General features: G+C 41.7%; 10 protein-coding genes across 18 annotated transcripts; 6 read left to right on the forward strand and 4 right to left on the reverse strand.

The window, feature by feature from the left end:
• Positions 1–440: 440 nt before the first annotated feature.
• On the forward strand, positions 441–9,089 carry LOC111604274 (octopamine receptor beta-2R). 2 transcript variants are annotated; one of them, XM_023322272.2, is made up of 6 exons: positions 441–1,738; positions 5,278–5,376; positions 7,478–7,576; positions 7,666–8,024; positions 8,185–8,362; positions 8,537–9,089. In XM_023322272.2, the coding sequence occupies exons 1-6, from the start codon at positions 1,119–1,121 to the stop codon at positions 8,856–8,858; spliced, it is 1,677 nt and encodes a 558-aa protein (XP_023178040.1). In that variant the 5' UTR covers positions 441–1,118; the 3' UTR covers positions 8,859–9,089. The 2 variants fall into 2 exon arrangements, with proteins under 2 accessions (XP_023178040.1, XP_023178042.1); XM_023322274.2 differs by lacking the exon at positions 441–1,738 and adding an exon at positions 5,083–5,100 and having other exon boundaries at positions 8,537–8,879.
• A 5,484-nt stretch (positions 9,090–14,573) lies between these two features.
• LOC111604256 (octopamine receptor beta-3R) lies at positions 14,574–55,239 on the forward strand. Of its 2 annotated transcripts, XM_023322246.2 has the most exons (10): positions 14,574–14,634; positions 15,242–15,608; positions 42,475–43,430; positions 45,712–45,912; positions 47,395–47,670; positions 47,754–47,931; positions 48,791–50,633; positions 51,823–52,269; positions 54,545–54,653; positions 54,730–55,239. In XM_023322246.2, the coding sequence occupies exons 3-10, from the start codon at positions 42,853–42,855 to the stop codon at positions 54,938–54,940; spliced, it is 3,843 nt and encodes a 1,280-aa protein (XP_023178014.2). In that variant the 5' UTR covers positions 14,574–14,634; positions 15,242–15,608; positions 42,475–42,852; the 3' UTR covers positions 54,941–55,239. The 2 variants fall into 2 exon arrangements, with proteins under 2 accessions (XP_023178014.2, XP_030080788.1); XM_030224928.1 differs by lacking the exon at positions 51,823–52,269 and having other exon boundaries at positions 14,581–14,634.
• On the reverse strand, positions 34,223–36,834 carry LOC111604258 (protein hugin). The gene is made up of 3 exons (XM_023322249.2): positions 36,611–36,834; positions 35,015–35,276; positions 34,223–34,585 (listed from the first exon to the last, which is right to left on the reverse strand). Exons 1-3 carry the CDS (start codon positions 36,692–36,694, stop codon positions 34,383–34,385), a joined length of 549 nt encoding a protein of 182 aa, XP_023178017.1. The 5' UTR covers positions 36,695–36,834; the 3' UTR covers positions 34,223–34,382.
• A 1,240-nt stretch (positions 55,240–56,479) lies between the features above and the next one.
• LOC111604273 lies at positions 56,480–57,677 on the forward strand. Its single transcript, XM_023322271.2, has 3 exons — positions 56,480–56,749; positions 56,811–57,359; positions 57,417–57,677. Exons 1-3 carry the CDS (start codon positions 56,636–56,638, stop codon positions 57,642–57,644), a joined length of 891 nt encoding a protein of 296 aa, XP_023178039.2. The 5' UTR covers positions 56,480–56,635; the 3' UTR covers positions 57,645–57,677.
• A 154-nt stretch (positions 57,678–57,831) lies between these two features.
• On the forward strand, positions 57,832–58,954 carry LOC111604260 (DTW domain-containing protein 1). Its single transcript, XM_023322254.2, has one exon. The coding sequence runs from the start codon at positions 57,931–57,933 to the stop codon at positions 58,894–58,896; it is 966 nt and encodes a 321-aa protein (XP_023178022.1). The 5' UTR covers positions 57,832–57,930; the 3' UTR covers positions 58,897–58,954.
• A 50-nt stretch (positions 58,955–59,004) lies between these two features.
• LOC111604262 (signal peptidase complex subunit 1) lies at positions 59,005–59,499 on the reverse strand. The gene is made up of 3 exons (XM_023322258.1): positions 59,402–59,499; positions 59,199–59,345; positions 59,005–59,142 (listed from the first exon to the last, which is right to left on the reverse strand). Exons 1-3 carry the CDS (start codon positions 59,423–59,425, stop codon positions 59,020–59,022), a joined length of 294 nt encoding a protein of 97 aa, XP_023178026.1. The 5' UTR covers positions 59,426–59,499; the 3' UTR covers positions 59,005–59,019.
• On the reverse strand, positions 59,476–61,541 carry LOC111604261. 3 transcript variants are annotated; one of them, XM_023322256.1, is made up of 5 exons: positions 61,457–61,535; positions 60,672–61,045; positions 60,386–60,453; positions 59,711–60,327; positions 59,476–59,535 (listed from the first exon to the last, which is right to left on the reverse strand). In XM_023322256.1, exons 2-4 carry the CDS (start codon positions 60,995–60,997, stop codon positions 59,966–59,968), a joined length of 756 nt encoding a protein of 251 aa, XP_023178024.1. In that variant the 5' UTR covers positions 60,998–61,045; positions 61,457–61,535; the 3' UTR covers positions 59,476–59,535; positions 59,711–59,965. The 3 variants fall into 3 exon arrangements, with proteins under 3 accessions (XP_023178024.1, XP_023178025.1, XP_023178023.1); XM_023322257.2 differs by having other exon boundaries at positions 61,486–61,500; XM_023322255.1 differs by having other exon boundaries at positions 59,477–59,535; positions 61,463–61,541.
• A 477-nt stretch (positions 61,542–62,018) lies between these two features.
• Positions 62,019–66,299, forward strand: LOC111604259 (F-box/LRR-repeat protein fbxl-1). Of its 3 annotated transcripts, none has more exons than XM_023322251.2 (7): positions 62,019–62,287; positions 63,140–63,367; positions 64,070–64,394; positions 64,459–65,077; positions 65,134–65,301; positions 65,362–65,565; positions 65,621–66,299. In XM_023322251.2, the coding sequence occupies exons 2-7, from the start codon at positions 63,287–63,289 to the stop codon at positions 65,754–65,756; spliced, it is 1,533 nt and encodes a 510-aa protein (XP_023178019.1). In that variant the 5' UTR covers positions 62,019–62,287; positions 63,140–63,286; the 3' UTR covers positions 65,757–66,299. The 3 variants fall into 3 exon arrangements, with proteins under 3 accessions (XP_023178019.1, XP_023178021.1, XP_023178018.1); XM_023322253.2 differs by lacking the exon at positions 62,019–62,287 and adding an exon at positions 62,434–62,511; XM_023322250.2 differs by lacking the exons at positions 62,019–62,287; positions 63,140–63,367 and adding an exon at positions 63,772–63,988.
• An 83-nt stretch (positions 66,300–66,382) lies between these two features.
• On the reverse strand, positions 66,383–70,655 carry LOC111604270 (protein TRC8 homolog). Of its 3 annotated transcripts, XM_023322268.2 has the most exons (8): positions 70,370–70,580; positions 69,530–70,173; positions 68,865–69,435; positions 68,173–68,713; positions 67,936–68,110; positions 67,477–67,673; positions 67,215–67,415; positions 66,383–67,135 (listed from the first exon to the last, which is right to left on the reverse strand). In XM_023322268.2, exons 2-8 carry the CDS (start codon positions 69,957–69,959, stop codon positions 66,800–66,802), a joined length of 2,451 nt encoding a protein of 816 aa, XP_023178036.1. In that variant the 5' UTR covers positions 69,960–70,173; positions 70,370–70,580; the 3' UTR covers positions 66,383–66,799. The 3 variants fall into 3 exon arrangements, with proteins under 3 accessions (XP_023178036.1, XP_023178035.1, XP_023178037.1); XM_023322267.2 differs by having other exon boundaries at positions 69,530–70,655; XM_023322269.2 differs by having other exon boundaries at positions 67,477–67,658; positions 69,530–70,579.
• A 58,460-nt stretch (positions 70,656–129,115) lies between these two features.
• On the forward strand, positions 129,116–139,260 carry LOC111604263 (muscle segmentation homeobox). Its single transcript, XM_023322259.2, has 2 exons — positions 129,116–130,775; positions 138,510–139,260. Exons 1-2 carry the CDS (start codon positions 129,512–129,514, stop codon positions 138,845–138,847), a joined length of 1,602 nt encoding a protein of 533 aa, XP_023178027.2. The 5' UTR covers positions 129,116–129,511; the 3' UTR covers positions 138,848–139,260.
• The last annotated feature ends 3,248 nt before the right edge of the window (positions 139,261–142,508 follow it).

Here is a 142,508-nt window from a genome sequence, read left to right on the forward strand (position 1 = left end):
ATTTCTACGTCAGCAAATAAACAAATATTGACTAAAATCAATACAAATGCGAAGGCAAATTATACTAATATATATATACATATAACAACAACTTAATTCTCATACACAAGAGCAAGAACAAAAAAAAACAATTATGAATAGCTAACGCATGATTTTTATGTATTTCCAACATTTCGTTTTTATGGCAGAACGGCGAAAGCGTGGAAACTTTGCGAGTTGGTGCAGTATAGATGTGAGAACCACTTGCACGAACTATGCTAAAGATAGATTGAAGACAAGAAATGTTAAAAATAAATATAAAAAATATTAAATCTTGCGGCAGTAGCCGCACTACTACCAGCAGCAGCAGAAGCAGCTAAGCGACACGGTCGCCGCAGCAACAGCAACAAAATATAGAAAAATAAATTTAAGAAAAAGAAACAAAAAAGATGAACAAAATTAAAAGGCAGCCGCTTGAAGCAGCAAAAAAACCAATCAGCGCGCAGAGGCAGCTACAACAACAAATAGCATAAAAACAGAAGCCGCATAGCCCAAACGCCAGCGAGTCCAGCAGAGTCCGACAGCAGCAGCAGCAGCAGCAGCAGCGTCGCCTCCATAATAATATTATCATTAACAGCAGCAATAGCAACAACAACAACAACAGCAACAACTGAGTGGGCGTCGACTGGCGTTGGCAAGGACAGCCAGCAAGAGCGACACGAACGTTCAACGTTGGCGTTGGCGTTGACGTCGCCGTCTCCTTCGCCGTCACCGCCGTCATCGCCGCCACCGTCGCCGTCGCACGGTACGCGAATCAATTTCCGTTGCGGTGGCCGTTTTCAGTTTTGATTTCATCGTCGCTAGCGCCACGCGTGTCGCGATTCCCTAATGGCGCAGCTGCTCGCCCAGCGAATTAACGCAAGTGCAAGAGATTGAGACCAAGACCGAGTCCGAGTCCAAGTCCGTTCCGAAAGTTAAGCGAAAACAGCTAAAAGTGAGACCAAAAAGTAACAAACACAAAAATACAAAAAAAAACTGAGAAAGTAAAGGAGGAGCAAGTGTTCAAATTTAGGCATCCTCACGGTTCCGTATCCTTGTCCGTGACGTGTCGGTCTGTGTCTAGGCAAAACTCAAGTCAAATGACAGCTATTCCGTGCTTGGAGCTTGGCCATCTGTCCGCAGCAACAACAGCGATGCGACACAGAACCAGCGCCACAAGAATACGCAAAAGACACTGCCGCTGCAGTGGCCGGCGGCCAGAGACGCAACCAGAGCCGGCGGCACAGCTCGAGCTACCACTGGCTAGCCGCACAGCAGCAGCAACAGCAACAACAACAACAGCAACAACTACAGCAATTCGACGCACCACAACGACTCCAAAGAACAGCCACGGCCTCAATCTGAGGCTGATCGGCGTCACGGCTGCGCTGACAACGGCCGCCGTGCTGCATACAACGAATGCGCTGACAGCAACAGTAGGCGCTATCGATGCCGTCGCACTGCCACTGCAAGGCACTGCCACGCCCCTGCCCGCCACACACGATCTAAATGCCACGCTGTCGAGCGGCACAGCCGGCGCGCTGTTCAACGACAGCAGATCCACGCTGGATGCTGGCCTAGCAGCCGCCGACGGCGTCGAGGATTGGTTCGACGATGTGTTCTGGCTGATAAAGGCATCCGTCATGCTGCTAATCATCATCGCGGCCATTTGTGGCAATCTGCTTGTTATTATTTCTGTGATGCGTGTTAGAAAATTAAGGTGCGTATACGCAATGTGCTCAGCTTGCATTGACCCCATCTCTAATTATCTGTGAAAAGCAATTAGCCTTACTTACCCTGTCTACGTTCTTTTTTCCTTATTTTGTAATTGCACAAAATTGACACAAAGCTGTGCCCTCAATACGCCCGCCCCTCGTGGGGCTGCCTTGATTGCCAATTTGCGCCAAGCCTCGGCACCCGCACCTGGCGCTGGCATAACACTTTCTAATTATTCCGTTCTCTCTGCTCAGTTTTTGTCAGCTTCGCATAAAATTCATGTACGTCCAGCAGCCGTACTCCATGTCCGCATCTGGCCCCCATTTAACATTCAACTCGCTTGTAGCTGCTTTGTTCCTTATTTATTTAGCTAATAATTAAGCAATCCCCCAGCTCCACATCCACATCCATTTGCATTTCTCTTTGACCAGCTGCGCTAATTTAAATTGGAATAATTGAACGCACCAACAAATAGTCACTGTATCAGCACAAATATTAATTAGCAGTTCACGCTTTTCGATTAGAACATAACTGGCATTCCAGCAGAGTCTATTTGCCCAACTGAAAGCTAATGTCATTGAGACTTTTTCCTCTATATTTGAAGTTCTTTATTCTTTAATCAATTCACTCTATTTTCGTCTGCTCATAGGCATTTTTCATTACGATAATTAGAATCATCAAATTTGACAAGAGCCAATGTGGATGTTCTCTACAAACAAAGCAATATAAACTGAATTGATAATTCTGTTGCTCGAAATGCACTGCATAAACAATGAATGCATTCAAATGTTGTTTATAGTTATCATTTGTTTTGGCTATTCATAGCTGTGCATATAAATTGACGACGAGCTCATCATTTGTCCCCAATGGCAAGCCAATAAACCTTCGCATTATCAATTTGCAACGGAAATAGAAATATGGCCACTCAACCATACACACACGCACACTCGCACACTCGCACACTCGCACTCACACACTCACACATGCGAGAATTGATACTTGTCAACATCTCAGCGAGACGACCTCGTTAGATGCGCTGTCAACTCATGGCACGGGGCGCGGCGCTGTGTCCGTCCTTCGCTCAACATTTATATAGAGAGCGAGCAAGAGAGAGAGCTAGAGAGTGAGAGAGCGACATTACCATAAAAAAGTTTTCTAGTGATAAATGATGGGTCGTCAGCTTGGCTCGGTTCGTTAATATTTTTAGTTATGCCTTAATAACTGGCAGGCAAATCAATTTAGCGCATCATAAAACCCACGGGGTTTCCCTACCAGGTCTGACGGGTTCACATAATCAAAGTTAACTTCGTCGCCTCGCTTTACAGGCGTGCAATCAAAAGTTGTTCCCGGCAAGCTTGCGCCACGCCCCTTTAGGTACTCCATTTGGCGCTTTTTTCTCTCTCCTTTTTCTTGTTGTTTAATGCAAATTTCTTCAGAGTAATGAAAACTTTAAGTGTTCTCGGCCATGGCCGGAGGTCGAGGTAAAGGACACTGAAAATGAAGCAAACAAACTTTGTTAGATGGCAAATGGCGAAAAGAAAGAATAACAAGAGGTCGAAATCGGGCTGGCCATGGCAAGAGGTTGGCGTAATTAAGGTTGAACGTCTCTTAATTTCTCTCTTTTTGCCTCGACTAATGAGCAGCATTTTATTTTTTAAGTGACTGGCTGCCAGCGCAGTCCCAGAGTCTAACTAATAATGTTACTAATGCTCATCACGCTACTGTTGCCAATGATAATGATAATGGTAATGCCGATGATGATGATGATGATGATGATGGCGTTGCCTGGGCTGCACTTAGTCGACGTTTACCCAAGAGCATATGCCTCCCTCGCATATAAATCTTATATCTTGCCTAAAATAATTGCCAGTCAGGCGCAAAAGATTACAAAAAATCCAAACGTGTGGCTGATAAATCGGCAGCTGCTGCTGCCCACAAGCTGCAAATCCATCTATTGTTCTATTTTTTCCCAAATGGAACGCATGGATGCGACGTTCCTTGAAACAATGCCACAAAGAATGGAATGCGAAACTAAAAAAAAAACAGGAGACAACAGCAAAAATGAAAAAAATAATAAAGCGTGACAGTTAAACTTTTCAAAAATTTAACAAAAAACACCAAAGAGTCCGAAAAAATGTGAAGGAGGAGCTTGATTCACACTGAATATACGACCAATAGATATCCTACATAAAGTTGATGTCGATGCTTCAACTCTTCACTTAAAGAAGAAAATTCTGAAACCTTCCGCGTTGCTTATAAATAAGTCGTACGGTAGAGCAAATGTCTCCAGATCTTTATAGTATTTATAGGCAGCATTAGCATGCTATGCTTGATGCTACTCATTTTATAGGGTATCAGAGAAAACCAAGTGACACAACAGAAACAGAAGCCCCTCGACTGAAACTTTGGCAATTAAGGCGGCTTATGGTTTTTATGACAGCATAAATTTAAAATTTTCTATGCGACGCACAATAAAAACGTTTGGCGCTGTGCTTGAATTTATTTTCACATTTTTGCGCTGTTAAAGATGAGCCACGAGCCACAGTTCTAGTCTTCGAGAGTGTGTGTGTGTGTTTGGCTTCCAATATGCAGCTTCCATTTGGCATTACATGGAGGCTACTAATTAACGTCGCGGCGCCGCCTTCACTTGAAGGATGCTTGGCAACTGCTTCCGGCTTTTCACCGCGCTAGCCGCCAAAGTGTTTAAATGAGATTTTCTTTCTTTCGCTTGCTGTTGGAAAAATTTAAGGCTGCCAGTTGCCTAGCGAATGAGCAGAATATACTAGGAAAGGGACAGAGAGAGAGAGAGAGAGGGACGGAACGAAAGCAGGTGAATAATGGCAACTCATTTGCAAAATGGCGGCGATTTGTTGCAATTAACGGCTCAAAATGCGAACAGTTATTTAGGAGCAGCACTAGACAAATAGATAAGCATCGTAGCTGCTTTGCATTAAAGTCGAATCATAATCATTGGTTACATATATTGCGTATACGCCATGTTAACTGCTTAACAAAAATTGAATAGCTTCGATTACTCAACGATGCCACAGACCGCATTGCCAGTCACTCATTGTGCATTCAAGATTAAATGATATGTGCGAGAGCATTGCGTACAAAGCAATGACTTGCCGGCGGCTGGGTGAGCCTGGGTAAGCCAGAAGACCGCATTTCCCATCACGAATCCTAGCTTGCCTTTCAATTATGTCCCATGCTGACAGCAGAATGCAAGAAGAAGTCATTTGCCATCCCTCGCAGAAGCCCATCAGTATAGTAGCAGTTCGTCCCTTGGGGCCAATGGCACCCACAAAACCACACTCACCCACAGCCACAGAAAGGGCGGACCACACGGACATGCAAGATGGAGAGGTGCAGCAAATACTGATTAGTCATCTAAAGGCATGCCATCGCATATCCCGTTACGTCTATTGTTCATATTGTTGTTATTGTTGCCGTGCTGTTGTCAAGATTTGTAATATCTCATTTTATTTTCGTTTACTGATTGTGCTCTCGCTCACTCTCTCTTTCTCTTTCTTCTCTTTGCAGAGTTATAACGAATTACTTTGTAGTCTCCTTAGCCATGGCTGATATAATGGTCGCTATTATGGCCATGACATTTAACTTTAGTGTGCAAGTAACTGGGCGGTAAGTACAACAGAAACAAAATACAAACACACACGTTCATGGATATACATACTAAAACAACAGCTAGAAGAATTACAACCAGTCGACTGAAAAGGGGCGGAACTGCACAGGCCGAGGGGCGGCTGCAGCTGTGTTGGGGTAGTGAAAGTGTCCGAGCAAACAACCAAACAAGTCCCTGAAAAATGAAGGCAACATTTATTCTTGTTGCCTCTGTCTATGTGTGTGTGTGTGTGCGTGGGTGGCTCTGCATATGTGATTGTATGTGCGAATGCAAATGCACAAAGCCATCTCGCTCTGTGTTGCAGCTCATGTGGGTACGCCTGTGTTTCAGTATTAAAACGTGCGAACAAAAACCGAAAAAGTTCCCCAACACAAATACACGAATTGAATACACGCTAGAAGCTATTTTCACTTTATATTTTTACAATAAAATTAAACTATATATATTTATATATGTATATTAGCGTGTTTAGTGCTGGGCAAACAATATAAAAAGCTTTGTTATTTTATGTGGTGAAATATAAAAATAATAGGGGAAATTTATATAATTTGATTTTTTTTAATAAAAAATGCATTTAATTAAAAGCCTTTGAAAAGTATATAGAAAAATAAAAAGACTGTTTTTGAATATAAAATTTAAATAAACATGCCACAGACTTTGGGAAAAAATGTATAAAATTTAAAGCCTGGACTTGCACATATTTTAATATGCCAAACGCCGTCATATTGCTCAGCAGCTTCTAGGCTGTGAGAGTATGCATACTTAAAAGAGAATGGGCACACACAAACACGCTTCAACTGTTATTCTTGGGCACAAAAACCGTCAGAGTGTGACATGGCCACATCCTTCACACAGCTGTCCCTGTGTCTCTGTGTCGCTGTGTTTGTGCAATTGTAATGCGATATGTGCATGTGATGCCAAGTGCAGAGACATAGCTCAGTTAATTATGCACAGGCGCTGGCTTTAAGCTCGTCGACTTTAAGCTCGACTTTGGGCTAAAGATCAGCACAAATGTTTGCAATGCCATCGCCAGCTGCCACGCTTCATTGCGCTTCCGAGAGCGCTGCGCATAATGTCGAAGCTTGCATTGAGCTTGGGCAGATGCTGCTGAAGCAGGTTCCGGCCATGCCGAAAACTTCGGCCAGCCACTTATCCACGAAAGTTGCATATAAATTGGCAATGGTCACAGTTCAGCTCGTTACCAGCCAGAACCAGAGCCAAAGCCGCGCGGCCCACTTGGCATTCATTAGCAATTTTACCTTCAGTCGCTAGCTGCATAATTGACACTGGCTCGCGGCGCCGACGTCGCTATCGTTGTCGAGCCACCTTCTATATGGGCCAGCTTAAGCGCCAATTCATGACAGCGCATAACGGAACAACAAAAAAACTAGCAAAACGCTGAAAAGGCAAACACGAGTAGGGCTACGCCTACGCCCACGTCTACGCCTTCGTGCCCAGATCCTGGCATTGCTGCAGGCGCACCCATACACACACACACACAGTTTCTGAATAGTCAAAAAGTTTTTGAAACTGATGCCAAGCTGGTCGTCCGATAATAAATTTTCCTGCCCGTTGGCGAAACCGACGAACGAACGAACGAACGAACGAACCAATGGGTGGCTGGTCGAATGGGTCGAGTTGATTGTGGGACGATTAGGGAGGGACAACAGGGACAACAGCGCGACTTTTAATGAGTTTTTCATGCAACCAGCTCATTCGCGTGTAAGAGTGCTTGTGTGTGCTTGTGGCAGTCAGTGTCTGTGTTGGCGCCTCTGCCCGCGGCAACATCGCTAGCATTGTTACTGGGCCCCACAAGCCACACTGGTCTCGCAGTGCATTAAAGCATTTCAGCTTGGCTTGAAAGTGTGCCAGTTCATGGGCAATGTCACCTGCCAGCCAAAACTAACAAAAGATCAAATCGATAAACACATAAATCAGACATGCTGATAAGACACTCGGTGGCCTCTGAACCCAGCCGCGCCACAAGGGACTTTAAGTTTTTCATAGCATACTTTGTGGGGCAAATATTTGCACCTAGAGCAGCCATTACATAACACTAACTTAATAACTTTATTATTGAACCGCCCTTATCATCTTCAGCTGGAACTTTAGCCCATTTCTATGCGATCTGTGGAACAGTCTGGACGTGTACTTCTCGACTGCGAGCATTTTGCATTTATGCTGCATATCAGTGGATAGGTAAGTAGTCACGCCAATGGATGGAATGTGTGTGGCCCACTTGAAATACTAATAAGCGTGGCTCTGCAATGGTTCGCCTTTTTTTGCAGATACTATGCGATTGTGAAGCCGCTCAAGTATCCGATTAGCATGACAAAACGCGTCGTTGGCATTATGCTGCTGAACACATGGATATCGCCGGCTTTGCTCTCGTTTCTGCCCATTTTCATAGGCTGGTACACGACTGACAAGCACAAGATATTTGTGAAGGAGCATCCCGAACAGTGCTCGTTTGTGGTGAACACATACTATGCCATCATATCGAGCTCGATTTCATTCTGGATACCCTGCACCATAATGATTTTCACTTATCTGGCCATTTTCCGTGAGGCCAACCGTCAGGAGAAGCAGCTGATGATGCGCCATGGCAATGCAATGCTTATGCACCGCCCATCGATGCAGCCATCAGGTGAGAGCTGATAGCCAAAGGCTTGAATTACCATTTGGCCAGATAAGCTGGTTGGTTGGCTGGTTGGCTCGCTGGCTGGCAGGCAGACACACACAGAGTCGGGCCTGCTGTGCTGAAGCCGATGCTAATCCTTGCGCATTTATCATGTCCCTTTTGTCAGGCGAGGCGCTGAGTGGCTCGGGCTCATCGAAAACGTTGACACTGCATGAGGTCGAGCAGGAGCATACCCCGACAAAGGACAAACATTTAATCAAAATGAAACGGGAGCACAAGGCCGCACGCACTTTGGGCATCATCATGGGCACCTTCATACTCTGCTGGCTGCCCTTTTTCCTTTGGTAAGTGAGCGATGCCACCCGCTGGCAACCGGCTCAAGTATAATTTATTTAATGTTGAGCATGCATAATTAAATATTACTCATACGCCGCGATGGCTCTTTGGGCTCTGAGCCTAAAAAAAATAAATTTCGCATTTCTTTTTATATGTGGCTTGTATTTTTCGTGTACTCGCAGGTACACGCTCTCCATGACCTGTGATGCCTGCCAGGTGCCAGATATTGTGGTCTCCATACTCTTCTGGATTGGCTACTTCAATTCCACGCTCAATCCGCTGATCTATGCGTACTTCAATCGGGACTTCCGAGAGGCCTTCCGCAACACGCTGCTCTGTTTGTTCTGCAACTGGTGGAAGGACCGGCATATGCCACTCGACATTGACATACGACGCTCCAGTCTGCGCTACGATCAGCGCGCCAAGAGCGTCTACTCGGAGAGCTATCTCAACTCGACCACGCCCTCGCATCGCCGCCAGTCACAGATGGTCGACAACTTATAATACAGGGACGAGGCGCTGCTAACGCCCATTGCCCAGCAGCAGCAGCGGCTGGCGACTGGCGCCTGCGGCTCCGCGCCTAGCTCCCGGATGGACAACAAGCCCAAGCCCGGTCTGGGCAATCTGTCTGCCGAAGATGTGCAGGAGATACAGATTGAGATACCCATGGAGTACATCAACAAATGGAACAAGAATAACAATGCAGCAGCCGCAACGGCCTCCAGTCATGTGTAAGAGACTGACTGCCAACAACAACAACAACAACAAGAGCAATGGCAACAACAACGACAACATCAACAACGGCAACGGCAACGGCCCGGACAATGGCGACGTTGCGTCAATCGAACAAATGCAATTACAATTTTCCATTAATTTTTAAAATTAATATGCTGGTTGCATTCACACTGTAAATATTTAAGTCAACATTTACGGAATTACTCGTGTACATGGTGCACTCTATAAACGCGTTGTCTGTTCGCTTCGTTTCGTTTCGTCTCGTTTTGTTTCGTTTTCGACTTTCGTTTCGTTTTTTGATTGTTTGCTTTAAAGATTTATTTTGAGTTGATGGAGCTTTAGTTTGGCTGAGAGTGAGTAAGAAGGAGCACGAGTGATTTATTATTTTTTTTTGTGTAAATAGTTATTTTCGTATGAGTTGTACAACTAAATTAAGCTCAGGTTGTAAAGCGTTCAGCGTTAACACACATTTCGAAGCCCGGCAAAACAAAAGGAAAAACTAAACGTAACGACATCATTCAAGGGGCAATCAAGCTAAGCATCTATATATATATATATATATATATACACATATTTATATAGTCATTTAAGTGAGCAGGACATGAGGCAACCAAGCAATAGAGAAAAACAAATTAATATATAGTCTTAAATAAATCTAAAACTAAAACTTAAACTGTGCCAATTAACCAAATGACAAGTTATGAACTACTTAGCTAAACAATGAATACCAAATAAATAAAAATCAAGTTAAACAAATTTACGGCACACAGAATGCAATTCAATTGACGAAACTATACCCCAATACATACACACACACACACATATACATACATATATATAAGTAAACATACTAAATATGCGTAGATATAAAAAGTTATGTTATATTATGAACGACAATCGCATGCAATAAGAATGCTCAAAACAAAACAAAACAAAATATATATATATATATATATTTGAATAAATACAAGTAAATAAAAGATAGTCAAATTTCATAGTTAAACGAAAGCATAAATTAAATTTAACTTAATGAGTGTGGCAGTCAAAATCAAAACTAATCTAGTGAAATTTAAATAAAGCCTAACACTAACTACTATAATAGTTCAAGTACCGCATGCAACGATTTCGCTAGTTCATCAAAGTCAACGTGTCAAGTGTTTGTTTATATTCAATGCAAAGTGTTCGGTGTGTTTTGGAAATGTGTTAATTGCGTTGCAGTTCCTGGAATAAAGTTGACTGTGTAGCCCGTAAGGGGAAGGCTTGTGCACAGCTCACAAAGTCAGCAACTTGATTCCAGCAATTGCGGCCCAAGCTCAACGTGGGACTGTGTCAACTGTGCAACAGAACCAGGACTTCCGCGGCAAGAATCTGAATATGAATATGAATATGAATATTGGTCGTTGCTTTGACTACGAATAGAGCAGTTCGTATCGTTCGCTAGCTAAATTAAGCTCCTTTGTCATTCAAATCGAGGGCAGCTCGAAAAAATAACAATTCGCCATTGTGTGTTTAGTTTTCCTCCTTCAAACTGTGTGCATTCGCCTGAAACCCGAGCAGCTTTTTATTTTTAAGACAAAAAAAAACGTTTAACTTAAGCACGATGAATGCAAAACGAAACAAATGCTAAAAGCCACGATTCTAGTCAGCCGATAAACAGAAAAGAGATGAAAAAAACCACAAGAATGCAGAGCAAATCAATTACAAGGAGTGAGAGCTCTTTATGTTTACTTCCAGGCGCAAAATGTAAATGTCAAATGTATAAAAGTCATTCGTATATGATTTTCCTTATCGATAAACGAATGATGGAAACAAACTCCAAAGAACTTGTTATATTTTTATAAACAAATCAATAGCTAAACTAATTTATATGTCTAACGATGTTTATATACCTAGTATATGTATATGTATTTGTATTTGTATTTGTATTTATATTTATATTTGTATTTGTATATCGATATTAACATGTAAATGTGAGTGTTATTTATTTTTGCTGCTTAACTGCTGTACTGCTATGCCGAGATCTAGAACTAAACAGAAAGAGAAACAGAAACAAGCAGCCTCGAGTATCAGGCTTTAAAGAAAAACCAAAAGAAACCAGAGCATCATAAGATATGAGAACTATCATAAAAAACCTATCTAAGAGCGAAAACGAAATGTTAAAATTCAATTGGAAGCATTAAATAATTCAACAAAACACACAAAACAAATATATGAGAATAAAAATTTGAAAATACATATAATAAACAATGTTGTTTACCATCCAACGCTGGGCGGGAGGCGACGGTTGTCAAAGTTCGCGACACGGCGAACTGAAAAGTAAATAAAGCCAAGTTGATGCCCAGACACCGCACTTAAAGTACATATTATCGGCACTGGAGTAAAGCTGATTACGAACGGCGACAGTTGTAAACTTCTAAATGACTGTCGAGAGCTCGACTTGGCTGATAAATTTGAAACGCGTGTCAGGACAGCCGCTTCCTCGCGACGGCGCACACGGCGTATGAGTGATTTTTATTTGGCATCTAATTTAACCGGCGTCATGGCAATGAAATCCGCCTCGCCTCATCCACCCCATCATTACTTGCGCCAAAGTAATTTGTCATCCTATTGCGTCGCCAATAAGCAGAAAGTTTCGACCGAATGAAAAAGCCGTGTGACATGGAACCAAATACTTAAATACTTTCACAACGAAAGAACGCTTGCTGGGTCAAAAGTTCTTTTCATATTAAAAATTAAATTTATTTTTCATACAGGTGGCAGTTGCCCCAACAAAAAGCTGTCTCAACAGAACTTTACTCAGCCTCCTCAGCCCAAACGAAAAGTCAAAGAACTTTTCTAACCGCTTTTTTTTTTTTGGCATTTTATGAAACTCATAAAGCATAATATTGTAGCTATACAAATTTACTTGTGTGTGTGTGTGTGTGTGTGTGTATGTGAGTGTGTTGAGTCTATATTGGAAATACTAAAGAAATTATGTATCAAAAAGAAACTTAAATAATTTCACGCAAAAAACGCGTGAAACGACCCCAACTAAATATATATACGATAAATATATATATAGGTACATTTATCATACTTAATAAATGAATGGATGCATAGAAATGAAAGAAATGTTGAGCATAGAAATGATATTAATGCTGAGCATGCGACAGGGCTAACTTATTATAAGAGATCCATCAATTTAATAATAATTTAAGCGTGTAAAAGTTTTTTGCACTGCGCCGCTGCACATTGATTCCAAAACATCGCGCTGAAGCCCACGCATCAAATTTGAGTGGAAATCAAAGAACATTCATCAAAGTCAAAATTAAATCTTGTCACGTTTGACTTCTGCCACTTAACATGCCGCTCCAGTCAGAGTTGCCCAGCTGCTGTTGCCTCAAGGTGCTCTAGGTGGCCTAGGTGCTAGGTGCATCGCCCACATCGGTGATCCATAATATCAGCCAGGCAATCATCGCTCATGAGATGCGCCAATTTGGCCATGACAAGTGACATTGACAGCGTCGCCCGCGTAGGTGTCAAAAGCCGAGCGCCATTTTCACAATTTCAGAGCATATTTTCTATACCCTGCAAATGGGCATTGCTGTTTGATTAGCCAGCATAACTAAATTAAATATTGATGATGAATGAACATGCCATTTCCAAGGCATTGAAGCTGGAAACTCTTGTGAATTTAATTTAAAAAAATTGACAGCAAACATGTCTATAACTGTATTTACTTCTATATATACTGAAAGCATATTATCAGAAATTACAATATCTTCTGCTAAATAAAGAAGATCATATATATTTGTTGATGGACTCTTGGTATTTGAAATATATATTTGTTTCTATATACTATCGGCAGAAGCAAGAGCTTTTAGCATATAGCTGTCGGCCGGAGCAAATCGGGAATAAATTGTGAATGTGTCACAATTTTATATTTAACAATTGATCAGATCCTCTATAAATAGATTTCAAATGCTACTGAACAGACTTTAAGCGCATGGTACATAGAGAAGAGACTATATCAGTTATATTTATAGAAAGAATTCATGTCATAAAGTCTTCGCAGATGCTAGATCACATAGATAAATCTATGTTTGATGCATTGCGCCCATCGGGTCTAGAAGTCAAGAGTACTCTTAACTAAAAGTGCTGAAAGCCTAAAAGCGAAGAGAGAAGAGGTGTAGCTGCGATGTAGAGCAGCTGCTTGTTAATACAACATTTGCTAACTTAGTTATCAAGCTGTTTGCATGATGTTGCAGGAGCTCAAAAATAGACTCGTAGGATAAAGCATCTGGAATATATGAAGGATAAGGCTGCAGTGATTGGTATGAGTATGGAATGTTTTTTTGATTAGGCAAGCCAACTGACTAGTGTTATTAAACAAAACTACATTCACCAGTTCACTCAACAGATTATTTGCCAAATCTCACTTCAAGCCTTTTAGTTGTTAGAGCATTTACGTTTTCGTTTCGTGAGATTGTTGAATTAATATTTAAATGCATAAGACATGTCATGTAGTTCAGTGGAGCTGCACATTCTCAATCTGCGTGACAGGCACAAAGAGAGAGAGACATAGAATTGACAACTGTCAGTGACACAGGACTCAGGCGACAATCGAGAAATCAAATGCGTTGTCGTTTTATTTATTTGCTGCTTTTTCATTTTTTATGAAATTTTAATAACTTACAGAGAGCGATATCAAGCGGCCCAAGCTGGAGCCAGATGTGGCAGCGGCATGTTGCCACCATTTTGTTCACGTTGTTGTTGTTATTGTTGTTGCTGCTAATGCTGGTTTTCCCTCCCCACAATTGTTGTTTGCGCCTGAGCCGCGTGAACACGGAACGGAACGCAACGCAACGCAACACAAACTCGAGCTCTCGAGCCAGCAATAACAAATCTTTTTTAGATTTACGCACACATTTGGGGTATGCCATCAAAATATTGTTATTACAAATGCAAATATTGACGCCCTGCACGTCGAGGGGGCATGCGGCATGCGGCTGTCTGACAGCGGCAGGCAACTGTGTATAGAAATGGATATGTAAATTCGAAAGTAGCATTGGCGCTGCTCCTGGCTGCCCTGGGCAAAAACTTGGCAACTTGATTATGCGGCTTGACTCAAGGGATATACCAGCAGCAGCTCGACTCCAGAGTTATCAATCAAAATGGCATTTCTCGGCTTCAAATGCCTAAAAGTTGTTAAGTTTTTATTGAAGTTGTTCGAGTTTTCACTTAAGACCTGCACTAATTTCCTTTGCTTGCACTAAGCTCAAGGCTTAACCCACTAAAATTGCGCTTTTGACTACGTTTTGCGTCTACTACGTTCGCATGCGACTCTGCGCACTTTTCAAATTCGCCTTGCGCGCCAAAACTGAATGCGCCGACGCGCTCTCGCCCCAATTCGCCCCGAGTCACTCCGATTCGCCGCAGCCACTGTTGTCTGTTTGACCGGCAAAGGATTTGGCGTGCGGTCGCAACATTCAGTTGCTGTTCAGTATTCAAAGCAAGCACAACCTATAGCGCAGCAGCAGCGGCAGCATAACCCATGCGCCAGCCAGTTGGTCTAATAAAAACAATAACATCATCATCATCATAATCATTATTATCAACAGCAGCAGCAGCAGCAGCAGCAGCAGCAACAATAATTGAAACCTGTGACCACTTGTCACACACGTTGTTGCAAAAAGGGAACTAAAGTGGCACTGACAGTTGCCGGCACCGTTGTCGTTGTCGTTGTCGTTAGCGTTGTCGATGCGAATGTCGCCAGCGTGTAACTCAAGTGCCACTTGAGCTTCAGGCGACAGGACTGCGCCAGGACATCGGCCATACATTAAGCGCCAGCATGTGCGTGCGTGTTTCGATTTTGGTTCGCTAAGCCCACTAAACAACAAAAACCCGATACAAACGTCCATCGTGAATTGTGTGTGCCGTGTCCGTGTGTTTCTGTCTCTCTCTCTCCCTATACGTGTGAGTGTGACTCTATGTGTGTGTGTGTGTGTACGTGTACGTGTTTATATTGCTTTGCTTGCCAAAACGTGCGGCAAGTTGCGGCCGAATCGGGAGAATCAAATAGAAATTTCATTGTAACAAATCGATTTCGCGTTTTATTTGTGCTCAGCAATAAAAATAACACAAACTTCACTCTAATGACAAATTAAATATAGCACAAACAACAAAAAGAACAGCAAAAATCGTTAAAAACAAAATGGTGTGGCGCATATAAGAAGTTTGTACCGGATAGCAAAAGCAACAGCAACAACAACAACAATAATAACAACAACAACAACAATAAGAACAACAACAGTAATCAAGAGCGATAAAAGCAACAGTCAAAGAAAAAGTTTCATTGCTCGTGTTGCAAACGCCACAAGCAACAGCCCCGCCCACATTGCCGCCGCCGCCCTACCATACGAAAACAGCATAGCCAAACGCAAATCAACAACGACAATGACGGCGTCAAGACCTTCAGGCTCATCCAGATCCCGCACCACCTCCAGCACCCAAATCGGACAGCCAGCACGCGTTCAGCAAGTAAGCGAACAATAAAAAACTTTTATTCTTCTTTCCCCACATCCAAGTCCACCCAAACACAGAAAAACGAAGCGAAAAAAAAAACAACATTCGGCTGGTTACGTAAATTACAATGGCAGGCTGGCCAATTGCTACTGTGCGAGTCGAGTCCAGGCTAAGCTTAGGCTTTTTCGGGTTTCCATTTAATAAACTTTAAAATGCTAGTGGTTATATATGCCTAATACGCCTGCGACCTGTGTCGGCCTGTGACAAAGCCACACACGGCTGGCATTGGCCATTGGCAGCTAAAAGGTGTTTAACATACCTTGGTTTCAGGTGTGCCAACATGCTAAGAATATAGATGCCAGAATATAGATGTAAGAATAGATGCCACAAATATCTAATGCAGAAGGAGAAAAATGAGAGAAAGAGAGATGGGGAGAGAGAGAGAGAGAGAAATAGGTAAGCAGATGCTATGAAAATGTTACACAAATATTTCAGAGGGAGACAAAGATGCAAAAGAAAAATGTTCCACAAATATTTTGGATAAAGGAACCGAAGCGAGAGGGGGAGACAGAGACCAAGCTAACTGCTCTGAATATGCAACAAAAATATTTCAAAATGTTGGTTTATATATGAAACTATTCCATAAATATTTGCTAGAGAAGAAAAACACCAAGTATTAATCTTAATTTTTTAATGAATTTTAATTTTAAATAAATAAATAAACTTTATTAAATTAGTTTAACAATTTTAAGATCAAATAATAGCAAAACTATATAAATAAATATTTGTGTGCCTTATGATTGCAGCATTTATAATTTTATCGTTGTCACTTCATCTATCTCAATTTAAATTTCTCTCATGATCAAGGCTTATTTTTCTCATGCACCACTGTGCAGGTTCAGTGGACCCACCCTGAGGCATTTGCTATAGGCGGTGCTGGCTGAGCTAGCACACAGCATTTGCCTGGGATTCTCCATAGCGAGCACTCACTGCTACACGTCTGCACCTCGCTCAGCACTCACAGCAATGCGAGTGGCCCAGCCTCCTGACATTTGCTTTTACTTTGCAGATGTTTTTTTTTTTTTAATAATTTTTTTTGCTTTTTTAATAGAGCCTTCGCTGGGGTTGTGAGTTGGGAAATCGATTTTGTTGGCATAGGACGTTGGGGGTGAATTGCACCTACCTTTCAATAAACTGGGTTTATTTGTCTGGCTTTTAGAATCAAATTTACCATAAGCTCAGGAACTACACACAAACACACACGCACACACATCACTATTTGGCATTCATTGAAAGTCTGTTCCCCAGCAATGCAAACTTTTTGCATAAATTGCAAAACTGCATCCTCAACAGAATAGTCAAGCACGCACCTAAATAAATACACACACACACTCACATACATGCTATATGTACATAGATTTCCATGCACGAATTGAAACTTTTAGAGCTACGCTCGAAAAAGTTTGTATCTGTGAGATCCAGTTTGGATTTAGCTAGTTGCAACTGTCAATGTTGCATTTGTCAAGCTGTAAAGTTGCGACAATCATGAGTTCATTGTGCGTTAACCGATAATGATATACTCTAATACTATATTTATGTATATAAAGTTTATAAATGATACAAATCTAGTTATTTTCATCCAGCTAATACCCGGCTTAAAGCTGGCAAATATTTGCACATAAATGTTTTAAATGTAAATGGCATTATTCATTCCGGCGATATTTCAGGCAGCGTCTCGAATGTCTCTCGATAAATGGCTGGATAAATGATAAATAGAATAAATGCCTGTAGGCATCTTTGGTTGCTATTCTCATAGCTGTCGCTGCGTGGGTGTGTGGGTGTGTGGGGGTGTGTGGCGGGTTTTGCTTGATTGGCGTCTCCGTTTTGGATTTAGCTCTAAGCTTATCAGATTCATTGCCAGCATAATGATGCGATGTTGCTGCAAATCGTTGAAAATGCCAACGCCAATTTCGTAGCTTGGATTGTAAATTAAATTAATGAACTTGTCATACTCTCCCAACGCGAATGGGCGCCAACAAAGAGTTCTTAAAGCAGTCTTCAGACAATTTTAATAGAAAATATCTCAACAAAAAGTCAGCTTTACTTTCCTGCGTTAAACTTTTATTGATATTATGAATTTGTTTATTAATAATCAAACAAGCTGTGAGGAATCAGATGAAAGTGAGCTACTTGAGTTGGTTTGACTCGTTGATATTTCCTTTAGAATATCAGCAATTTAGAATGCATTGGCTTTATAAAGAGAGTTGTATAGAGAGAGAGCAACTAACCTTTATGATAGCAAAAAAGTATACTAGGAAAAATAAATTTTTATAGAAAAGACAATCGAGTATTAATTCCGAATATTTTATAGGTATATTTTGAAGCATATCTAAGCATTATTTAACGCCTGAGCTACTGAGTCATATTCTAATTATATTTTAGCTCAACTTAAACTTTCGATTCCCCATTTTAGTAAATGCGTTTTCTATCTTCATTCACTAAATTTATATCTGAATTTATGGTAAAAGCTAAACATGCGAACTTCCACTTTAGCTTCTAATTTAAATGTTTAGTGCTCGTGATATTGGATATCAAAACACAGCTACGTATTGCCAAATAGAAGCAGAGCATTAAAATCGAAGCCGCAAGTGCTACACAAAATCAAATTTAATTGCCAAAAATTGGCGTTGCTCTCTTGGCTGCACTTCGCAATAAACAGAAATACGGAAAAGCATTTGAAACAGTTTTGCATTTTCATTGCGCATTCAAGTGCAAATGGAAACGCCTTTTGCTGCTCACATTTTATTAGCCAATAAATACCTGAAATAACTTATCGATATATATATATATATATATATATATGTTATGATATAAATTGAAATGTAAATCTGGCTAACAGACAGCTGAATAGAAGATATGCAAATGAATATTTTGATTGCCTGATATAGTTGAGCAGAGCCAAAGTAGCGTGAACAACGTAAACAACCATTTAGCGGCTCTCATTATAATGACTTCCGCTTCCGGTTCAGACATTTGCAACGGCTATATGATTATTTAGCTGGCGTTCAGCTCTAAGCTGACGCTTCATACATTCACGCTAAATAAATAATAAATATTATATGAACTCTCATTCCACAAGTTTCCTAAGTACACAATTAAAACAAATATACACAATGATATCTGCTTCGATGTAACAGTCGAAAGCGATTCGAATGAACTGAGTGAGCTCTGCATATGCCCGACTTGGAGATACCCGGAAGCTTATATATTTGTTAGCTTCTGGATTACTTGTACTGTGGGTAATAAAGTGAGATGTTTAAAAACTAGAATATATTTTATGGAAATGAGAAAAGTTAGTCAATATTTTTGCCTTTTACAAACACATAAGCAAAACTTTTTTACTTTTTCTACTCATTCATAAGTTCGGCTTTGCTTATTCTTAAATAAATAATTTAAAATAAAATAAAAATTATTTAAAATACAGCAAAATATATAAATTTATTTACATTCCATAACAATAACTGTAAGTCGATTTAATAATAAATTCTAGAAAGTAGATCAAAAGCAGCTAACAGAAACTTTTTCTCATCTGTGTGCATTCATCTTCAAAGTCTGTTGTTCAATTTATATGCAAATAAAAATTCAATAATAAAATATTTATTTAAAGTTGAAGAAATTGTCTCTCCACTGAGTGCTTAGCCTTAGAAGCACTCAAGGTGCTGTTGAGACGGCCACTACTGCTGAGACAGCCCTCGCAGGCTTTCTGACATAAGCATCCTTCATACAACTGGTGTTTGCTTTGCACTCGTCGCATTGTGGTCCGGCGTTGCTTTAGTTTCAAACTTTTGAAGCCATTGAGCTATTCTTTTGTGTGCTAGTTAAATGTCCGCTCAGCGTGTTTTCCTGCGCATGTATCTCTCTTTGCCCAGCAAACACACACACACTTTTTTCTCTTTTTTTTGGGATCGGTGTTGTTTCAGTCATATGTAAGCATGGTAGATGAGCCTCTGTGTTTTCCTTTGTCCTTTCGTTTACCCATGGGCCTATGCCATTGCCTCTTCGGCCGCGTTTTTTGCTGTATATTTTGTTATGGTGTGCGAGCCTTGCTACCGGCGTCGTGTATGCATTATTTATGCTATTATCGATTTTGTATACGCTTTACAGAGTAGCCTACTCGCTGTCCCGCCCCACCCGACAGGACACAATCCCAAGCCCGGAGTCGGAGTACCCGTCGCCTGTCGAAATTAAATCATTCTTCACAACGAAGTTTGTGAGCTCATCAGCATTACTTTGAGGCTTAGCATTTGTCTGGTTCAACAGCTACAGCAAAAATGTGCTGATACTTACCTGTTTCTCTCTGCCGCTCAGCGGACCATGCTGCGTATACGCAACGGAAACTTAGTTAAGTCGGCAAAAGGCCACAATGTGGTCGGCACTTCTGACTTTCTGCCTGATTTTAATTTCGGACTTTTGAACAAAGTTAACCAAATGCTCTGAATTGAATTTTGGGACAATGCCAATGTCACAAATGACCAAACGAGCGCGCTCCTAAGTACACAAAACTCTGTGCTCCTTGGACTCGACTTGCCTTTGACTTTCTTGCACTTACCTCTTGTGGGCCAGGCTGATTCGGTTTATTTACATAACCGAGGCCCAAATTAAATTTTAAGCTGTTGATTAGCATTTTCAGCCAGTTCGCAGAAGGTCCTGATACGCTGTTTATTGAACCTTCATTAGATTCAACGGCAGCAACGAAAACCGAATAAAATTAACCCAATGCAAAATCAAGCGAATGCTCATTAGAGAAACTTTTTTCACAGGACGCAATGTGCTGCGACGCGATGCGATGCGACGAGATGCGATGAAAGCGGCTCTTAATTAAGCAGCTCAGACTTACACGTCTGTGTTTTTATATATATATGTATATATATGTAATATACATGAGTATATACGTTATGAACTCAAGCTTATACAAGAAAAAAAGGTTAAGGTTCATAAAAGTTGCAAGCATTTTTAAAATGAGTTGGGCTTCCAGTTTGCGACTTATTTTTATTCCATTAATTTTGTTGTTCTTGCCAAAATCTGTTAAATATTTTTTGTTGGCCTTTTAATGAAATTAGTCGATGGCGGGGCGTGGCGATGCCGCGTAGCTGCCACATCACTCAGCATTGGGTCGTGGCCTGGCTAAAATGAAATTAACCGTCTTCAACAAAAACCATAATCAAATTTTTTCACTACAAAGAAAACGAAAAAATAAGTACGGAGAGTACTCGATTTGGGTACTCGAAACTGTGTTGTCAGTGTTAGTTACATACAGGTTGGTATGGGGGCACTGTGCGCACTGGAGTGACGTCTTTCAATGCCGGCTGCTTAATTTTCGCGACGAAGTAATTGGATGTGAACGCAACGCTGCCTCAGTCAACAGAAAAAGCAACAACAATAATCAGAAAATGTGTCTGAATGACAGCTATGACAGCAGTAGCAACAGCAGCAGTAGCAGGCAACTGAAGAGAATTGACTTAAAGCCAAAGACCCAAGCATTTCGTTGCGAAAAACCAATTTGCAAACAAGTCAACAATGCCAGCTGTGGAATAGCAGAGTGCGCACAGTTAATAAGGCAAAGTGCAGACCCGACTAACATACACACCTTAACCCATGTGCATACCTAATAATCATATAAAGCATAAGTTGGTATCAGCTACTGCCACGAACTACACTTCAAAGACATCAAAGCTCTTTGCTTTGTGCATTTTTCGTACTCGTGTTGAGCATATGAAGAAAGTAATGAAACTTCTCTTCAAATTAGGGTTAAATGAGCTTATACTTTCATAGTCCAGTAGAAGTTGATAGTAGAAACTGATTGAAGATCAGATATTACAAAAACAAGGGTTTCTTGTGCCATAATTATCTGGTTACTCGAGTCATCTTGATTAAGATACTCATAGGCAAAACAGCAGAACCTGCTCCCACATATTTTAGACCAATATATATCAAACAAGCCTGATCATATACTGGCAATATAAATATCTGTAAAGTTAATATTAACAGCTGCTACGATCATCAAGGTTACCTTCACTTTATATATAAATATTTTAAGCCATATACCTTATTTCATATTTCTTCTATATGAAGACTATCATGAAATATGCTGTCAAATTAATGTCAAATTAGTCAAATATAGAGCCTATAGTCATATATTCCAGTAGAAGATAGTAGTAGATAGTAGAAGCTGATCTCCACTAGAAATATATACAATATATATAGTTTAATCATCTGGTTAACCAAGCCGCTTGATGATTTGAGGGCAATTAACTTGAATATCCTAGATAAATAAGTATATTAAATATGTATATTTCACAGTCCAGCTGCTTGATCAGCTTTGACAGTCTTGGGCATAGTAAATGCAGCTAAACATTAAACATTCATGCGACACACACACACTCTGACACATCAAACAATTAACACTGTTATTCGAGCTAATTAAATTTTAATGAATCTCATTTGGCTAAATGCCATTGATTCGAGAGTTTTGTCGGTTTCCAGGCGAACTTATTTCTGACTGGCAAATAAACAACAAACAACATAAACAAAACAATTAATCATTTTAATTGTTTTAGTGCAGCAAACACGTTTTGATTGCTTTAGCAAGTGACTTCAATTTAAATTCAAGCAGCCGAAAATATTAGAAAATCTTTCTTTAAAACTGGGTTCAAGGGATGCTTAATTACATTATATTTGCTACGCTAAGTCAAGACCTGAGCCATTTGCTGCTAGTCTCAATTATACTTGTTTGCAATGTGTTAAAAGAGAGAGATCCGGTTGCCTGGGACGACAAATTGAGTCTATTTCTATGCAAATTTAAGCGTCCGCGAAACATTTTTCTGCGGAAATTACATGTAAGCTTTATGGTAAAACAGAAAAAAAGGTGAGCTTTGTTTGGTAAAAAGGATTAAATAAAGTAACTAAATTATATATAGAAATATTTTTATTTTCTGCTGCTCGGAATATTAAAGTCGTAACTCAGCTTTTTTTGCTCTGGACAAATTGCTAATGAAAGCCATTTAGTCTAGTTGAAAACTGAAGCGAAGCTGAAAGTTTTTAATTGCAAGTGTAAACTTTTTTTTATAAATTATTTACATTAAACAGGTGCATACTTAACTGAATTGTACAACATCGTGTGTGACAGCTAATTTGTTAGTAAATATTTGTTTATAATTTAGTCGACAGAGCTTTTGTTCAATATGTTGGCAACGGCACTTAACTTTAATTGAGAAACAACATGTAGCATAATAACATGGGGGCGTGGCAGCCGTGGGCGCCTGGTCGTCTCGCAGCTTGTAAGCCAAGAGCTGGATGCCAGCGCACACTTTCGTTTACAGCCATTTGTTGTTACGGCTTGCTGCTGCCGTCGCAATTGTTTGCGCAAATCGTTAAAACGTTAATCAAACAGTAAAGAGCGCAAATGATGCGCCTGCGGCTGCTGTGGCAGTCACCGCCGACGCCGCTAGCCCACCTGCTGCAGCAAATAAAGGGCACATCTGAGCCAGTCCTGTTGACGTGTTGTGTTCTCTGCTGGTTAGCTAAAGCCGACAAGCAAACACAGACACCACATCGTCAGCGCCATTGCCATCGCCAGCAACTGCAACTCTGGAAAGAAATTCCAACAATAGCGGCGGGATTTCCACATTTCATTCTCTACTAAGGCTGCAAAAAGAGTTTTGCCCACGCGTTTGGCAGCGTAAAAATAGCTGGACATGCAAAGTCACTCAATTGATTTCTAGTTACTCGTTCACAATTATCCGCACTGGCCCCATTGTGCTCACTGCCATTCAGCGAACAAGGAAGCGGAAAATTGCCGGGCCAGACAACCAGCCCAAAACTGTCCCAGAGCCCCCTCTGGTAGTGGTACTGCCTAATGACATTGCCTGGCCACAACGAGCCTTAGTATATTGCCGGCGACCTTCGATGCGGCCTGGACACACAAATGCACAATGAGACACTTGGCGCACTTGATGGTCGTACTTGAATCGTATCAAGGACACCAATCGTTGCCAGCACACGCATTTTCCAAGTGCATGGGTAGCTGTATGTGTGTGAGTGTGTATGTGTGTATGTGTGTATGTGTGAGTGTGTGCTCATAAATATAAATCAGCTGTTGTCCATGATTCATTGAGTAAATTGTTGAAGTGCAATACAGTTGCAGAGAGAGAAGCGCTCTCTCTTTCTCTCTCACACTCTGGCACGCCTCTTACTGTCTCTGTCTGTTGTTGGCCTGTTTCGAGTAAAAACTTTTCAATTCCACAAATGTCGCCATTGGCAGAGCTGCCAGCCAGCCGGCTGACTACCTTGGCAAAGTGCCAGCCATTGTATTGTGTCCTTAAATTTGTTGCAACGACCCGGCTACGACGTACGTTGTGTTCCCAAAACTACATCTGGAAAAGAAATAATTAAAAGGGAATATTCAAGAATGTTATAGAAAAATATATGAAGAAAATACTATAATTGCACAATAAATAAAAGACATTTTAAATAATTGTAATAGGAGTAGTAAAAGCCAGCCAACCACACACTTCATTGTCCTTTTCAAGCATTAGATTTACGCTGAAGCCCTTTGACACCTGCAGGTCGAGCAGAACTTTCGTGTTGCCGTTAAATATAACCGTGGAAAGGACCAGCAGCTGTTGGTAAAGGTGGAAGAGTAAGAACATTACGGCGCACTTGCTAGCCAATTAAAGGTCGTTTCGCTGACCTACATAAATAATGCATAGGCCTTAATCAACGGCATAATGCGTTTGCCAAATGGCCCGCGGCAGCCGCTTGGTAACAAAAGGTTAAGCCAAAGGGAGCCGTGGCCACGTTTTTTTGACGATTTGATCGTCATGTTTCAGGATTTCTGCCTCAACAGGCAAATAAATCGGCGCGGCATTAAATTGGACAGCAGAGCTAAAGGTGAAATAAAGCAGAAATTAAATTAGAATACGTGACTGTTGCCGTCCCAGTTGGTTGAACTTGGCGGCTAACGACCCGTCATTAGCTTTGATTTGTTCAAAGGATACAACAACCGAGGACGGACCAACACGTGACTCCAACTGGACTTTGGTAGCTTGGAAATGTATGCATCCGCATGGCTTTGCCTCATAATTCTACAAATAATTGTTCAAATCTGACAATACGTACACTTCTTGGCTTGTGTAAATAAGTCGAGCACCCAAGGGGTTTGGCTCACTTGGAGTAGCCCCGAGGCCTTGATGTTGCTCTTAACGCTTGGCTGCGTCCACATAAAATGGAGGGCAAATGTTTATGCGCATATGTGTGTGAGAGTAGACACTCAGCCAACGCATTAATACTTGACCCGGCAAATGGCTTTAATACTGAACGTTTGAAGGACTTTCTAGCTATCTGAGTGTAGCGTTAAAACTTTCATGTTTTTCCAACTTATCAAAAAAGCATTTGCGTCAGTCCAACAAGCATACTCTGGCTTTTGAGGGTCTTCTCTCAATAGTTTCCAATGGCTTTTTGTTATATAAACATATTTTCAAGAATATTTACCCTCAATAATTATTCTAATAATTGGCGCATAAACTTGACCGACGTTGAGTGTGATTAAAGCTAGTTTTTAGCTAAATAAAAGCACGTCCTTCACACTCTTTACGCTGATTATGTAGTTGAGCTCTATTCATCTTACCAATTCAGGTTCTTTCAATAGCTTCACTTTTAATTATGAGCTCTTGTTGCTTGGCAACGCTGAGCTCACGCTCTGACTGCGCTTTTCGGGGCCAGAAAATCTAATTGCTTTCATTTTAGACTGGTGCACAGCCATTGTGCACCAGTCGCAATCAAGGTGCCTTTTATAGGTTTAAGGCCACGAAAATTAATTAAAAGCAATTAACGCGTCACGCACACACTCTTAAAGCGCCACGTGGCGTATGCGCGATTCTCTTAGTTCTTTTTTTTGCTCGTCTCATTTTTTGCCGCTTTTGCTCTGTTTTGTTTAGTTGTGGTGCGTACATCAACTTAGTGCAGCAGCCATTTGTTGTCGCCGCTTGTTATTCGGTTTGTTATTTCTTTTAATTAGCGCTTGCGGTTTGCACAAAACTTTTCATAGCATATTTTTGTGCGCTGGCTGCTGAGCTTTTAAAAAAAACGTTTTATGCTAATGCCAGCCTCCATTATTATTCCCTGCACAAACTCAAATATGACTATATATGAACATTAAATGCAAAAGCCAGCAAAAAATAAGCGTAAAGAGAGAATAAATAACAAAGTGCCTGGCAAGTAAATGGGCGTGTACGGTTTAAATTTGTTGGTCGACATTTTTGCGGTGCCCTCCAAAATTAAACCGTACACACACACAGACACACACACGTACAGTATATATACATATATACAATATATATATATATATATATATATATATATATATATATATATATATATATATATATATATATATATATATATATATATATATATATATATATATATATATATATACTAGAGTATTTATATATATATGAAAAACAAAATAAATTTCGTCTGCGCATACAAAATTTTTGGCGCTGCTTTCAGGGTCGTGTTTCACTTATTGTTGCTTTGGTTGTTGTTGTTGCTCTTGTTGTTAGCCCCATAAATTGAAGCCGTGTAATGCAAAAGTTTGCAACAACAAATCAATAAAACTGCCATCAAAAGTGCCTGCGGCCAGAACTAGCAAAACGCCGCAAGCATCTCCCCAACTTGGCTATTACAACATTCAAATGCCGAATTATAGCCGCGAAAAATATGGCGAAATGTCTCCTTTTTTTAATGTTTGTATATATAAAAACAGTTTAGGAATTCCGCTTGTTGGCGCAATGTGTTTAATACTCGCTCACATAGCGTTAAAAACATATTGGTTGTGTCTCTTATGGTCTACTAAGCACCTAACTCTTTCCTTTTTTTCTCTTTTTTTCCCTCTGTCACTCTCTCTCTCTCTCTATATATATATATATATACATATAATCAATGATATGATTTGCAACTTTCTATATAATAATTTATGCTTTCTTGAACTCTGAACAAGTATTTGGCAGTCAGTAGCATTCGACTGTAATATTTTTACGTTCGTCTTGGCTTTGCCTTTGGCTTGCTCGCAATTTGAGTAAACAGCTCGGAGAACAGTTCATTTAACTTCAATGGGCGGGCAATTATGCTCAAGTGTTGTTGCCAATTGGTTCATTAGCAAAGCGAGAATAAATTTTGACTGAAATTGTCGCACCTTTAAGAATCTTTTAGCAGCTCGCCAACGCCGTTTAAGCCAAACCGCAGTTTACCCCGAGCTGCAAAAAGTGGCCAATCTGTCCCTCCCACACAAACGAACACCCACGCAGACACACACATGCAACTGCCTGTCATCGGCACACACAGGAGCAATTAAAACTCACAAAATGCTCCCAGAGCAATCAACGAATCGCACGTTAATTCGCATCAAATAAGCGTCATAATTGCCATGCATCAGCGCCGCGAACAACGAATGGGAGAAAAAACAACAACCGAAAGCAACTAAGGGTTAATTGGCAGCTGCAGACGTACGAACATGTCCATGGCATTGAGTACCCACTGTGGTTGTTTATGATTTTATAGAATTATCTCTACATTTTGCACGCAATCGAATTACGTATACGCCACGTTGGCCCGTCAGAATGCACTTGATACTAAAAATAGCAGCGAAGTTATTGAATGGCACGAAGGGGCAGGGCACGAATAAATGTCCATCGGAAGAGTCAACCAAATGGCAGGGCCACTTACTTATAAATAATTCCAGTGCAAACTCATTGTTGATGGACAGCGAATGGCGAAGTTCAATGTTATGGGCCGAATGTGTGTGTGTGTCTACTAGAGTTTGTGTGCGTGTGTGTGTGGGTGTGTGTATTTACTTTACACACATTCATGCGAATTTGTAGGCGTGCATATGCGCGTGTGCGTGTGTTCGTGTGTGTATGTCCCCCATTAGCTCCATCAGCAATAATTTAGAGGCAGAACCCTTGACAACAATGTGCCATTGTCACGCAGTGCTCGAACCGTCGCTGGCCACAGGCTTAAAGACGTTTCTCGTTGAAAGCTTTCATTCATGAAATGTTCATTATTAGCTGTGATTAAATTTGACATTTGACAGGCCACTCGCTACTTACGGCAGTCACGTAACCTGAATATCGAACAATGTCCAACCGAAAATAATTGCTGCGCCGAAGGCAGTCTTAAAATATATGCCAATATAATTGACTGCCTAAGTGGGGAAAGCATAATTAAAGCTCACAGCGAGTTTAATATGTCGAATGCAGGAGTTATTTATATAATATGGTATAGAAATTTCTCGTAAGCTGCAACAAGAACTCGTTTCAATTCTTAAAGTGATATAAGTTAAAGCTTCCTTTCAGGAAGCAAAGATATTTTTCTAAGTGCTGCAGAGCTGCAGCCAGAGCTCTCAGTAAGCAGCTTGTCAAAGCTACTTAAGTCAAAGACATTGCATTCTCAAGCAACTAGCTGAGCTGAACTTAGTACTTTTTAAGAGCGAGAGGACTTACTGGGCTTGCCTTGATACAGGTTTCAGTATTTGCTTAGGCATCAAGTAGTGCCAGTCTCTGAGTTATTTCGTAGCTTTGTACAGAATTTATTCAGTAAAATAATTCTTACAATTCAGTCAACATTGCTAGGCACTCGAAGCTGATTTCTCTAAGAACTCTCCCAAAAGAAAAATAGTCATCGAGTTAGGTTAGCAACTCAAGTTTTTCTCTATGAAGGATGAGAAACTTCAAGTAAACGATATATGAAAAAGTGTCAAGCTGCTGTCTCTCTCTCTTCTCAAGGATTAGTTGATTATTGAGTCGCGTAAGGACTGACCAGCATCGACTATTTCTGACGTAATCAACAGACTCGTTTCACCTTAATTGTCAAGTTAAAATATCGGATCCCTCTCCTCTTTTGAAGGTAATCTATTTACGTCTTCACAGATGTAAGTCATTGTAAATACTTTTATGTTTGTGTATGGCATTGTGTTGCTTACATCATTCGGGTGTTCGCGTGCCTGTTTATTTAATTGTTTCATTACCAGCCGGCTCTTAACATGTTTAGCATGCAATATTGATGCCTTTTGGGCGCTAGTCTCCAGAGCCCAGCGCACGATACGAACGCAATTAATGGTCTTTGGGGTCTGCACAATGAATTTGATTTGTAAGCGCTTTATTACACACACATCGCGCAGCGGCGATAGAACTGATTTCTGCAGAAGTTAGCAGCAGTTAGCCAATGAAATCGAATAAATATTTATTTATAAGCCCAATTGTTGGCTGTCAGTCACACTGCTGACAAGGCAAGGGCATGCCGGAATAGTTGCCAGAGCGCTGTCGTAATTGAAAACGATTTCCTTGAGAGAACTTCAAGGGCAGCCAGTTAGCTGACTGGCTGGCTGGCTGCTGTCTGGCATCCTGGTTGAACCGCAATGGCGCCAACTTATTGATATCCATTGGCATTGAATCCGACTCTGTCTGTGAATGCACAGGGCTATCTGATTGCTGGCGCAGCAGTATTTTCGGTGCTGCATGCCAACTGATGCGGCATGTAATTTGCTTATTTGCCCCGGCCGCAGAGCGTTTGCCCTAATTGACACAAATTAAACAAAGTCCTGCCCCAGCATTTGCCACATCTGGCCAAATTGCTATGGCCACATTGATGATTGATGGCCGAGTCAAAAGAGGCTGTCACGCACCTTAATGTGCAAACTCTGATTTCGCCCACACACAGCACAGAGCGAATAGAAATATGCAGAATCATTGGCTGAGGCGCAAAGTATTGCATGCTTTGCTGCCACGCTGACGCAATGCCAGCTATGTCGATGACAACTACAACAGCTACGAGGACAAGTGCTGCCGGCACTGCTGATGCAGCTGCCAATGTCAAAGCCATGGCTATTGTGCGCATTGCCCAAAATTCGAGTTTCGATCGGTTTAGCTTGCCTTTGCAACAGCCGGAAGTGCTACTCAGGGGGCCAACAGCAGCGCGTGTGTCGTGTGTGTGTGTGCCTGTGTGTGTGGCGTTATACAAGTGCTGAATTTGCAATTTGAAAACGAACCAGGCCACACTGCAAACCCACGACCTGCAAACAACTTGTGCACAGAGCCCGAAAGAGTTCGTTAAAGTTTCATAAAGCTAAGTGCCAAAGGCGTCTACCTGTCCTAAGCTATCGCTACAGCTATTGTTGAATGTTTCAACAGTGTTTGCCGAAATCTTTGATTGCGCAGTGAACTCTTGTTTTTCTCGGTAATCTAAATAGACTTGAATAGCTCTTTTGAAGATAATAGCCTGAAGTGGAGCACAACATTATCGGCAGAGAGCAGAGTTAACTAGAAAAGCTAGATTATTCCATTGCCTTTATCCCATTTTAACATGAGCTTAAATTCTCGAGGAATGCGTTAGATTATACCATATAAGACTTATTTATAAATCCATTAGAACATATAAAGCAGCTGACAGCAAATATTCAAAGCACAAGCGTGTGGCTTACCAATTCAGTAATCATTGAATGAATTTATTTTTAATTAATGAAATTATTAAAATTCCTTCGAATTTAAAATCACGCATAATTATTTCTCACAGATGAAAGCATTTTCCCAACTATTTTAGCTTTCGAGTTGAACAAAATTTGCTTTGGCTTCAGCTCGTCAAAATTGTTTTCAGGCAACCAAAGGAAACCGTAGAAAAAGTTGTTTGGAACAATTAATTGTTCTGCTCACGGCCTTAAGGCATTTTACGACTATAATGGATTTGCTTTAATACGCGGAGCTTTAAGTTCGTTAATAGTAAATAAGCCAAATTATTCGTGACAATTTGCCAATTCTTAGTTGTTTGCCTGTAAATAAGCCGATTGGGCGAGCTTTGATCTGTGCCTGGCTAAAGCATGCTCAGAGTGAGTTGGGTCGCTGTAGAATCAGCTCCATCGAGCGCACGCCTCACACAATCGAGCGACACAGATCTGTATTGGCAGCAATTATAATCTGATGCGAAACTTTGATAAGCATCGTTTGGCAGCGAAGAGGGGGAAGAAGTGCGGTCATCAAAATGGCCACAAGTGCGGGGTAAATGAAATTAATAACCTCCTTTCACGTATGTGGCATGCACATACATTTAAGAGCCATTCACAAGCTTTTTACATGGCTGAAATTTGATTAAGTGAGTGCCAAGCCACTGGCAAGGAGGCCTCTGCCAAATGCGGCCATCAATTTAAATCAGTTGCTTAAATACAATAAATAAGGGTCGAATGCACAGCTCTGGCAGGGCTGTCTTATATTAGCCAGGCATTTTTAACAATTCACCGTAATGGCTGGCATTCGTTTTGGCAAGGTGCATGCTAACTGAATATCTGCTTCTGCTACTTTTGCTGCCTCTTCTGCTCATGCTGGTTTGCGTCATTTAATCAGGCAAAGTGATTTTGTTTCACACACACACAGACACACCGACACGCATATAAACACGCAAAACTTATCATGTTTCAGCTGTATGCCTATGCGAATGTGTGATTATATGAGTGAGCTTCTGTGTGTCTCTGTGTGTGTGGACACGTCGCAAACAGGAAGCCGGCACAGTAGCAGCTGATGTTTGGGGCCTGCTTAACCTTACGCAACGATCCAGTTGTAAATTTACGGCTATCATGCAAAGTTCCTGCCAGTTCCGTCGCAAGCCCTGTGTGTGTCTCTCGCTCTGTCGCGGCCTTCTTTGCCCAGGAGGCAGTCCAAAGTTTATTACCATTTTGCAGCTGTAATGTTTCAATATCTCGGGTGAGCGTACGTGAGTGTGAGTTTTGGCGTATTTGTGTGCGGCTTGCGTGCCCATTAGCGCCATTTTAGAAACGATTCAACTAAAATATATATATAGATACTATTAGGTGCTCCATGAGTCGGCTGCCCATTTGTTGAGGAGCGACGACTACGTGACGTCTGCGGCATTTGTCATACATTTGTCGGAGATAGAGCGGATTAATTTGACCCGTTAACCTTTAACGCCCGCATTTCTGGCCAAATGGCAGCCTATAATTGAGCCAGACATCAACTGACAATGGCTCTCCCCTTAACTGATTGTAACTTAAAGTCTTGGCATCCAACTAATTGGTACGGGCAGAGTCATCTCTAATCAATAGCTTTAAGCTTAGGCTAACCCGACTGGCACAAGTTTTACATTCGCCAATTAAGATACGCAACTCAAGCTGCTCAGGCTTTTCCATCAGACGAGCCTGCTCAGCCCACACCTAAACATTCCATGCACTCTCAAGTCGCTGTGCAGTCACACTTAGTCGACTGTGCATGTACTTAAGCTACGACTTTCTTGAGCATCATTGCATTATATAACAGCGCATGCTGCCCACACATACATTATAAACATATGTGAGCCAAAATCGATATATGCAGTCAGAAGCAGGCAGCTTAACATAATCGCGTTGACATTCAATTAAACATGGACGAACGCCTTTTATCTGCTACAAAAAGTTTGATCAGTACAGTTTGATATGCACAGTTTTACGTTAAGCTCGCAATGCGTTTAATTATTGTTATTTAATTAAATAATGATTATATAATGTTATGCGCTTTTATACACGTTTTCGCTTGTTTTAAAAATACTTATTATTTAATAAAAAATGTAATTTTGACTCTTGTTATTTAATAAAAAATGTAATTTTGACTCTTTAGCTTCGGTTGTACAGCAAAGCTCGACTCGGCTGCCGATGCTGCTCACGAATGTATACACTTGCTCTGCCACGCCTACTTCTGCCTGTTATTTGAATTTCTACGAAACTGATTTGCCTCGTTCTATGGATTCAGAATTTAAATATTCTCGAATTGCACAACACCTTCAATATGAATTTAAGCCTCTTAAATTCTATTTAAATATCAATTATTTTCCCGTGCCATAGTCTTTTTGTATTATTATAAATAATTTATTTATTTGTGTATTTATTTGCAGTCAAACAAGCTTGCACTAAACGAACTTGAAACCAAATCTCTGTTAAAACACGTTTGCATCAAACTTTGACCTAAGAAATGGAACAAAAATTGATTTTATTATTTTTCACATTGCGTGCGAGATATGCTTGAAGAGCATATCAGAATTCATCTAGTTCACAAATGTAAACATATAAAATACGCTTTATGAAACTAAGAATATCTCTGGCAGCATTAACCTTAGTTGAGATTTTCGGGCAATTTTTGTTACATATTCGAAAAATGAGAGCTATGAACTCTATAAATGCATAGAGTGTACCTTAGATGTAGTTGATTGCTATACTTATATATATATAGATATTTATACTATATTCTTAAGTATTCCATATTGAAGGTTTTTCATTTATAGACAGACTTATAGTGAAGAGTTAATAGTCCCATAAGATAGGCAATTTTATTTAGGTTTTGCCAATTTTAACTATAGTGACCAGGCAGCTGTGATAGTATCTCCAAAAACCATATTTGAGTAGTCTATTAGCTGTCCAATTAGGCGTAAGTCTTGAGATACTCAATACGCCTTGCCATTTTATCAAAACTCATCTTACGCCTGCCGAATGTGTGGAATTAATAAAATGGATTAATTTGGTAACCCAATCGTCTCAGAACAAACGCTCTTCAATGAAAAGCTGTGATCATATGACCAATTATTTGGCCGGGACAACGTCAGTGCAATTTGGAACTCTAAGCCAAAATTCGAGGCGCTAGTGTAGGAATAACATAGCAATTATTATATCCCTAATTAGAACTTGCGTTTGAAGCACTGCTAGCAAAGTGAATACATAATGGCAGCATAATATAAGCCCAGCTTCAAAGCCTTTATTAGTTTATTCCATTTCCTTTTCCTATTTCATAGGTCAGTCAGAAGAGAGTGAGGAAATAATTTTATTTTATTTAGTTTTTTTATAACTATGCTTCATAGCTAATTAAATCAACTGGTTTACCAATTAGCTGCTTAAATGTGAATGCAATTAATGATAATGTGAATCAGAGCTTGCATATTGATATGTATTTATACAGTGTGTGCAGAAACACATACAATCTGTGCAAGCAGCACAAAATTTATGTGTGCTTGATCAGGCTGAAATAAAGCCACCGGCTTTTGGTTAACGAAAAAGCACGAATTGTGGAAACGTCATATGCCACTCGGAGCACATGGCTCCTGGCGCGATGCTGGGCGCTGCAGATGTCACCGCAGCGCAGCAGCTGTTCTCACACTTTTCATATTGCGTAATGAATTTTTCATTAATTTACTTTTGCCATGCCAAAAATAAAACACATATACCGAAAATTGGCAAAAATTGGCGAAAATCCACAGTTCGAGGTCAATTATTGACAGCTCTCTCTGTGTGTGGCTACAGCTCTTAATTTATTCTAATTTTGGGAAACTTTTGATATTCGATATGAACGCATGAAGCAGCACAGGTTTCAGTTTTCAATGGTCTGCACTTTATTTAAACACATATTTTGTCGCGAGTACGAATTTCTTTAAAAACTTCTGGGCCTAGCTATACAAATATACAGATGTATTAATATATATATATATATATATATATATATATATATATATATATATATATATATATGTATATAGAGAATGTTGTAGGAGTAAGTAGATTATTTGCTTTAGCGTTTTTGGCGACGTTGTGTGAGTAGTTTAATTTGAGCTGGCAGAGCGCCAATGGCTGGCCTCAACCTTGTCCGGGGCTTCGTCCTTGCCGTTCGTCCTGGTCGCGTTGGATGATATTGTAACTGCTACTGCCATGGCTTAATCCCCGCCGCTGCCGCACACTTGAGCACGTTTGCCCAGGCGCGGCTTGAACGGCACCGATTTCTTCATCATGCGCGACACAAACTGGCCACCAGCTGCCTCGTCGCTGCCCGCTCGGCTATCCAACAGTTGCTGAAAGTCAATGCTGCGTCCAAGGCGTGGCGTGCGCACGCGATATGTTGGCTCGCTGTTGCTCTGCACTGCACGGCCAGAGAGAAGAACAAGAGCAAGAAGAAAGAATAGTAAATGTTACACTCACACACACACGTGCACACAGAGCATGAAGAGAAAATTGTGAAAGTTCCCTTATGAAATGAAGTTAAGCGAAAAAAGTTCAGCTTTAATAGGAATTTGTATAACTCTGAAGCAAACTATTTTATAAGTCGGAAATTGAATATCCATATCCGTGCTAAACAAGTGAAATTAAATTAAATTTCAGGTCAGTTGGCAATGTCTGAGAATGCAAATGACTTAACTATTAAACCTTTGAGTCACATGCGAAATTCTTGAAAAAGAAATCAATTTTCTCAAGCGTACGCGTAATTCCTAGCTGAGCATACTTGAGATGCTTTCTTAGCCGGTTGTCATAAGGGCACATTACTCATACGCAGCGTGTGCTCAATACTTACGCTGGCGAAGCTTTTGCAGCAGTAGGTAGTACGCCAACGGCGGCATGCTATCCAGGTCGAATTCCTGCGCTTGGGCTTGCGGCGCTGCCGCACTGCCGCCCTTCTGCACCAAGCCGTTCTCTTCCAGGTCGTCAATGATGTCGTTTAGCTCTTTGTATTCGCCCATTGCGCGCTTGTGGCGTGCTTCCGCCGCCGCTGCGACGCTGGCAGAGCCAACGTTGATGCCGCTGATGCGATTTGGCAAATCCAGTTTGTTTGTGCCCTGTGCAAATGAAGTGCCACAAAGCGGCATGAGAAGCACAACACCGAAAAGAAAACAACAAAAATATTTGAAATATTTGATTCGGGGCCCTTTCGCCTGCGGCAACGTCGGCAACGCTTTCAATATCGTTCCTGCCGCTCTTGCTGGCAAACCGTCGACACGTGTTAAGTTATTTTTATGCCGCCTATTTATGCGCATACGTGAGCTGCACACACACAGCGCACTCAAAGTCTCCACGGGTGTGTGTGAGAGTGTGTGTGCGTGAGTGGGTATTATGTGTGAGTCGAGCACTTTATTGTTTCAATTTACAGCATGACAGGCAGCGCAGTACGCTTGATTAGACAACTCAATGTGAATTGAAATGCCAACACCTTAAATCGGCTTGTAAATTGTATCTTGGCCATAAATGCAAACACAATAAACCAGATCACAGGACATAAACTAAAGCAAAATTAAATTGAATCAACAACTAAATATCCTTAGACGGCAAAGTCAACAAAAAGAGGGATTCCTATGCATGCCTCACTCAAATATAACTTAGGGTGTTCTATTCAAATTATTATTATTATTTTATTATGCATACAAGAAGAGAACTTTGAACCCTTAAGGTATGTAATTGATCAATATTTTTAGACAAAGTTTTCGAGTATCAGTTTATCACTCTGAGATGCTCTTAAGCTGTATGGAAAATTCACGAAACTAAATTTGTACTCTATAAGCCATAATCTATGGGCACTTAGTCTGTCTCGCTCACATCTGCGATTACTTGGTGACTGATCGAAATATAAATTTTCTTGCACGTTTGGCTGTTCAACTCATCGATCCAAACAGTATATATTCAAATGTATTTCAGTAAATAATTTAATCAAATTATGTAATATATAAATATTCCATGAAATTATTAAAATTGATGTCATAAAGATGCGTTTGCCAACGAGCTGGAAATATAATTACGTTTGAAATTGATTGCCAATCATAAGACTTTAATAAAAGGAAATAAATTGACTCGAATGGCATTGACATTGCAGTGGCGCACAATTAGCTATGCGGAAATTTGGCAATGACAGGTGAGGGAAATTGGTTGAAGATGCTGCTGCATAAACCTCAAACCAAAATGCGGCCAAAATCGCATTTGACCGCAGTGAGAGACAGGGAGCGAGAGATTTCTCAAAAGTTTTTATACAGAATTTGGATGCTTGAGGCAAGTTGATGGCTTTCACTTTGGCAGCTTTGTTAGCGTGTTGCGCTGCTTTGCCGTAGCAAATAAAACTTATTAAGTGGTGCTTGTCAAGCTGTGCTTACTCAACCTTTTCGCCAACGCGCTGCACACTCACCTGCAAGGCCTTGGCCTGGCTGGAGTAGACCAGGTAACAGGATACTGCGATTAGCAGCAATGTGCAATTACTTAGTCTATACATAACTGTTCCGTTGCTGACTGCTCAAGTGTAAGGAGTCGCGTTGCTTGTACTTATTCTGCGCGCCACAGAGGACACACTACACGGCACTGGACACTAGTTGCTTGATCTGAGCTGGAGTCTAATGCGCGACGCGTTACGGCTGCCGGACCACTGATGCCTTCACCAAGGAGCTCTGCAATTTTTATAGGCAATCGCCTGAAGGCTTTGGCCATTGAATGACAGCCACTAAACGATTTGTTATGCACCCCTAGTGTCAAAGCTCAAAGCCGTTAGCCACTGCCCGCTGCTTGGCCGTAAACAAGCTAAAATCCCAAAGCCCAAACGGAAGTGCCAACAATTTGTGCCACACAATTGCACAGCAGCAGCCGCCGTGCACACAGTGGCCAAAATCTTCATCATTCAACAGCCGAGGGCAAAGCAGAGGCCCTAACATGTCACAAATGGAACCATAACAGTAGGTGATGTGTAGCACAGGTCCAATTGCCATCACTTAAGTCTTGTGTCAGCTTATTGTTTGCCTAATTGAAAGAGTTAACACATGGTCTGAAGGCACCTTCTCCAAATTGAAAGTTAAGTAAGAGTTGTTTGTAGCTATTCATTTGGATTGACATTAATTGAGAGTAATGAGAAGATTTTCAATTGTAATCAAATTTGCTCATAATTGAAATGATTAGAAAAAAGTTTAAGATATATTTCTGAATTTTATATAAAATTTATGGGTGGCAAATTAAGATGCAAATTGGAGTTGGTGCTTAGCTCAAGAGATACAGCTGTTCATGGAATTCTGTAAAATATATTGCTAAATATATTGATATAACTAAGAACTAAAGAATTTCTAAGAAATGTATTAGACTCCTTGACAAGAGATATTATGAGATATGAGAATGAGTTGCCCTATAGCTGAGTTTCAATTTTTTTAGCTAAATCTTATCTATCCATCTATAAATATATAAACTATTCATCTATCTACGCTCAATAGCTATACACAAGAATCGAACTCAACTTCTAGTTAAGCATAATAACTATTTAGTTATTTAAATCAATTTGACAATAGATAGAAGACAGCTTAATATAGGTTCCAGATAGATATCAATGACAAGCTCATATTTTAATCATTTGCTATAATTTGAACTCGCGGAAAGTTTGTTAAAACTTTTCGTAACACTGTGCAGTGCTCAGCTGGTGGTGGAGTCTGTTCTATGCAAATCAAAGTACGTGAAAATCAACAGCCTCGCACAGCAGCAACAATAAAAAAAGAAACAGCGTTAGCAACAATGACAATGAGAATGCCAATCGATCAATCTTATTTAAATGCTGACAGTTGTCGTCACAATGTGTCTAAGCAGGGGATTGGCACTTGTTTGTCGCTGCCAGTTGGCTGGAAAGGATTGGAGTGTCCCATGCCAAGGGGGCTTATTGCTGAGCCGCATTAACTTTAATTTGTTGCGCAAACAACAACTGTGCACCTGGCCAAATGCCAGCTTAAGACACGTCCTGTCTACCAGCTGTCAGCTGCCTCTCTCAATAGCGCGCAAATTATTTATGCCAATCGACAAGCCAACCCATGAGCCAAAATTCTTTTACCCATTCGACTGGACCTTAACTGAAATCTCGCCAACAGCCAAACTCTCTTCATTTGTACATTGTCAGTTCATCAATTAAGGCTGCACATGATTTCTTATTTTCAAGACACTATTTCTTCGCACTCTTCATTTTGACATGATCTAGATTGATGAAACTATGCACATGAGTTTTTTATGTCATTCGACGTTTTACACAGCAACAGAGAAACTGTGTGTTTAGGTGACATGAGAAAGTTTCTTTTTCTCTTGCGTTTCTTCTTCTTTTTCCCTCTCTGTGTGATTTTATTGATGTATATTTTAAAAATATTATCAATTACTTTTTTAATGTTACAACTGAAATAGCGGGCAGTAAGTAAGATTGAAATTTCAGAGGTCCATATTTGGATCAAGCATCAATCCAAATGACTTGAATGGAATGATTAGTACACCCGTCGAGTTGAACATGGGAAGAGTTTTCTCTTCGCAATGCAAAGGTGGTGTAACTGGACATCTCAATGTTGACCATCATATTCCATCTTTTTAGCCAGGGATCTTTTGTGTCAAGCTGCACTTGGAGGATGCTCCTTGCGGTCTGCGGCGGGTCATCATAAGCTATTAAGGCCGTGTCATCAGACAGCAGTCTATGGGACAGTTTGCAAATAAAAATAAATAAAATAATAAAAATAATAATAAAAAAAAAATCTTTACCAGTTTGAAGTTCTCATTCATTGAGTCTTGCTCACTGTCACCATTTCTGTAAGAAACTTTTACCTTTGTTTAAATTTATATAACCATTAGCTTCAAAAGTTGAAATAAAACAGTTTGCTTTAAGTTTGTAGCTGCTGGTGAAACTCTCATTGCTTTCTCTTTAGATCCACTCAAAAATCGAATAGCCACGCCCACTAAAAACTATCTGTGCATCTTTTGCAACAAGGCTATGCGCTCTACATTTAAAAAATTAATTCCAATTTGACCTAAATGCAGACAAACATGACCCGAACCGAACCATCTATGGCTGTCCCACGTCCGTGACATGTATTTATTTAGTAACTCAATAAAATAGCTATTCCTGGATTCGCTTTGACCGGCCTTATTTATTGATGCAACGCTGTAAATTGTCCTAGAATTTTAATTAGACATATAAAGTACAGTGCGGAACACGCTCAATAGCTAATTGAATTCATGTGATGGAGTCAGTGGCACAGTTTGTATTTGCTAAATGCATTACAAACATCAAATCAATTGAAAACGTCTTCAGCAAAATATTTTCCTCTTTCTTCTACAGATTGAGCTGCTTGCCATGAATGAAGCCGTTGCCAACTCAGACAGCCACAGAGTGATGTAGTTATTGCAATTGCCGTCAATTGAGCTCAGAGTTCATATTGAATTTTCAGAAAGGGCCGTTGTCGCCCTCTTCGTGCGGCTGTCGGTGGAAGTTGTCACAATATTTACAATTAGTATTTGTCCGATGACTTGCTCCGGGGCGCTTTATCAATTTGTGTTTGCTAACCAGCAGCAGTTAAGCCTCTTATGTTCGATAAGTGGTGGCGCGAGCGGGCGAGTGGTCGGACGGTCCTCGGAAGGTATTCATGTCCTTGATAGCCGCACAAAATGCAAGCCTCTTCGGTGAGTCAGTTGGTTGGTCATTGGCTGCTACGGGCATGGACTTAATTGAATTAGTAGTGTCCTTTGCGCGTCACTTTGAAGTTTGCACTTTGCATCCGCCTACGGCAGTGGCCGCTTCAGAGTGACCCATGCGCGCGCCTGTTTGACCAACGCGTCGAGTGAAGGACCCAGCAAGCTGGAACTTGTTGATGTTTGCGCTTAAGCGTAAACTCGACTGCCGGAAGAGGAGCGGGCTTATTGAGTTTCCGGCAGCACAACGCACTCACAACGTCAGCCATTCGAGGGCATTAATTATGCCACAATGACAAGAGAGAGAGCGGACAAAAAAGCAACTTATCCAGGATATTAAAAGGGGCCACTAAGCCTTGCTTTGCTGCATTAAATTTTAACCCGCTTTATATATGTTCTGTGCTTTCCCTTGAGTGTTGACTGATGTTCTATGCTATCGTCGCGAAATCCGAACATTAAGTTATTTAGCTGCCAATCCTGGCAGTCTATGGCTCAGAGCCCAGAGTCGTCGACTAAGCGCAACGGACAAGTCAATTTAAACTGGTGAATGAAGGACGAACAAGGATAATCGCACTGTGAAGCACTCTATTTTGTAGTCTATGTGTGTGTGTGTGTGTGTTTGTCTTTGGCTTGTCTATCCTGACTCTAACATATCCATAAAAGATATTGAAATCAAAATACTGAAGGGCAGCAAAAATGTATTTTCCTTCCTACAAGCTGACTGAAACTTATTGCTAACCATTTCTGTCGCTGTCAAAGGCATTTCAACTTTAATATCTCATAACATGGACAGTGGATAACAGAGAGACAGTTTATGGCAAGAGAGAGAGAGAGAGAGGGAGAATGAGAGAATGGAGAATAGAGAGAGAGCGCGAAAGAGAGAGTGACAGAAAGAGAAAGAGTCAGAAAGAGAGAGAAAAAGAGATAGAGAGGGAGAGATAGATAGAGAGACAGAGAGATACAGAGGAAGGGAGATTGAAGACTGAGCAAGAGAGAGAAAAAGAAGTAAGAGATGGAGACAGAGAAAAAGAGAGAGAATCAGAGAGAAAAAGAAAGGGAAAGAGATAGAGAGAAAACTATAGAGAAAGATAGAAAGAGAGATATAGAGATAGAGTTAGAGAGAGAGAAAGAAGAGTGATGAAAAGATAGATATGAACAGATAATTAACGAGGGAGATAGAGGTAGAGAGAGTAAGAGACAGATGAAGAGAAAGAGAGAGAAATTGCGTGATATATATAAAGAGTGCTTTATCAAATTTACGTTAAATGGAGTTTAACATTAAGTCAGAAACTTGCAGAGATTTGGATTTTCAAGACTTTTATTGAAAGAAGTTTATTAGCGCCAAGTCGAAGATTGATAATATTTTGCTCATTTAGCGAAAACCTAGTAAGCAAACAACATCTATAACCAGCAGAGCTTCCTTTACACACTATTTATGCATTAATAAAAACTCATTAAAAAATATTTTTACTTATGTCCTTTTTATTTATGATTTAATTTTAAGCAAAGTCAACAAATATTTCTTTTCATTTTATGCTCCCAAATACAAGCTAAGATAATTAAAATCCATTCGTTAAATGTTATAAAAAGAATATTCAATAAAAGATTAAAGCATGGCAAGCTTAAGTCATAAATGAAACAAAATATTCTTCTAAATTGGCTCATTTGCAATATCCTTTTATGAAAAGAGAAGCTTAGGAGTCAATTTTGAATATTTACGCGAGAACAAAAGCACTTGAACACGTGCCTATCTAAATATTTAAAATAAAATTATATTTAATCCCTCGACAATAGTGGAAACGCCCACAAACAATGCAAATAGTTCGCAGTTAAATACAAAGCAGCTCTGACGTATTTATTTGGGAATTTGAAATTTGTTTCAAGCATGAAATTAGAGATACACACAGAACAAATAAGTAAATGTGTATAACAATAATCGCAAATATATGTAAGTGGATTTGCGTAGCTATCTATCCATCTATCGATTCGCAGCAGGGCGAATAGCAAAAGCCAACTAATCAAAAAAAAATAAAACAAAAATAAAGTTGAGCATACAATAAAAGGTCATGCTTGGCAGTGAAGGATGCTGAGCTGCCTTAAGAATAAGTGCATCCATTAAAAAATAATATAAAGCCAGATACAAATGTGGATGTAGCTGCAAAGCGAATTTTTGTCCTCTTGGAACCTATGTAAATTAGAAGGTAATACCTTGGCCAGTCCCCGAGCACAGAACGTCAGCTGTGCGCTGACTGTCGACTGTCGACTGTCGTCGAGGATATGCAGATGTATTTTCTCTTTTTTTTGTGTTCTTCAATAAAATGCATGCCGAGGACTCACACAGCGTATACGCAATATACTTCCGTTATTCCGAAGGATAACAGCGTAGAGTTTGGGGTGGAGAGCGGCTGATAGCAGGTTCTGAATCGAACAAATTGCTGGCGCATCAACATACATATATCAGGAACAGCCCGCTCAATAAATTCAATGGCTCTTAAATTTTGCCCGATTGTATATTTCGCTTGCAATTTTCTATTGTTTTACTTATGCGCTTATTTTGCCCATTATTTATTTATTCATTTTCAGACGCCTGGATGCTGGATGTTGAGCGTTTGAGTGCCTGAGCGCTAGGAACGAAGCACGGCCAAGTTTTTTGTTAAACTGCGAGCAACACAAACAGAAGCCAGAAGAGAGACGAGAGCTGAAGGGGGGAGCAGAGGCAGCTGGCAGGCGATGGCATCGCGGCCTGGTAGAGCGTTGGGCAAACACTCAACGACAACGACGACGGCCGCGTTGCCGCTGAGCATTGTCAGTTGATGGGGCTGCGGATGAGTATGAGCTTTGACTCGTCGCTTGTTTGCGTTGCAAATTGCAATTATGTGAACGAACAAAAAATGATTATCGTCCGAGCAAACAGGACAGCAACAAAAGACATTTTAATCAGCGCAACAGTGAGTCGAAATAATGTCAACGCCTAAAGCAGCGCACAGCCCGAGCACTGCCATTACTGCGGCGGCATTGCCCACTTCAGCTACGCGAAGGCCTAGCAAATCGATGGCTATGCTTGCAGCTGGCGGTGCAGCCGCGACAACAACGGCAGGCATAACTAATGGCAGTAGCAGCAACTTGCTGCTAACTGCAGCGGCAGCTGCAGCCACAACAACAACAGCCACAACAACAACAACAACGACTATGAGACCATCAACAACTACTTTGCAAACAACAACACGATTTGTGGACGCCTCGTTGACTTCGCTGTCATTAACGGCATCATCAACTTCATCGGCCACTGGTGCATCTTCCGCACTGCCATCCTCTCCAGCCACTGCCCTGGAGCTGTTCTCCACAGTTGCTGGCAATCTGACAGGGAACACGAACACCAGCATCAGCAGCGTGCTGGAAGCCGGCGAGCCGCTGGAAGACAGTTGGGTGGACGTATCGCTCCTATTGCTCAAGGGCTTCATCTTTTCGTCAATTATCCTGGCCGCAGTGCTGGGCAATGCACTGGTCATTATTTCGGTGCAGCGCAACAGGAAACTGCGGTAAGCCAATCGGTCCATAGAGAGTTTTTATGACTCTCTAGCGTTGCTTGAAGGCGACTATTTGTCGATATACAAATGTCGTAAAGAAATGTCAATAATATTCAAGATAAATAGAGAGAGAGAGAGAGGGAGGCAGAGAGAGACTGGGAAGGGTGGCATGAATGATTGCAATCGCGGAAATCGATCAATTTTAGCCTCAATGTCGTATCTGTATTTAATATGGTAGCTGGCATGGTATATAATTGAATTTTGCATAAGACTTGCCGTCCGGCAAAGACACGCGCCCATTACAATGCTCACCTCGTGGCCTTCAAGTTAATTACAATTGCGACAGCACAGCATAAATAAGATAAACAACAACAGTGAAGCCCTTTATAAACTGTTTACATACTCGTAAATGCAATTTAAATGAGCGACAAGTGGAAAAATGAAACACAAAGTGAGCAAAAATATCACACACGTTACGTAGGCAATGACAAGGCACCCCAGAGAGAGGTGCGAGGCGAGCGGGGCGTGGTGAGAGGAGAGGCGAATGCACAAAATTGTAGCATACTATTGAGGGCAACTCAGTTATGTATGCATGTGTGTGAGCTCCTGTTGTGCAACATTTATGCGAGCAACAGTGTCATGAATTTGTTAAATGTCTTGCCTTTATTATTATGTGCCACTTGAAATGCCAAGCGGAGCGGACAAACTTTGAACAGAATTTGAATGAACAGAGCAACTTTTTATTGAACTCACAGGAGTTATTTAAGTAAATTATGAAGATTCCATTATATTTATATTTATAGAGTACAACTTGATAGACTATATGGCATATTAGGTACTTTCGGACCGACTGATCAAGGGAGAGCAAGAGCTTAGCAGGCCTTTTTATGGAAGCTTTCTTTTTGGCAAGTGATAAACAGGACAAAACTTTTGAAATTTAATTTACTAAGTAATTCACTTAAAATGGAAAAAGATAAAAATAACAGCTTAGCGTATCCTCTTACACGCCCTTTTCAACTATAGTCCCTACGACTCTTATCACTTTTGCTTAACATGCAATATTTAAGTAAACATTGAATATGTATAAATTGAGTTTGTGTTGATCACCTTTCATTATATATTTCATTAAATAATGATCCTCAATCAACTTCTCCAGAATAACAATTTCTAGTCGCTTCTCTTCGTCCACTGATCATAACGACGCTGCTCGAATAGCCTAAATAGTTATCTGGTTCTCACTCACTGCTCTCTTTATCACTCTCTCTCTCTCTCTCTCTTTGGTGGATGCAAGTCAATAATGAGAAACGTTTAGCAAAGACGCAAACTCACTCGAATAATAAATATTTCGACAACTACAAGCAAGCTCTCAGCCTCCCACGAATACTACTGCAGCAGATTGGAAAACGAAGATAATAAGCTCTACTCATTCATTAATTTCACAGTATCACACATCATATAATATTAACAATTATACATAAAAATATATGTGTGAGAGCCCATCAGCAATATAAATATTGCATATTTGTCTATTAACATTGTTATATATTAGCAACAATAATATATTCCTACTTAATATATTGAAAGTATAAACAAGAAACCAGCAGCAAACTTGTAAAAAGAAAAGACGAAAAATATTTCAAATTATATAAAATTCTATAAATGAAATGAAATGTACTACATCACAGACAGCTACAGCTGCAGCAGCAGCAATTTCCTCTAGGTAACTAAAGCTTTTAAGCATAGCAGCAAGGACGTTCGTCTAAGACAATGCAACTGCCTTGAGCTGGCCGCGCTGTGCAGTTGCTTAAAAGTGCATAAATTTAATAAGTAACAGGACAGACGCCCTAAAGCGCAAGCGAATTGAAATAGTTTCATTTATAGTGACTTAGCTCGACAAAAGTGAAATCGTGACATGAGTTGGCGCATAAACGCGGCACTCGACTCAACTTATTTGGCCCAGGCACTGCAACTTGCATAGCTAGTCAAGCGAATGACTTATGGCAGTCAAGGATATAGAGAAATTGCCGCATAAAGGCGACCTGGCTGGTGGCAACTGCACCTGGGAAATGATGTGCAATGAGACCAAATGCGAGTCGGAGATGGGACGCGCACGAAGCCAGCGCCGCTGCAAGCAAATGCAATGTCATTTGCTTGACATGGCTTTTACTGTGTGGGCGGCTTGCGGCTGCGGCCGCTGGCAATTGGTGGTTGGGCGGGCGGCTGGCTGGTGGTCTTGGGAAACGTAAACCGCGATGTCCATTTAATGTTGCGCTTCCTTTGTTTCGTTTTGCAGCGTTATAACAAATTACTTCGTTGTCTCACTGGCGATGGCCGACATGTTGGTCGCCCTCTGTGCGATGACATTCAACGCATCCGTGGAGCTGTCTGGCGGCAAGTGGATGTTCGGCCCGTTCATGTGCAACGTATATAACAGCCTGGATGTATACTTTTCCACAGCGAGCATACTGCATCTGTGCTGCATATCGGTGGACAGGTGAGTGCATGGCCCTCCCCGGCTCTAACCCTAACCCGATCCATGTAGAACGCACAACAAACACATTTGTGCGTGCGACTGAAGGCGCTTTAAATAGAGGCTCCATTAATCTTGTGGCCAGAATCTCACTCTTACAACAAACCACAGCGCGCGCTGCGAATGAGAAACGATTAATTACCGTGAAAGGCGCGCACATCAAAAGCAAACATTGAGCTGGGGCGTATGATGAATGCGGCCCAAATGATTTGCACACGAGCAATGGGCCACTCGGCTAGTGGCGTAACTTCTACGCCCCTAAGTCTCGTTCCGCCCCGGCAAACAGACTGTAACTGTTAATTGGAGCTGTGGCCTAAGCGGAAGCCCCAGCAGCTGGGACACACAACTGGGCAAAAAAAAGAAACAACAGCAGCAGCAGCAGCAGCAGCAGCAACGGCCAATGCCCAGTGGCCAATGGCTGGAGCCTTTGTTTGTCTGCTTTAATTAATTTATATTTCGCACACCTTTCGCAGGCTCGGGCCAAACAGAAGAGCAGCAAGAACAACAAAAAGAACGTGAAAGAAATTGAACCAAATTAATTAATGTTTCCCATCGAAATTCCTCTGAAACTTCAATAAACAAACGATTCTCAAATTATGAATGCCTATCGAGCTTGAGTATGAGTACTCCAACTGATTTTTCTCTTCTGATAAGCGCCAGGCTCAAGCTGCAGCCGCCGCTATTTGTATTACACAGCAAACGTCTGCCACATAAAATGCCCTTTGAGTTATTTCATCTGATAGATTATTTTTAATTAATTACAGCCTGACTATACAGTACTTGATCACTCGATAAGACTGTCTGTGTATTTGCTGGTTATTTAAGATATCTATATGCAGGAGCTCTATTTAGACACTGAACCCACTGCAAGTGATTGTTGGACTATGTAAGAGGCAGAAGCAGCCATATTAGAGCCCATTAGATAACAAGCTGAGTCGATCTAGCTATCTCCGTTTGCCCCTCTGAAGACTAGAGACTTGCTTTAATATTAATATATATTTCATATTCTCATTACCATGCTCTGAAAATGTAATTCAAAGTATTCCTCTATGTGTGCTATTTATGTATAATAGAAGCTTACAATGATTGGACTCTCAGCTCGAGCAGAGTTCAGGGCAGGCTATAGCCTCATCGAGCAGTCTCGAGTAGAGCACTCTTACTCGCACTCGAATATAACTATGTTGTTTAAAAGATCTTGTTAGAGTATTTGCTTGCCATATTTTGCAGTGCGCATTGCTTTCCCATCAATTGGAAGTCGTTAATAAAAGCATTTAAGAGCTTTTCGGAATTAAAACTCATGCAAATCCATCGATTGCTCGCTGTATTGCTCTTAACTCAGCCATAACATTCCAGTGGCTTTGGCTCAGTGCAGCGACCCTGCAGTATTCAATGACCGATTTGTGCGTTAATTAAGCTTGTTTTTGTTTTTGTGCTGCCCCACAACAGATACTATGCAATAGTGCGTCCGCTGGAGTATCCGCTGAATATGACACATCGAACCGTCTGCTTTATGCTCGCCAATGTATGGATATTGCCTGCGCTCATCTCGTTTACGCCCATTTTCCTGGGCTGGTACACAACGGCCGAGCATCTGCGCGAGATTTCGCTTCATCCGGATCAGTGCTCGTTTGTGGTCAACAAGGCCTACGCTCTCATCTCCAGTTCAGTGAGCTTCTGGATACCGGGCATCGTCATGCTGGTTATGTACTGGCGCATCTTTAAGTATGTCTCCATTCTCTGCCCAGCGACCTAGGCGAGTGAAATTGTTTAATAATTCGAACCATTTTGCGCTCTGCTGCTTCCAGGGAGGCTGTGCGTCAGCGCAAGGCGTTAAGCCGCACCAGCTCCAACATACTTCTGAACAGTGTACACATGGGCCACACCCAGCAGCCCACCAACCTGAGCTACCTGCATCCCAGCGACTGTGACATCAGCACAAAAGCTGCACGAGAGGAGACCAACAGTGCGCTCAGCAATTTGGAGGTATGTTTGACGATTGCGTTCCACTGTGCGCAATCAGCCATCGCGATTCTCTGAATTTAGCTGCTTCGAATGTAGTTTGATATGCGGTTCTTGTAATCGAACTGTCATTGCCACTAACCACTGCTGATACAGTTAAGGCAATCATTACATTTTCCATAAGGTCTGATAATATTTTCACTTGCATATGAAAAATATTTATATTATTTACGAATGTATCAAGCCAGCCTCAGTTTAAGAGGTGAATTGAAGAACTGTGTATAAATATTGTGAATGAATTTATATAGAATTTTCGAATGAATTGAGTGGGTACTTTTGGCACAATCCAGTTAGCAGTGGCAAAAGCTCAAATGTCAGCTTTGCCAAGGTTTATTTTCTGCCCTTTTACAATTCTACTTATTGAACTCTATTTCCGAAAATTGCAACTCTCAATTCGTGGAAAATTAAACGAAAAAGCATTAAAGAAATTGTAGCAGCTAGCAGTAAACTTAATTTGTGCAACTGCAAAATAAAATTTCCCTTCGACAAAAAATAAATTCGATTTTAAAACAAAAAAAAACAGAAACAGAAATAGTATTCGCTGCGAATGCAGAAGAGAAAGAATTTATTTATGCATATCAATTAAGATACTTTTTTCTGTTAGTTTTTTAGTTAGTTTCATGAAAAGTTTTCAATTGAGAAAAGACAAAATAAATCTATATTTTGTTTATATAAATTGCGAGCTACTGAAAACAAAATTGAATATTATTTTTGGCACAATTTCATTTAATTTTACATCAACAATTATGACAGCAGTTGGTCCAGTATGGGCACAAGAATTACTCTTGTATTTGTCTTAAATGTGCTTTAATCGGCTCCACAGGACATGTTGCAGACAGCCACTGATGAGGACGACGATAAGGACGAGTGCGATGAACTGCGTGTGCCATCGCCGCCGCCGCGTCGTCTTAGCCGCAGCAGCATTGATCTGCGTGACCTCGAGCAAGAGCGTTATGAGAAGGTCACGCACACGGACAGCGCGCCATCGATGATGGCGCTTCAGCAACAGCTGCCGGGGCCCAGCCAGCTGCAGCCGCCGGTGCCCGTCTTCAATCCGCAAATATGGGCTGAAACACTGACAAAGAAGATGACGTCGTCGCCGCCTCTGCCTGCTGTAACATCAGCGGTGGCAGCAGCAGCCACAGTGCAGCAGCAGCAGAGCCTAACGAGCGGCAGCGGCAACAGCGAACCAGAGCCAGAGTCAACGGCCTATCGCATGTTCGGCCTGAACAGCGATGAGAGTGAGACGACTGACCACTACGACACGCACTTGCCGCTTGCCGAGGACAACAAAGAGCTCAAGCGGCTCATCGAGGACAACTATTTGTACTTCAAAAGGCAGACGAACGCTGCGGGCGGCAAATATGCCGCACTGAGCGAATCGGACTTTATTCGACTCAAGTCTGGGGCGGCTGCCAGTGGACATAAGGGCGCGTTCGCCGCCAGCGACTCGGAGTTTATGCGCACCACCGGCAAGTCGAAGGCGCCCGATCTGCCCAGCAAGGAGAAGGGCTTCAATCTGCTGTCGCTGCTGGCCAAAACTAAGCGCTCCAGCGCGGAGTGCTTCTCCCTCGAAAAGAAGCGACAGCAGGCCAACTCCGAGGGCTCCAGTTTCTTTCGGCGGTCGCGCAATCGCAAGCTGTCGCACAGCTACAACGGCGGTGCCGGTGGCAGCGGCGGCGCCAAGGAACGCAAACTTGAGCAGCGGGCGCGGCAGCACAGCGACACCGACTCGACGCCCAACAAGCCGGACATACTGCTGGACATAAACGTGCTCAGCGAGCAGAATGCGGCGAGTGCAGCGGATGGCCGTGGCCTGCAGCTCATTGACTTTGGCAACGATGCCATCGTGGGCGTTAGCGGCGTCAGCGGCGATGAGCTGGCCCAGCTGGCCGACTGCTTTGCCGAGTCGCCCAAGCAGCCGGCCACGCCGCCGCCGTCGCTGTCGCCGCCCGAGCTGCCCGAGCAGAGCGGCATGCTGATTGCCAGCAGCTCGGAGCTGGCCGAAATCTTTCGCTCGCTGAGCTTTCCAATGGGCGAGCAGTGCAGGTCCAGGCGTCAGGCGGCGCCGCAGCGCATGAGCACGCTGAGCGATCAGGTGTGCGCCAACTATATGATGTCCCCACCGAATACGCCGGCAGCTGTGAGCGCAGCGGTTGGAGCTGCCAACGCTCCACAATCGGCGTCCATCAACGTGTACTTCCTGTCGCCGCCGCCGCACGCCGCTGGCGGCTACACGCCAAGTGACACATCGACTGTATCACTGGACGTGGTCACCAACCTGCCGGTGCCGCAGCCAGCGACAGCTGGACACCACCACCAACAGCAGCAGCAGCAGCAGCCACCCAACATATCACCCAAGCCCGAAATCATACTCGACTCGACATTGTCGCCAGTGGACGGCAGCGATAGCCTGGTGCTCGGCGAGCACAAGGACATCACATCGCCGCTGCTGAAGCGCAAAGATAGCACCACCGATGCGGATGTTAGCGCTTCCGGCGGCCGACAGCGCTGCAGCATACTCACTGGCTACGAGGGCATTCAGACAATGCGGAAACGACAGGCGTCCGTGGTCACTTACGATGTCAACGTTATCAACTTCTCCCAGGAGCACAGCGACAGTCGCAGCTACATACCCATGGGACGTGTCTCCACCAGCTCAGCAAGTAAGTAGCGCCACCCCCGCCACCACCCGACCGACTTAGTGACTTAGGCATGGGCAGCACTTCAAAGTGGTCAGCAAAGGTCACGCTCAGGGTGATTATTATGGCTAAGTGCTCATCGAAACTTGGAACAGACTCCTCATAATTCTCAATTGATTTCAATTTTAATTCATTTACTAAATTATCTGAAAATGAACTTAAATTTCTGTTAAGTTTTCATTATAATTTTGAGTTGAATCCGTTCATCGTTAAACTTTCATTCACTGTATAATAAATATTAAATACATAAAATGATTTTCTAATTCTAATTTCTTCAGAATTTTCCACTTAACATCTTCAGCAAATATTTTTGCTGAAATCCACCAATTGTTTTATTAAGTCTGACGAATCTCTGTCTCTCTGCAAACTAGAAAATCTTATCAACTAAAGCGTAGGCGATTAGCAGCTAATTAATTACATTTAGAAAGTTGCTTAACTTTTATTGCTGGCAGTCGCTAAGTGCTGGCAGCTTTTGAATATTTTATGTTTTAATTTTGTTGATTTCCATTTTAAGGAGTTCCTCTCCACTGCACTTAGTGATTAAATTTGGCCCTTTACGCACTTTGCCTTAAGGCTGACCCAGTTGAGATGTTGCCCATGCGTCGCATAGCAAATGCTTAGTTGATGTGTTAGCGAATCGCTTTCTAGATCTTTAGTCGAGCGTAGCAGTAGGCGGTTATATAGACAAGGTTTGCACCTAACCGATTGCTAGTTCTGCACATAAAGCATACGCCTAGTTGGACCAGTGCAGTTGACTTGCCTTTGTATGAGTTGAGTTGACTTTTTGGTGGTGTAGACAGCTATACTAAGCTCTTCTCTTCCACTTATCTGTATTACGTATGTCTATCTCTACGAACTTTCACCTCTCTTGCCCTCTAACTGTTGCATGGCACGCATGCGTCTTGTGACTTGGCCCACACACAAATATTACCACAATTATCTACTATCTTAATGTATCTATATATATGTTCCTGTCTCTCTCTCTCTCTCTCTCTTTCTCTTTCTGTACTTGCATATATATCTATGTGTGTGTGTGTATATATATATATATGTTAATGAAATCATCAAATTGTGTTCAATATCCAACCAATATCAAAAACTCTTCCAACTCAACTCCAATTGTGATCGTCCTCCAAACAAAAACTTGAAACAGAGCGCGAGTTTTCGAATAAGTCTTCGCTAATACGACGCGGCGGCATCTGCATTTTTGTGGATGAAGACGAGGCCGATAATATTGAGCAAAAGCCGCGCGGCATTACCTTTGCCCAGGCGGCCAGCCCGCTGCCAAAGTGTCCGCTCTGTGGTGCCGATATCACCGTCAATACGAACACCAACGCCACCGTCACCGCTACCGCCACCACCACCACAACCACCACAACCACCACCACTACCACCACCAATACCACCAACGACACCAACACCTCAATCAGAGCAAGTAGTAAACGTAGTAGTCGATCCGGCGATCCGGCTACGGCGCCGGATACGCGCACGCGAGCACGCTTCTGGCACAGACAAATGGCGGCGCTCGCAGCATGTTGGCAGCAGAGCAAGAACCGGAAGCAGCGCTTCAAACCCGGATGTAGTCACTGTGGTGCAACCGGTGAGTTGTTTTGTCATCTCCGCAACACATACTGCTCATTCGTATACCCAACCGAACCACTCTCCCATCCGCTCTCTCGCTCGCTCTCTCCCTCTCGCTCTCTCTCTCTCTCTCTTTCTCTCGCTCTTTATATCTCTGTCTCGCATTGCTGTTGCGTACTTGTCATGCTTATCCACTGCTAACTCCCCATTATCTATCTATGTGTCATTCATGCGCATCTACCCACAGACCAAAAGTCGCACCACAACTCGATCACACTTGTAAATACGGCTCACTCTTACCTATCCTTGATGGTCGTCATGCAGTATTAGAGCAGGTTCTATTTTCCGAAATGTTGTCTTTGAAGAAGGAGTAGAATAGTGGAAATAGAGGAGAATTTTAATTAAATTTGAAAATAAAGTTTAACTTCAGTAGATAAAAATAAAAGTAAATTATTAAAGCTGATTATAATAGCTGATTAATACATAAAGGCTCAGTTGCATATATTCTTTTTATAAACAGCATTCCAAACAAACACTTATGTTGGCAAGTCAAAGTTTAAGGAATCTGCTTTCTAAATGCCTAATCTTGGCTTTAAGCAAGGCCCAAAAGGTCAACCTAATCTTTGCCAATGAAGGATGTTGTTTCACTTAATATATTTCAATATATGAAGTTAACTTCTTAATAACCAAAAATGTTGAATATGCAGAAAAAAACAGACTTTAAAATATAATCTTGTATTTATTAAACAATTTTTCTAAATCAGTATAAAAATTGTCCAATTAAAAAAAATTAATATTTGATTTGAATGTTCGTCTTCAACTTCAGACTTCAAATGTTAAATATATATACTCGTGGTTACCTTCACCATATAAACTGTTAAGATTTTTTAGATATGCCAGTTGTAAATCGGAATATCCTATTTCTTATAGATATATTTATCTAGATTAAAGTTTTTCCATATGTAATAGAGATGGAATGATTTTATAAATTGCAAGAAATTAGTAAGAGTCTGGAACTACTAAATACTAAATCAAAGACCTACTGAACGGACCAGTTAGCTACATAGAAAACAAGCTGATCTGCGCTCTAGAACTGTGAAAGATAAAGACTATTATCGTCCTGTCATGCACATAGATTTTGTCATATGTATATACGATATTTAAATCCCTTGATGTATATATTCCAGTTGCTAACATTTCACAGGATATTGTATAAATAATATGTATATATGGAGTGTATATATATAAATATATATAAAGTCTCTAGTTTGAGTTCAACCGGACGCACAGCAATAAATCGCGCAGAGCTTAAATATTTTAGTAGACATATCATTGGCAGTGCTTTGCATATAAGCTGCCGAAAAAAAACAATAATAACAACAGTCTAATTAAATGTAATATTTAAAAAAAACTTGATGTACTTTACACAAACTGGCAAATGCCTTGCAACACGCTCCGACCAAACCCTCGAAAACTTAAGTTAAAGTTCGTTATTTTTTTTCATTTTTTGTTTTGAGGTCTGCTTTGGGGCCTCTTGCCTCGCTGCTGTACATAATTGCTACCGTTATGCACGTGCATCTTCTGCTTTCCTTGCCTATTTCTTTCCATTTTGATTTCGGGCGAGCAGGTCCTGGCTCAACTTGTTTGCCAGCTCCTGTTGCTTACCGTTTGTCTGTTTGTCCGTCGGATTTTGTTTCACTTTGTTTATGTACTTTCACTTTTCAATGCTGTTTATGTTTATGTTTGCTACGTGTGCGAGACTGAGTGCGGGTGTGCGTGGGTGTGTGTGGCTGGGTTGTATCTACGCAGCCACTGTAGGTTTTCAATTGTTTGCTTCGCTTTTATTACTTCTTCTACACACACAGAGCAAGAAACTCGATTACTCTCGACTGCTTAAATGGCGCCGAGCCAAGTGGCTTGGGGCCAGTTGGGACAAAAACTCATTGCTGGGTTGTGTTTATCATCGATACAACAACAACAAGAGCAGCAGCAGCAGCAGCGGCGACAACCAACTACAGCAGCAATATTAATGTCAAAGTTAAACATGAACCGTCACACATGGCATAACACGCCTAAGCATATGAGGCATTCTTAGCATGCACCCACACTTAGGCACCCACACACACACACACACTCACACACGTCTATATATACAGCTAGTGAAACAACATTGAACAGAATTTGTGCAGCTGCAGCAACGGTCCTAATTCTGTGCCAAAGTTCAAATTTAGCTTATCAGCTTTGTAACTCTCATCGAAATCTCATCATCTCATCTCTTTATCTGACCCGAACAGGCGGCTCGGTGCGACCCGCGAAAGGTTGGAAGGCTGAGCACAAGGCCGCTCGCACTTTGGGCATCATAATGGGCGTGTTTCTGCTGTGCTGGCTGCCCTTTTTCCTATGGTAAGCAATGCCCAAGGCAACACCACTCCCTCCCTCTCTCCCTCTCTTTCTCTATGTGTGCGTATGTATATATCAGGTATGTCATCACGTCGCTGTGTGGCGCCGCCTGCCCCTGCCCGGATGTGGTCGTCGTGGTGCTCTTTTGGATTGGCTACTTCAACTCGACACTCAATCCGCTCATCTATGCCTATTTCAATCGAGACTTTCGCGACGCCTTCCGCAACACGCTGGAGTGCGTGCTGCCCTGCTTGGAGAAACGCAATCCCTATAATGCTTACTATGTCTAGAGTCTATAAGTATCTCTCTGCATGCTGTGCTCTCTGCAAGCTGAATGCCGATGCCAGCGTAAGTGATATGCTATACGCTCTTAGCTAATACCGGATTAAAGCTCTGCTCAAGCGGAACAACATCGTAGTTAAAGCTTGCGAGCTAAGCAATACTCTAACGTCTGTTTATTATGTATACGTCTTTTATTTATTGTGTGTATTATACATGGTTAAGTGTTAGGCAAAGCTACGGCTATATCACACAGAAACATAAATACAAATATAAATATAAATACGTAAATCAATGTCCCTAGTTTAAGCAAATACGATTCTACAAATCGAAGCAGTTGCACGAGCCACTAGTTAATACGAAGGAGTCAAGAAACGCAAACTTCGGTGCACGCTCGAAGCCAACGTGTCTGGTCCAGAGCTCGCTTCGGTGTAGGAACTCTTTGCCCATTGCGATAAATGCTTAAATTAAATAGTTAAAATTCGATGTTCAACATTCAACAAGTTACATTTCAAAGAAACTATCAAAGTATTGAATGAAATTGCAGATCAATATTAAGATTAAGGGAATTCGGGAAACTGAAAAAAAAAAATAATTAAAAACATGTGCAGGGTGACCAACTAAGAGCGATAGGAAAATAAATTAAAATAAATACAAAACTAATTCAGATATTGCGCTACTTTTAACTTTATTTTAAAGGCACATTCAGGCCATTATATATGGAATTTCATTAAAAGTGCTGCTTCTGACTTGACTGCTATTACAACAGCAATCGCACCTCGAGTCTTCTTGCGAGCAGAAGAATTGAATAGGCAAATAGATTATTTTTATTGATTTCAGGCAATTTACGATCAAACCCAGCCGAACATGCTCACAGTCAGCTGTTATTGCTAACCTAGTCAATTGCTGAAGTAGAGTCATTCGAAATAGCTTCACACTTCTTTGGTCACCCTAAAGATTATTATAAAAATATATATTTAAAAAAAAGCTAAAGCTGATCAAATGTCAGCTTATGCATCTATAAAAAGTAAAGATCTGTGTATTCACCTTGTGTTAGGCGCGTAAATGGAATAAATAAATTTCGTCTTGCAACTAAAATTAGAGCAAAAGTTAAATTTAAACTTAAAATTTTATTGTCTGCGTCTAGCTTAATGACAATCTACCAAAGAAACATTCGAGAAAATCGCCAGAGAATTGCCTACTGAATATGGCAAGAGGAAAGAGTATTAAGTTAAGTTAAGTTTCGTACGTATATATGGTTTCGATGTGTTTGAGTTAAAGCTACTTTTGTGATACCTGGTCGAAGGGAATTGATTCCAGTTTTTTAGTTCAATTAGTTAACAATTTAATGCGACCTTTTGTTCAAGGCAATGCGAAGAAAATGCAATCTCGACTAATATTATATTATATTATATATATATATATATATATATATATATATATATATATACATAAATGTATTTATTTCTATGTATTTACTTGCTGAAAACTAAATAATTGCAAATTCAATTGTGAAACTAAAGTGTTTTAAAATATATGTATAAAAACGAACTTGGTGCATTGACTTCTAGCGGGCACTGTACAATTCACTCAGATTTATAAATAGCTGCCGGAGAGAGGTGTCTATAGGGAGCATACCATTTGCTTGGTTCGAGCCATTCGCGTTGACTTCTGCTAGGCCAGTTCTGCTTTGAATCGCTCGCCAGATGCCCAGCGCCCGCATCGAGCACACCTCAACGGAGCCGCACGAGGGCGACGCCACCTGTGTGTCGTACTTCAACAATCAGCTGTTCTCCGGCGGAGCTGATGGCAAAATACGTGTAATTATCAAAAGCCTCCTTGGCTAGTACGTTTATCCACTCAGCTGTCGCCCCTCTGCAGGTTTGGTCCGCGTCGTTGCAGCTGCTGCGCACTCTGAATGCCCACGATGCGTACGTCTATTGCATGGCCGTCAATGGGCAGGGCAAACTGTACTCGAGCAGCTGCGATGGCCAAGTGAAGTACGTGTTGCCGCCGTATGAGGACGCTTCGGTGCAGGAGCTATTCCGCTGCGACGACGCCATCCAGGCCATGTACTGTGCTGGGACAGTGCTCTATACGGGCGACGACAAGGGCGTCGTGACCACCTGGAGCAACGATCGCATGCTCTTCAAGTATAATTTGGTTGAAGAAGTCAAGTCTTTAGCAGGCGAGCAGCAGCTCATTTACACAGTGCGCGACCTGGATGTGGTTGTGTCCGTCGTTGCCGAGGGCAAGTCGGGCAAGTACAGCAACAAGACTGTCATACCTGGCAAGTCGCCGCTCACGCTGCTCGGGCCATTGGTTGAGGGGAAAAGAAGCTATTTGGCATTTCCCGATCGCACGGGCATGGGCCTGCAGCTGGTCAATAATCTGCCGCAGTACAAGTTCTCCCACATTTGGCGTTTGCCGGTGAGTTGATCGCTTCTCTAGCTGTTCGGTTGGCTCTGATTGTTATTGTCATTGCAGCAATGCCATGACATGATTGTGAATAGTATATGCGGTAACGAGGACTACCTGTACTCCGGTGGCTACGACAACAAAGTCAAAGGCTGGACAGATCTGGCGGCCGAGCAGCCAACGCCGCTGGGCGAAGTGGACGTTGCTAGTTGTGTGAATGCTATTTGTTGTGGTGCCAATAATTGTGTTTATATTGCAAGCAGCGATGGTTTTATACGTTGCGCTAAATTTGTGTAGTTAAATTGATTGGAAACACAAATAGAAATTAAAATTAACAAATTTTCAAATTCTGTTTTTTGCGCTCGATGGAGTGATATTGCAAGCAGCTTTTAATTGAAAGCAAATATTTGTTTGATTTAACAACACTGCTAGTGCTACCAGACGGTTTGAAAAAGATGTGCAATATAAAAGCACAACAATTCAATTAATCATGTGGCAACTCTAACACATTGCTTCTGCTTTTGAAGAATTCCTTTGGATACTGCATTAAACGTATTTTTATAAGGAACACCTGACTGCGACGATGACACATCCCGTCGCTGCAAAGGGAAAACCACGCAAGTACCCGTTTGTCAATATGCGCATAGCGGATAACTCAGTGCTGGACACGATCGAGGGCCGCCACAACTGCCGCCACTGCAATCGGTCCCGCAAATTCTTTTGCTACAATTGCTACGTTCCCGTTGGCGAACTGGCCAATTTGCTGCCCATGGTGCAGCTGCCCTTGCAAATAGACATCATCAAGCACAAAAAGGAGATTGATGGCAAAAGCACTGCAGCGCATGCGGCGGTACTAGCGCCCCACAATGTCCGCATCCACACATATCCCGATATACCCGATTACAGCCAGGAGGATGGAGTGGTGCTCATATTTCCTAGTGCCACGAGTCTCACGGTGCCACAGCTCTTTGCACGTGATGTTCACTTGAACATTGATGACAACTACGGCCTGCCCAAAGGCCATCACATGGGCACAATGCTGCGACGCCGGATGGACGAGATTGTTGGAGAAATGGAATTGGAGCAAACCTCCAAGTGCTATACCTTCGGCAATCTGCCCGTACGCCGAGCCGTATTTATTGACAGTACCTGGAACCAGAGTCGCGGCATCTATGCGGACCACCGAGTGCGTGCTCTACGCACGGTAGTACTGCAGAATCGCTTGTCCCAGTTCTGGCGCCATCAGCGAGGAAGTCCACGTTGGTATTTGGCTACCATCGAAGCCATACATCAGTTTCTGTTGGAGATGCACGTGAATGCGTGGGGACTCAATGCATCATACCGAGGCCTGGACAATCTTGAGATCACCGAGGGCTTCCATCAGCTTTCAGCACCGCTAACAGTAGCGGCGCCTGCCGATTGTGAGCAACTGGAATCACCGTACAACGGGCAGTACGACAATCTGCTGTACTTCTTTGCTAATATGTACGATCTCATACACAAGTACTACGATCACAACGATCTGATATCGTACCGTCGTCCAATTTAAGCAATTCTTGATGTCTTAACCAACGATTAACCGAAGTTTTATTCATATATCTACAACTAGAAGAGTTTTGATTAACTGAAGTTAGTTTTATTTATTTATATGTATATATATATATATCTACAACTATTTCTTTTTCTTTTTGCCTTCATCACACGAATCGCCCGACAGTTGTTTCTGCTCGGTATTCACCGGCTTCTGCCACTTGAGCGGGTTTTTGCGGTAGATGGGCCATGGGGGAATCGTAATCTAAGAGAATGATACAAATTAGCTGATAGAGAAGGTTAAATTGGCAAACCACTAACCAGGGAAGATATCAGGAAGCCAACACCCAAAACGTAGACGGTTTGGGAAAACTGCTGCACAACGGCTCCATACACAAGACCAATTACTCCAAAGAGTGTTATTATTATACGGGACCAGCGTTCTGCTTTGGCCTGGCCAACAAAGTCCTGAGAAAATAAAATAGTTGAAATAAGGGAAACCATCTGCATAATATTTCACTTACCATATGTGTTTGTATATCAAACATGTTGAGATTTCTGACAATTTTGCACTTTCTGTACGTAAACAAATTCGGTTGCGGCACGTCAGCAGTAAAATCGAAGGCACTATCGATGTTTTAATGTTAGGTGCTTCCAACTATCGATTACAATATTATAGTGTTGTAAATTCATACGTATATATCGTTAATGATACTAAATATATTATTATTTTTTAAAAGGTTTTGACTTATAATTAAACTTTAACAATATAATAACTTAATTGTGTTATTGATCCGGTCATGTTTAGCGTAGGCAGACAATAAATAGCATACCATCGTAGTTGTTACTCATGGCTACTTTTGAAACTTATCGATTCGCATTGCGCGCACATCATTCCCAATTAATACAAATCGTTTTTAAATGTAACTTGTTCATACTTTTATTTGTACAATGCGTAAATGGCAGCTCAAGCCGTGGACGTTATATTTTAAGATCTAATAAATAAGTGGCGCGGAATATGCTTTATATGATAAAATGTTAAAAGTGCAGAGAAATTTGTCTCGGTTCGTTGTCATTTTCTTCGCATTTTAAACTCGGGCGGAACGGGTTCTGCGTAAGTTCACAATATTGATCACACTTATGATAATCCAGCCAAATAGGGTAAACCAGGATAGAATGAGGGTGAAGTACAAACAAGCAGCAGTATTGATACGCCCATAGCGACGACGCTCATATGAAATGCTCTCCACCAGATAGTCCATGAAATCAAACACAGCTGCACAGGACAAACGGGCCTTGATCACGGGCACAATGTTGCCAACTCCTTGAATTTCCTTCAGCAAGGACTCGCGATACTGTTTGCAGGTGACTTCGAATCCATCGGTAAAAATGGCAGCATAGATCAACTGGTAAATGGCCATAATAACCGAAATAACCGTGGCAGGTAGCCCTAGATAAGAACACGCTAGAATTAAACCAATCGTTGATTAAGCAGAAAGCATACTTACAGTAGTACGGGGAAAGGCCGTCGGAAGTTAGCTCCGATTCGGTGGTTACCACGACCATGTCACCGGAGCTGCAAGAGGCGGAAACACGGAAACAACGGATGAGTAATAAACATTTAAAAAATTTAATTGAGTTGGTGTAAAGTCTCGCATTTGCTTCGGTCATCTGCCATTTGTGGCACCCATTAGCATAAGGCTTAATTAGGCCAGCCTTGCGCGTGTCACAAGATGCTGTGGCTGCCGATTAACCCGCATGACCTACGTCTGCTTAGAATTGTACGGCACTTACCGCTGTCTGATTGTTGTGGTGCCTGCCTTGCGTTGGCCCTTGCCGATGCACATGCGATAGCAATGATATATGCCTAGCACCACGGCAAAGGCCATCGGTAGAAGCAATCCATAGGTGGCATAGTGGCAATAGGCGATATTGCCACCTTCGAAGCTGTTGTAGGTGGTGCGGCCGTGCAGCACACAGCCGCAATTGGTGTCCGGACAGGCGTTGAGCACATAGCGCCAATGCGACCAGGCCACTGCCGAGGTGATACAGCAGATCAGCGAACTCCCAATGATAAAGGGATATAAATAGGAGAACGCTCGCTCCGCTCCGTACGACATCTTTTTAATGAATGGGTGTGTGCTTTATATTTTTTTCTTTTGGCTGGGCTGTTTAAAATTTGAATTTTAATTAATTAATGACTTTTAATAGAGGAAAGTAATTTCTTGAAATTTGTTTATTGTTTGCATTTGTTGGTCTTTGGGCGAGCAGCGAAGTCGGCGTCAATGAGCGACGCACACCTGCGCAGCTTTCAATGCTCTCTCTCTCACACACGCACACGTGCACATACACATACACACTTGCTCTCTCACACGCTCTTGGGGCGTTACACACAAACTCAACTGCAGTTGCTTCACTCTACCAAATATAAACAAACAGTTTTTGTGGCGTTGCGCAGTTTTTAATAAATTAAAAATATGCTGTTTTCATTAATTAAAATATAAATAAACTAAGCGTAAGACCAATAAACTTTAGCAGAAACACTAGCTTATCGGCAGGAATTGTCTGCTGACACATACACTTACACAAGCGCACTAAGCTGACACACCTACGTCGACAGGCACTACACATTCAATAGGCAACCAACCGTCTGCGCGCGCAGCAATAAAACGACTGATTCTAGTATTGTTTTGGCTCCGATCAGAACGAGCGCTGGAAAAGAGAGAGAGAGAGAGCGCGATGAACTGGCACATGGAGAGAGCGCGAGAGCTCGCCAACGGTTGCGTGTATGGAGCTGCCTCATGCGTTACACGTAAAAAACAGCTTGGCAGCTCTGTTCGTTACTATTTGAAATGACGCGACATGTCTAAGAAAACACGATGCAAGAATTTGTATTTACAGATATGAATGAAAGGTGTATGACAACAACTGAGATGCTGAGTTCTTGGCCAGGCGCCATCACTTAGCGCGCCTGCCAAGCATCTGCCGGCCAGAACAAATGACGCGCATATACCAGCGGCCCGCCCCATGCTGTTTCATCCTGCTCCGTACCGCGTACTGGCTGGCCGCCATGACCGAGCCATGTACATTTTGGCTAAAACCATTTTTCGCGGACGCCTGATCTCAGTTGCATGAGCGCCGCAGAACTCTCAGCTACGCGAAACAAATTCGAGTGTAAAAACGGCTAACCCAGTAATAAAGCCAAATACTTAAAGTATTTGTCTAACATAAAGACTAGCAACTAGTTGCCCATCCTAAGTGAAATCAAAAGTGCCAGTTACCCAACATAAAGTGCTTTCAACTGTGGGCGTTACGAAATTGCATTCAATTGCAAAATTACAAAATTGCAAAATTGCAGCCGCAAATAATTTTCATTGCAGACCTACAATTGCCTATAAATAGCCCAAAAGGTAGAACAAATCTTTCGGCTCTTCTTCCCAGCACATTATAAAATTGTACTAAGAACTTTCGCATTATTTTCTACAGTACGTAAGACCCAAGACAGTTCTTATAGTACAATGATGTCATTCTAGCAGACATAAACTTCATTCTGATTTCATTTAACAATATTACTTTATACATATCTTAAAACATTGTAGAAAAACGACTATTAATAAACTTGAGTACGAAATGGGTAAATACTATAATGTATTTTGAATTAAATGCTTAACATAGCCATAGTTACATAGTGATGTTTTAGATTAGTAATGCACTTCCTTTCTTTGAACATAAATCATTATTAAGCACTATCTGTATTATGCTTTTAGTTATATTTGTATTAGAAAACATTTGTCTCAAAAGTGTCGAATGGTTATAGATTAAACTCTTTAAAAAAATATCAGATTGAAGAGAACTCGAAACTTATAAAAAAAATATGTTTTTTTATTTTTATTCTTTAAAAGCATATTTTAAATCATATTTAAAATAAATTTAAATACTCTTAATTTCTTATTTAAAAAATGTAATTTTAAAAAATTTACAAATTTCTCACAAAAAATATGTAATATAATAAAATATATATTAATGTGTATTTATAATTTCACATTTGAAAATTGATAAAAAAAATGTCATTTTGATAGCACTGGATTTTAGTTAACTTTATCTATATTATTATGATCATTAAACAAAATCGAGAAGCATGTAATAGTCGATGTCTCTCGTAACCGTAGAGCTATTAAATTCGGTTTATGTAGTATATAGTAACATTTACTTTGCATAATCAATATAATTGATAATTGAATGAATTCCTTGGCTACTTATAGAAACAATACAGAAAAGACACCGACACAAGCCGATGCCTGTCTATATACATGCCTATATACTATACAGACAATAGGTCTTAGAGTGCAAGCCCCCCAACAATCAGCCAGAATAGAGCACACAAGTTTTTTAAATATTAGCAAAACATTATGGATAATTGGAACGTTTTGGCAGCGCAAACCTCATCCCAGGCGATCGGACGAGATGAGACGGTGGTCAAGACGCGTCTGGTGAGTACCGCTAAGAAACCCCCTCCCAACAGAAACAAAAAAAAACATGCAGTAAACAAAACAAATAAAAACGATTGCGTAGCATGAAATGCATATCTTCTTTGTATACACTTTATGTATCTAGCACACAGTATACGTATATAGATATAGATATATATAATTCTAAAGAACTGGGTATATGGTAGACGGCCCAACCCATCAGCTGTTTAGCTAGCCCAGAGTTTTTCGCTCTTTTGACCACTAAAACGCAGTGATCTGCTCTAGAAATTCTTGGCATTTTGTTGCTTTGGTTGCTCTGATCATTACTAGCGCTCATCTATAAATAGGATCTCGATCGATGGCGTTTCTCTTTAGCTGCCTGGCTGCCTGGCAAAGAGTTTGTCAAATGTTTGTGCGCTTTTTGGAGATTCCTCACAGTAGCGGCAAGTAGCCACAGCTAATTCAGACGTTGAAGGTGCTCGGCAACGCGCGTTTCGCTCGCACTCGCATATTTCTTTTATATAAGCATCTATACTATATAGAGCAATGGATATATCGACCGATATTTGGGGCCAGCTTGCCGTGGAGGCCTCACAGGTGTACCTATCCGATGGCACCATGCGCAGCCCCTTCGCCGATACGGTAGTTGATAGAACGGAAGAGTCCATCCAGATAGGGATGAATCGCTCAGGTTAATATATATATGATTTATCTCTCTTATAGACGATTGAGAAGCTGCCCGACAAGGTGCTGTTGCACATATTTTCGTATCTGTCGCATCGGGAGATTTGTCGCCTGGCCCGGATCTGTCGTCGCTGGCGAAAGATCGCCTACGATACGCGTCTGTGGAAGAATGTTTCGCTGCGCCCGGAGGTGTCGGGGCTGCACGTTGGATCTCTGGAGATGCTGCTCTCTCTTATATCGGTGAGATTCGGGCCAACACTGCGCTACATCGAGCTGCCCATTGAGCTGATCACGCATACGGTGCTACACGAACTATCGGCCAAATGTCCGAATCTGACCCACATGTTGTTGGACTTCTCAACGGGTAAGTAATTCAATTGGTTCACCAAATAGTAACTGATCTATTTCACCTTTCATTCCGTACCTAGCCATGCAGCTGCATGACTTCAGCGAGATGCAGGCTTTCCCAACTAAGCTGCGTTACATGTGCATTTGCCTGTCGGAGGTGATCTTCATGGAAGGCTTCATGCGCAAGATCTACAACTTTATCAATGGCCTCGAGGTGCTGCACTTGGTGGGCACCTACGAGAAGTGCGAGGAGGAGGAAGAAGAGATCTATGAGGTTATCAATGTGCACAAACTTAAATCGGCCACGCCCAATTTGCGTGTGATCAATTTGTATGGCATCAATTTCATTGACGACTCACACATTGATGCCTTCAGCTCCAATTGCATACAGCTGGAGTGCCTGGCGGTTAACTTCTGCAACAAGGTGACCGGCTCCACGCTAAAGACCTTGGTGCAGCGCTCCAAGCGCCTGACCTGCCTGCTGATGAATGGCACCAGCTTAAAGTCCGAGTTTGTGATGCAAGTCGAATGGGATAAGTGCGCGCTGCAGGAGCTGGATATTACGGCCACCGACTTGACCAGCGAGTGCCTGGTAGACATGTTGACTCGTATACCCAATCTGAAGTTCCTGTCTGCTGGACAAATCAATGGATTCAACGATACCGTATTAAAGCAATGGATGGAGCAGGGCAATACCAGGTCAAAATCTTATTGCACTTTGTTACATTCAATTACTAATCAATTTAAGCCCTTAGATCCCTCAACTCCTTAGACTTGGACTCTTCGGACAACATCACAGACGAGGGTATGCTCAAGTTTTTACAGCGCCACGGTCACCAGCTGAGCGCCTGCTGTCTGTCCGGCATGCCCCACATTACAGATCAGCTCTGGATGAGCATACTCCCTATGCTGGGCAACTGCAAGTGAGTAGAGAGCGGATGTGCACATGATCAGTTAACAAATCACCATTTGTTGCCTCACAGAATAATAGTAATGGGTACGGCTGAGAAGCTGGGCGTCAATATACACGTGGATCAGCTGATGGACACAATTGCCTCCAACTGCGGCAATTTAGAACGTCTGGAGCTACGCTGGGATCCGGACAACTTGCGTTTCTCTGATAAGAGCCAGAAGGCAATTGATATATTGCGCGTGAAGTGTCTCAAGCTGCGCTGCATGGTCCTAAGGTAAGAATTAAATCGATATGGAAGCAAATTGTTAACTGATTCCAATGGTTCGCAGCGATGGCCGTTACTATGAGACCGTGAAGGCCAACTTTGAGCGCGCCGATCGTATCACAGTGGTTCGCACCACCACCTGCTGTCGGGTGTCGCCATATCATCTGTTGCGCAACTATAACGACTTGATCTTCAACTAAAGACCGAGTGATTAATTCTCTGCAGAAGTTTATCATTGTTTAATGTTGAACTGTTGGTATCCTAGTTATCCATGCCGAACTGAATCGAAGAGCAAGCAACTACCCAAAAAAAAAACCACTTTGTTCGATTTAAGGCAATTTGTATTTTGGTTAACATGTTGCATTACAAAATACTTGACATTAAGTTACATATGCAGATGTTCTATATACAAATTTGATACAAATCGCTGACTTTTTATACATAAGCTGCCTAACAAATTTTCATCAATTAGCCACTTTTTCAGTGAGCTACGGTTTCACCGAAAGCAAAATCAAAGATAATTAAATTAACTAAAATCTTATGGAAACCACTGACCTTATGCAGTCAGTTCAAACTTCCATAAATATTGTTGTCTAGTCAAATTAAGCTGCAATTGTTGATTGCTTACATATTGTACTGTATTTTATCCGCTTTTTTCGTTTAATTAAATTAAGTTAGATAGATTTGCTAATTTTAATTTCTTGTAAATTACAATATTAATGCGCGCTTTGTTAACTAGTTTTGTTTGTATTTTTTACTTGGTACTTGATTAAATCATTTTCAGACTTCACCGCATTTATTTTTCTGCTGTTTTTGATTTTTTTTGTTTTTTTTTTTTTTGTTTAACACCATTTCACTGTAAACTTAAAACTAACCTTTTCAACATATTTGGGTCAACTTTTTACCATAAACTTAATGTACAAAGATCTGTGATTGAATTCACTTTTCATTCGGCGTATTCATATTCAAAGGTATGAACTTATATGAATGATTATAATTTAATTTAGTGTTGAATTTAAGCCGAACAACTTAATTGCCTTTTGATGACTATGTGAGTGTGAGAGTGCGAGTGCGTGGGTGTGATCAGGTATGTATGATGATGAGGTGTTGGTGTAGAGGAATAAGTTTTCCGAAACGATTAATAAGCAGCTGAGAGTTTTGCTTAAGTTTCACATTTTTACATAAGTACACTAACACATAGAACAGTTAAATCTGTGAATTACGATTAGAAATTGCAAAAAATTCACTGCTGATCCTGCGACAACCGAAATATGTGCGTCGTATTGCTTGCAGCAGCAGTAGCCACAGCAGCCGCCGAAGTAGCCGTTGATGGCGGCGGCTGACCAGAAGGTGAAATATAGCTATTATTGCTGTTGCTGCTATTGGCACTGCTGCTATGGCTACCGCTGCTGACCACAACAGGTCGTGTCTCTGCAGTCGGTTCACTTGCCGAATTGGCTATCGCATCATCGTCGCTTGGCGAGACAGGACTTGCGTTGGTCCCTGCTGCACCATTTTCCGAAGCAGCTCCAGCAGCACGTTCCGGTGAGCGACGCGCCGCTCCAGCATTGGTTGCGTCCTGTAGTAAAGATTAGCATATATATGATTTGAGTTCTATAATGTATTATTGGCTCCCAGAGTTGGCATTTACTACTTACGTCTCTTGGATTTATGTGAATAGGCTGCTCAGCTTGGACCGCTGCCGCTGGGTCGGCTTCTTGCGCATTCTCGTCGGCCTTGTCAGTGTACATCATTATCTCGTGACACAGTGGACAGCGGTCCTGCACATAAAGCCACTTGCGCAGGCAAACGCCATGGAAGAAGTGACGGCAACGCGTTATCTTTGCTGAGTACATTTCCTGCATAAAACGAATTTTATATAGACGCTTCTTTGGAACGAAAAATAATTATTAGACTCACTTGATAACAGATGGCACACACATCGTCAAAGGCCTGCAGCTGGGCAGGAGTTGCCTCCGGCAATGCTGATATCTTGTGGACCGCTGAGCGTCTCTTCATAAACACCGACCAACCAGCACGTGCCTCGCACCAGATATTGAAGTAGGCATGAATGCACATCATGATCGCCCTGATGGCGCCGCCTGTAGCATTTTGGGCTATCAAGTTATAGTTATCGATACACAAAATCAACCAAATAATAAAATTACATGCACACGAAACAAAAAAGCCTGACGGAAGCATACACATCTCACAGAGTAAACCTATTGATTTTATATATATATATATTAAATATATATATATGTGTGTATGTATATTTATATAAACATATATATATTTATGTATATAATTTTGAATGCTTCGTCACTCATTGTGTTAATGTAATTTGACGGCAAGGCCAATCAGTACAATAGAACTTACCCGATTCAAACACCAAGATCCAGGCACCGTTTATAAAGAGCAAAATTCCAAAGCAGAACTCTACCGAATTGCCAAAGGCACGTACATAGTATAGATAGTCGTCCAGTTTCTCCCAGAAGAACTGACGTCGAGCGTCTAGCAAAAAGAGCGTGTAGGTGGCCAGTGAAACAAGCACCTGTCGAACAAAAGATTTTAACATGAATACGATAAATACGTATGTTAACATCTTGTACGCACCTTGACTATGACCTCCACGGAGAAAGCCGTCACCGCCAATAGCCATGTGGAGGGCGAATGATGTGTCCACAAATAGTATAGCAGCCCGACGGGCATAAGTATGAGGAAAGCGCAAACGGATAAAGCTCGCACATGCCGTTTGCGTGAAGGATTTCGTGCCGCACTCAGTGACATCAGTATGGGCGATACAATGTTATGGAGGAAGTGCAGGAGCGCCGTCACCAAAAGGCACAAATTGCGGCACAAACGGACAAAACGCTTGTCCGGCGCTAGCGATGTGAGGCCAGTTTGCAGAGCCAATATGTAAAAGAGCACCGCTGAAACAGTGCCCAGCGACTTCTCTTCGTCGTTGTCATATGTTAATAGATACCACTGAAAGCCCCGTCCTATGTAGTGGCATATCATCGAGATGACACCAGTCATGCCTAGCACAGCCGTTAAGGTTCCACAACCATCAACAAGCAGCGTTTCTATTGCTGGGAATAGCATCAAAGGCTCATCCGACTCAACTGTGATCAATGTATAGGCACATTTCAAGATTCTGCAATGAAGGTGGAATGCAATTGTTATAAATAAAATAATGCTTACTATTTTTAAGAAAGTGGTCAAAAATATAAAATAAAAAATATAATATAATATATATATAAAAATGGAGATAAATATTAGAATATTTATAGTATTAAGCTACATACTTGAGAGCCCAAAATACGCGCAAGACATTGGGCACATTAAGACGTTGCCACTCGTTCTCAATGAGAGCCGAAAGTCCAAAGTTGGATACAAAATTCATGGCATATTGGTAACCATTGTACACCGTTCTGCTTGCCTCCATGGCACTTTGCATAAGCGTGATTTTGGTTAGTATGATGGGCGTAAGGCCCGCAACCACGGGCAGCTTGTCCACTATGCTCGGTGAAAGCGGCAACATGGCAAGCAGAATTGGACTAGTAAATATGATGGGCATAGACTTCTGAAGTAGCCCAAACCGAGGGCCCAGATGAATATAGGCGAAGAGCATCCCCATCACCCATTGAGCGATTATATGTGGCGCCAGCGTCATAATGACCCCGCCCGAATCCAGCAGTCTAGTGGTGTTCAAGGACAACAGATCTTCCAGTATGCAAGGACTGCGTTCCATAAGCTCCAATGCGCTTACATTAGACCAGTATGAGAGGAAGGTCAGTCCCAGCGAGGTTAGAAACATGTACACCATCACCAAATGCCGCGTCCACAGCATGAAGATGCAAGCAGCACATAAGAAACCTGCAAATGCCAGACAAGGTTTAAAGTACAATCAATTTGTAACAGTCGTGGGGTGATAAGCGACTGCGGTGAACGCCCTATTCAGCATACTCACCTAGTAAACAGACAACAAACTTCACTGTCGTTATGTTAAGCATATTGGCCAGAATGCTATCATTGGCCAGTTCATCCATTAGATTGTTGAAATTGTGGCTAAGCACGCCGCCTGTTTGCGCCGATTTGGATGCATTCTCTATGGTGTGTTCGAGGATCTCTTGGTTTCTGCTGCTGATGGAGCTGGAGGTGCTGGCCGAGTCTGTGCTGCCCATGCCAAAGAATGCTTTGATGGTGGCGAATGTGTCTGTGCTGTTGCTGGCATCGGTTTGGCTCGATTTTGCAGCGTCGGTGTCCATTGTGTAGACTTTGTTCGTGCCGATCTGAATAGGCACGCCCATACCGATCTTGAGTATCTCATCGATGACCATTATAGGCGGGACACGCATCATGACGTCCACCAATCCGAGCACCTGTGTCCGTATGGACATTGTTGAGCTGTAACTATAGCTGACGCGGCGTGACTTTGCAGATTGCGTTTGCTGTTGCTTGCGATTCACTTAATCTAAATCAACTTCTAAGCGTCGCACGCATTTGTTGTTATTATTGTTATTGTTGGTTTTATCGTTATTGTTGTGTTTTGCGAGTTTTGTGTTTTGGTTGCTTGCTCGGCTGGTTGGTTAATCGGCTGGCGATGGCCTTCGTCTTGGGTTTCGCAAAGCGAAAAGAATCGTGTGCAAGCGTTATTGGTGTGTTTTTGTAAGTTGGTGTGCGTCAAAATTATATTTTATATTGGAAGGGGGAGGGCGGCAATTGGTAGTGAAGGTGAGCGTTGAGGATTTAGATTGATTGCACTAATCTACATTCGTTACGGCTTCTTTCGATCTATCACACTACTTACGATTGTTTTGTACACCAAAAGAATCGATTTAAGCACAAGAGTAAACTTTTTCACAATTGAATTGGGATTTTTGTTTTTCCTTTGCTTAGCTTCTTTAGTGCAATTCGCGAGCGTTTCTTTCGATATCAGTGTTGATATCGTTTGTACTATCGATAGTTATTCAGCGACCTGCAATACTGTTATCACGCAATATGGCGTTGCCAGAGTGGTAATCAGCTGACTCACATTTGGCGCGTACACACTAGAATTTCAAAAATTTTCTTGCAACACAATTATAATCTCAAGCAATAGTAACAGCTCATTTACAGCCTATTTATATATATATATATAAATAATATATATATATATATATTTATATGTATGTATATATATATATATATATATATATATATATATATTTAAATATATATATAGATATTTGATATTTTCTGTTATTACTTAGAATTTTACAATTTTACTTATTGTAATTATAGTGTATTAGAAATGCGTCGCCTACTAAAAAACTTTATTGACAACTTTTAGGAAAATTCTTGGCGGGCGCTGGCGATATGTTCGCATACTTCGGGACTCGGCATAAAGTATACTTTTTATTATTATCTACGCAAAACATTCTTTTTTAACAATGCTTTGCGCATGCATTGCTAGTAGTGCGCGCTAGTAAACTAAAGTGTTGTGCGAATACAACGTTAACAAAGCTTAAAATGTCTAAATGAATGCTCTCTAAAATTTGTGCTTATACTGTTTTGTATGGTTTGCTTTTTGAATATGAAAATTTGCACTTTGGTAATTTTCTTTATACACTTCCGGTTTGCCTCATTACTTTTACACATTAGTTCGTGATTCTGCTAAGTGTTTTCTTTCCCTTACTTCCTCTCTTTCTTTCTAGAATACAAAGTATTGCTTTCAGGTTTGGTTTTTAGGTAAATAAACAGTCTGATCCTTAACTGATTGCTCACGTGAGTTCCATTAATTCTAAATCCTGTATTCTTTGGAATTTACTTTGTTTAGTTCGTTATTCCACGAATATTATTGAGAATTTGGTGCTGAGCTCTGCTTTTATTTGCTTGACTTTGGGGTCATTCACTTTTCAACGTTTACGACTCGATTTGCTATTCATGTTCTGGCTCCCCCTTCTATGCAAATGCACAAATTGAGGCAATGCAGTTAAGCTGCCGTTCGTAATTATGCGCAATTGTTTAGTGCTTAGCTCAAAAGGTTCAACTGCAACTTAATTGATTTTTCACTTCAACAAAGAAGTATGCAGGGCATACTTCATATATATATATATTTTTTTTTATTTGTTATTTGACCGGGTGCCCAGGTAACCATAGGTAATTTGCATATTTTTGTGTTGCATAGTTGGCGGGGCAGCAAATTGCATTACAGCAAATTAGATTTTCTTTATGGCCATGGCAGGCAAACGGTTAACACTCCCATGGCAGCATGGCTGTGGCCCATATATGGTCCTCATATATTTAATATAATCAGTGTAATTGTCAGAGGCGATGAGCTGGGGACCTGTTCCCGTGTCTCTTCGCCTGCAACTAGCCAGCGCTCAGGTCTCACGCATGGCAATTGTATAATTTATCGCTCCAGTTCTAATCGCCAGCTGTCAATAGCTGCCAACCCGGCCAGCCGGCTGCCCAGTCGGTGATCTCGAGGGAACGATTTAATTCGCTGGCCATATAAGTAGGAAATTTGTACGTTGATTAACGCGCCAATCGGTTTACACAACTGCAAAAGTAACGTACAAAGTGTCGATTGTGCCCCCTGCCACTGCCACTGCCACTGCTCCTGTCCCTCTTACTCTTTCTGCCAAGATCTGCTGCCTTCTATCTCCGCGTCCATCTCGTGTTGCTCTAGGCCTGTCTATGTGTGATTTCATTACACTTAAAGCTATGTGCTGCGATCGCTGACTGCACTTCGCCGAATTGCCAGGACTAACACACACACATCCCCAAAGGCACACAGACACATTCCTATACACTCACACAAACACACCTCGAAACATATGCGCATGTGAACGTGAACGAGTGCAACGCGTTCTCAGCATGATTACCACTCATAGATAGCAACGACGACTGGCAACCTGCTGGGATGCCAAATGAATTAGCTGCTCCAGCTTCTGTGGCTGGCTGGCTGGCGTATTAACTTTATGATAATGTTTGCGCTAAAATGAATAAGGGGCCTTATTCGCTCCACTAATGTGGGCATGAGTATGCTTGCCGCACTCAAAGCTGACAAGAATGGAAAATGGAATATGGTATATCATGGAAATCGTGATCGGAATCGAAACAAAAGTTAAACGCTAATCGAATGATTTTCAAATTAAATAATTATAGAAATTATGTGAGTCGATTCTGAACTCAAGCAACATTTAATTATTAAACTTAAATTGAAGATTAATAGTAACTGCCAAGCATCAAGAAATAGATTCTACCTATTGATAACCTATCAACACGTTAATAAATATATCTCTGTACAGCGCTTTGAAGTCATTAAATGCTGATTAGACTTGCCTCACAGAGAGATTCGACAACATATAGCTATAGGATTTTGGGTTTCTTAGTTAAGTTTTCATTAAGTCTAGATCTTTGATAAAGGAAGTACTTCAATCTCTACATTTGAAAACTATGAACTAAATAAAACCTTAAACTCAATGCTAAAATCACATCATTCCAGATAATCATACATCATACATCATTATGCAACATCATGTATAATCATACATTAACATACATCATCTTACAACATCATACAACATAATCTTACAAAATCATAAAACATCATGCGGCATCTTACAACATCATACATCATCCTACATTATCATACATTATCATGCAACATCATACTCACCTATTGAAATCTCTTTTCTTTAGATTATAAACAAACCTTATAATTATTATAAGCAAACCTTTAGTAAACCAAAAATTAAATTAAAAATATAGTGAATCTCTATCCGGACGTAAGCTGAAATATAAAGTTGAGGTCTACAGCTTCAACAGAGTTGAAGAGGATGAACAACTACAAATAATATATTAAAATAATAATAATAATATCTACATTATTATAAAATTTGTACAATAACGAATAATATTATTTTAATATATGTAGCAACTGTCTCAAGTCCAATCTGCTAGCATCGCTCGTCTCGACACTTAGCAGTAAGTTGTCAGAATTATTGAGGCAGTTCGCTTTTAGGGGCTGCTCTTCATTGACTTAATTGGAATTTAGTTGTGTTGATTAAGCAGCCATCAGCGCGGCTGCTGGTGCTGCTGCGGCTTCACAGAGCCTTATTGTTTGTCATAATTGCCAGAAAACTGTCAGAGGTCCTTGGGATCGGTCGGCCTCGCATGTTATTGTTATTGTTGTATATTGAAATTGATATCGTTGGCCGTGGCAAGCGAAACGCCAATTATCTTTTGCATTCAAAGAATAATTAGGAGCTTGATTGACATGCGGGATAAGGAGACATACACTTGGAATGCCGTAGCAAATTATCGAACGGCTACTGTGCTGTGTCTGCAGAGGCTGATCCACAAAAATCAAAGGCCGAAACAACGAGGACGACGACAATGTCGCGACGCCTTCCACTTATTGATTGCCGAGCTGCTGCGCCTTTGCCTTTGGCTTTGCCTCTGCCTTTGTCTGCACATAGAGTGGTAATCTGATGCTAAGCCGGAGATACAGTGGCCAGGGCAAACAATGACCAGGCTGTGGGCCCCTGCCTCGGGCTCGGGCTGGGGCTCGGACTGGGGATGGAGCTGGGGCTGGAGCTGGGGCTGGGGCTTGGGCTCCGCTGTGAAACCCGTTTTGGCAAACGGCAGCAGCAGCAGATCGCAGCTCAGCAATTACAATATGTTTAACTACGTCAGCGCGTTATCTCAGGCTCAGTTCGGAGCTGGAGTCCATGGCCCATGTCAGCGATTAATCCAGCGGGCCGCTGCCTCGTCACCGTGGCAAGCGCTTGTTAGGCAGTCTCTTTTTGGGGCAATTGCAGCAGCCTCATCATCGATTGTGTTATCGATGGCGTTGCCAGCCTAAGTCGCAGCTCCGGCCGCGTCCTCAGCTCCTCGAAGCCAGCTCTGAATCTCATTTGCGATTAAGTTCTTATGGGCAGCCGGGCACAGTTCGTGGAAAGTTGGGCAGCAGATCTTTATTGTTCGATTGGTTTATTTATAATAATTAGGTGCGCTGTCCAAGCGACTTTGTTTTTCGTGCCGTTGCGACCATGGCGGCTGCGCATACCTCTCAGCCCAGCTTATCGACGTCTCCAAGCTGGCCCATAAATTCTTTAAGCTCGCACCTTTTCATTGTGCGCACTCACACACTTAGTCGAGCGATCGGTCTTGGCCACAGCCTGGCCACAGCCTGGCCACAGCACGTCTTGGTCCCTGTATCTGGCTACTGCTGATTGCAATCGCGTTTTGCGCATGCGCGAGGACGGCCCACAGTTTAGACCAGGCCGTACCCAGCCTGCTGCTGCTGCATGTGCATGTGTCTGGCTACGGTAGCTGGCGCAGCGCGTTCCTTTGGTAAATTGCTCACATTAGCAGGTTGTACGACTTATTAAGTAAGCACAATTTGCGTGGCCGCCGCCCCAAAATAATGGTCAGCCGTTAAGGTGGCGACCGGGAGCCGCCTAGCCGGACAAGTGATTGTTTTATAATTGCAATCGCAATTGCAGTTCGATGCGGTGCGATGCCATCCGATGCGATGCAATGTTGCTAAATTGGCTCTGGCATTGGGCGCAGCCCGTTCTCCGCTGGGTAGGCTGGCCAGCGAAATTGGCAATCCATTTGAATGAATAATTGCTCAATTATTGAAGCCGCCGCCGCAGCCGCCGCCGTCGGAGTGGGAGAATAGCACTTGCTGGGTGCAAAATTGTATGAAATTTGTCTGTCGGGTCAACAAGCAGTCAGCATGGAGTTGAGGCACACATAGAGAATATAATTAGATAATAAATAAATGAACTTAAAGTTGAAAGCAGGAAACTCAAATTTTATTTATATTTCTATATTCATTTCTTAAAACGGAATCATTTCTAAGTGAAGTGAAGTGTGCCCACTCCAAAGGCAGTGGAGCAAATTAAAAACAAAATATTTGCGACTTAAGCGATTTGAGCACTCTGATTAGGCCAAGTCAGTAGTCAGCAGGCAGCAGTCAGAAGCGCCAAGCGACAAAGCGCGACAAAAATGGCGCTAAGGCCACTTGGGCAGAGACAATGTCGCCGAGCAGCAGGAGTTATCGTATTAGGGTGAAATCGTGAAATGGAACTGGACCAGTTTTAGCGGAAGCTCAAGCAGATGAAGAAGCAGAAGCAGAAGAGCAGACAGCAGCAGCTGAGCTGCGCTGTGCTTGGGACTTGGAGCTGTGCTGTCTGCAGGCACGTAAGAAATTTCATACTAATTGGCATAAATACCAAGTGTCGAAGAGAGGAGAGTCTGTAGCTATTGCTGCCTGGGACTGGCCAGCGACGACACTGACAAACTGACGAACTGACTGCATGACTGACATTGAGCACTGAGACAAAAAAGTCACAAATACATACATAAATGTATACATGTGTGTGCACGTGAGTGTGTGTGTGTGTGTCTATAGGCAACTGCTGCTGGCCGATGAGATCTTCACCTTGGCAATCATTAATCGTCTGCCTCTCGACATAATATCAATGTTGGAGCTGTGCTGCAACGTTGTCTGCGCTCGTCTAAGCTTGTTTTTTTGCTTTCTTTTTATTATTTATTTATTGTTTGCTTCTGTTGTTGTTGTTTTTTTTCAGCACGGTTCTCTCCGCTAGTTGGCCGCGTGCAATGCTGGAATGCTCATCGAACCAATTGAAATTGCTGTGACAACAATAAAAATTCAAGTTTGGAGCCTCTTTTTGCTCGCTCGCTGGGCACTGACTGCAGCTGACGTTGCCAGCTCAACTGACTGACAATTAGACGTGGCTAAAACGTTCGACTGATCAAGCGATTTGTAGCTGTAAATTCATCTCTATTTCGTTTTGCTGCCACGGCAAACAAGAGTTCATGTCCAACGTGGCTGCTGCTGGGGAATGTTGAGATTCTGTTTGTTTCTTTTCTTTTTTTTTCTTTGTCCTGATCATTGCCTGTTCCTGACTGTCCTGGCCTGGCGACTACTTGTCGCTGTTAAAATCCAATTAATCGAACAATTTACTTTGCTGCGTTTAGCGATGGTGTTGGACTTGCCTGATGCTGCGCCCGTTCAGCGTCTTCCTCAGGAATTGATAGCTTTCAGCCTGGCTTGCTTTATGGCACATGAACGAAAGTCGAGCTCAGTTCGCACAACGTTCAGAGAGCTTTGATATTTAAATGAATTATGATTTACATAAAAATTTAAATATTATTAAAATTTTACTAAACTTTCAGCTAACATAGGAAATTGTGATTTTAAGTTATTTTCATTTTCTTTTAATAATTTTCTAGGAAATGAAAATTATAAACAGTTCTAATTAAGTTTACCATAAAATTTAAATATTCTTTAATTTTTTATAATTTTCAAATAAGAAAAAATTGTATTTTCGAAATATTTTCATATTCTTTTAATAATGTCTTTCAGACATTATTATGACTCCATAAACAACATACTTAAGTTCTACTTAAAAGTAATAACAGAAATATTTAAATATTAGTAAATTTTTGCTACATTTATAAATAACATAGAAAATTATATTTTTGAAGTATTTGTTTATTTTCTTTTAATAACTTTATTATTTTTTTACTAGCTATTCGACTTCTTAAAGTACCAACTGTTCTATGTAAAAGTATCAACAGAATCAATTATTTTTCTTTTTGCGTATTTCACTATGGAATATCAGGTTTGTTATATAAAAGTTCAGATCTAAGCTCACACGAAATGTAAGGCAAAACAACGGCTCAGAAGACAACCATAGCAACTTAGGGAGTTGATGTAAAACATACTGCAAATTTCGATTAACGTTCTGAGTATTAAAGCTGAGTAAGCAGAACTCTTAGCTATTATTTTAGTTTTTAAACTGCACAACATTTTTGATGTCTAAATACTTTTTGCCAGTACTGTATACGAAATATTAATCAAGCAACAATATTAAAAGCAACAGATATTGCCTGACTTCTTTGTAAACTAATCTCTGCTCCCTATACTTTCCACACTTAGTCGTAGCATAATTAAGGAAATCTGACGGATTATGCTACTATATCATAGATACACTATAGGAATGATCTCAGACAGTGTAACTGTCTCTTCACTCCCATAGCATAGCTACAGAACGATCTCTTGTTCACAGACAGTTTATCTACCAAAACTTAATGAAAAAGCACTTGAAATATTTAATCCATGTATACAGGACTATCTAAAAATGATCGTTTTTATAAACAGTTCAGCAGTTAAAGCAGTTGTTTCGCCTCTCAAGCTCTGATAGTCTCTGATGAGTATAAACGATCTGTTGGTTGTTGATACATAAATTATGCCCAGGACTGATACATGACAGCAGTACAAAACGCCGCTGCAGCCTCTGGGGCCCGCCCACCAATGGGAAGGGGCGGCCACCCTTTGGGCTGGCAGTCGAGCATGATTAGTGTCAATTTTTGTCACTTTAATAGCGTCGTTTATGTGTTTGGCTAAGCGAGTCAGTCGTTCGAGTGCATTAAAAAAGGAACCGTGGCCTATAAAATACGAGTAGGCCAACTCTGCTGTAGCATCGATAGCCGGATAGCAGGAAAAGTGCGAGCAGCAGTTGGGAAACGTTTTCATTAATAGACGCTCGAATATCAAAGTGAAACTTCAGAGTCATGCCGACGTCGCTGCAGCTCCCAATGCCGCTCCCCCTGCCACTGCCGCAGCCACTGCCAATGCCATTTGCTGCTGACGTCGACAAACGCCCGCCCCATTAAACCACAAAATTTATTACACCAACTAAAACGAAATCTCAGCGAGACGCAGCCGTGATGCTGTAGTCGAAGCAGCGGGCGCGGAATGGCAATGGCAATGCCATGAAGTGACATCTGAAAGGCGACTAACAGCAGCAGCAGCAGCAGCAGCCGTTGCAGCCGTAGCCGCATCAAGTAGGGGCAGCAGCGAGCTGAACAACTTAATTCAAGTGTTGTCACTTTGTCGTGTTCCATAAATGTTGCCTTAAAACGCTGCTCATTAATTTTCAAGTGTAACTTTTATTAGGTATTTAAATGCGTGCGAGAACTTGCCACCAAGCGGCAAGCCAATGGCAACATGCCGCTCCACATAAATTGAACAAGTCGCATCACTCTGCGAGGGAGGCCGCTGCTCTCTTTCTGCTTTTTCTTCACTTTTTGTTTGGTGCCACATGTTGAAGCTCTCGATTGCCTCGCCCCCAGACGGCGCGTCGCGCATACTTGAGATTGCATTAGTCAGTTTTGTGTCGCAGCCACTTCACAGACCATGATCAATGCTCCGTCATATGCCCGTGCACAACCCATTACATTAATAATCCACAACAGCACGCTAGGGATGTGCGCGTGACTTGGCTATGCCTTGGATCTTACAAAATATTAGAAAATATTAATTTATTTATGTTTCAGTTTTGGGCTTTTCTAAAAAAGAATTTTTTTATTTAGCTAGATCTGTAAACGATATATTGCTATGGCTGTTAGATATTTAAGTAGATTTGTTCTTACAGAGTAACCAACTAATACCTGCTGAGTACTATATAAAATATCTTATATACATATTTAGTTCTACATTGAAATATCTTCACACTAACTTCAACTGCTTGACATTCCTCGATCGATCGCTTAGCTAAACACATCCCTAGTTGCCACCCAGCCATAGGCATTTGAACGATCTGTTAATGCCAATAAATCAAGAGCTAGAAGAGAGAGAGAGAGTGAGTATATAGATTCACCTCAAGTGGTGCAGTGTCGGCGGCGCTGTGTCTTCTTCGTCGGACGAGAGTGAAATATGATGGCTACTAATGCTGTTAATGTAACAACGTAATTATGTGTATGTATTAGAGAGGGGACGCACCCTACTTAAGGATCGGGGGCCCCCGAAACGGGTCGCCGGGCACATTAATTATGCGCCCGGAATGAAGTGAAGTTTGTCGTGTTGCGGCTGTGGCACAAAAAACCGAACAAAAAACAAAACTAAACATCCACAGGCACACAAAACAAAACAAATAGCAAGCTGTCGGGCACACAAATGCGGGGGTAAGTCATATGACATAATGTATTAAAAGGATTTTCTGTACTCCAAATATTGTCACAGCCACCGAAAACCACCGCGAAAGTAGTTCAAAGCAGCCGCTGTCGGTGGTTTGGTGGCTGCAAATTCCGCTTCTTGATTGGTGAACTGCTGCAGTCGCTGGCAATGGAGACATCTATCAAATCGTGTGCAAATTGGGCGTAACAGCTAGCTAAAACCACCAGACATTACGCCCCCTCCATATGTAGAGAGTTTCCCCTGACTGGGGGCTACGCATGAACTGAGCTGAGCTCAAGCAAAGCTGCTGCATTGAGGCATTTTGTCGTACGCTCAGATAACATTGTCGTTAATCGCTGTTAATTAATTATGGGCATGCCTGCCTTTATTTCAAAGTAGTTATTATTCTAACGAACTGTCAACACCTATCCATAAAGCCAGCCAACCTCTAAGCGGCGACCGTCCCGCGGGGCTACTGGGTGGTCGCCTACTACAACGTGTTGCTGGCTGAAACTTGTTTGCTTAATGTATGTGTTTGTGTGTGTGTGTGTGTGTCTGCATATGTTAATTTGCCGATCGTTAAATATAAAAAATTTGTTTGATTTTATTGTCAGCTCGTTTACAGTTATTGTTAGATGTGGCTCCGTGAAAGCTATATCTATGCATAAACATAACTCTGGCCAAGCAATGGGTATTTCAATTATCTTATCACATATGTAACCTTTTGAAACAGACGATTTAACAATATATACATTTTTGTTAATTTATATAAAATAATTATGTTAAAAAATTTGATTAGTTTCTAGAAAATAATAAATGGGGTAAAACAAAAAGTTGTTAAACTGCCAACAATTATTAAAAACTATTTGTTGGAAATATAAATTTTAGAAATTTTATAATATATGTACAACTATTGGAAATATAATTTTTGAATAATTTATAATTTATATTGATTTAATATTCTAAATTTATATTATCAAAAACTATTTCTTAGAAATATAATTTTTAGTAGTTTCTAATTTATTTTGATAAATATTTATATACCTTATTTATTTACTATAAAAGCAATACATGTTTTGTTTAATAAGAATTTGCATTGCAATCTTATTTGAGTCAGCTGGATGCAAAGGCTTGGCAGAGTATCTAAAATACGACTTGCCAAATGAAATTTTTAAATTCGCATCTCCGACTTTCTGTCATTCGTTTGACTCTTAATGGGCAATAGAAGCTAAGCTTTCTTGCAAATTTTTATTGGCGATATTATAAATTAGCTTTGATCGGGAGACTACACAACAAATTGGCAATAAAGAACATAGTTTTATAAAATGAGAATGCATAAACTAAGCCAATGCGATATATCTTATAATGGGATGTAAAAAAGAAGACAAGATTGTTAATAAAGGTGAATCTATTTGAGGCTATTTCAGCTCCAGATTGTTTGTCTTCCCACATAAACTCAATTCGGTTCTTATCGTAGGACATCTATGCAAATTCTGAAGTTTTTTCATACTATCGCTGGTTCTGATCTTAAAGAACGTGCAATTTAACGGTGAACGAAGTCCAATAATAACCTTCAACTTGGCCACTCAACACCCGCATGGGGCATGGCTGGCAGTCATGTGGAGGAGCAGGAGCCGCAGGAAGAAGCTGGCCAGACGAACATTGGACAATTGGAATTTAATGGAGTCAATTTGGTGTTTGAGATGCATAAAGTGGAGCGTTGGTGTGAGTTCTACTGAATGCCGAATGCCGAGCACTGAGTGCTGAGTGCCGAATCCCGATTGCTGCTGCTGCTGCTGCTACTGCTACTGCTGCCGTTGAATGCAAACAGAAGTCACATTCGAGGCTGCTAACAATGCAGATCAAGAGATGAGCGCGTCCATTGCAGAACAGACGGGATCGGCCATTGTTCCATTTGGCTTGTTGTGTGTTGTTTTAGGAGTTCGCTAAAAAGACAAATGTGGTGTGTGGTGCGGCTGCTGCTGCCGCTGCCGTTGGTGGGGCCAACAAGCGAGCGGTGCTCAGCGCGTGTTAGTTCCACTCGTTAAGGATTTACGAGCAATTTTTATCACTTTGAGGATCGCTGACAAATCCGGCAACAACAACAACAACTTGAATAAGCAAGAGAGCAACAATGCAATGCCAGCATGCGCATAATAATGGCATGTTGTCGCGGGAATCCTATCGACTACGACTCCTCCGCTGCCACTGAGGCAGTCAGGCAGGCAGGAAACGCGCTTGTCTCATCGTTGTCGCTGATGTGGCCAAAAGTGGCCAATAAAACCCAAGCGACAACAACAATAACAACGAATTATAGCAAAGTAATCGCATTGCGACTTACCTTTTCGGCCGTTGTCCATTTTGGCTTTCATTTTATATACCACGCACCAATCGAACAAGTGCCAAGTGGGTATATATACATACGAGTATTTGTCTCAAGAGGTAAGCTTGGGTTGAAGCAATGCACGCCATATAAAATCTTAGACCTCAATTGTTATGGGCGAAGAATGGATCATTTGGCTTATCTTTAAGCTATACGATTTTACATCATTTTGAATACTTTAACTTATGAATTAAGGCTTATGACAATTTCTTTGTCAACTCTTTCATAACTCTCCCTACTCAAAAACAAACAACAATTTGTTCTAAGAAGAAGGTAAGAGGTAGGAGGCAGGAGGTAGGAGCCGCTATGCTTTGAATAACTTTCTTGATACAAGATACTTTGCTTTTCTTAGTATTCTTTTAGTGTTATATATATATATTTATAAGTGCTATCAAGTCAAAGCTTGACTGCTGGGTATCCTTGCGTCAGCCAGCGCACCTTTAAGCCAGCTTTACCTGTTTTTTGTTGGCCAGGCTCACTAGCTGGCGTTGATTTCCCTTCCAATTTATGTGACATATTGATTTTCAATTGATGATAGTCTATTTTGCGTTGCCCACCAATTTATTTCAGCCATTTTAAATTGGCATTTGTGTTGCGTAGTTGCTTCTCAGGCTGATGCAGCTTGTATGACTTCATCAATGGCCATGAGACCTGGACCTGGACGTGTAGTTTTGCCCATTTGAATGTAAATTTAATTCAATTAATAATGCATCATATGCTGCCTATGCCTAATTGCCATGCGATGATCGTAGTCGTCGTCATTGTTGCTGCTGTTGTCATTGTTGTCTGTCTGTCTGCTCATCCTGAAGGATCCCTGGGCCAAGCAGCAGCTGCTGCTCGTCTCTGCTGACAATATTGATGATTTAGTGCGAGTCGACAACGCTTTTGTGGTTGTTGTCATGGCACCAAAGGCGTAATTAGACAAGCATTGTGCAAAAGCGTTAATTAAAAACCACACAAAAAGTTGCAGTTGCCATTTGTTGCAGCCTGTTTGGCTGTTTGGCTGTTAACTGTTGGCTGCCAGCTGCGCCAGCCATGACTCCATGGCTTTACCCTCGTAATGAGCCCGCGTCGATTGCGTAAGCTCAACGGATGCAGCAGCTCCATCAAGGCAGCCACAGCCATTGCCATAGTCGGGGGCTGGCGCTGCGCACACTTGGCTAATAGTTTCCTTTGAAATGCCTGCCACTGACTGGATGAATGGATCTCTCATGCGTATTTATGAGACAGCAGCGCTGACAGCCGAGCGTGAGTGTATTAATTTTCGCATGATTTTGACGCCAGTTAGAGACATGCAATGCACATGATACAGCAGCTATCAGAGAAATGCTGGGGCGTTGAAAACACTGATTTGTAGAAGAGTTAGCGCAAGAGGAAAACTCAAGAATATATTTATATGGAAAAGTTTCTAAAGACAAAAATACAAAAATTTTATTTCAAAATATATTAATATAAATATTTTGTTGGAGAGGTCTCAAATGCCATTAAGACCAAGAAACTGTTTTGGTTGCTCATATCAAACGTATTGTATTGGAGATCTAAAAGATCTAAAGATCTAAAAGACTTCACCACAGAAAAGGACGCAAAAGAATCAAAAGAATCTCTCATCATTGGCAGTTTCCAGATCGCTTCATATATTTATCTCAATCATCTCAATATCCAAATGCTCTTCACTCCAACTCAACTCCAACGAGTATAGTTTAAATAATTAAATTTAGAAGCTTAATTAGAATAGTAATCGATGATGTTGAAGTCTAAAAGTGGTCTTTAACAACTTCATTCATTGCACATTAAACGACCAAATAGAATTTTAAGCCAACTTAATCGTATTGAATTATTTAATAATAATACTAATATAATGCTTATTTTATTTTCTATCATATTTATATAGTTTATCAACCAAAATGTGATTTAAGTTGATCATTTGTTGATTAAGTTGATTATATAAGTTTACTATAAAATTGAAAAGTCTGCGTTGATTTTGGGCAATGTCTGTCTTACTATAGGTCTACTACTACTAGCAAAGCAACTCAAAAGGACAAGAGTCAAGGAGTTAAGCGCATGAAACGATTTGCATTAAGCGGATCAGTTTGAAATGCTGTCGAAAAACCGCAAAGTCAGGGCGATCGGCTCGTGCGTGCACCTGCACAGCGGGCACTTGACCAGGGACACAAGTGAGTGCAGGCGGTGCTCAAGTGTCCTGCGTCTGGCGGACAATGCGAGTGGACAGCAAGCACTTCAAGCGGCTCAAGTGTCTGACTTTGTGACATAAAATATGAGAGGTTCTTGAAATAAAGAAAGACTTAAATATATGGAGAGAAAGGATTCTTGTGTTTTCTCGAACAAAGCCGAAGAAAATCCTTTTTGCGAATTTGTGCCGACTGTGGGGCACTTGAACTTGATGGGAACATCATTAAATCCTCTCGAGCTAGCAGCGAGTGCATTAAAATGTTATGCAGGACAACAGACGCATTAGTGTAATCCTTGCGGACACACCCACCAGTCGAAGCTGAATGAAACTCTCGCAATGAATGAAGTGCTGCATTCATTCAGCAAAATGGACCTTTGGCATTTCGTTGGCCCTTTTCACTGCCAACTAATTTCGAAGGGGTCGCAACAAAGGCGCAGCAGGTCGCAGCACATCGATCAGGGGATCCTGGGAATCCTTTTGGGCAGTCTGCTACAATCACGCACAGCAATAAAAATTAATAATGAAGCAAGTGCCAACATGGCCGAGCCTTGTGAAAGGCATTAAATAAATTTAACAGCTCAATGACTTGTCGAAAGGTGCAGCCAGAGGCTAGAGGCCAGAAGCGAGGAGCAGAGCCAAGCCGGGAGGCTGCACTGTGGCTCAGTGAAGCGCAGCGGCTCAGGCAAGCATAACTTAATTAGCAGACCAGCGCTTATATAAAACTTAATTTTTTATGATTTCAGCTTAATTACGGCGCCGTGGCGCTGCCAGATTGCCAAAGAGGTCAAACGCTGCACTCGTATATTGCAATTAAGAATATCATTCAAGTATTCAGCAGCGCATGCGCAGGAATCGCACTCCAGTGCCAAGGGCTGGCCACCAAGGTGACCTGCCTGCCCGCCTAGTCTAATTGAAGCTGTTGGCCAGTGGCTGGGGCTTTGTCTTTGCGGGCCATAAATTACATTTCTGAACTGATGCTCGGCGTATTGTGTGCGTGAGTCCGCTGCTTAACACCTAATCGCCCGAAATGCGTGCATCCAATTGTGAGGTCCTCCAAGCGCGCGTCTAGCGTGGCTCATTCATTCAACCGTCCATTCAGCTATTCATTCATCGATGGCTCATAATGAAATTGTTGCCTGTCCGAAATTTTCTTTTTTTTTTAAAAGTCTCAAATACCCAGCATTGTGGACGACAAGATTTATGTCCATGAATGTAAATGCCTGCTTCAAATCGTTTTTTATTGGCTCGCTGTGTATTATATTGCATTGATTTGTTGCCTCGCTGGCTCTTTCATAAAATTATTATCACACTTTATTTATCGCATGGTCCGAAATGCTCGGCTATTATATTTAAGCGTCCAAACGATTCGAGTCGCATCGCCAACTCGAGTCAAGTTATTAAGCTGATTTTAATTGCGCCCCACGATCCATTGAGATACACTCGTAAATCGAATTTACAGCTGGTGCTTACGGAATTCCCAATAATACACCATCTATACGCTCATAGAGATGTCTCGTCCAGTCTAATTATGCGCGCTGCCCACGACAATTGTTGATTGAAATTTATCGCCAATGCATTCTCGATTCTCTCTTTCTCTCTCTCTTTACATTGGCGATCGCTAATCTCTTTTTGGGCTTTGCCTATGATCTTCCATTCCGGCTGGGGCATCCAAAGTCCCAGAGCATAAATAACGTGGTAGCCCCAACCTCAGCCTTTGTCTAACCATCTTTGGTGGCTGCCAATTTTGGAGATCAAATTATTAAAACTCGCTCGTTAAGCCGTTACAGATATCTTCAAGAATTTACGATCGTGAGATAGAGGCGTGTGTGTATGTCCCTCTCTTTGTTATTCGATCATAGCTCATTTGTTAAATAATAGTGAAAATTAGTTTGTTTGTCTAAATGACACGAATCGTGATTTATATATATTGTGAATGAGATAAATATGAGACTTTATTGGGTGTGTTTGAAAACAAGATTGTTCCACACGCTTGGTATTTTATTAGGAACTTATATGTGACGCAGATAGTATCTTAATCTAAATCGCCTTTAACAGTTCGAAGTATTCCATTTCGTGAACAGGCAAAAGCAAAAATGGGAAATTTGAATTTGTGAAATATTTGCACTCAGACCAAAGTGAAAGTGATGTTCGAAGCATATCGAAACTCATATGGCTAGACAATAAAATTATACTAAATAGCTGCCTATTAATTTAATAGCACTAAAATTTATTATCTCGATTAGGCAATGAAACGAATTTAATGATTAACTGGAAGCAACAGTTTTAAAAAACATTTTAGAATTTCTTTTTTTTTAGATTTTGTGAGCTGTTCTTATAATTTGGAAGTCCGCAAAATTGTTGAGTTTATGAATTGCTCTAGCAATACAACTATAAAGAATATAAGAGTTAATATAAGTTTATCATGTTGACAAGATGTTAGATGCTATGATGAATCCTATACAGATATTTTTAGTCTTACAGCCCTCTTCTTGATTTGCTTTACTCGACTATTAAATTTGTCATTCGATATGGTGTTGCACAATAATTGATATCTCACGTGCAGCCCGCGTTATCAATTTTCATTTCAAGTTCATGCTGCCAGCTGACCATGCCAGTTTGCTCATCCTCATCGTCGTCAACGTGGCCCAAATTAGCCGCCAAGCTGCCAAAACGTTTAGTACAACGCTCTCACCAGCCGAGCCAGTTGCAGTTGCTCATAAAAAAGAAGCTCCTGTTGCAAACATTTGTTCATTTGTCATTCAGGACTGCTGCCGCTGACATACATTCGTGCAGTTTGCTGTAAGCCAGCGTCTTGGCCTTCCACGCTGCACGTTGCGCAATAAAAGAGTCGCAGCGCAGCAAAAGCTGCAAAAGCGCAACAATTGAGGAGAATCCATCATTAATAAGCCCTAAAGTGGCTGCCGCTGCTGCTGCTGGTGCTGGTGCTGCCCGGTAGCTTCGATTGCCTCTCCAGGCGGGCAATAAAAACAAAAGCCAAAATGGGCAATGAGAGGGAAACAGAAACACATCCAATGGCCAACGTGTGCACTTGTTGTTATTGTTGCAGCAGCAGCAGGTTGCAAGCGAGTAATGCAGCAGCAACAGTTGGCAGCAAGAAAAAGCCAAACCGCTTTAGGCCATTTAAGGCAACGCAATTAATTATTTTTTAACTGTTTTGTCATTTCGGAATGCAGGCAGCGGCCATCATTGGCCATCGATTGGCCATCTCCTGCTGCCTGCTTGCCTGGGCAAAGGACTTTGACATGAGCGGCGCAGCTTTCGCTCGTTTGATCGCTTGATCGCTTGATCGATTGATTGCTGTCGTTGTCGTTGCCGTTGCCGTTGCCGTTGTCGTTGTCGTTGGCCAAATGCAACAAAAACCAAAATAAAATAACTCATGTACAAAAAACTTGCCGAGATTGTAAAACGCGGCTGTAACAAGCCGTTGCGTTAATTTGCCAAGTGCCTAACAGCAGCTGGAAAAGAAAGTTTTTTCAGCGAAATGCAAATACACTTCATACATACATATATGTAAATAGCATATTAATATTCATTAAACAACAGCAAACTAAACAAGCTGCTCGCACATGTCGAAGAACACAAGACGTATATAAATACGTATAAAATATATATGAAATTCATAAATATTTTTAAAACAACCTCCAACTTGGCCAAGAGTCTGCCTAGTTGGCTGGTTGGCTGGTTGGCTGGCTGTGTGGCTGTATGGCTGTCTGTCCGACTGGTTTCAGCTGCTTATTTGCTTTGTCTGTTTTGATTATAAAAAGCATTCGGCTTTAATTTGTCAATTTCTTAATTGGCGTTTCGTGCGTTCCACTTCATAAACGCTCGTGTGTTCCAATAATCGAACGTTGTCCCGCTCTTGCGGCCATCGGCCATGTCTCTGTCTCTGTCTGGCTGGGGTCTGTGGCGGGCAGGCGATCATTGATTTTGTTGTCTTTGTCTTTGTCTGTTTGTCGTTTGGCTGCTCATTGATAGAAGAATTTTAACAAGCTACGGTGTTTTGGAATTTCGTACGTGAAGAATCCAAAAATGTTTTACGCAATTAAAGAATCTGATAAAATGTCTACAAGCGGCGGGCGTTGGCCGCCAGACTCGAGTCGACTCACGCTCACGTCAAAGTGGCGCGGCGACTCGGGCCTCAGCTCGAAGCTCCAACATTCTGTATATATCGATCACAGGCCTGGATGGTCTGGCCGTGTCGGCGTCGGTAAATATGACAAATTTCGCCGAGTAAAACAAAAAAATATATACATATATATATATGTTATATCTTACAAGACAAAATCAGAGGCACAGGCAGAAGCACATCAATATCGAACGTCGCGACGCGACTCTCTCAGCCATAGTGTTTGCTGCCGCTGTCTCTGTGTTGTGGCACAAACCAATTAAGCCGAGATTAATTGGCCATGTCAAGTGGCGTAATCGAGCGCGAACACAAGTTTGACATTTCATAATTATTTCAACCGATCGCAACGAGCTCGGCGACTCTTCTCTTGTCTCATGATCGATCAATCGCTTCGTCTCCGTCTCTGTATGAGTTTGTGTGTGATAGATGCATATTATGTTGAACATCTCTAATTGTATTCTATTTTAATGTGATGTGTTGATCTCTTGTGATAGCCCCATGTGGCTTGAGTTTATTTAAATACCACGGAAATTATCTTGTCTCGTCTAGATTATAATGCAATTTCTGATAACATTTATTTATAATATTTATGAATATGTATGCTTGATCAGATATATATATATGTGTCTCAGTGATTATCTTGCCTTACCTTATAAGCATCCCATTCCATTCCATTCTCCTGGTCCATATCATCTGCCCATGCTCAGCGATCTTCTGGCCCAGTAAAGCATATTCGATTCTGTGAACTTTCTCTGCACATGGCCCGCACGCCCACAGGGTGATCGCTGTCCTTATCGGCAACACACTCACCCACTCATCGCCAGCTCAGCTCAGCTGTGGCAGCTCACAAGTCGCTCATTTTGCAGCTAATTTGACAACAATTTACTGTAATCACAATCGATTCGTGTTTGCCAATTTTTTAATTGTTTTCAATCCTCTTTTGCGGGGCTGAGCCCAGAACTGGCTGGCTGAGCGCAATACACGATCGGGTAATTTACGATGGCCTCATGGTGATTGCACTGCCGAGCTCATGACACCAGCCAAGCAATCGCAGCAGTCGAGGCAGCCCAGCAAAAACAAACGAACTCCATTAGCAGCTCTTTGCTGTGTTTAGTTCGTGCGAACTTCTAGGAATTATGTTGTTCCAATTAAAATAAAAATTAAAATAAAAGAAAAGGAAAACAGAAACAGAAAACAAAATACAAAAAAAAAAAAACAAAAACCAAATTAAAGACTGGGCCACAGTCGACACTTGGCGACCCAGCGACTGTCGCCGTCTCGTTGTATCGATTTGTGAAATGGTCGTTGACGCTCGCTCCCATTGATTTTAGATGTCCACATTGGCTGGAGTTGGGGCTGGCGCTGATTTCCATTTAACCTGCTGCACCGTCATCGGAGAATCGACTCCAGCCATGCCACATACCCAGCTGCACCCAGCCCGTTCGATCCCGATGCGGTTTCATTTCTTCGCGCACGATACGATCGTGCTGCCTGCCTGGCTGACTGGCTGACTGGCTGCCCTGGATGGCATGCCTGGGTGCCTGCCTTAAAAACGACTTTAATATGTAAATTCGATTTCGGAAGCCAAAGTAATTAATACTAGAATGCAGAGTGGTGCTGCGGTGCAGTGCTGCAGCGGCAGCAGCAGGCAAACTGAATTTAAAATTAATCCAAACAAACGGATTAAAGAGCAAAAGCCAAACACAAATGTTAATTTGCCTGCTGCTCGGGCTGGCGCTGGTGCTGGACTCAGAGCTGGAGCCGGCGCAGGAAGCGACGACCAAAGGTGAGAAGATTTTCAACATTGCCTCGATTATGCGAGAAATTTATGTTGGGCCCTACGCAGGGATCTATAATACCAGCTAGAACTGGTTTTACTCCAGCTCAGCTGAAGACCATTCAAATAAAACTTATGCTCGACATATTGGTATAACTTTTGTTTTTAATTATGAATGACATTGTGGCCCAGAGCGCTCGCTCGTGTGGTCTGTCAATGCGCCTGCTGTGAAACCAGAGCTGCAGCTTCCACTCCTACTCAAACCGAAACTCTACTACCAACTCCAACTCCAACTCAGGCCGATCTTCACTGCTGGGCATAGTCACATTTTGAGATAAAGATCTCGCACTCACTCACACACAGCTGTGATCCAGAGGAACCCATCGAACTCATCGTCATCGTGTGTTGTGGCTGTTCCATAATGAAACTCATTGATGTAGGTAAATTATCGCTCTGTTCTTAACGTCGTGTTTTCGTGTTTTTTAATTGGACTTTGGGAATTTAGTGAAAAATGCTAATTAGTTGAAGGGCTCCACTCTCAAACGGATTGCATTTCATTGATAATAGCGAGTGAGTATTGGAAAAAAAATCAAAAAACAATAACAATCTGTGAGATTTGCCCTCTCTCTCTTCTCATATCATTCTCTCTCTCTCCCTTACCATTCTATACTATCTATCTATAAAATTAGATTAGCAGTTAATTGGTTAATGTGCAGCGAGCAACGTTTGTTAATTGATTCTCGGAAAATCTGGCCTCAACAGCATCTTGCTTTAATTAACAACTATTTAAGCGCTGCTTCCACTCGCTACCGACTGCTCGATCGTTGCATGTTTTCTTTTCATTTGGCAGCATAAAATTATCGTTTGGCTTTTATGATTTGATGGACCACGTTTGTCACTGACAGGTCCCAAAGACGTCTTAAACCTGCACGCATGTAATGCAGTGGGCGCTTGAAAATGCGACCTTATGTCTCTCTTACCTTTATGTTGACTTAATTTGAAATTATTATATATGCATCTAAATTTATAATTATGTAGCTACAACTAAATTTTAAGAGTGTAGACAGAAGCGCTAAGGAACCATCTGAGACTCCATATGTTATATATATTATTTTTTACAATTATATATATATTATATATATTCTTTTTGACAAGTTCAGCTCATCTTTCTAGGCGAAACTTTAGTAATTTCTTATATCGTATATAGATATGCATATATCTTAAGTTTATTATATATTTATTCTGAGTTCTTAACATTTTATAAATATTTGATTATTCCAATTCTGAAATTCCCAATCGGAAAGAGAATTGTTTCTTATTTATTCTGACTGTTTATATACTCAACTTACTTTTAAATAACTTTGTTTAATCAGATGATGATAATATTATATTAAAATTCATACACGAAGTGGAAGAGCTTATTGGCTTTGTGCAATGTCTGTCCGTTCGTCTTGAAACTTGGAACTCGTGTTTCTGACAAATTATTACGATTTTCCCGATACTCCTAATAGAGGGATGGCAAATCGATTACTGTTGGCCTCTTGTATTAATTTCCCTAAAATAAAATATCTGCATGCCTCTTGAGGACATTGGATCGGATAAATTCATATCTTCAAAAGTTGTTTTTATTTATTTTCGTTTGCTTAGTTTATATAAACAAATTATAAAATATAGAATTAAACTCGTATCCAATCCAGAGCAACGTTCTCATTCGATCGACCGGCTCCGTCTGGAGAACAGTAGCTAGTTTTCTAATTTTGGTCCAGCTAGATCTTGGCTCATTTGTTGCCCTGCTCCGCTGTGCTCATTTGTCGCGCATATCTCAAAATGTTGATATAAAGAAGATAGCGTAAGCCAGTTTTTGACCTTTCAAAATGCCTATAATTTAATGCGAGGTCTTCGCTTTGTTTCGATATTCAGTTGACATTAGTTAAGCATTTGTTATCACATGCTGCCCAGATCGTGCTGATAAGACAGACGATGCAAGCGCCTTGGGCGAATGCGTATAGTTTTTCTTTCTCTTGGAGCAAACATAAACATAAACAGCACAGCAAATTGGGTCAGCTGGCAATGATCGGGTCTTCAATGTCTCTCGAGCACACAGCTCGATAAATTCTCTAACAAAATGCTGTTGCCACTTGGCAGAGTCGCATCGCAGTGTGGCAGCCACAAACGTGCCACGTTCGGCATAATCAACATATGGGCGTCTCTCTAAGGCGGCAGATCCAAAAAATAAAAAAAGCCTCGTTCGCAGTGCTGAAGAACATGTTGTAGGTTGTCTTGTTGCCTCTTGTAACCCGATAGTTTTGTAGTTTTGTGGTAGCGCACCCATAAATTTTGCCTCACTGTTGCGTCCGTCGCATCAGGTGTTAAGCGGGCAATGGAGCGCTATCTGGTATACCCTAACCTCAAGTGTATAACAATTCATTTAACTTTATGATAGCCACTGCCATGTCCTCCACAGAGATCTAAGCTGCAGTCAGTTTCGAGAATATGCTGAAAAGTAATTAATTTGTGTCAGCTATAGCACAGACTAAATTGGCTAAGATTTGGTAATCAATTAGTAGAAGATATTTTATCAATAACTGTTTTAACGGCTTTCGAATCTGAAAGCGTGAAACTTTCTAGATATTCCCCAATTTATCAGTGATAAATAAAGATTTGGCTCAAGTCTTGAAAAGGAAGAATTTCATATATTATAAGAAAAAATGTATACTTTATATGATCTTACATCATTGTTACATCAGCTCAAATATAACTAAAAATTCAAGCCGCAACTGAGATTTAATAAAATTAATTAAATAAGGACAAATCTAAGGAAATTCGTATTGATTTTATATTATCTAAAGTAAAAAATTTAAATTTATTTACCTAATATTTAAAAACTTTAAAGAGCATTCAGAAATCGGCTTAGCACAAAGCTTTTTATTTATTTACTTGGCTGCTTTAACGTATGGATTTGTGCCTTAAAAAGTTGATTTTTTTACAGTTGTTGCTCGGTTGCTGTTGTAGGTTGTTGTTGCTGTTGTTGGTGTTGTTTATTGTTGTTGCTGCTAGCTGGCATTATTTATTGCACGAAAGTCATTCCTTTTAATAGTCATGCAAATTAATTTTGCTCATTTGTACAACAATAAAAATGTTAACTAATTAATTTTGATTGAAATTTGCATGCAAAGAGCGAAAATCAATTTGCACGCGTTGTTCTGTTTGCCGCAGATCGCCGGGCAGCGATAACTGTGGCTCTATTAGCCAAGGTAATTCCGTGTTAATACTGTTCATGTTGCTGCTGTTGTTGTTGCTGCATTTTGGGGAATTTTGAAATTTCCATGCATTCCAAATAATATTTTAGCTCGAGCGATACGAAACGGCAATATAAATGAAAACAAGTAAAAATCTTGAAGCTTGCAAGAAGTGAATCGACTGACAGATGCCGTGCAGCTTGAGTTAATGAATGCTGCAGTAGAAGCTAAGATGTGTATTAAAGCATACAGATACTCTTTCTTCAGCAAATATGTATATGTATCTTTACCACTGTAATAGACTTTTAGGCAAACTTTATACCATATACAATGTTGTACCACAGAATCATCATTTCATGTTAGCTACTTTCATATATTTACAGGGTATTCGATACACGCCATTTGCTAGCTACTCGAACAATAGCGAAAGTCTGTGATGGGATCAGCCTGCTGGCCAGATTTGGAGAAGGTGTCTTGGCATTGTTTGCCGCTCCTGTGCCTAGGGATTGGATGACGTCGGCGCACATAATAAGCAATTGATATGAGCATTTGGAAGACGGAAGTTGTGCTAATTATTAGTTTTGAATATGAAATCCGAGCGAGCATGCAACTGAAAGCGAAAATGGCATCTGAAAATATTAATGATAGAAAATTAAGCAGCATTTTGTCAGCAAAGTTTTGTCTGCGCTTAAGGAACGGAGACGGAGCTGCGGCGTCGTTCTCAGTCGCTGCGAGGCAATGTATCTTGTATCTTTTCATCGTCTGTCTCGGCTCCGCTGTTGCTGGGTCGCTTGACTTTTGCCAATTATAAGCTAAAGACATTGAATTTCGCTTTATCGCGAATTTCGCTGGGCCCAAATGGAATGAAAATAAAAGAGACAGCGCGTAACAGGACGCAGAGGACGCAGCCCAGACAGACCAAGGAATATATATAAGTATATATCTCAAATTAGCCAACATTTTATATCTGTCAGCTACTGTTCTCCCTAATTAATAACAAGATGCCTTTTTAATTCCGTTTCGTGCGTTTTGCGCGCTGTTGCGCCTTTTAATTGCCCCTCCGACGTGCAGAAGCACTTCTTGCCACTGCCTCTAGTGGTGGGGCAGCGCCTTTTGTGGCTACCAGCACAGCTAAAAGCTTCGTAATTATAACTAATTTTCAAACGATAAATGACTTTTGCTAATACCTTACGGAAACGTGATTATAACTGAAGGGCAACAATGGCATAATGCAAATAATAATAAGTATTAATGACTAATGAATGTGTGCAATGCAACAATTATATATAAGTGAAGACTAAAGACCTGAAAATGGTTTCCAGGAAACTATGGCCGGGCAGCCACTTTGATTCTATGGCACTCAGTGCCAGATATGATGAATATCTGTTAGTTGAGTCTAGTAACTGAAAGTAGATCGAATGCTTTTATAAGACCTTTACAATAGTTGAAAATAAATTAAAATAAATAACTAAATAAAATATATATTAATCTATAAACTTGTTTGTAATGTTTTAGTATTTATTTGTGATTAGTCTTAGATCAATTTCATTGGATAAAAGTTCTTTAGGCAATATCTACTGCAGCTTCAGCAATGAAGTTGTAAAAATAAATATGTATGGATGGATGCATATTTTAAGTACTTTTTTTATGGTTACACAAATTTAAGTAATAATAAAGCAAAGAAATATACTTTTAATATCAATGAATTTGACTTAATGAGCTAGAATAGATTATGACATTAAAGTTAAATATGATTTCGGTCATGTGGTCACTACAGCTGATATTCAAATACCAATTTTCACAATAATAAGCATCATCTTTTTGAAGACATATGGCAAAAGAATTCATAAAACGCATCAAATAATTTTCTGTGTTTATTCTTATTATTCCCACTCCAAATGCGACAATTTCACTTATTAACTACTCATTCAAATATAAGTTTGAGGAAGAGAATCATTATTTTGATACAATATATCACTCATTTTCATATATATAAAGCAGTATATGTAGCAGCTACAGCTGGTATCTAGTATATAGTATATATATATAGATATTTTTTTATATATTTATAAATATATACATTAAGTTAGTACTTTTATATTTAGTATGTAATAGATAAGGGAGAGTATAGTATATAGTATATCTGTAAAGCATATCTATGTGTTTAGTTTGTGTTTATATATATATATATATATATATATATATATATATATATATATATATTTATTTAATTTACAAACTCCGACGAGAGCTTGTTAACTTACTGCATTCTGTTTACTATTTAAATGAATTTCAAGCAAATGAGTTTGGAATTAGTCGGGATCTTCGAGAGCTGCTTGGACTATCAATAAGACATTCCATTTTATAATCAAGCCAGCCTACATTTTTGTTCTATATAGCAGTAAGCTCATTAGAACTGAACGTGAGAATTGTCTACTTTGTCATAGTGGCACGCAGAACTGAAGCCGAGTCCAAAGCGATAATGTTATAGCCATGCATACTATATAATAAACACTCGATTTGAATGACACAAAACTGACGTAAATTGGATCAAATGCCCATGATCATATGTAACTGCCGACGGCTGGCGATTTGGTCGGTTTAGCTGCCGATGTTGCAGTTGTTGTTGTTGTTGTTGTTGTTGTTGTTGTTGTTGCTGTTGTCGTTTTGTAAAGCCCATTCAGACGTTCAGCTCGAGTGTTACTGACCATAATTCAAGCCACGACAGGCCTTTTAGCTAATATTTTGCGTGCAAGCGAGCAGTAAGCCTCCATACACTGGCCAAGTTTACAGTGTCTGCTGGCCGTGTTGAGTTTCCCCTTAAATGGCGAAACCAGTTTGGCCAGCAAGTCGTTGTCCGTGTCTGTGGCTTTTTTTTCTTACCACGAAAACTTGTTTCTGATCGGCCTGGCATCGGGGGCAACGCCTACCCATTGGTAGGTGGAGCTTTCCAGCGCCTCGAAGGCTGCCAAAGATGGTGGCGAACTCTTAAAAATGGTGGTCGCGCTATTAGCGATCGAATTTATGGAATTATTTCATTGTTCTAAGAATTTGAATGCCGGCCACGGCGTCCACTACTAAAAATGGTGTTCCCTTGCCACAATGGCTGCAAAATTGATATATTGGCCGAGCTGTGGCCGGCTGGGCAAGGCTCTGCTCATATTTATTGGATGAGTCAAACAATTGCTGCAGTGCAGCAGTCCCAGTGCCCGAGACAGGATGTTGCCAGACTGTCAACCTGAGCATGGAGCGTAGAGTCGAGGCTCGTTTCATTTTGATGGCTTCATTATGCAGCTGGTTGCTGGTTGCTGGTTGCTCGTTGGCCGTTGTCTGTTGGCTGTTGGCTGTTGGCGTTTTTTCTTACAAATTGGCTGTGCGAAATGCTGATTTAATATTTTTGCCCGGCAGTCAGTTAGTTGTTGCCAATTAAGATTGGCTAGAGTTCTGCATTCTGCTTTGCGTTGCGATGTACCCACGTCCGAAACATACGAATAATTGGTGTGCCAGCATAAAAATCACATGAATTGACTTTCCGCTCCGTGGCAATTAAATGTTATAGCTGAATGTAAGTCTGTTCAGTTCTGGTTATCCTTCAAATGTATATATATAAACAGAGATATGCTGCAGCTAAATGGAGTGCCCAGTGGCCAGTGGCAAGTGGGTTCGGATGGGCCGTGTTGACGGGCTCCATGAACGTTCCACAACTTGTTCGACGTCGTCATTAAATGCTTGAACAAAATTATCTTGTTAAAATTACAAATAACACGAACATGAAGTAATAAAAAAACGTAAGGAATGAATAATGTGCGCCACGTTAAATTGCCGCTGACTGACAACCCCGAGCAAGGCAACTGGCCAACAGGCAACCTGTCGACCGGTTGTCCGCCTGCCTGCCTGCCTGCCTGCCTGGCTGCCTGACTGCCTGCCACACTGCCACTCAGTTAGTCAGTTAGTCAGTCTGGCTGTCTGTCCCTCTGGCGGGCTGACAGTCTGTTAGCCTGAGCATCATCCTGTATCTTCATCTGCTTGTAGCTGCAACTTCCAACATTCTCAAATGACTTCATTTTATGTGTCGATTTTTAGTGCGCACTGCGCGGTTGCAGTTTCGTGAACTTTCCAAGTTAATTGGTTACTGATTCGAGAGTCCGACTCTGGCTGTAGCAACTCAAACATTCCCCCCCAGCATCAACAGTTGATGAATGTCCACTTAGTGGACTACAACGATTATTTAAATTTACTCTACATTTTGTTGCTGGATGGTGCTGAGGCTTGAGAGTGCCCAACTATAGCTATATATATATATATACTAGTTACTTTGACTATTCTTTTGTGTAATGCTTATACGCCTAAGCCGACTTTTTATTTACGTATTAAATTGGCTATGTGGAAGTGGCCGATTTGTGAGCTGCTGCCGCTTCGTTTACGGTACACGGTACACGGTGCACGGTGCACCTCAGTCCATTGCCCTTCTTTCACTTTTTTCATGGACTGTGTTTAGTGCACAGTTAAAACTATTTTATGTCTTAATTAAAGTTTATAGCGCGCTTTTTAGGCGTCAAAAAAGAGTTTTTAGTGCGCTGTGCTTAGGCAGGTCAAGCCGCCCGCCGAGCTGCGGCTGCAGTCTAAGCTTTACCTCGCCACCAATATCATCGACAATCATCCCAAATGAGTTTGCCATATATGCGCGCGTACAGTAAAGCTTCCAACATTGCATCCAGCCTAGAAAATACGTGTATGTGAGTGTTGGGCATGTACAAATCGCTTGATTGGCTTGCACTTAATTGCCAATAGCTGTTGCTGCTGTCCTCTTCTGGCCGGCAACGTCCATGCTGTTTTAGTGAGGTCGTGTCTGTGCCCGCAGCAGCTCTTGCTAATAGGCAATTAAGTTTCGAGTGCTACCTGCCATTTTGTGGCCAAGCGAAGACTCTTGCACAAAAACCAGAAACAAAACAAAATATAAAAATAAAAACAGCTTGGCTAATGGCAAGACACAGCCAGGTTAGAGTTCAATGTGGTTCCACTGACTGTATGAGATATGCGCTACTAATTGATCCTAGCAAAGCCTTAGCCAAGTCTTGGAATAAACTGAAGAGTTGATTTAAACTTTAGTTTTATGAATCTATTAAGTTAAGCAAAATATAGCGAAGTAAAGGCAATAAAATATAAAAGATATTTTTATGTGTACATAATTTATAATATTTTATATTCCCTTCACTTATCAGACTTTTTGTCTTTAATCATATATTAGTTAAATATTTCTTATTAAATTTCCATCCCAGAGAATATTGTCCGCGTCTATCACTTGATCGAGCCAATGTCATCTCTATAAACTTCGCTTCTCTCGCACTTATTTGAAATAGCTATTAGTAGTAGAGTAGAATAGTTTTAAGTCAATTTTATGATTATATTTTCACTTTTTTGTTCCTTTTGTTTACACAATTTGTTCTAAGCACGACATATGCAATTATAATTGGCCAGGCAACACTACACATTAAAAAATATGTTTTATCTTCAGATACAATTCCATATAATCCATTTATACAATCTGCTTAGCTGCTAACACACGAGCATGATCAAGTGAGATTGAATACAGAGAGAAAACTCAAACTTAAATCTCTTACAAAACTAGTCTCTGGGGGCAACTGCCACACTTAACTTAGTATTTTAACTTCCTAATATCATTGCCATAATATTAAAAACATTTCGGTTTCAAAATGAAATTTGAAATGATTCATTTATAACTAATATTAAGAACAAAACAGTCTGGAATAAAATAAAAAAATCAGTTGAGAGTTATTTTAGTGGAGAGAGACTAGCTTACTGAAGACATAAAGTCTTACATTATAAAATTTTTTAAGCTTCTCTATTTTTTCTCAAACATTTTTTTATATATGTTTAAACCAATTTTCTACAATGTAATCAAAACTATATTGAAGGATTACATATCTAGTATCTAGTATCAAATAAATACTCTCAAGGGCATCATATTAAGCCGTATTTCAAGTCAAGTTTATTCAGTTCTTTATATTTCTTAGTGTATACTTGCTTTCTTTGGTGCATACTTCCTGTGCAGCTTATTATGATATCGAATAGCTTTAAGGCATTCGCTGATTGGAACATATATACTCGTCTGGTAACACTGTGATTCACACACTCGGGCCTGAAGGCTGCATAGTTGCGTTCGGCTGCTGCACACACTGAGGCTATTCCGCAACTTTTCTTTGTTTTATTTACTTTTCTTCTTCTTGCCGTTGGTATTTCTTCAGTTTTTGTCATGACGCCTTGCACGCATTGCGTAATTAGGTGCACTTCCGTTTTGGAGAGGCTCAGGGCTTGCGAGGCGGATCGGCGTATCGGCGGGTCGGCGGATCGTTGTCGCCGCTTTGGAGTCAGCTTTCTTCATATTTTGAATGCTTCGGTGTTTAATTGCGTATACGCCGCGTGTAACGGTCGTTGGGCAAAACGTCTTAATTAACTCGTTTGCAGCGTTTCTCTTGGTTTTTATTGCGCCTCTCGCGGCAATTATTATGATTACTTATTACTGCTGCCTTTTGTTTCGTTCCGTTTCGTTTTAGCTTTTGCAGCTTTTTTCTCTCTGCTCTTATTGTTGTTGCTGTTGCTGTGGCTGTGGCTGCTTCGTGTCGGCAATTTAATGGCGGCGCAACCAATTGCAAATATTTTGTAAATTGTATTGTGCATTTCATATTTTCAAGTCATTTTTGCAACAACTGCAGCTCCTTTCATAGTTGCCGATCGCCAAGTTCCGATCGCTTAGCTTATTGTCACAAATTAAGACAGCTTCGGCCAACATCTGACCAGCCGACGACCAGCCCCAGAGCCGACTTAATGCGGCAGCAAATTGGCAGCTACGGCCGACCTGTCGGCCTGTCGGCCAGCTGGCCCCTGGCGCTCGGTGCTGTCTTCCCTGTTATTTGAACCAATAAAATTATGATGCAGTCTTAAAGCTCTGCCTAACACCATATAATTTGCTCGGCCTCCAGAGGCGTGTGGCAATCGCAGCGAAAGGCGAACAGCTTATTGAGTTGTTAGAGCTCAAATTCTTGCTAGTGCTTCCATAAATCTTGAGCGCTGGCAAAAATTCCATCAATATGCAAAAATTTTCAATTAAAATTGCACAGCCAAATGGCAGGCGGGACACCATATACAATAGCTAAAGATAACTTCACATATGCGCCGTTAACAACAACCACAACAGCCAACAATCAGAGAATACAAAAAAAAAAAAAAACAGCGCTGAATTGGCCAGAACTGAACGACCACGAAGCACCTGTTACTAGTAAAATATATTTAATTGAAATGATAAAATATTTTAGAATGTTTACAGAGATAAAATTACAACTGTCAGCTGTATTGATTAGTCATTAAAATTTATGGATTACTATAGATAAATATATATGTAATATAAATATATTTAAGCAGTTGTCTCTCTAGGAGTAGCTATATTCGTTTTTCTTTGGAATAGTCTTTGAGGATTTATTTCGTTGTCTATCAAAATATAATTGTTTTATTTATCTGAAAAGATAGCAAACAAGTTAAGCTTACAAGTTGTGCAACCTCAATATTCTGTTGACTAATATGCCTGTGTTCTCGTTCTGGGTGTAGGTATTTAGCAACAACAACAATAATAAATACGCGCAGCAATCGGCGTCAATTTATGTGCAGGCAGCGCCATTTTCACTTCATTGTATCGCGGCCAACGGCAGACAGCAAAAAATTAATAAAAAGCCAAGTAAAAAATAGAGCAACAATAAAACAGAAATGGTAAAAAGCGAAAAAAGAAAAAAATGAAAAAGAAGAAGAAGGCGTAAGGTATTGTGAGCGACTGCTGCGAGAACAACAATAACATCAACGGGAGAAACAACAACTGACAGGAAATTAGTTTCCATTTTTTGATGAATGCTTCGACAGGATTGCTGTGCCGATGCTGCGATGTCTGTTCCTTTTTTTCTCTTCCTTCCTTTCCCGCTTGGGCCTGGGCTGGAGCTGGAACTGGAGCTGGAGCCAGGATCGTCAGTCTGGGCATAAATTGCCAACGCTGTGACAACTGCTAGCCACGCTTCAATCTGACAACACGCAAAAAACGAGGAGAGAAGGAATTGCTGCCACTTCCTTTCGTTCATTTATACAACAATAAAATATTAACAGCAGGTAAATAAAGCGAATGAAAGCCATCAATATGCAGTCATTGCTTGGCAACTCTTATATGTCCGGTTGTCAATAAATGTTTACTACCAGCAAAGTCCAATAGCTATGATATTTTTTAAACACTATATTTTAAAGAGGAATGCATAAGTAAAGTAAAAATACTACAACGTCTCTAGTCAGTTCAATAATATAATAAGAATTTTATAAACAGTTTATATAGGAGTTATAACTCAATATTTGAGAAGATTGTTTTTAATTACAGAAGCTTCAACAACTCTTATAAACTACTATTTTCATATATTTATATTCAACAAGCGCACTTAAATATATTAATATTATTAATAAGAATAATTAGTCAATTTAGCATTATTAACTCACGTTGAAGGTGTTTGCCTCTGTCTCAGCTGCACTACAGAGTTCATTATCTTAAGTTCTTTCTTTCCTGACTTGATCTTCAAGTCACGGTGATTGAAGTCTCGTAATTATTTATGTCAATCTAAACTAGAAGTCGAGCTACTTTAGCCACTTTATCCTAATATTAATAATTAACTGGAATTTCAAATAATTTGCCTATATAAATTTTATACTAAACATGACTTTGTTGCCCTTTGCCTTTGGCTGTGGGCAGAATAGCTAAAGTACAAATCGGAAACTTCATCTAATGGCTTAATAAATATTCTTTTTATAACAAACGTTTCCTGGAAAGACAGTTTGTATTTGTAGTACATTTCGTTCATTTAAAACACATAAAGCTATTCGCCCGTCAGTTATTCGCGCTCATCAGGACATAAATTGCGCCATGTGTTGCCCAAAAACAAATTAACAAATTAAAGAAGCGGGTGTCATAAACTCTTTTGGGTCAGGGCAGCGCAGGGCAGCCACTCCACTCTTAAATTACTCGAATTTCATGTCACAAAACTGTGATTTATTTGCCCAGAGATGTTCTGGCATTTAAATGCGCTTTGATTTACAAATAACAAATAAATGTTATGATGAGTGGGATCTTTGGTATGCCGCCGGCAGCTGAGGCTGCGTTTGGGTTGGCTTGGATTCGGCATGGCCATGGAATGGGGCCTGCTGCTGGCCTTGTTGGCTACGCTCGTAAAACGCCAACTAAGCGTTGAGAGCCCAAAAACTGTGTATGCTGACTGTTGATTAAAACATCTTCTCTATAGAGTTATGAGCATACGTTGCTCTGCCCACTTAATAGCCCATTAAGCCATTGGCCTTTGACAGCTGGAAATAAGTTTCGATGCCTCCATGCAGCGTCTGCGCCAGGCGGGAGGCTTACGCATCTAGCGAGAAACAATAAATCCTTATTAAATGCCCAGCGAGCGAAACTATTAACTGATTTTCCTTTGAATACGCACAGCAGATCATAAATCAATTTTACAACTCTTTTTCATTTCTTTTTTGAGGGCGCATTTGTGACATTTTAATTACTGCTTAAAGTTTTGATTTAGTGACTGAATGAGTTGAAAATACTGTCTATAGAGCTCGGAAATACCTATTGAATCGATAAGCGGCTCAACACATCTATTTTGACTCAATAAACTAAAAGTATTTTAAGTCTAGATCTAGGAGAAAGCTGAATGTTCAATGCCCTAAGTTCTAAGCCTCCTTAGTCTTTCATAGACAATATTTACACTGTGTGACTAACACCATTGAACGCCTTAATTGAGCTGAAGTCCAATTGAGGATCGACGATTCTCATCGTAATGTTGTTATTGGAAGTGGTAACAGAGTCATTTGTTAATTATGTTGCCTAGAACATGGTATTGTGGAATAATTATGCCACGATCAGTAACACGATCAAAGGCCAGGCCAAGCATTGAGCATGCTTCACCTTTGCCTTTTAGCTGCGATCACTAAATACTTGGCCCTAGCTTAAGCCTGGCTTAAACGATCATGAAAATCAAAACAACATAATCATAAAATGCGCAAACTAAACGTGGCTGCCGCTGCTGTTTAAGCTGCTGTTGTTATAGTTGTTGTTGTTGTACTCGATGTTGTTTATGTTGTTGCTGCTGCTGCTGATGTTGTTGTTCATTGGTCTCTGCGTCTAAATGGCACTTTGCCCAAACCCAAAGCGTTGACTCTGCCAGCGATAAGATCGTAAGCAACAACGACAACGACAACAACTCCAACAATCGACGTCGACGAGGAGGACAGTAGTTCGCCTGAATAGCTGCCTCTTTGGCTAGCTCGCTGGCTGGCTGGCTAGCTGCTCTCGCTGCACTCTTATTATCGGCAGGATCGCGCTGGGCATGCAAATTTCCAATGGTAGCTCGGGCCGAGCCCAATGCTCAACGCATGCCGTAAATCACCAATCCGGTAAGCAACAACAACAACAACAACCAGCAGCTGCGGCGGCGGCAACAAATTTACAACAACTATGCCGTGCCTGGCCTGCACGACGATCTGCCTTTCAACAGAGAAAGAGAAAGAGAGAGCAAGAGAGAGCGAGAGCGAGAGCGAGAGAGTCATGAATCAGTTTTTCATAGTGCAAAGCTTTTGTTTGGCGGCCCGGCGATATCTTCATTTTGCGGCTTAATATGCTTGTTGAAGGTCTGGTAAGTAGTTGTTGCCAGCATTGTTGCAGTAGTTGTTTGGCTGTTGTTGTTGCTGTTGCTGCCGCTGCTGCTGTTGCTGTTGGCAAAAGCGTGAACTCTCCAACACCTTGAGCATTTTTGTTGACACAACCTTTTTCTAGGCAAAACCAGCAGCGACTATGATAATAATTTTCCTTTGGGCATTTTGGCTGGCTGCCTGCTGCCGTCGATTAAGCAGCGCGACAATTTTCCATAGTGTGCCCGTTGACGATGCTGCAGCACTTCTTGCCCCGTGTCCCTGAGACGCCACCCACTCGACTCGACTCGACTCAGGCGCTGAGTGTTTTACAGCTGCTGGCACTTGCCAGCTCTGGGCAAGAGCTTAGCTCGAGCTGGACGTGGACTGTTCCGTTTCGTTCCGTTCCTGTTGCCGTTGCCGTTGCCGTTGCCTTTCCCCTAGCCATTCCACTCGGAGTCGGTCAGAAAGTCGTGAGCTGTCGGCACGACTTTCCACAGCACATGCTGCGTTCTGCTTGAGGCTTGGCACTGTTTCGTTTGTTGTCTTTGTTAGTGGTAGCAGTTAGTTGGCTGCACTTACCACTAAGTTAAGATGTTTTGTCTTGGGCCGAGGCTCCGCTGAGCGAGGTGTATGCGCAATTATCGTGGACAGGCATTTGCAGGCCACAGTCCCGGCAGAGGCTGGCATGGCCCGGTCTGCTCTAGCCTGGACTTGCCTCTAGCCTGGCCTGGCCGGGTCTGGCTTGTGGAATGCTGCAGCTTAGTTTTTCCTTTTATTGATTTATGATTTGTTTAACACAAAGGCGCATTACAATGCAACGAGTGGGTTTTACGAAGAATTTCTTGCCCTCCTCATAAGCCATATCGCATGCATTTAAAATTGTCTTTACCAAATTTGATGGCAGCCTTAAACTTCATGCCACATTTGGCTGCAACAATAGCTGCAATCACGGAGCACCAGCTCCAGACTACCTGGCTGCCAGTCTGCCCGCCAAATCGCCAGGCCGCCAGCCTGCTCCACACTTTCAACACTCATAAACTAGGCTTAACTTAACATGAATACAGCTAAAATATCAAAATATTTTACATGCGCTCTTCCCCCGGCTGCTTTTGTTGTGGGGCTTTGGAGTCGCATTTCGCATGGCTGCCAGTGCCGAATCCTGCCCCTGGATAGCAGGAACACTGCCGTCGTCGCAGGCAGCATGCAATTTATTTAGTAAATGTTGCAAAAATTAGACAACTGAATTAATTTTCATAGCGACAAAAAGCTTGAAATATTGTGATCATGGCTTAAAGTCTGCGTAGCGTTTGCCCTGCCTCAAATGAGTTCGTTAGCCAGCTGGACAAGGCATTCATACAACAAACAGCAGACAGCAGGCAGTCAGACAGTCAGCTTGTTCTGGACGAGATTATATAGAGCAATAAAATTTGGTATAAATACGGAGGACCTTTGGAATTCATTTAAAAAAACTTTCTTTACGATTGCTTGAAAGGTTGAAGATCTTGGCCGAAGCTAAAGTAAATTAAAATATTGAAAAGTTTTCCTTTCTCACCCAAATCTGCTGAATTAAAAAAATTCTAAGTTCAGCTAAATTCCTAGTTTTGTAGCTCAGGCAAGGCAATTGGAAATTTGTGAAGCTGTTGCAAAGTTATTAGTATACCGGAAACTTCCATCTGTTGCTGCAAACATAACAGATATATAATTTGTTGTTTGTTTTAGGTGCATTTAAGGGCACTGAGTCTGTTAATCAGCAGTTAATCAATATTTTAATTTGAATTTTTCAACTAACTGAATTTCTTATTTGAAAAGGCTTGACCGATCGGCATGGGCATGGCTCTCGAGTTGTTTGGAGCTTCAAAATGTCGGCATGACTATTAGGCCTGTCACTTTTCCCACTTCAAAGAGCGCTGCTGAAGAAGTTCTATTGACAGAGCCCTCTTCTACCGTAGGGCTGCTGTTCTTGTTGACGGGCCCAGCCCCATGAAGATCGACAATAGCTGAAAAGTGCCAACTAAGCGTGAATTGTGATAAGTCAAATTGTAAACAAATCAACGCGAGCGAGCGCAGCGGCTCCAAACAGTCTGGCATATTGGCCACATAGGTCCAGGGCAGACGTTGTGTCTGGCTTGCATTGATATTGAAGTCCCTGGCCTTGGCTGCATTGTTGATTGATTTATTGTGGCGATCGTGGCGATCGCGTCGATCAGCGCTCAGAAATGGTAATGATGAAAAATTAATTCTCGTCAATCTGGAGGAGGAGCGCGAACACTTTTCATTCAATTTCATATTCAATTGAGCCTCGAAGAAGCGAGTTTCAATTGGGGATTCGATTGTGATATGAACAGAAAGAAAAAAGTTCTTTTCACGTTATTTATTGCTCTGTTTATCACGCTAGATTCTGATTTTGGGCGTCTCTTTGTCCGATCGCACTTTCTTCTTTTGGGCTAATCATCGTTTATTGAAATTTCTATCATGGGAAAGCCGTCGCTCAGCTTTGACAATCGCCGCCCGTAAAGCAGTCATAATTTATTAACTGATTAGGCATTCATACGTGCAATGATTAATAACAAATGCAGCCAAACATTGTTAACCCCAGGTTAATTTACGCTTTAATCAATTGGGTTCATTTACACCAGCCATGGTATCTCGGATAACTCGTGAGCTGCCCCGGGGCGGCTCATTTGTTCTGCTTGATGACGCGACCAATCGACCAATCGGTCAACGATCCAGCCCGAGTCTCAGACGAAGCCACGGTCCAAGTCGATCTCAGGTTTGTTGTCCGTTGTCCGCTCGAAGTCAAAACACTTGGGATGGGATAATTGCAAATTGAATTATTGCTGAAAATATATTGAAAATAACTATATTTTGTGCTACAACACATTCAAATTGATGACTTGATTGATCGTACCCGGCCCAGCGAGTTGATTAAAGGAGCGCCGCTCACGCTTCCAGCCGCGTCAACTCTCTCGCTCGGCTCGATGGCGGCGCTCGCTGAAATTAAGTTAAACAAATTTTATAACACCTTTGCTCCGGCACACTCGCCACTTGGCACACACACATACACACACATGTGTGTGCGGCGGAATGCAATCAGTTTTTACAAATGATGATGATGGTGCTGACGCTAAGGACAGCGGACGGCAGTGAGAGTGAGCGAAGAGGATGCTCGGCTGGCTGGGGCGACTAAAGCTCGTAGATTACTCTCGTACTTAACCTCACTCACTTATAACAATGAACTAAATTGCATTGGGCCTGCACCAGCTCGATCAGAAACAAAGTGTGCAATAAGTATCTCGTAGTTACATCTCTGGAGTTGTTAACGTCTCCGCCCGCTGCTGCTCCTGCTGCTGCTGCCCTTGGCCAACCACAACTTGCAGTCGCAGCTGAACAATGTGCGCTGTGATTAAGTTGAACGTTCGCTGAAAGATCACAAAACATTGGACCGATCAGTTTGATCATGCGGCGGCAAACAGGCAAACTAGCTAGAGGGCTGTCTTCAATGTATTGCTAAAATTATTAAGCATAGTCTATACTTCAATTAAATTTACTATACTACAGTTATATTCATAGTAAAGATAGGTGAGATGATCACTGTAGTCTTTAAGTAGTTATCAGAAGGCTATATATAAATATATAGGAAGCCTTAATTGAGTATTATTTCTAATATTTAGACTCAAACGTTGAAGCTCTGATTGATCTTAGATAAATGTAATTCTCAGAGTACAGATAGTATCATACATATATCTGAATGTCACTTGCAGCCCCTGATATATCGAAATACCTAACGAAAAGCTTCCATCAGTTGCTTAAGCTTGGAATTAGATCAAAAACTTTACGGTAAGCCCTCGCGTATGTCTTCACATAATGATCGGCAATTTCAAAAAAAACCTCAAATGCCGCTAACGATGTCCGATGGGCGGCGGGCAACACGGGCGGTACACGTGCACTGGCTGTGGACGCCCGCGCCGCCCAGTTGCCCAGTTGCCTGGGCTGGCCAGTTGGGCACTTGCTGTGTGCCCGGGCCGGAGCGCGCAGCAGGTTATTTATCGTGAATTGAGTAGTTAAATTACTCAATTTTGATGGGGAAGCACCGCGCACGGGCGCAGATCGGTGCAGATCGGTGCAGATCTGTAGTGCAGGAGCTTATCGAGTGGATATGTGTACACATCTTTTGCCAAACTGGTCAGATAAACCAGTCAATTATTTTGCCAGACTGCAGACGGCAAGATCTAATCGAGCTGCAGCGCAGCGGAAATGCACTTGGCCACTTGGCTCGCACCCAGCTCTATGGTCAAGCATATCATATGGCGATCGGACTCGGCGACTCATTGAGCTGCAATTAGCTGGCTCTTGCCTGCTGACTGAGGGCCAGGTCGCTTGCACTTTAATTAAAAGACGATAAATTTGCCAATCTGAATGCAGCGCAAGCAGTGCGCAAACTGAAAAACTGAAAAACTGAAAAGCTGAAATGCTGAAAGCCCCCCGCAGTTACCCGCGTCTCGCAGACTGACGCCTTGACAGGCCGCGCCGTGTGGAGTGATATTTATTTATTGTTTGTACCCAAAGTGGCAACACAAAAGCCAAGGTGTTAATTTGTTGTTGGCCCCGACTAGGAGGATGGCTCGTTTGCAGCTGCTGCTTGCAGTTCGATATGGAGATGCAGACGCGCGTCTTGTTCCATTCATGCCCTGGCGAAGCATTGGGCTGGCCTGCTTTGCAGCGCTTTTGGCCTTTTCATTGACGCTAACGAACATTTTTGTGCGATTTAATCCCATTTCATGGTGATCCTGCACAATTGGCACCCGTGCCCCCAGCCAGGCCCTGAGCCTGCGCCTCAGCTTCAGATTCAGTTTGCGCCCGTGCCTAAGTCTCTGACTGAGACTGAGCTCCGACCAGCTCCGGCAATTTATTTGCCGCGCATGCAGACGACGACAACAAATTCGAGCGCCAAATGATGGCAAGCGGCTGCTCTCGGGCTCCCACTTTGGGCTGACGTGATTTATTGGCTCGCCTGGCCAGTACCTGAGGGCGTTTTGTCGCAAATTAGTTGCATTCGGCTTCTGTTAATTTAGCTGCGACTGCGACGGCGACGGCGACTGCGGCAGCGACGGCGACTGCGACTGCAACAGCGACGGTGACTGCGGCGTTAAATGCAACGCAAATTGTGATAATTTATCGAAGCAGCTCGCCCAAAGTTAAACAGAAATTACGGCCATCTGACAGGCCGCACACATCCCCAGATCCAGGCCCAGACCCAGGCCCAGAGAGCAAGAGCCAAAACCCAGTTTCAGTCGCAGGAGCCCGAACCGAAAAACCCGTTCGCTGGCAACAAATCAACGCCTCAAATTGTGCAATTTATGCGCCTTAACCTCGACTTGTTCAGTGGCCACCTTCAACTTGATTATTTATTAATTTGACACATAAACTCGATTGTGGCTAATTGCGCTAAACGAGCTTCCATCCTTTCCCTTTCGATATGCAATAACTCAAAAGGTGTTGCGGCAAGGCTGCCACGATCTTTATTGTGTATCATAATTATGCCAATTAAGCCGACTTCAGTATTAATCTTGTATATTATGTTTAAATTCGCACCTCTTTCATTTAAATATCTTTTGAGTTAATAAATTGCTGTGGGCAGGTTCATGGTTAGGTCATCACTCAGCCTTTGATAGTGAAACGAGAGCCAAGTTTAGGAATATTGATGCCAGCCAAAGTCAGCTGCATTTAAGCTTGCCCATGCCCAAAAATTAATGCCATAACAGAGCTTGCTCTTGGTCAATTACTGCAGCTGTATAGAGGGCCAAGATGAGCAGAGTTTTTGTAAATGCAACAAATTATTAATTTGAAAATATATATTATTATTTTTATTATTTCTTCGCTTATGATTATGGACCTGAATTTATTTAAATTACGATAAGGTTTGTGGCTCAATGTGTAGCATTTTATATGCAGCAATTGTCTTTCCCATTTAGAACGCAGCGTTTCCATCAGCTTGACATTTAATTGTCCTTGCCTATCCTATCTGGGCCCATGTTAGGGTAAATTATTAATAAGAATAAATCATATAAAATGTAACCAATGGGATTTACAAAAATCTCTGTAGTTTATCTTCAAATATTGAAAACTTTTGTGTCAACGATATTTGGTGATCAAATGATTTAGAAGTCGGCCCGTAGCCAAGATTAAACGTGAATCACTTGCTAGCCTGCTTTAGAAATGTAGAAAGTAAAGCCATGAACTCATTTTTGTTTGCTCTGCAGAGCAACTGAAGAGTGGCGTCAGATCTAAATTAGCAAAATATTTACTTACTTATTTGCTCCCCATAAGCCACGCCTCTCCACTTGCAACTTGTATGCTTAAGTCTTGTGGCAGCGCAAAAGGTTTTCATTTTGTTATTTTATTTATCTTGATTGCTTATCAACTTAACATGCATTGCGTTTCCGTTAGCTTTAATCCAGTCAAGTCAGCTTGAATGTGTGATTCAGTTTCTTTGCCGTGTAGCTCATTAATCACGGGATATTTAAGTTGCGTCGCTCTGGCCCCTCCATGGCCATTTATCGCTGTGCTGTTTGTGGTTTCACATTTAATTTTAAATGCTGTACACGGATCTATTAGCAGGCCATTATGCCGAGTCGAGTGCATCCCCAGCACATGTCACTTATCAGCCAATGTCAGCCAATTCCGCCGTGTGACATTTCGCTGCGGCCATTGTTAAGCAGATGTGTGTGTGTGTGTGTGTGTGTGTGTGTGCGTTGTAAATAAGTAGTGTTCGTAACCCTCGGTTCTTCATTTATTTGCTCAGCCTCAGCGACGCTTTCTATAGACTCTTATGTCTTAATTATGTCGGAAGGCAATCGAGTGTTAATAATCGCATATTTATAATCGTATTAGTCGATGTCGCTGCATGTGCCGCCTGTGACAAACAAACAATAATATATCAGAGAGGGAGAGAGAGGGGGAATGTATGAAAGAGATGTAGATTGAGTAAATTTGTTCAATGGTTCGCTCATAATGAAAACTACACCACGATTTTTTCTGCCATTCATTGGCACTTCAAAACCAACTCATAATGCCAACGCTGCTGTCTTTTGTTGGCTCATCCCATACACTCTTTCAATAGCACTGACTGTGAAGCCTGTCGTTCGACTTTCAATATAAATTACCAAAATCTAAATTAGCTCAGGTCATAATATCAATTTGAAATGGTAGAATGCTAGTTTTTAATGCGACAGATGCAAAGAACTCTTAAGCGAAGCGTATGCTATGAATATTATGGAAAAGTGCTCGACTTAGTAATACCCTGACTGCTTGTGGCTACGAAATTTATAGATTTCATATGCATATGAAAGAATTTAATAAAAATATTATAGAGTAATTTAATATAAAATTCTCTAATTCATGTAATTTTTACTTTAGACATGGCTAGACAGAACCAGATTCTTGTCCTGATCACACGATCGTCAGAGGAGGCTTTGACATGCCTCTGCTGCCTACTGGCTGTGGCATGCAAAGCATTAAACTAGCTCTATGAGAGATTATAAGTATTTGAAATATTTTAAATATATATTCATAATATAAATTTATTATAAATGGATGGTTTCTGTATTGGTATTATAGGCATAAGTTTGCAAATATAAATAAATTTTAATTCAGTAAAATTTATATAATTATATATTTATATTATATTATATATATTTATATTATATTATATATTATGAAATAATACAAAATGCAAATGGTGAAAAGGTGCCATAGCACTGTTACCTATAATATTGTATTCCAGGAATTCAGCTAATATTCAATTATAGCATACTTTTGTGTGTTCTACTCTCTCAGTCGCATTTCCCTCTGTAGTCTATGTCAGCCCAGACAACACGTGGATCGTCTTCAAAGTGCAGAAAACCCTGCCGCTATCATAAATATCAAACAGAGATGCAATTACTAAAAAAGAACTGAGGCAGGCGTTAAAGAAAATCTAAGAAATTATTTGACACCAGCGAACAGTAGCGGCACAACAACTTTCATCTGTTATCCTTTTCAATTCCTTTCCGACTTTCATTTTTTGCCGTGCACTGCAACAGGACTCCAAATTTATAAGCAATCATATTTACGGTGAACTAAACGTTCGATATGCTTTCTGGCTCATTGAGTAGCATTTGAGGAACAGCAATTGGTGTCCCTGTTTAGGACACAGCGCGTCCTTCAGCCTGCTGTCATTTAATTGTCGGATACGAGCGCATGTGAAAGTGAAATCACGCGCTAACAATTGAAAGGATTCATTAATAAAATGTTTAATAGCATATCCATATCTCTCTCGGGCTGCTGCTGCTGCTGCTGCAGCCGCCGCATGTCCTTTTATGCAGCTCCCGTTCCCAGTTGCCGCACCCCAAAAACGACGCGCGGCGTAAAATGTTTTACGCTTCGTTGCATTGAAATTCATTTGAAAACGATTTTTCTTTCAGGCCACTTACACAAAACACAACACACACACACACAGACAGACGCACTCAACTAACAAACAGTGAAGTGAAGTTAATTTATTAGACATTTTGTACGCATTAAATGCCAGAAGGACATCATCATCATCAGTTCAATGAGGAGCATCAGCATCAGCATCAGCCTGCGCCGAGTCTATTAAATGCGTGTTCTGCCCATTGTCTAGCTTGAGTACCCCTGGTCCATGAAGTGGTTGTTATTTGTTTGTCTGACTCTAACAGGATCAAATGCTTGGCAGCCGCGTTTTTTCACTCTCCCTCCCTCTCTCTCTCTCTTTCTCTGTCTGTCTTCTTTTTACCGCCATGCATCTTTGTCGCCTTTAATTTCTCGTTAATTGTGAAAATATTTATACTCATTTGTGCATTTTGCACCTTTTGCCTCGCTCGTTGTCCCTTGCGCCTTGTGCCCGGGCCAACCCCTGCGTCCTACTGCCTGGCTAATTTAGCACTGGGGGTTGGCCAGGACCTGGCTAGCATTTGGTTTGACTTGATTGCCCAAATAATTCCAACATAAAAGTCATTAGGGGTTACCAAAGTGGCGATGAATTTTCAAATTTTTACTTGATTTATAATTGAAAGTCTCCATCTATCTCTGTCACTCGCGCCGAGCCTGCGCAGAGTCTGCAATGAATTTCATTTAAATTAACATTGAAATTTATTGAGCACTTCAGCTGTGGGCAGCTAGTTGGGTCCTTGCCTTCGCATCTTTTGCCCGTTGTATCTTAAAGATCGTCTAGCTGAGATACTGTCGCCCAGGCTCTGGCTGCTGGTCGGGCACAAACTAAGTGAGAATTATTGAAAATAAATGAAATGATAATCAAGCAATTTAATATCAGCGCACAGAGTTCAGCGTGGGAACTCAATAGGACAGATAATCTTTCGCAAACACAATTGTCTCTAACAAGCGATTGCATGGGAGCTCGGGCATTGTTAGTTCAAGCTATGTGAATTGCCATATTAATTATTGAATTAATATTTCTATTATGCAATTTGAAACTTGATGAAGTTTTGCCTGCCTGTTCGGGTCTTTTGAAATACGATTTGAGATTAAAGAGCCTAAAATGAAAAGAGTTCTAAGCTAGTTAGTGGCTTGCTGAGGAAGGCTTCAAGTGACTTGGGCTGATGTCGACACGCCTGGCATGCGATGATTTATTGATGCGGTCAAAACATGTGTTGGAAGTGACAGCTTCTTGCAGCATCTGTAACGCCGCCGACGCCTCTGCAGCCGCCTCGGCAAGCGGCTGCTCGGGCCTGGCCTGGAAACGCCGCGTGTGGTTTAAATGTTGAATGCTTCCCGGGAATTGTGTTGTTGCGGTTGCGCCCAACTTGTCTGCCACTAACGATCCTTGCAGCGGCAATCAGTCTGACAACGATCCGGCCCGAGTCTGGTTCGATTTGCTCTCGTATTTCCGCCCTCGTGTGGGAATTTCCGCGCCGTAATTGGAGCAGGTTTGTCTACATTAAGCGCCGATGCCGCCACCGAATAATCTATAATTAACAATTCAGTTCAAACAATTAATAAACATTTAAGAAATTTACAATTCGCCTCACTTAGCAAGCGGAAACAGCTGCATTTGGCGGCATAGACTAAAGTCCTAGCAATTTATTCTAGAAAAAATAGATTTATGATCCACATCTATCCATATCTAGATGGGAAAACTTTTCAAGTCCCATATCATTAAAATTTGAATGCATTTCGCCTCAACTAGTTTGCACTTATCAAATTAAAAGAAATGAAATCTGTGTAATTTATGTGTATGCCAAAAATTTCACACCATGGCCAATGTTTTGCATAGCTCGGCCAAGCACTTTTGTTAGCTGCCTGAGATTTTAATCGCCGGCCGTCAGCTGCCCGCTGCGCTGAGCTGCGATGCTCGACGCGGCTGGGCACGCACAGTTAGCTGGGAACAATGGCAAACGGCATTTGAATGTCAAACATTGGCGATGCTTGGTCCAGCGGACATGTCGGCGGCCATTTTGCGTTGAAAGGATAACAATACACGTAATAGCGGCAATAATATACCCCAATCTGCTTGGCCCGCTTCACTGGACGCCGTGCATGTTAATAATGGCAATGCTTTTGCTTTTGGCAATTGACCAGCATGAATATGCCCTCTCCTCTGTCTGCCTCCCTCTCCACGTAACGCCTGTATAATGAGAGAGAGACGGCGCCATTAATGCAATTGCCATTGGCATTGCTATTTGCATGCCATTTTGCCCGACAGCCATTTGCTCGCACACTCAAACGCACAACAATAACAATAAATTTAATGGAAATTGCCTTTCATAGCATATCATGGCTTATGTGTCAGTAGGTTGATTCAATTGCCCATGCCCAGCAGCAAAATGGCGTCAACTGCGACATCGAGATCAACGATATTTGATTGTTTAGCTGCAGCTGTGACTAGGCTGAGTTACACGCATAACTCTAGCATAGTTGATTGGCAGAGCTCAACTGAGTTTAACAATAGACAAACACACATTACGCTTAATTTGCCTTCAGCTCTGTATATTTGGCATTTGGGAAAGTGAACCTGCAACAATAACAACTCATTTATTAACGACGTCTTGCTTCTTGGGAATCTATGTGACACTGGCACATTAGGCAGCGCCGCTCGCGTTCAGTGGCGTGAAGAACTTGAGCCGTATTAATGAGGCGTGTGAGAGAAAGGATAACACCCACGAGCAACTGTTGCTGTTGCTGTTGCTGTTGCTGCAGCTACTCCCCGCCAGTGGCGAGGCGCGGGTAATGCGATACACAAAGAAAGCGACGCGTCTCGGAATGTGCGACAAGTGTCCACCTCTGGCGCCAGTTCTGGGCACGCTTCACAGAGAAAGTAGCTGGCTGTCTAGCATGTTTTTCTTCTCCAATATTTACAAGATTCCAGTCTACTCTCTAATCGCATTAACTACCGTTTAATGTTTGGGCAGCCAAGCTGGCACGCCCACTGCTGCTGGCTAAGGGCCAGCTGCAACTTAGTCTATATATATATATATATATATGTATGTATATGCACTTAAAGAAAAAGTGCTGAGCTTATTGAGCGTTAGGCAATTTAAAGGGTTTTTTAATTATTAGGCAGAATTAATTAATTATTATAAGTAGGCAGAAATTGTTTTTCAATTGAGTTTCTCTGAAAAACACAAATGTTAAGAACATTTGGGAAGTTGTTGCTATAAAATATATATATATAGTTTAGGCGTAGTCGAAATTTAGTCATCTAATTTCGACTACGCGTAAACTCTTTATATAATTTTTATATATATATATATATATATAGGGAGCTTCTGCATATAATATAATAAGAAATTTAGGGAACTTCTTATATAGTTTTTAAGTGGTGAAAAGAGTTTATTAGTTTTATCTACTGTCTGTCTAGATTCCTGTTAGTCTCTGCTTAAAATATATACTCCTGTCTACCCTTGCCTTATGAAATGTTGAGACTTTTAAGACACGTCCATTCGGATACAAACTCTACAATTGAAACGCTATTTAAGCAAGGGATTTGGAATTCAAACGAAATACTTCATTAATATCTTATCTTCTAAAGAGCATTTTTGTTTCTTTAATTGCTGTTTTTATTTGCAATCTGTCTTATACTAGACAATAAACAAATTTGTTAATAATAATACTACGTAATCGGATGGCTTGGGCGTCAATGAGATCCATCCATATATTTACCTACTTTACATATTTATATATTTCTGTGGGACAGGTCTAGGACATGTAATCTTTTGAGTAAATGACGTCATAATTGGCCTTCTTCAAAGATTGATCCTTGGAAAACTGAATCTAATAATTGAGTTTTATAGATTCATCACTGCTAATATTGACTCCTAATAGACCTTAAATTTAAATGGTATCGGACGTTTTTATTGGCATTTTTAAATTTTTTATTGATTCATTAAAATGTATATAAAAATATATATTTACTCTTTGTAAAACGTAATCTTTCCCAGTTTTAAAGATGGGATAAACATGTTTTGGAGATGCATCTCTGTTAATGTCTTCTTCTTATAGACCTTTAATGTATTTAGTCACCGCAAGGAACAACTTTACTGCATTAAAGTCTATTCGTAGTCATTTCGCTCAGTGTACTCACAGATTTACAATGCTTGAATTATTGAAATATTAATTGATAATTACAATGCCGGGCAACGTCTCGACTATTAAGCCCTGGCGCAATATTTCACGAAATTAGACAGGCAATTTCAATTTTCCAATGGCAACTGGGGAATAGCCGAGACGCATCTAAGAGTTATCAGAGCTAATTGTCAGCCCAGGTCCATAAATCTTGCCCAGCAACGCGATAGTTTCGATGCCAATGGGATACTTAGCTGCTCTGCGACTGTAGTAACGGGGAAAGGGGTTATCTCCTGCACATAATTACGTAGTCAACTATGCGTGTGAGCAAGACAGACGAGAGTGATAGAGAGGGAGATAGGGAGTGTGGGCCGATAAGCGTTTGCCACCGAGGCTAGTCAAGCGTTATGCCGGCTGATTAGAGCAGCGAGAGGAGAGGGCACACACACACACACACGCACTCAACGACAGCCTCAATTACATAGCAAGTCTGTCGTTGATAAGGCCGCTCGCTGTCAGCAGCGTTATCCTGCCATGGCCAATTACAAGCGCAATGTTTTAATTTGAGCTGATAAGCAAGCGAACTATCGCTGATGATCCGTAGTTTTTGGAGTTTATTGAATTGGGGTTCGGGGTTTATTGAACTTGCCACAAAAATCTTGAGAAAACAAATCAGTTTATGATAAGCAGCAGCAGCAAGTCGCCGGCTCTGACTTGGTATCTGGTTTCAGGTCTTGTTGCTGTAGCGCCTCTGCTTGCAACACAATGCTGAGCATTGTGTTGTCTGAGCACCTTTTGGGCTGCAGGTCGCCGTTGCAGTCGCTGCTGACGTCAACGTCTTTTACACGCTTTCAAATTGCAAAAACTGTAGCAGCCGCGTCTTGGCCATTGTTTGAGCTGAATTGTGTGCCTGCATCCTGGGCCGGGACCCTGGTCCGCTCCATTGTTTCAATCAGTGGCCAGCCATTGTTGGCAGCGGCTTTTGCGAAATACACACACACACTGGGAGAGAGACTACAACATTTTACACCTCTTTTGTTTCTGTGAGTGTGCGTTGTTTTTGCAGGCAATTGTGTTTTAAAGAGGTTCAAGTGAAGCGCATCTAATTGCCAGCGTGCCGGCAAAGCGGCAAGCGGCAAGCGGCAAGCCAAGTGCCAAGTGCCAAGTACCAAAGTGTTTTCCAAACTGCTTTAACGCCCCATGCCCGTAGACCCGGCCAATTTTCCCGGAAATCAAAAAAAGGTGCGCTACAGTTCGGCCACGTTGATATATGAAGCGTGTCAACTGCATCTTTAGTGGTTTTTAATTTGAAAATTGTTTTGGTCACTCCCACCAGATCGGCTGACTCTTGATGCCTGGGCGTTTACGTTTGTCCAACAACTGCTGGCCAGCTCTGCTGCATGCTGAATGCCATTACAATTACAATCCAAGCTGGCCCTTTGTCAAATGGTTTGTTGGCACCTCCAAACATGCTCCTTGGCCCGCATACAAATGCGAGTCCTTGACTAGCACTTTAATTGCCTGCCAGCCAGCGAGGCTGTCAGCTGTGCCAAACAAGCTGCAATTAAAGCATATGTTCCTTTTAGCCAGAGCAACTCGCAGCCCAATCAAAATTCATATCAGGCGATCTGTCCAAATCAGCCCATTATGGAGATGTTTATCTTGATATTTGGCAGTCTGCGTTTGTTTGTTTTGATTGCCTGCGAATCTGTGAATCTGTGAGTTTGTGAGTCTCTGCTTTAGCCTCCCCCACGTTGCACGTTTTATAATCCCATTGATATTGCACCCTCATTATTTTTGGCTTTTGTGCAGAGCAACAAGCCAATTATGTTTAGATTAAGCGGGACAACAGCTGAGCATTACAGATATGAGCGGAGTACCCTTAATTGATTTACCATAAATGGTGGCAACATCATCATCTGCTCTTCGACTTCAGAAATGATCTGCATATGAAAAGCGATTTTGGCCAAGTCATGTCCAGCTGTAAGTGTGTCCCTGTGTGTGGCCAGATCACGTGTCAAATGTCCAAGACAAGCCAAAACGATTTAATAATGAACTCGACGACAATGCGACTCGAATGCATCAGCCACTTCATGAGTATATGAACTGTGCTCTGCTCCCTTGACATCCATACTGCTGACAAGCCGATTGTTAGATATTTTCCTTTTTCGACAGAATTTGCTGTGTGAAAATCGGTAAACAATACCGATATGCAAAAGATACACCAAAACACATACACACAAAGCACTTGAGTCTCGCAAGTCGTTGAGCCGTTTGATGAGTGTCAAAAAGGCTGCCGAGACTACAAGCGGATTAGCAGGATTTGGCTCTTTGTTGTCAGGGAGCAGCCAATTTGGAAGTCAAAGTGCAGACGGGGCATTATGCGCTTATCGGCTATAGAGTTTGCACTTTTCGATTGCAGCCTTACCTGGCCCGAGCCTTTGTTTGGGGCTCAAACAGCTGCCTCGGCTCTGGCCAAATATTATTGATTGGCAGCGCAGTGAGACACATAATTAAAAGATATTTCTTTTTATAGTTATCTTTTTGTTTGATTGCTGAAAGGCGAAGCAAATGTATTTGCTATTTAAAAAACCCCTCAAATCCCTAGACAAAACATTACTTTGAGAGACTCCAATTCAGGACTTTTAATGATTTGCTTTCATTAAAAATTTATTACTTTTATTTAAAAAAATATTTTTAAAAATCTGAGTCTTGTTATAGAGTATTAAATAAATTTTTTGGAAATTATTTTTTTTACTGCAATTAATTTTGAAATAAAATATTTAGCTGAATAATTTAGACAACAAAACTGGTATTATCTTTTGAATTTTGAGATTTAATTTGAGTAAAAATTTCTATCTAAATTGGCTTAAAAACATGTTTCATTTTTTAAATATTAATATTAATGTTCTAAAATCAAATTTTTTAATAGCAATATATATTTTACAAAATATTAATATTTTATACAAACATTTTAAACTATCTTTCATCTTCACAATTCAGCTTGTATCGTATGCATATGTCCTAAGAACAGCCCAAGGCAGACCTTTTTGACTTTTTCGTCTCTGTCTTCTGTAGGCTTTGTTAATTAGCAATCCATAAAGCCAAGTAGCTCACAAATTTCAATCAGGAAAAAGCGAAGGGCAAGGGAAAACTCTGGCTCGACATGAGTACAATTGGTTGCCATACGTTGCTCATAAAGGCAGCGGCTGTCGGGCCAGGGCAGGGCAGAGCTCGGGCTACCAAAGTGTCGACATTGTCTGTTGGGTGCTATTGATATAGTAAATTTCCAAAGAAATCTTTGAGATTGCTGGCGGTTGATAAGCGTGGAGCAACGGCAACGGCAGCGGCAGATGCAACCGCGCTTTATTGTGTCTATAGGATATGTAACTGTTGGATTGCTGGCGGCAAATGGCGCGCGTGTTCATTAGCCGCCATAATTTATATGAGCCAACATATTTATTGAATGTTTTGGCAGCCGTTTTAACGGCTCGGCTAGCTGCCTGGCTGGCTGTCTAGTTGGCCCAGGCTCTGACATTAGATAATAGGCAGGGGCCACAGCTGCCATGTCGTCGTCATAAACTTTGGACAGTCAGACAATTACCACGTTGAGGTCTGTTTGTGCCTACTGCCTGCTATTGGACTGGGTGTGGTGCCTCAGCGTCTGCGCTCGTAGCTGGCTAAGCTCACAGCGTGCAATTATTTTCGAGTGTGAAAATAATAAAACTGCCAATGGCGAAAACAAAAAAATATAAAGATTGTGTCCTGCGGTTCTCGGGCCCTCTAACAATTGTCGAAAAAGTGCGCAGCACTTGTTGTTGCTGTTGTTGTTAGTGTTGGTTTAGCTGAGTACCCAGCTGCCTCTTAACTGAAAGGCAATTTGGTCTACCTACATACATACGTGCACAGTCGGCGCACTCGAGACGCTGTGGGTGATGGATGGATGAGGTGCTCGCCACTCGGCACTGAGCACTGGGCACTCGTCTCCTGGCTCAAGTGCTTGTTGTGTCCTTTTGTTTGAGCTAACATTATTCTTTACTTTAAATACCAATTAATAACTGCAGCTGAAGCTGGCAACTGAAAACTCAGCTCAACTTCACTCAATAACTGGAACACACAAGTGGCCTGCAGCAGTCTCTCTCTGTCTGTCCTTAACACTTTTTCTCTTTCTCTTGCTGAGTTTACTGCAAATATCAGTCACATGGACGCTTGGCGTGAATGCGTCATAATCTTGCCACTTGAAAATGAGCGCAAATATTTGCGAAGCAACCGCCGCTGCCGACGCGTCGTCAACTTGAAACAATTAATGTGGCATTTGTGTTACGCCGTATGACTTTCGGCTTCTGCGGCAACCGCCACCGCCGCCGTCCAGCACCTTCACAAACAAATGCTAATGGGTATTACAAGTCGCCGCCGCCACTTACTCAATTACTTTGCCAAACATGAGGCTAGCGTACAACGCGCTCAGTATTTATGATTTATTTGCGGCGACTTGCGTCTCCGTCAGCCTCTTCATCTCAGTCAGTTGGTCGGGCAGGCCATTCCAACTACCAAGCGTCAATATTGACCATGCAAATATGGCAACAGTGCCCGGCCACAGTGTGGTCCGATCCAAGCCCATCCGATCGCATTCGCTCTCGGCCGATCCGTTGTTGTCTCTTGCGCACTGTGCCGAGTCGGCACTTCAGTGGCTTAGACCTGGACATTATAGCGGGCTTCGCCTGAAGCGCAGCATCTGCAGCACTCGGATACATCTATTATGACTTCAAAGTGCCGTCACGCCAATTGTTTGTGGCACTTTTCTATAAACTTTGACTCACATTTGCCAATTAACTGCGACACTTTGAGTGTGTGGCACAGCTACCGGGCTCTATAAATAAACCCAATCACAGTGTATAGCTACCAAATTAGCAAGTCGCGGCGCAAATACACTTTGACAAACCAAAATAAAACCGGTCAGACCTAGAACTCTGAATGAGTTGACAAAATAAAACTATTTATTGAACTATATTATATTGTGAACATGTCGAAATTTGTATATTTAAAAAAAGAAAAACCTCAATTATTTATTTGTAATTTTTAATTAAAAATTTAAATATTTTAAAGGGTGTACAGAATAGTTTATAAATAAACTTTGGAATTTAAAATATTTTTAATAAATATTTGTAATATTAAAAAACATTTCTATACTTTTCTAAATCAAAATATAAATATATGTAATAATTGTTAATTTCTTATGTATGTGTTACTATTTTTATTTTTTAAAAATATTTCTAAAAGTTTTTTAATGTGATAAGAAAACTATTCATAACATCAATAAAATTTATATTATCAATCAAATTATTATTATTTATATTATTTTAATTTTTAAAAATATTTGTATAAGTCTTTTAAAGTTATTCGAAAACAATTCTAAGCCCAAATATAAATATATATAATATTTGTTAAATTCTTATGTAATATCTTTTCAATATTTCAGTTATTAGAGAGCACACAGTACGAGCAATTGCAACTATTGTAAGAGTATAGAAACGCGCCGTGCGCGCATTCAAATTGCATGAATGGAGCCAGGCGACAGGGATGAGAACAATTGACCAAGTGTAGAGTCCAGCTACCGACCTGGCAATGTCTGGCGGCTGTGTGCGATGTCAATTAGCAGCTACGGAATGACACTTTATGTACGTCGCGCGAGAAGCTACTGCCAGATCCTTGTGCAAAGTGCAATCAGTGCAAAGCAGAAAGCCAACGAAAGCCAGCGACCATGAACGGCTACGCAGTTGACAAACAAATAGCAGCTAGAAGCTGCCCAGATAGCCTGCCCGCAGTGGCGGTGGCAGTGGCAGTGCAGTCAAGAAGCGAACAGCAAGATCTGAGCCAAGCAAACAATTGATGTGGTCCAGGGTCTGGGCCAGCCCGAGAGCAGCCAGACAACAGTAAAGCGGATTGTCTCTGCGAGCGGGCACAGACGATCTGCAAAGTGACTTGTAAACATTTTAGCAACTTTTCAACTTCAGCTTCAACTTCAACTTCAACTTTGGGCTTCAGCTTCAACTTGAGGCCGCCTAATGAACTGTCCGCTCCGACTGTGATTCTCAGTGATTGGCATTCGGAATCGGAATCAGAATCTCAGCTGCAGTCGCTGCTCGCATCGAATTTGCATTTGCATTTGCAATCGCGTCTGCCAATTGACAAGATAAATACATTTAGCTAATTTGATTTTAGACGTCGTCGCGCCTTGGATAGGAAGCTGAAAATTTGTACGCATAAAACGCAATTAAGTTGTAATTAAGCAACACAAAGGCAGCCGCGGTGAGAGCAAAGCTCAAATAAGCCCACCATCTAAGGCCAGTCGACGAGCGTAGAGTGTAGAGTGTGGAGGCCGACGCCCACGCGTCTCTCCTCCCAGCGAGAGACAATGGCAATCAGAATTCATTAGCTGAGCGGCGACAAATAAACCAAAGGCCTATAAATTTATGTATATATACATAAGTAAATATGTACGTAAGCCCAGAGCCACATAAAAGGCGACAGAACCGCACATCCTGTGCCAGGAAGCAGCCGGCTGAAATTACAAAAGTCAACCAACCCCCAAAAGGCACATAAAAACGCTTGAAAAGCGTATGCTCTGCCTGGCTAGAGGATTGAGGGCGTGGCCGGGGGTATTTCAACAACTTGGAAAGCCCCCAGACCCAGACCTAGTAGCAGCCGAGCATCCGAGCATCCGACCATTCGAGTCGAGGCAGAGGCTTTTGAAAAATTGCAAATTGAATTAAGCCAAAGTTAAATGGCTAAATGACTCGAGAGCCAAGTAGCCCTGACTGGAGGCTGGATTGGGTTGGTATTCAGCCATGGCAGGTTGCCACCAGTCGAGCCTTTTGGACGGGGGTTGGCATATGGGGGGTTGCGGTTAGGCGCATGATAGCAGCTAATATGCTGAGAAGGATAAACGCACGCTGCAGTCGAGTTACAGTGGAGCAGCTATCAAACATTAAGCTTTTAATTCGTAGACTACTTAATTATCTTAAGTTAATAAGTAGTATAATTTTGTTGTATAAAATATAGTAAAGATAATATATATTTTTTTAGTTTTATATATATTTTATATTTTTTTTATTTTTTTTTATTTTTTTATTTTTTTTTCAGATCAAGTAAGTCCAATTTTTTATTAATTTTTGTAAAAGATACATTTGGTAATTAAATAGTTATTATTAAAGAAAAAGTATTCTATTAAATTATTTTCCAATAAAAAAATATAATTAAATTTCCAAAACTTTAGCTTTGCACCACTGTATCGTGGTTGCGCCACAGCCAAAAATTCGAAGAGCCACAAAGCCAACAACAAAACTGAGCTCCCCCTGGTGCGCTTGGGCCTGAGTGTTAGTGTTATTTACCAGGCTAAATTATTAAACGATTGTTAAACGAGCGGATAAAGGATGAGCGTGAATGATGATGATGATGAGGCTGATGGCGCACGAGGGGCTGCCGGGTCGGGAAACGGGCAGGACTCGGGGTGGGCCATAGAAATGCTCCGTTGGATTGTTGGTAGAGCTGCAGCGCAGGGGAAATTTGATATTAGGTAAATTTATTTGATTTACATTTTTATAGGGTTGGAATGGAACAAAATGGAATGGGCAGACAAGGCGAAGGGCAAGGCAAGGGTCTGGCCTGTTGTTTGCGAACGTCGTTCTCATCATCATCGTCGTCGTCGTGCTGTGCTTATCGCATTAAATGCCGGCAATGAAGATAAGAACTTGTCTAGCAGGGCGCTAGCAAGTAAACGGGCATAGAATAAATACAAAATAAATTAATAAAATGGCCGAGTGAAAAGAAATCATAACGAGTTTGGACGTGCGTCGAGCCCAGAACGCCGTGTAGGCAATTATGCTAGCAAAGTGGCAAAAGAGAGCTGGGGAAATCTGTGGCTGACTGCCAGGCAAATCTCAATTTCAATGCAAGCCATGTAGACGGGGTTTTTGGCCAGCCAGCCAGCGGGCGACCTTGTACTAAGCAAAACTCCCACTACCCCTGCACCCCTCTCCTGCCTCTCCTGCATCGAGCCGCCCGTAAAGCAATCAGCGCCAAATCAGAAGTTTATTTATTTGTTTGTTGTTTGGCAAACATTTACGCCATCAGCAAAACGACACCCGAGAGCTCGTTAAATGCGCAGTCATGCGGATGTAATTCAATAAACGAGCGCGCCATCATCAGAGTCCCAGTGCTACTCCCTCTCCCTCTCCCTCTTCCACTGGCTTTTGCTGTTGCTATTGCTGCTATCCTTGTCCTGTTCCTGGCTGCCTTTGGCCATCAACACCCAACCGTTTAGCTGGCTCTATACGACTCGTCTGCTCGTATACGAGAGCCAGCCGCAATTGCCACAACAGCCGCTGTGACTAAATGACTGACTGACAACCGCATTGTGTTTGTATGTATGGACATATATAAATCTGTGTGTGTGTGAGCTGTGGGGGTTGGTTTATTTACTTGGCAGGGTAAACCACCCCGTTGCAGCTACCTCATCGACCCCTCGCCGCGGCTCAATAACGTTTATTGACTAAAATTTCGCACCAGCATCAACTGCCAACCCCCGCACGAAAAATCTCAACTGTCAACACATCAAATGGGGGGCTGTCAGGCAATGCGGGGGTGTTAACGTTTTTAGCATGTTTAAGCGATTTAACGCATCGCAGGGATAATGAAATTTTGATTATGTACCGCTTGGCTGGTCCCGTTAGCCAAAAACGAAGCGTATTTATCGCTGTCAGCGTCAAGTGTGGATGCCATCAGCTGCGTAAGGTACTTCAGCTTAGCCAGTTACTAATTAATGTGGTTAGTTAAGGTCTTTAAATGTATGTGTTTAAATATCTAATTTAATTTGTCAAAAGTACGATATAGCTGAGTTTCCAATTTCACTATTTTAATTCTTAAGTCGCTTACAGCTTATTTTCCATATCAAAATTCAAATTGTTATTTTAAAAATATAATAAAAAATTTGATGATTTAATAGATAATCAGTTTATAATAATAATGAATTGTATTTTAATATTCAACATTCACCTGAATAAAATAAATAAATATTTAGGTAAACCATCAAAGAAATCTGCAGAGAAGTTAATTTACTTAATTTGCATAACTTTGTGCCTGAATTTGTCGTTTAATTGTTATCATAGTCAATGACTCACTTTTTTATGTCTATTAAGAATTTTTGGAATAATATTTGATTTTGTAGTCTAAGCTCAATTATATGCAGTTATTTTCTATCTATCTATCAATTATAAATATTTTTGTTTTGGCTTTTCCATATCAAATAATATTAAAACGAAAGCGTTTCAAATCTTTTAAAAAAATACGATTTTTCTCTTTAAAATTCGACTTAACTTATTATATAATATATAAATTTATTCGTTAAATTGCGTAAAACAAAAATCTAATAGTGTTAAACTAAAGGCCATCAAAATGTATCAAATTTAATTCTATTTTATTTCATTTCAGATTGTAAAATTTTGCATAATGCCCAACGGAATCAAATGTTAATCAGGCAATTACGCAATTTAATTATGAATTAATTGCGCCATTAAAATAACAATCTTTATTGACGACGCGGCTGCGGCTATTTGAAAAGCTAACTGCCCACATAAATGTGCAACACCCACGCTCACACAGGCACACACATACGCACACACACACACACTCACACGCGCGCACAGCAAATTGCAATTGGATCTCCACCTTCTGCATCTGCGCCCTGCAGCCGCTGAGCCTTTGGCTAAGTGGGCGCGCGGCAAACAAAATCAAACACAAATAGCAGCCAGCCAAACAAGCTACAAAACTGAAGGAAAAAATTAAAAAAATTATGAAAAACTATCAAAACATTTACATGCGGCGGCATCGCGCGGCCAACGCGACGGCCATTTATCAACTGACCAAGTTGTTGTTGTTACTGTAGTTGTTGTTGTTGTAGTTTGGTGTTGTATCTGGCCGACTGGCAGTCGTTCAGCGCTGCCGGTCTCTTTTCATCTTTGGCCGGCAAAGAAAAAGCTTCGGATTGGAGGCGTTGCCGCGTTGGCGGGGGTGTCGAAAGGCAGCCAGTCCGGTCCGGTGTAGCCATGGTAGAGTTCGGTCGGCTCATAAGTAGTATATGATTATGATGTTTATTGAAAAATTAATTTGCGCCTCGCTTTGGCTGCGGGTCTCATTTGCGTATTTCAAAGAGCAATGAATAATGATGAAGATTATTAAAACTCTTGACGCGTTTCGTCTGAGAAATTAATATTTGTAATTGGCTATAATTGTTCGTGCCAACGGCCAACTACACAGAGTCGATTGTGCGAACGACTACATTAATGATGCCTCGCACTCGCATCTTGTTATTTCAATAGTTTTAATTGAAAAGAAAGCGCTCTTCTTGCCTCCTAATGAAGCGCCTAACGGGGAATCCAAAAATGTTTTAATCACCCAGCAGAGGGTGTAAAGAAATCTTTCAGCCGCGGCACAGCGAAACACTTGGATAGACTTCAAAATTGAGATATGTTTGAGAACCTTTTAAGCGTCTAAATGTTTGGAATTATACTATATGTAAAGTCAGCTATTTCAGATTAATATATGCAGCACTTTAGAACATAGCTTTAGAAAATATTAAGAATTATGACAAATTTTTTGTGTTGTGAAATATAGTTAAAAATCTTATTTAATTTTCATTTTCGCCCATCAAATTTCACATTTCAATTAGTTGCTAAATTTTTGAAATTCTTAAAATTTTCTTTCTTTTTTTTATGATATATAATAGATTATTTAATTTATATGAACATTTATTGTGCTAAGCATATATATTTATAAAAAGACATTTAGAAATTATTTCATTTTCGCTGAGTATCGCAAAAAGATAATTTACTATTGGCAATGAAATACGCATATAGCGAATGAAAGGATTTTTCCGCTTAATTTATTTATTAAGCGGCTCTAATTAAGTTTATTATTGGCCAACAACGGCTTCATTAAATATACTTACGAACCAGCAAACTGCCAACTTTCGCCCTGCATTAAGCAACCCAAGGCAACCCTACTGGGTCCCGGCGCGAAAGCATGGCAACAATGGCCGGGCGAAACTTGGGAGCCAACAATTTTCGCATAATAATCCTTAAAATGAGTTTAATTTGTAAAGTAAAATTGTAACCAGAGACAGACAGAGACGGAGAAAGAGAGAGAGAGAGAGAGAGGAGGACAATGCGTGCGAGTAGGACAAAAAGAGCGCTGTCTTTTGTGCCATTTATAAAATATATATAATGAACCCCAAAGTTGGGCTTATCCTGGGCATCCCTTTGTTGTCGCTTATTGGAGTAGACGGGTCGCGCTTGGGGGGTGGAAGATTTGTTGTTTATTTCGGGATGCTGCATATTTCAGATTTACGTGTGATTGATTTGCCATGCTGGCTACTCGATTTATGCGTAACGATAAGAATTTTATGGTTTATCTTTGAGGTGTGCGCCGTAGGCATAAACTTCGTTACGTTTCGTGTCGTTTCGTGCCGTTTCGTTTATTTTTTCGGCCAGGATTCCTGTCGTGCAGAAGAAGAGGCATAAAAAACATAATTTCCTGGCAGAGATTGCAGCTTTGTGATAAGATGCCGACGTCAATGAATTCGCTTTTCATCATAATGATGGGCTTATTGTTTATTATTTGTGCGTTGGCTCTCTCTCTGTATGCTGGTAACCGGGGAGCGGAGCGGCATTTATGAAAATATTGCACATACGCGGTGTGCGCCCGCTTGGAGCACCAATTAAATTTTCCCTTAGCTCCAAAGACGGAAAAACTGGCTCCAAAACGTAAGCAGACAGCGCGACGACGCGGCCGCCAATTACGTTGACAGCAGAATTTAATAAGAAGCGGCAAAGCGGCAGGCAAATGAAGTCATGAATGTGGAAGCTGTGACGTGTCAGAGCGAGATGGCGCTTAACGAGAGAGAGAGAGAGAGCAACAAAAAATCCAAAAGTGGAAACGAACGAGCGACGGCTGCGGCGGCTGCAGCACCAGCGGCTGCTTGTTATAAAATGCTAATACGCGCAGCAAAAACGCTTTGAAGATTGAATTATTCAATAATAATTAGGCGTGCGAGCGGGACAGCGCATAAGGCAGCAGCTGCGAACAATGCTGCCGTCTCGCTTGCGTCACAAAACTCACCACACTGGAATGAACAGCGGTAGAAAAGAAGGCGGCGCAAGAAATACAACAAAAGGTAAATAAGAAAAAAATGAATAGAGCGCTGTGCGAGAGAGCATAACCGAAACAGTTAGGCCAATAAAAATGGTGTCGCTGCATTCGCTTGAGCAGTGCGTGCGAGTGAGAGAGCAACAGCGCTGCGCCAGGCCGGTTTATCAGCCACCACCAACACCACCACCAACAGCAACAGCAACAGCAGCGAGCAGGTTTCCCATTTGCTTATGTGTGTGAGTGCGTTTGTGTTCGTTTAAGCAGCAGCAGCAGAGCTGTGGCTGCGCCGCCGTCTACGTTCAGTTGTAGAACAGACGTGATCTCAAGAGGACGTGTTTCTCTCGAGTCTCAGAGCCGCCGAGCATAGTCGCAACGTGAATTAAACGCCACATACTACAGCAAATGAGCAAGCCGCGTGCGTGCGTGTGCATCTGTGTGTGTGTGTGCGTGTGTATTAGTGAGTGTATGTGATGAACGAGCGAATTAATTAAAAGATAATCAAAACAAATTAACGACACATATATTTTCCACTGAGCGACCCGTCAAGTGCCAATTTGAACTCGCGCGCACCTCTCTCGCCAGTGCAATGTTTTAATAAAAACAACAACAGCAACAGAAACAGAAACAACAACAGCAATCAACACTCAATCAAATTCAAATTCAAAGGAGATAGCACAGTGAATCCAGTAGCAGTTGCGAATCGCTGGCTTTATGTTAAAGCTGTCCAACAACACTGTAAACGTGAACGCAGCGAGCGCAGCAACGACCAGGAGCACGAACAGGAACAGGAGCATGACAGTGACTGGTCTACGCCAAACGATGACCAGCCCGACGGTGCCGCCAACCACAACGTTCAGCAGCTCCGGCAGCAGCAGCACCACCAGCCTGAGCAACACGCTGACCAACGCCGTCGCCGTTGCTGCCGCCGGAACTGGTGCACTGCATCCGCTGGCTAGCCCAACATCGCCGTCGGCCTTGCTGCTGGCACATCAGCAGCATCTTCTAGCCCAGCATCAACAGCAGCAGCAGCAGCAGCAACAACAACAGCAACAGCAACAGCAGCAACAGGCACTGCAATTGGCTGCAGTGCATCCAGCGCCACATCATCTGCACAAGAGCAGCTCCAGGCTGAGCAACTTTAGCGTAGCCTCGCTGCTGGCGGACACGCGGCCACGCACACCCAACACCAGCGATGGACCCACGAATCTCTCCAGCTCTGCAGCCACATCGCCCATCTCTCAGAGCAGCGCAGCGGGCACGCCGCCGCCAACAGCTCCACCAGCAGTGCCGCCCACGCATGCATTTCATCCCGCCGCTGTGGCGCATCACGCCCACTTACTGCATGCCGCCCATGCGGCGGCGGCAGCGCACGCCCAGCAGCAGCAGCAACAACAACAGCAGCAGCTGGCCATGGCGCACCTGCGTCAGGCGCAGGCCGATGCACGCGCCACCTCTCCACCCGCTTCAGCCTCCGCCAGCTCCACGCCCAGCTCAACGCCCGTGGCACATGCAGGCGTCATCAGCTCCACACCTGCCAAGAACGAAAGACACTCGCCGCTGGGCGGCAGCAGCCATACGGACTCCGAGCTGGAGTACGACGAGGATATGCTGCACGAGCACGATGTGGAGCACGACGAGGAGGAGGACTCCATTGTGGACATTGAGGACATGAATGCCGATGATTCGCCGCGCTCCACGCCCGACGGCCTCGACAGCAGCAGCAAATCGCTCGAAGGCTCGCACGGCGGACCGCCCGGCTCAGGCGTTGGCTCCGGCCACATGCCCACCACAATTCTCTCACCCGCAGCCTTGGCAGCCAGCGGGCATGTACCCATACGGCCAACGCCATTCAGCGCCTTAGCTGCCGCAGCCGTCGCTTGGGGCGGCATGGGCGGCGGCGTGCCCTGGCCGGGCGCGCGTCAAATGCCGCCCTTTGGGCCGCCGGGTCTGTTTCCAGGACAAGGATTTGGTGGAGGTAAGTGTCGATTGAATTGTAACTGATGCAAAAAGTTAAACGTAGAACTGAAGACAAAAAGAAAACAAAAATTTATATTTAGCGATTCTCAAAGAAATTGAAGCGAATTCTTCATTTTTGAGTTAGGAAAATATATTTTAAGTGTAGCACGTGTCAGGCAGGTGTTAATCTTTAGAGATAATCGCGCCAGTGGTTGCTTTTTAAGCAACAAAAACTCTTATATTAAGTATTCATCAACCCAGTTTAGCTTTGTTATTAATAGTTATCATTTGATGGCCCGTTGACTCCATTTTGTCTCGCTCTCTCTCTGTCTCTGTCTGTCTCTCTGTCTGTCTGTCTCTCTGTCTGTGTGCAGTTTAATTGAATTAAACCGACCCGCGCCTTAATAGGCAGCAACGACAATGGCTGCCAACGGGTGCCATCGATGCTGCGGGCGCTGCCCCCCGCCTGCCGCATCTGCTGCCGTCTGGTAGTCAAAGTGCGTGGCAATTATTCTCGCGCTTTAAATGAAACAATGAAATATTTTTGATTGCGCTGACCATTTGCTCGTATCATCCACAAAATTATTATTATCATATATTGCTGCTGTTGCTGTTGCTGTTGCTGTTGTTGCTGTTGGTGATGTCGCGTCGGTTTTGATTTAACTCAATTGGCTCGTCTGCTTATTCATTGCATTGGCGTTGGCTTTTTGTTTTTATTATGTTTTTTTTTGGTGTTTTCCGGTCTATGTCAGCCCCCCAGGCACAAGTAGTACATATAGCACGTATTTATGTGCATATATAGTTAGATAGTGAGCTGAACTGTCTGTCCAGACTAATTGAAGCGAGTCTGGCAAAGGCTGTGCCGATTTGTATCTGCATGCACAGTTCACACTTTTCTTGCATTTTCCGGCATCAGACAAAAAGTGGCCGAGCGCTGGCAACGCTTGCAACACTTGCAACGCCGTTGGTCACACCTTGCTGCAGTCCAGCGCCACCGCGCCAGCAGCCAGGACACAAAAACTCCGACGGCTGACAGACATGTGAACTTTACACGTTGGGGCAGAAAAAAAAGCCCAACGCGAACTTTGCATTTCCGCCCCGCAATAACAATAACAGGCAGCAGTTTTTTGTCTGCCTTGTTGCTGCTGCATTGTTTTGCAAAGTTGTCAAGGGGCAGACGCCCATGAGAGGCGCCACATTCAGGTTTTCATACGAGGTTTTCTGGGTTTTTCCTTTGTGCAAGCTTCTGAGGCTCGACACAAATTACTTCAATAACAATTAACATATGAATGCAGCTGTCTTAAAATACCTCTAAAAATGAGAACTTGGAACAATGAAGCAAAAATTAGAAATCATTAGAGTAAATTAACCAAGAAATTAAAACGATTTCATAAGCTCGACAGCTGCTGCCCAAGCAGTCATATAACAGCCTTAGTCGTTAAAGAATTCACACACAAAGCTCTAGAATACTAAAAGACTGTTTTCAAAATAAAGTGAATATAGCAAAGCCTTTTAAATAAAACTTTATATGTGAAATAATATTTAAATTAACTCTAATATGCGGCCAGATTGGCTCTGCTGAAATCTGATTTGAGGCATGAAATATTTTAGAAATGTTATTATAATTTTAAAAAATCCTTTAATAATGGTCGAGGACTTCTGGAGTGTTCTTCTAATCATACAATATTAATTTTATATAATAAAAATAAAATTATATAAAATGTTTCAATGATTGTTGAGCACTTTTAAGAACTTCTTTAAATCATATAATAAAAATGTTATATAATAATAATAATATTTTATAAAATATTTAAATTATTTTCGAGGACTTTTGAGAAGTTCCTCTAAGCATATAGTAAATATTTTATAAAACATGTTAATGATTGTTGAGGACTATAGAGAATCATATAATAATAATTTTATTTAATACTAATAATATTATATAAAACTTTTTAATGATTGTTGAGGACTTCTAAAAACTTCTTCTAATAATAAATATTGTATATAATAATATTAATAATATTTTATAAAATATTTAAATGATTTTCGACGACTTCTAAGCAGTTATTCTAATCATATAATAGTTATTATATTGTATTCGAGGTCCTAAACCTTTTGTCAATCAGCTATTCACACTTGATTCAAATTGTCTTTAAACTGACAGGCGACAACAGCAGCAGCAACAATAAGAATAATAACCAACAAAAAACTATTTCAAACATTTGCCGCTTATTTTGTCATTTGCTGTCAACTGTAGAACACACACACACACACACACAGACACAGTTCAGTTTTGGTACAACTTTATTTCGTTTCATTTTGGCAGCTGTTTTTATTTTCCTGACTTGGACCCATCCTCAGCAGGTCTCATTAGCGCAGCAGGTTGCAGGCTTTGTGCTCTCTCTCTCTCTCTCTCTGTCTCTCCTTTTCTTGTTCTCCCTCCATACCTTATTCGTGTGACCTGTGCCGCTATCTGTAGCCGCATTATGTCAAGTGTTAGGTACTTAGTGCCTTAGGGCTATGTATCTGTATTTGTAGCCGAGCCCCGGCCAGGGCGAACGGTAGCCATGCGTTTTGCTTTGAAATCGGGCTTTATCAGCGGCGCTAGTTTCATGTTTGTTTCATGGCCCATTCAATTAACTGAAATACCGCAGGCTGGAATCTTAAATGGACTGCGATTAGGGAACACACAGGAGCACAAAGAAAACACAGGTGAAACTTGAGTTTGTGTGGCCTCAGCCGAGGCTCGTCATGGCTTTATGCTTTTACGGGGCCTTGCAATTGATTTACATTCACATGCAGTTGAAATGCCTGCGACGGGGCTCCATAATTTAACTAATTGCAAAGCGCAGGCACGTCACGTACCTTATGGCATGGCCCACTCGCTGGGGGGTGGACAGGTGGGGCGGCTAATGCAGCTGCAATTCTTGGCAGCCATTATAGAAATTAATTTTCAAGCTGAACAAACGAGCAACAACTTGGGAGTCATTGCATAAATACAAACAACAGAGCCAGCAAATACACACACGCACACACTCAGCCAGAGTGGCTGTGTGTGTGTGAGAGAGAGAGAGAGCGAGATGGAGGCACAGCAACTGGCAAAGTTGGTAGGTGTGGCATGTCAGCTACGCCCACCTAAGCACGCAATTTTTATTTGCAGCCAGGCAGCAATGTAAACGTTGACAGACGGCGACAGCCGACGGCTGCTGGGCAAGTGGGGTGGGTTGGAGTTGGGTGGGGCAGACGCAGGGCTGCGGCACAGGACGGTTGCAACGTGCATGCGTTTTAACACCATTCGCCAAAGGCCGCAGCGAAGACGCCAAAAGCTAAAATAATATTTGCATTCTGCACGCCATCTAACGTGCATAAGCTGTACTAAATACACACACACTCGCACACACACAGCATAGCTGCATGCAATACAAGTGTGCTTGGGGGTTGGGGGCTGCGCGGTCTGCGTTGAGGTGTGCTGGCGCAGACATTTTGATGTATGTTTTGGTAAATAAAATTTATTTGCATTAAATTACCAGGCAGACAAAAGCAACAGCAGCAGCAGCAGCAGCAGACAAAAGGGGAGCAGCAGGTAAAGTGGGCTGGGGCCAAGGGGCGCTGAGTTGTTGCCAATGACTTGCATATGTGCCACAAGGTGTTGCTACCGTATACACTCGGCTCTACGTTTAGACAACGGCAAACATTTGCTAAATGTTTGTAGACAATTGGTAGTTCAACTAATTTGAGTCACTGTGTGTCTGTGTGCACGCCTTTCAGAATGTGCACGCGTGTTGGAGTGTGTGTGTAGGTGTGCCTATGTGTGTGTGTATGTACAGCTGAGTAATTAAAAGAGAGCTCAAGCACTTGAACTTGCTAGCAGGTGGGCAGCAGCAGTCCGCCTGAAGCTGCGTGCCCAGCCCACATGCGCTTCGCCCCTTTCGGGCAGCGGCCTCGTTATCGCTGCTTATCTTGCACAGAGGCAGCCATTGGTGATTAAAATATGCACTTCATTGCCACTGGGACAACACATTCCAATTGCCGGGCAGCTGGAAAACATGCAAGGCGACAAGATTTGTCCGCAGATCGCGCTGCTAACTTATCTATGGCAGCCGGTTTTAACACGCTCTTTGCTAATTAATAGGCTCTAATGGGCCGGTTCTCATGCACGCCCCTCGCATGCCTTGCAATCAGGTTTACATATTAGAAATACGCACCAAAGAGCCACTAAAGCTTCAGACTGACGAGCAGCACCTTGCTCCAAGGTCTACTTCAGGCAGTTGCACTTATTCCCTTGCCTTTCGCCTCTTGATATTTGACTTCTCATCTGCTGACATCTTTATTGAAAAGGTCTCTATATGTATACCATATTTCCATTCATTTTCCACAGTTCCTTTCGTTATATATATATTTGTATCTGTGTCAATGGAAAGTTTCTGAATGGTTTATCACTTCTTTGCATCAGTTTATTCTCCCGCACATGCATTTTTCAACTAATTTGGCACTTTGCGCACCTCGTTCGCCTACTTATTTGGTGCTAATTAAAATCCTTCATTATGAAATCAGCTGCCCCAATCAACGGCGGCAACAGCTACGCCGGGATTGGCATGGGGTCCCCATAGCAGTGCTCGTTTGACCGTAAGCGTGTAATTGCATTAGCCAAACGTTCGTCTCGCTTTTGCTCCAATCGATTGCAAAATGCTTTTCACTGCAAAAACTCTTGCCAAGCCCCCTTGACAGCTGCCCCGCCAGCACCGCCTGCCCCACCTGTTCATAGCTGCTGCCTATTTGGCTATGCGAAAACGCTTTAATGAAGAATTAATTGCCAGCAATTTGCAGCGCAAATCAATCCACCGTTGTCACCGTTGTCGATTCGTCGTGTCGTACCGCTCCGGCCCATAGGCCGCCTAGGCCCGGGACTACGAATTGCCATAGAGGCCTCTATGGGCGATTGCCTATGCGATCGATACGCGTAAATTTCACAATTGCTGCTTGTTTGTGTGTTGTTGCTGTTATTGCTGATCGAGTCTTATATGTCGTCGTCGTCTACAATACACCGGAGAACTCAAATTAATTGAAAATCCATTACAAACATAGGCTAAATGTCACAATTGGCGTTTGTGGCATGTACTTGCTCTGGCAATGGCGACGCTGGCGACGTATTGCCCCAGCAACAGCCAGCAGCAACAACAATGGCAACAACAATGCCTATAAAAGCACAAACAAGTCTCGCACTCTGGTTTGGACGTGCGTGGCCGTCTTCGTCTCCAGCCTGCCTGCCAGCCAGCCACGTTTCCATGCCCCCGTTCCGTTCTCCATCGCCGTCTCGGTCTGCCTCGGACTCGCTCTGTATTGGATCCGTTGCAGGTTATTTGTGCAACAGGCGGCGGGCCAAGCGATTGGCCAAGTTGATCCGTGCACAATGCGGACTGTGGTGGGGCGAGCGGCGCAGCCATTCCACTTGCTACAGTTTTTTGTGCTCTCGGCCTGCAATGGAAACCGAAACCCCATTCCAGCAATTTAGCGACAAATGAGCAATTAATTTTGAAATAAATGCAAAGCGCAAACGGTTTTAGAAAAAGTGGAATTCACTGTGAATACGTATTTCAGCTTATTTACGATTCACTTTGGTGTTAATTGCCGATGGCCGGGCCAGAGCGCTTGATAGATCCATTGTGGACTGTCAAAATAATTATGGCCAAAGAACCAGATATTATACAAAATGCTGATGACGATGCGAGCCACCAAAAGACATGTGACAAAGGCAGTCAGAGCTGTAAAACTTGACCGCATCGTTTATATGCTAATTTGCCAGCTAATTTATGGCCATCACAACAAGAGCGACAACAACAGCAACAATAAAGCCAAAACAAAAATAATAATCATAAAAATAACTATGTATGTTATGTGTACGAAACACAATCAGAAATGCTCGAAACAGAAACATACGAAAATACAATATATTTGTATGTATATTTATAGATGCATGCGCTCGCGTCTTGAAGTCTGTAACAAATTTCTCACTGCTGCTGAGGCGCATCCTCAGCAAGAGCAACAGCAACAGCAACAGCAACATCATCATGATCGTTATTATAATGATTATCAATATTATCTGGGCTTTTCACATTTCGTTTCACCTTGTTAGGCCATACAAAACGCTTTTACCCGACTGCATTCAATACGAAACACACAAACAAATTAAATAATATGCATATAAATATATAAGCGAAGCAGCAGGAAGCGGGAGCACGGAGCAGGGAGCAGGGAGCGGGCAGCAGGGGGCAGTCAACAGATAAGGCCCGCAATCTGTACGATCGAGCTTGGCGCATTAACATAACTTTGACATGTCACACTAATTACTTAATGAGCTGATCAGCCCCACTGTCCAGATGCAGATGCCGATGCCGCTGGCGATGTCGCTGCCAATGCTGTCCACTGTGGCATTATTAGTTTTATTGTGGCAGAGCCAGAGGTGAGGCGACGCTAAACTCTGCGATCAAACGAGTTGGGCATTTTTTTATGGACAGGCAGCTTTGACATTTATTTGTTTATTGATAACATAACGTGACACAAAATGTGTGTGTGAACACAGACATCAAGGCTTGTGGTATGTGGCAGACATGTTGTCGGCTGGGAATCTGTCAGTTGCAGCAGCAGCAGCAGCAGCAGCTCAGCTTTTGCCATTTGTAGAGTTGCTCCATCTGTTAACTAATTTTTGTTTTGTTGTTTAACGCCTCATTTGGGCTGGCAGCCAGCGAAGCATAAAATCAATTACAATGCAAAAAAAAAAACGAATTGAAGTTGCAGCAGATGACAACAATTTTCGGTTTGTCACTCAACAATTTCAATTCGTGTAATTATGCATAAAATTAAAGCGTTGCATCTCATTTGCCTGGGCCTTTATTTTGATTCCTGCCTTGCAAAACAAAATGCTCCATAAATTACGCGTGCCTGCGCCTGCCGACTGCAGACAGCAGAGTGGCTGCCAGAGCGAGGGGGGAGGCATGCGGTATGGCTGTATAGTACTTGGCAAGGCTGACCCGGGGATGCATCTTTAAAATGCCATTTGCATCTTTGTGGCTTGGCGCTGGCAGGCCCAATGGCAGGCTCATTACTTTCATTAACAACACTCCAAGTGGATGCCACAGGCGCACGATGCTTGGGGCAGCTGCATCGGCGGCTGCCCTAACCCTGCCCCGCACAGCGCCAGCTCCGTGCGATTGCTTTATAAGGCATGCACGTTTTTTCTCTGCTCTTCGTTTTTTTTTTTTTGCATTCGCTGTTTTTTGCTGCTGCCCAGCCGGTCTTTGTTTGCCAAAACAAAATGCCCAAATTAAAATTGTTTTGCAGCCGAGAGAGAATCGAACTGGGGACATTGCATTTCCCGTCTCTACAGTGACTGCAGCGGCTGCGGCTGTGGCTGCGGCTGCGGCTGCTGCTGCTTTGTCTGACAAATAGTTTAGACAGCAAATTTATTGGCCACTTAAAGGAGTAATTACCGTTTGCTGTAGACGTTGCCGTTGTCGGCTTGTTGTTGCTGCCGCTTTTAGCCATGACAAGGCCAAGGACAGCCGCAGACGGACAACGCCTGCTGACAGCAGCTCATTCAGCGCTTCAATTGTATGCAAATCTTGCGGATTCAGTTGCTTTTAATTGGACCCAGCAGCCCTCTCTCACTCGGCTTCTCTTGTCTGAGTAGCTACAACTAGATTTACTTATGTAGACATCCGACTAATCAACACCCTCTCGATTCTGTCTCTTTCAGATGCCAATGAGCCGCCTCGTATCAAATGCAATCTGCGCAAACACAAGCCCAACCGCAAGCCGCGCACGCCCTTCACCACACAGCAGCTGCTCTCGCTGGAGAAGAAGTTCCGAGAGAAGCAGTACCTGAGCATAGCGGAGCGCGCGGAGTTCTCATCGTCGCTGCGGCTCACCGAGACGCAGGTGAAGATCTGGTTTCAGAACCGGCGCGCCAAGGCCAAGCGGCTGCAGGAAGCGGAAATCGAGAAGATCAAAATGGCGGCGTTGGGACGCGGTGCTCCGGGCGCCCAGTGGGCCATGGCTGGCTACTTCCATCCGAGCCTGATGCACCTGGGATAAGTGGCGGCCAAGTTGGTGTGCTCTCATAGATAGCTGGCGCACCAGCCGCCCGATCAGCCGCAATGACAACCAAATAACTGAGCCACGCCCAGCCGCCAGCACGCCCACCGAAGTCGTGCTCGCTTCGAAACCCCCAAAATTTTGCTGTGATGTTAGCGCATTTTATTTACGATACTTCCAAATGTTTTCTGTAAAATGCACTCTGTAAATACTGTAAGCATAGAGAAAGAAAGATGAAGAGAGATCCCAAAACGAACTCTGTATATATATATATATACATATATATATAAAAAAGCAAGCGAGAATGTTTCCTAATTGTACATAGATCTAGCGAGTAACCCAATCACGAATTCTGAAGAGCCAATTTGCGTTTAGAAGTATTTGCTGTTTGTTAAATATACACTGTAAAAAAAACTTTCGAAAAAAAAAAACACAAAAAAAAAAAAATAAATCCAAAAAAATTAATAATTTATTTGCAAAACTCAAGTCAATAAATTTAAATACAAACAAAGTCGACGCAAACTTAAGCCGCAAATGATATTTGATTGTATTGAACTTTGCATTAGCCTAAGACTAGTTAAACGAACGCATGTATTTAAAAAATACTTCTAAGGAACCTAACTAAACAGCTCTAACTACGCCGTTAACTATACATTAAACCTAATATAATACGCAGCCCTATATACATAGCTCATACATTCATACAAAATACTACCATATAGTGTTAATCCTACGTAGTTGTTTACACTTAAATCATTACAAACAAAAGCCCCACAATAAACAAAAAAATCCAAAAAGGAAAAGAAAAAACAAAAAAAAAAATAAGTGGACAAATATATAATTATACGAAAAATTTAAAGCGAATTTGTTTTTTTTATTAATCTCAAGAGTTTAATACGTTTTTCCAGAATTTATTTAATTTTTGCCTGAATCAGACTTGAGATTTTTTTTTCTATTTTTGTTTAGCTGAGCCGTTGAATAAGATATTTTTGCGCTTGACAATGAATGAATCTAAATTGACTTGCATCGCATTACTATAAGCTATATAAATATATATTGAAGCCTTACGAAATCGAAGCTAGCCTAGCTCGAAATATAATCTGATTGGAAAAACTATTGATTGAGAAGTTGATAAACAGCTAATATAATGAATAGAAAGTGACAGTCAAACAGGCCAAGTCTCTTGGTCAAACTATAGCTGCACGGCCTGCCTCGTTAATTGACACCGATTAAGCTGCAGCTGATGTGAGGCTTAGCTATAATTAAATGCGTTTCATCTTTAGTTTTTATATATTTATATTGTTGAAGCTTACTAAGATCTTTAGAGTGTCAATTATATTTTTGTATATTTATAAAAAAGATGCTAATGTTATCTAAATAAAAGACAAAGAATTGACATCTAGCAAAAAGTAGTAAAAGTAGGTTGAATATAATATAGAAAAAAATTTTGAAAAAAAGTGAATCACGACACAAAGTGTTAGCAGCTTATACTTAGGCAATCGAGCGTTAGATAATAACATCTCAAATCTAGTTGCTAGCTGCTAAGCTATGCACAAATATGAAATCTATTTGATTCCTGATTGTTTATTTTGTTTGATGCTGTTTTTAGTGCGGGCAATCAATCGGTCGAATTTCACAATCGTCTAGCTGAGTGCGAAATGCAAAAGCGCCAGCGCGTGCTTATCAGCGATCAATTAATATTTAATTAATCAGGCGAGGGCCTGAGAGGGAAACGCTGCGATCGGCGCACATGGCGTATGCGTACTCTTGTTTACGCTCAGCAGTCCGCCTATGTGAGTGTGTCTTATGGAGGTTAAGCACAGTACATCACAGCACAACAATCATCATTGCGATCATTATTAGCAGATGTAGCAGCAAGCCAACTGAAAGATTATTAAATTGTAATTTTTTTCACTCTATGCTATTTGTCGAGTGTCAGACGGGTTCAATAACAGCCTCGCGGCGGGCAACATGCTGTAGCTATAGCTTTATTTATTTATTTATTTCTTGTTGACAATGTGCGAGCGTTAATCGTCGACGTTGTTGTTGTTGTAGTTGTTGCTGTTGCCGTTGCTGTTGTTATCGCTCTGAATTAAACCCCAATTAATTTAATTACAAATGGAAATAACGCGCCGTTGGCAGCAGCAGCTCAAGTCGAAATATGTCAAAACTTTTGAGATTTTTGATTTATATTATTTTGCCATTTGCTAACAGACGCGCATGCATAAGCCAGTCGCATGCGCTCAATAAATAAATTAAAATATTATTTGCCAGTTTGGCGCTGATAAGCGAAATGCGTTCGTATTTTTCACAGAAACGCTTTCGTTTATTCGGACTGTCATTAATTATAAATTATAACAAAGTGGGCACTTCCGACATTTTTATACTTTAACTTCTTCTTTTTTAATTTACATTTGATCGCTGTTTAATTGAACGACTGAAATCAGCTATGAAAACTGAGCAACTCAGCACTCGAGTGCTTTGCTATTGCTTATTGATTACGTAGGAAATTAGTTTTTATTGACATTTTATTAGCTGCAAGTCAAATACATTATTAAATTGTAATCACATTAATTATACTTCAGTTTTGATAAATGTATTGTCGTCTGTATGCAAATTTTGTACAGCAGCCGAGTATTTTTATCTCGCATGTCAAATCGATTGTCTCTGCAATTAATTACTCGTATATAATTACAGCGTGGCCCACGCTGACGCCGACGCCGACGCCGACTCCGATGCCGATTCAGACGACGTTGGCGTGGCAGTTGCTGTGGCGCCCTCGTCTCTTTATTAATTAGCCCTGATGCGGCAGCAGGTAGCCACAGGTGGTGCTGCATGCAAAACGCTCCGCGGCGGAAAGTGCAACGCGTTAATCAAAACGTAATCAAATCATTTGGCAAGGGTCGAACAGGCGAAGCCTAGCCGTTGCACCAACAACAACAACGACAACAACAACAACAACAACAACAACAACATTATAATCACAGCCTGGTCGCATTGAACGCCCGCTGCGCGTTGTCGGGCTCGGCAATTAAGCTTTATATCTGGCCTAATGGACCGAGCGCCGCCTGCGCTGATTGCGCGCATTTGTTAAGCGTCGACGGCGACGCTCACTCGCTCTGCACCCAATCAAATATGAAGCTGTATCTCCCAGTCCAGCCTCTATCATCCACCGTCTACCGTCGCCGTCTACCATCGACCGTCTCCCTATCCCCCCAAGGCGCTGGGCACAGCGTGATATTAACGCCCCACCGTGAGGCGGCGCATTTACAATGATAATATTTGTGCTCCAAAGTTATCAATGAGTGCGCCGCGCTCATCGAACGGCACATTGAATGGGACCAGTGCTAACTGTAGTAGGTGATTGCCATGAGAACTTTATTCTCAAATACTACTCGAGCTGAGTCCACATAGAGAGTATAAATAAATGTAAGCAACGATTTGTTAGTTCTCGGCTGCTTATGCGTTTTATTTATAAATATTCAACAATGTGAAAACCAAATGGAACGAAAATTAATCAGAGTTAAGTTATAGATCCATGCATAATTCAGCCACATTCCAAAGATTAGATGCTTGTTCCAACAGTTTCCAACACTAATTAGAGTACAAATTATACTTAATATGATGATTGATGCTAAATGAATTGCTCTTTAGCTCAATC

Source organism: Drosophila hydei, unplaced genomic scaffold (assembly GCF_003285905.1).
Source record: "Drosophila hydei strain 15085-1641.00,03,60 unplaced genomic scaffold, DhydRS2 tig00008121-arrow-pilon, whole genome shotgun sequence".
Lineage (NCBI taxonomy): Eukaryota > Metazoa > Arthropoda > Insecta > Diptera > Drosophilidae > Drosophila > Drosophila hydei.

Coding starts and splice junctions, on each gene's coding strand:
- LOC111604258 (XM_023322249.2), bottom strand. CDS start 36,694: ATGTATAGACTAAGTAATTGCACATTGCTGCTAATCGCAGTATCCTGT. Junction 35,277..36,610: donor GCCAGGCCAAGGCCTTGCAG/GTGAGTGTGCAG, acceptor TCATTTGCACAG/GGCACAAACAAACTGGATTT. Junction 34,586..35,014: donor GCTGCAAAAGCTTCGCCAGC/GTAAGTATTGAG, acceptor CTGGCCGTGCAG/TGCAGAGCAACAGCGAGCCA.
- LOC111604256 (XM_023322246.2), top strand. CDS start 42,853: ATGTCAACGCCTAAAGCAGCGCACAGCCCGAGCACTGCCATTACTGCG. Junction 47,932..48,790: donor GTGCGCTCAGCAATTTGGAG/GTATGTTTGACG, acceptor TCGGCTCCACAG/GACATGTTGCAGACAGCCAC. Junction 52,270..54,544: donor TAGTCACTGTGGTGCAACCG/GTGAGTTGTTTT, acceptor TGACCCGAACAG/GCGGCTCGGTGCGACCCGCG.
- LOC111604273 (XM_023322271.2), top strand. CDS start 56,636: ATGCCCAGCGCCCGCATCGAGCACACCTCAACGGAGCCGCACGAGGGC. Junction 56,750..56,810: donor GAGCTGATGGCAAAATACGT/GTAATTATCAAA, acceptor GCCCCTCTGCAG/GTTTGGTCCGCGTCGTTGCA. Junction 57,360..57,416: donor CCCACATTTGGCGTTTGCCG/GTGAGTTGATCG, acceptor TTGTCATTGCAG/CAATGCCATGACATGATTGT.
- LOC111604270 (XM_023322267.2), bottom strand. CDS start 69,959: ATGTCCATACGGACACAGGTGCTCGGATTGGTGGACGTCATGATGCGT. Junction 68,714..68,864: donor CGCGTATTTTGGGCTCTCAA/GTATGTAGCTTA, acceptor CCTTCATTGCAG/AATCTTGAAATGTGCCTATA. Junction 67,136..67,214: donor TTCACATAAATCCAAGAGAC/GTAAGTAGTAAA, acceptor TCTTTACTACAG/GACGCAACCAATGCTGGAGC.
- LOC111604263 (XM_023322259.2), top strand. CDS start 129,512: ATGTTAAAGCTGTCCAACAACACTGTAAACGTGAACGCAGCGAGCGCA. Junction 130,776..138,509: donor AGGACAAGGATTTGGTGGAG/GTAAGTGTCGAT, acceptor TGTCTCTTTCAG/ATGCCAATGAGCCGCCTCGT.
- LOC111604261 (XM_023322256.1), bottom strand. CDS start 60,997: ATGTCGTACGGAGCGGAGCGAGCGTTCTCCTATTTATATCCCTTTATC. Junction 60,454..60,671: donor ACCACAACAATCAGACAGCG/GTAAGTGCCGTA, acceptor CGCCTCTTGCAG/CTCCGGTGACATGGTCGTGG. Junction 60,328..60,385: donor CGGCCTTTCCCCGTACTACT/GTAAGTATGCTT, acceptor GTTCTTATCTAG/GGCTACCTGCCACGGTTATT.
- LOC111604260 (XM_023322254.2), top strand. CDS start 57,931: ATGACACATCCCGTCGCTGCAAAGGGAAAACCACGCAAGTACCCGTTT.
- LOC111604262 (XM_023322258.1), bottom strand. CDS start 59,425: ATGTTTGATATACAAACACATATG. Junction 59,346..59,401: donor TTGATATACAAACACATATG/GTAAGTGAAATA, acceptor TTATTTTCTCAG/GACTTTGTTGGCCAGGCCAA. Junction 59,143..59,198: donor GCTTCCTGATATCTTCCCTG/GTTAGTGGTTTG, acceptor TCATTCTCTTAG/ATTACGATTCCCCCATGGCC.
- LOC111604274 (XM_023322272.2), top strand. CDS start 1,119: ATGACAGCTATTCCGTGCTTGGAGCTTGGCCATCTGTCCGCAGCAACA. Junction 1,739..5,277: donor ATGCGTGTTAGAAAATTAAG/GTGCGTATACGC, acceptor TTCTCTTTGCAG/AGTTATAACGAATTACTTTG. Junction 8,363..8,536: donor TGGCTGCCCTTTTTCCTTTG/GTAAGTGAGCGA, acceptor GTGTACTCGCAG/GTACACGCTCTCCATGACCT.
- LOC111604259 (XM_023322250.2), top strand. CDS start 63,893: ATGGATATATCGACCGATATTTGGGGCCAGCTTGCCGTGGAGGCCTCA. Junction 65,078..65,133: donor ATGGAGCAGGGCAATACCAG/GTCAAAATCTTA, acceptor TTAAGCCCTTAG/ATCCCTCAACTCCTTAGACT. Junction 65,302..65,361: donor CCTATGCTGGGCAACTGCAA/GTGAGTAGAGAG, acceptor GTTGCCTCACAG/AATAATAGTAATGGGTACGG.